The sequence below is a fragment of the Lepidochelys kempii genome, chromosome 1 (genome assembly GCF_965140265.1).
Source record: "Lepidochelys kempii isolate rLepKem1 chromosome 1, rLepKem1.hap2, whole genome shotgun sequence".
Lineage (NCBI taxonomy): Eukaryota > Metazoa > Chordata > Testudines > Cheloniidae > Lepidochelys > Lepidochelys kempii.
The window spans coordinates 327,590,421-327,711,095 of NC_133256.1; the positions used below are offsets into that span (position 1 = coordinate 327,590,421).

The window sequence follows — 120,675 nt, forward strand, 5'->3', positions numbered from 1 at the left end:
TTACCAGCTTAGGTTAAAACTTCCCCAAGGTACAAACTATTTTATCTTTTTCCCTTGGACTTTATTGCTGCCACCACCAAGCATCTAACAAATATATAATAGGGAAAGAGCCCGCTTGGAAACGTCTTTCCCCCCAAAATCCTCCCAAACCCTACACCCCCTTTCCTGGGGAAGGCTTGATAAAAATCCTCACCAATTTGCATCGGTGAACACAGACCCAAACCCTTGGATCTTAAGAACAAGGAAAAAGCAATCAGGTTCTTAAAAGAAGAATTTTAATTGGAAAAAAAAGTAAAAGAATCACCTCTGTAAAATCAGGATGGTAAATACCTTACAGGATAATCAAATTAAAAACACAGAGAATCCCTCTATGCAAAACCTTAAGTTACAAAAAGACACAAAAACCGGAATATACATTCCATTCAGCACAACTTATTTTATCAGCCATTTAAACAAAACAGAATCTAATACATATCTAACTAGATTGCTTATTAACCCTTTACAGGAGTTCTGACCTGCATTCCTGCTCTGGTCCCAGCAAAAGACACACACAGAAAGAGAGAACCCTTTGTTTCTCCCCCATCCAGCTTTGAAAGTATCTTGTCTCCTCATTGGTCATTTTGATCAGGTGCCACCGAGGTTATCTTTAGCTTCTTAACCCTTTACAGGTGAAAGTGTTTTTTCCTCTGGCCAGGAGGGATTTAAAGGTGGTTAGCCTTCCCTTTATATTTATGACACGCCCCCCAAATCACAGATAGGGTGAAACATTGGCAGTGATTTCTTCCTGGAGCTCTAGGAGAAAACAGAGTTAATAAGACACTTGCATCTCTAAATATACTACCAAGTATATAAAGACTAACAATATTTTCCACATCTCAAGGACGATTTTAACCAGTTGATTCTGGGAAACTTTCATGGGAGAGTGCATCAGCCACTTTGTTAGAAGCTCCTGAGATGTGTTGGGTGTCGAAATCAAAATCTCGGAGAGCTAAACTCCACCGAATAAGTTTTTTGTTATTTCCCGTGGCGGTATGAAGCCACTGTAGTGCAGCATGGTCAGTTTGCAGGTGGAAACGCCGTCCCCAAACATATGGGCATAGCTTTTCCAGAGCATAGACAATGGCGTAACATTCTTTTTCACTGACTGACCAGTTGCTTTCCCTCTCAGACAGCTTCTTGCTGAGAAACACTACAGGGTGGAATTCTTGATCCGGTCCTTTCTGCATTAAAACTGCTCCCACACCACACTCGAATGCATCTGTGGTTACTAGGAACGGTTTGTCAAAGTCTGGGGCCCTTAGCACAGCATCAAACATGAGTGTTGCTTTAAGCTGGTTAAAGGCCTTCTGACACTCTTCAGTCCACTGAATGGCATCTGGCTGTTTCTTTTTGGTTAGGTCTGTCAGTGGGGTGGCAATTTGGCTGTATTGCGGTACAAACTGCCTGTAATATCTGGCCAAACCTAAGAAGGATTGGACCTGTTTCTTTGACTTTGGGACAGGCCATTTTGGATAGCATCCACTTTGGCCTGTAGGGGGTTGATAGTTCCTTGACCCACCTGGTGTCCAAGGTAAGTCACTCTGTTTAGGCCTATTTAACACTTCTTAGCCTTAACAGTTAGTCCTGCCTCCCTGCGCTCGAAGACTTTTTGTAGTTGTTCCAGGTGTTCCGCCCAGGAATCCGAAAATATGGCCACGTTGTCAAGGTAGGCGACTGCATATTCTCCTAATCCCGCTAGCAGACCATCTACAAGTCTTTGGAAGGTGGCGGGTGCATTCTGCAGCCCAAAAGGGAGTACATTAAATTCATACAGCCCGACATGGGTGGTGAAGGCTGACCTTTCCTTGGCGGATTCATCTAGCGGTACCTGCCAGTACCCCTTGGTTAAGTCCAAGGTAGAGATGAACTCAGCCCATCCCAGTTTCTCTAATAGTTCATCTGTGCGTGGCATTGGATAGTTGTCTGGGCGAGTCACAGCATTTAGCTTACGGTAGTCCAAGCAAAAACGTATCTCCCCATCTGGTTTGGGAACTAGAACCACTGGAGATGCCCATGCACTGCCAGAGGGGCTGATTACCCCCATCTGTAACATATCCTGGATCTCCCGTTCTATAGCAGTTTTAGCTTTTGGAGACACCCGCTAAGGTTGGACTTTAATTGGGTGAGCATTACCTGTGTCAGTGGAGTGGTATGCCTGTTCAGTCAGTCCTGGGGTGGCTGAGAACGTTGGTGCATAGCTAGTGCACAGCTCCTTGATCTGCTGTCGCTGCATACGCCCATGGGTCATGGAGAGGTTCACCTCTTCCACTCCACCAGCACTTTTTTCTTCATAGTAGACACCATCAGGCCACTCAGCGTCGTCTCCTCCCTGGGCTGTAAACTGACAAACCTTTAATTCTCTGGAATAAAAGGACTTTAGAGAATTAATATGGTACACCTTACGCTTTTGGTTGGAGGTGGGGAATGCTATGAGATAATTAACAGCTCCCAGGTGCTCCTGGACCGTGAACGGCCCTTCCCACGACGCTTCCATTTTATGGGCCTGGAGTGCCTTTAAGACCATGACCTGGTCGCCTACTTTGAAGGAATGCTCTCTGGCATGTTTATCATACCAGGCTTTTTGCTCTTTTTGAGCATCCTTTAGGTTTTCTTTAGCAAGGGCTAAAGAGGTTCGGAGGGTGTTTTGTAGGTTGGTTACAAAATCCAGAATGTTAGTTCCTGGAGAAGGTGTAAACCCCTCCCATTGCTGGTTCACTAACTGTAATGGCCCCTTAACCTCACGGCCATATACAAGTTCAAATAGTGAAAACCCTAAACTGGGATGTGGTACAGTTCTGTGGGCAAAAAGCAACTGCTGCAACACTAGGTCCCAGTCATTGGAGTGCTCATTTACAAATTTACATATCATGGCCCCCAAAGTCCCATTAAATTTCTCCACCAGACCATTTGTTTATTGATGGTAAGGGGTGGCAACCAAGTGATTCATCCCATGAGCTTCCCAAAGGCTTTCCATAGTTCCTACCAGGAAATTAGTTCCTGCATCTGTGAGGATGTCGGAGGGCCAGCCTACCCTGGCAAAAATGTCTGCTAGTGCCTGGCACACACTTTTAGCCCTGGTGTTGCTTAGAACTACTGCTTCTGGCCATCGGATGGCAAAATCCATGAAAGTCAGTATGTACTGCTTTCCTCTAGGTGTCTTTTTCGGAAAAGGCCCCAGAATATCCACAGCTACTCGCTGAAATGGAACTTCAATGATGGGAAGTGGCTGGAGAGGGGCTTTGACCTGGTCTTGGGGTTTTCCCACTCTTTGGCATACCTCACAAGACCGGACATAGGTAGAAACATCCTTGCTCATTCCCTCCCAATGGAATGACCTCTCCAAATGGTCTTTGGTCCTGTTCACCCCAGCATGGCCACTAGGATGATCATGGGCCAAGCTCAAGAGCTTTACCCGGTACTTAGTTGGAACTACCAACTGTCTCTGAGGATGTCAGTCTTCCTGGTGTCCACCAGAAAGAGTTTCCTTGTATAAAAGTCCTCTTTTTACAACAAACCTGGATCAATTAGAAGAGCTGAGAGGCAGTGGGTTGCTCCAGGCCGCCGTCCAAGCTCTCTGGAGGCTTTCATCTGCTTCCTGTTCAGTCTGGAACTGTTCCCTTGATGCTGTAGATATCAGTTCCTCATTGGATTGTGGACCTAGGCTTGGTCCCTCTGGAAGCGATGTAGGGGATGGGGCTGTTTCCATTGACTGTGAACCGCTCTCCGCTGGTGCACTATGTTGGGGTTCAGGCTCCAGCTGAGCCTCTTGTGTAGGGTTATTGGCTGCTGCCGGTTCCGGTTCTGGGACTGGTTCTGTCTGGGTCTCTGTGACTGGATCCACTACTGCTGTTGCAGACATTGGCATGGGGTCCGGGTCCATCACCTCTGACTGGGTCCTGGTAGAAGTTTCCGGAACAGAGCTAGGCGGGACGGCTTGCTTAGCCTGGCTGCGGATGACCATTCCCACCCTCTTGGCTAGCTTCACATGATTGGCCAAGTCTTCCCCCAACAGCATGGGGGTGGATAATCATCATATACTGCAAAAGTCCAAGTTCCTGACCAGCCCTTGTACTGGACAGGCAACTTGGCTGTAGGCAAATTGAAGGAGTTGGACTTGAAGGGTTGAATTGTCCCTTGGATCTCTGGGTCGATTAAATTGGAGTCCACTAAGGAAGCATGGATAGCCGACACTTGTGCTCCGCTGTCCCTCCACGTGGTGACCTTCTTCCCGAGAATGCTGAGTCCATTTCCTTATCCCATAAACACTGTTTTATTTCCTCCTTGGACATATTCAGGAATTGCTCCTGAGCTATCAAATCACACATTCCGTTAAAGCTAGTGACACCCTTTCCTTGGACCCATTTATCTAACAGATCCTTCATCTGGTTAAGATAAGCCACATTACTTAGTCCAGGCCCTCTCTTAAGGGTTCAAAATTTTACTCTGTTTCAGATGTAATTTGAAATTGCTTTAAAACCAAATCCTTGAACTTATTATAGTCAGAAGCCTCATCGATAGGCATCTTATTGAATATGTCCAGAGCTCTTCCAGTCAATTTTGCGACCAATGTGGTCATCTTGTGAGCTTCAGGAATTTTATGGAGAGTGCACAGTCTCTCAAAGGTGAGAAAATATTCAGCAATATCACTGGATTCATCATACTGTGGACATAGTCGCTCTCATTTGTGGATTGTTGGGGAAGGATTGTTAGGGTTATCCAGTAGATTCCGCTCCGCCCTTACCTTCTCCATCTCCAGTGCATGCTTCCTCTCTTTTTCCTTCTCCTCCAGTTCTTTTTCCCTTGTCTCCATAGCTCTCCTGTGGGCAGCCTCTAGGGCTTTTTCTGCCTCTTTTGCAGTCTACATTTCTTTGTCCTTTGCCTCCATAGCTCTCCTGTGGGCAGCCTCTAGGGCTTTTTCTGCCTCTTTCGCTGACTCCAGTCTGGTTAACTTCAATTTGTGTTGTGCCTCGGTTTCTGTCATGTTTGCCTCTCTGTTTTTAACTAACTTTACACCCGAGAGTTAGAAATAAAACAAACAAACAAACAAAAAACTTGGCTTGTCAAAAAAAAAAAAATATATATATATAGGTTGTGCTGTAACCGGATACCTATGTTCTCTGATAGTGATTGTCAGCCTACAGAAAAATAAAAAAAAAAAAAATCCTAACACCTTTGTCTCCAGGAAAATAGACAGAAAACCCCCCTAGTTGCTCTTAGGTAAAAAAACAACTTCAGGTCTGTGAAGACTTCTGAATTTCCCTGCAGGAGGTTAACTACCCTGCCTTTAGGTAGAGAAAACTCCAGCTTACAAAAGACAATTACCTTTTGTCTCTGCTCTGGCCCCAAGCAGAGACAAAAAAAACTCTAACTGCTTTCAGCTTAAAACCTACTTTCCAGCAGCCCAAAGGAAATAAAAAAAATTTCCTTTTTAAAATCTGTGCTTCTGGTTCAAAAAATTTCAACATGATTTCAAGTTAATCCCACCGCTCTGCCACCATGTCAAGGTTCCTTCCCCACTCTGAACTCTAGGGTACAGATGTGGGGACCTGCATGAAAAACCCCCTAAGCTTATTTTTACCAGCTTAGGTTAAAACTTCCCCAAGGTACAAGCTATTTTACCTTTTTCCCTTGGACTTTATTGCTGCCACCACCAAGCATCTAACAAATATATAACAGGGAAAGAGCCCACTTGGAAATGTCTTTCTCCCCACCACCGCCCCAGCTTTGAAAATATCTTATCTCCTCATTGGTCTTTTGGTCAGGTGCCACCGAGGTTATCTTTAGCTTCTTAACCCTTTACAGGTGAAAGGGTTTTTTCCTCTGGCCAGGAGGGATTTAAAGGTGGTTAGCCTTCCCTTTATATTTATGACAGACCTGTTTTTATTTTTCCTTGGATAGTGGAAAAAGGCATTGAATGACCTTCTGAAAAGCTTGATATCATTCTGGGCCTTGAGGTATTACACAAGATTCAGTCCAATCCCCAGAGGACACCATCTCAGCACTTGTCATCTGCTGCTTCTTCTAATGTCAGGTAGTCCTGAGAGAATAACTGAACCTTTAGAATTCTCAACTTTTGACTTTGTTCTATTACAGCAATGTAAAACTTGAATAATTTAATGGAATTGCTCCATAGCTGACTGGTGTAACAGGAGAATTGGGCTCACTGTAAGACATAAGCAGAAGGCAAATGTGGATATACAAGCAAAAATCACAAATAAGGAAATATACATAACAAATACAAAACTTAGGTATACTGAACAAAAAGATGGGAAAATTAACAATGAAGATTGCAGAAGACAAGTCATTTTTCAAACAGACAGGGAACAGAATAAACAGAATAAATCAGTACAACATGTAAGAGGAGTTAAGGTAACAATTATAGGATAAGCAGAAATTGCAGAATTGCTAAATTAATTCTTCATTTTAAATGTTCACAAAAGAATATGCGTAGATTGAAGACAAGCACAGAAATACATTTTCTCTACAAGAAAAACTAAATGCAGGAAGAACTAGTTCAAAATAAAACAAGTAAAATAGAAATGATTGAAGCTGGGTAATGCACCAGAACAAAACAGGCTCCATTCCAATATTCTGAAGGAGGAATTTAAAAAAAGAAGGAAAGTTCAGTTATTTAAAATTATCAGTCTTTGACCACTCTCTCTTTGCTGGAACATTTCCCCCACCTCCATGCCTCAAGCATACACTTCAATTTTGGGGGAAAAAAATACTTCCCTCAATTCTCCCATGTATCTTTCTCTTCTGTTTTGCCTATAAAATTATGGATCTCTCATAGCTTTGACTTCATCCTCAATTCATTCCTCCACTCTGGAGTCAACCCTCTCTGCTTCCCCAGAATTGTCCTCACTTACTGCAACTCACTAGTTGCTTATTGCTAGCTAACTCTAAATGGGGAGGTTTCAGAGTAGCAGCTGTGTTAGTCTGTATCCACAAAAAGAAAAGGAGTACTTGTGGCACCTTAGAGACTAACAAATTTATTTGAGTATATGGGGAGTACTTGATCTGTCTGCCTTCCATAACACTGCTGATCACTCTCCTCCTCCACTTCATCTTTCTCCTTGATTCTTCAACTGTGATTTCTTCTTTCCTTGCTAATCGAACCTTCAGTGTGTCCCTTGATGCCTTCTCAATTTCCTCAATTCTTTCCACTGGTCTTCACCCTCTCTCACTCCATTATTTTCCTATCTCTCAAGGCTCAAAGTTCAATTTAATCTTTGGACTGGCTCCTCTGATGTGGCTGAGGCACAGTTAGTGCATTTTAAAAGTGGGAATGCAAAAAATGCCCTTTGCACTGACTCACCTGATCCTGAGCGCACTGTCCCCAAAGGTTGCTTTAACATACACTGGCTAGTACGCTATGATATCCAGAAATTGCCAGGACACAGGCGAACCTTGTGTATTCCCCTTGCCCACAGATATCCCCCTTATGCTGGTAGCTGGATGCTATTAGGCTATAGTGATGCTATGCTGTCTGAGTTTTCCCCCTGCATAGGGGAGATTCTCTGGGGCTGGATCTGCTGGGTTTAGGTATGCAAATAGCCAGAGTGCAGACTAGGATTTGGGGCCTTAAGCTCTTTTCTCCTTTCCGCCACACTGACCAGTATTTCTCAAATTCATGTAACTTTTTCCTCTTCAGAGTCATAGATATAAAGGACAGAAAGGATCATTATTATCATCATCTAGTCTGACCTTTTATGCATAACACAGCCCAAAGAACCTCACCCAGTAACTTCTGCATCAAGCTCAACTCCTAAATGATGTGCTATAGTTCACACAGAAAGAGACTCAATCTAGATTTCAATACTTCTATTGATGGAGAATCCACTATGTCCCTAGGTAAGTTGTTCCAATCATTAATTTTCCTTACTGTTAAAACATCTGTGTCTTATTTTTAGTCTGAATGTTTCTAGCTTCAACTTCCCACCATTGATATCCCTTATTGTGCTACATTAAAGAGCCATTTACTATCAGAAATCTTTTCTCCAAGTAAGCACTTGTAGACTGTGATCACCTTCTTTTGGTTAAACTAAAAAGACTGAATTTAAGTCTCTCAATATAACCACAAATAATAATAAGAACATAAGAATGGCCATGCTGGGTCAGACCAAAGGTCCATCTAGGCCAGCATCCTGTCTTCTGACATTGGCCAATGCCAGGTGCCCCAGAGGGAATGAACAGAGCAGGTAATCATCAAGTGATCAATCCCCTGTCGCCCATTCCCAGTTTCTGGCAAACAGAGGCTAGGGACACCATCCCTGCCCATCCTGGCTAATAGCCATTGATGGACCTATCCTCTATTAATTTATCTAGTTCTTTTTTGAACTTTGTTATAGTCTTGGCCTTCACAACATCCTCTGGCAAGGAGTTCCACAGGCTGACTGTACGTTGTGTGAAAAAATACTTCCTTCTGTTTGTTTTAAACCTACTGCCTATTAATTTAATTTGGTGGCCCCTAGTTCTTGTGTTATGAGAAGGAGTAAATAACACATCCTTATTTACTTTCTCCACACCAGTCATGATTTTATAGACCTCTATTATATCCCCTTTTAGTTGTCTTTTTTCTAAGCTGAAAAGTCCTAGTTTTATTAATCTCTCCTCAAACAGCAGCCATTCCATACCCCTAATCATTTTTCTTGCCCTTTTCTGAACCTTTTCCAGTTCCAATACATCTTTTTTGAGATGGGGCAACCACATCTGCACACAGCATTCAAGAGGTGGGCGTACCATGGATTTATATAGAGGCAATATGATATTTTCTGTCTTATTTTCTATCCCTTTCTTAATGATTCCCAACATTCTGTTCGCTGCTTTTAACTGCCACTGCACATTGAGTGGATGTTTTCAGAGAACTATCCACAATGACTCCAAGATCTCTTTCTTGAGGGGTAACCGCTAATTTAGACCCCCATTGTTTTATAAGTATAGTTGGGATTATGTTTTCCAATGTGCATTACTGTGCATTTATCAACATTGAATTTCATCTGACATTTTGTTGCCCAATCACCCAGATTTGAGAGATCTTTTTGTAGCTCTTCGCAGTCTGCCTGGGACTCACCTATCTTGAGCAGTTTTGTATCATCTGCAAATTTTGCCACCTCACTGTTTACCCCTTTTTCCAGATCATTTATGATACATTAAATAGGACTGGTCCCAGTACAGACCCCTGGGGGACACCATTATTTACCTCTCTCCATTCAGAAAACTGACTGTTTATTCCTACCCTTTGCTTCCTATCTTTTAACCAGTTACCAATCCATGAGAGAACCTTCCCTCTTATCCCATGATGGCTTACTTTGCTTAAGAGCCTTTAGTGAGGGACTTTGTCAAAGTCTTTCTGAAAATCTAAATACACTATATCCACTGGAGTCCCCTTATCCATTGGATCCCCCTTATAGTATATATATTCTTATATATACTATATAAGAATCAAAATCCTCCCGTTATCATCTCTATTGCTAAAATCCTCCACAAATTAGTAATTTCTCACCTTAATTTCCTCAACTTCTGTCTTGCTTCACTGCACCTCAATGCCTCTTCACTCTGCCTATAATATTGTTGCAAATCATCTTTCTCTTCCTCAACACCAACCACATCCCTGTCCTCTTTAAATCCTATCATTGGCTTTGTCTCTCAGTGAATTCAATTCAAATTCCTAGTCCTAGTCTGAAAGGCGCTATACAGCATCATTCCACCTACATCTCAGCTCTCACTTCCCCCTACTTTTTTTGTCATTCCTTATGCTTTTCACAATACTTTGGTCCAGCTTCTCTGATCTAATTTTTCCTTCCCCCTTTTATCTCATCAGGCTTCAACCACAAAGTACACGCTATGTCCTTCGTATCTATTCTAGTAAAACCACCTCTTCAAGCAATCTCACCTCTTTTTTCCCCCCACTGTTTTGTTTTATTTAAAATATAACATCTTTGGGAGATTGAACATGTCTTAATCTATAATTGTAAAGCATTCTGTACAGTTATGATTTCTATATACAGTAAATGACTTCTAATAGTAAAATGAGTAGATGAAGGGGAAGTACTGTGGCTCAGAGGACACAGGGAGAGATTGGTAATCAGAGAATTGGATTCTGTTCCCAGCACCTTTATGTCAGTTTCAACGTTTGATACTCAGCTCAGCACCTTTTTGTCAGTTTCAACATTTGATACTCAGCCCATTTGTAAAAGGCCTTAAGATCTATGCTTGGAAAGTACTAGATAGGTCTTATTTAGGAAAGTTCTGGATAATACAGACATATCAATTTAACTATTAGTTGCATTAATATTTTTACACTGATTGCAGATTGATCGGGGCACTTGATAAAATTACATGTAAACCTCAATTTTACAAGTCTCAGGAGGACATGCAAAACTTAATAAAATCTGGAGTTAAGTCAGGAGGTTTGGATACAATAGTGTACTATTAGGTTGGGAGACAAGGGCATTTTGACTAATACAAGGGACTTTTGGAAAACTGGAGTTCATAACATTGTAGTCAATGTTGATTTAATCAAAGAGAGACAGGCTATGCTTAAGAAAAGTCATTAAAAACTGTCAAAATAACAAATCCCAGATGACAGAATTTGTGAACTTCATGCAAGTTTTCAGTTCAATGTCAGCTTAGAACCTACACAATGGTATTGTATAGAAGATTGGCTACTTTGAACTCAATTGTGGCTTCTTGAGCAGGCACAGTTCTTCTTGGAGTTCCAAGGAGCACAGCCACTGTACCACCTGGGTACAGGGTGGCCCTTATGTTTCCCTTTATGCAAGTTTTGGAGGGGGTAGGTCACAGGTGTGTTTTCCCCTTTTGAGGTGGCTAGCACTGCCAGTGTGCAATGTGGCTTTTTCTCTTGTGAAACAGCACAGGGCTAACCACAAGTCTAGCTCTTCCGAGGAGAGGCTGAGGGAACTGGCTTGTTTAGTCTGCAGAAGAGAAGAGTGAGGAGGGATTTGATAGCAGCCTTCAACTACCTGAAAGGGGGTTCCAAAGATGGAGCTCGGCTGTTCTCAGTGGTGGCAGATGACAGAACAGGGAAAAATGGTCTCAAGTTGCAGTGTGGGAAGTCTAGGTTGGATATTAGGAAATGCTATTTCACTAGGAGGGTGTGAAGCACTGGAATGGGTTACCTAGGGAGGTGGTGGAATCTCTATCCTTAGAGGTTTTTAAGGGCCTGCTTGACAAAGCCCTGGCTGGGATGATTTAGTTGGTGTTGGTCCTGCTTTGAGCAGGGGGTGGGACTAGATGACCTCCTAAGGTCTCTTCCAATCCTAATCTTCTATGATTCTACCAGATTAACTATGAATAGTGTAAAATTGTTTGAATCTGTCACATATAAAACCCATGGAAATGAATAAATCTAAAAGGGTGATTTCTTGAAGGAATTTTAGGTGGAACTGAGTGTCATGGTTTTGATTCTAAGGCAATTTAGAAAACGAGGACTGCAGTTACTATGTATGCATGTATGTCTCTACAGGACTGACTAAAAGAGAAATCTAGGGTACCATCCTGACAGTACAAAATGTTAGAATGAGATTCGTATTAAGCTTCCCAAAACAGTTCCAACATAATAAATAAAAAATAATTGTAACAGGAGTAGTATTTACTGAACACTAAACTCTAAATCTAGTGGGATTTTCTCTATTGATGCAAAAGACACAGTAAATTGTCTGATTCTTTTATTTTCTTTTGTATTACCATAGTGCTTAGGAGCCTTCATCATGAACCAGATCCCCATTGTGCTAAACCAGAGGTGGGCAAACTACAGCCCGTGGGCCACATATGGCCTGTGGGACTGTCCTGCCCGGCCCTTGAGCTCCCGGCTCCTCCCCCTGCTGTCCCCCCTCCCCTGAAGCCTCAGCTCGCCATGCTGCCAGCGCTCTGGGCAGCGGGACTGCATGATGGCGTGGCTGGCTCCAGCCGAGCGGCACGGCTGCCAGTCCTGGTGCTCTGAGTGGCATGGTAAGGGAGCGGGGGGGGGGAAATATGGGGCAGGGGGTTCCCAGGGGCAGTCAGGGAACAGGGGGCAGTTGGATAGGCGTGGGAGTCCCGGGGGCCTTGTTAGGGGGCGGGGTGTGGATAGGGGTGGGGGCAGTCGAGACAGGGAGCAGGGGGGTTAGATAGGGGGTGGGGTCCTGGAGCATGGTTAGGGGACGGGAAGTGGAAGGGGGTGGAAAGGGGGCGGAGGCCAAGCTGTTTGGGGAGGCACAGCCTTCCCTACCTGGCCCTCCATACAATATCAGAACCCTGATATGGCCCTCATGCCAAAAAAGTTTGCCCACCCCGTGCTAGACACTGTACAAACACAGAACAACAAGATGGTGGCTGCTCCAAGGAGCTTACAATCCAGGTATGTAAAGAGATCTTTGTATGAAGTGACAGGTTTCAGAGTAACAGCCATGTTAGTCTATATTCGCAAAAAGAAAAGGAGTACTTGTGGCACCTTAGAGACTAACCAATTTATTTGAGCATGAGCTTTCGTGAGCTACAGCTCACTTCATCGGATTGTGCTTATCCTGTATTCAAATTTATATTAGCAATTTAACCATTCAACATTTTCTATTATATTCATGGAAAAATACTGACGACCTCTCAACTTGTCTCTAAATTCCCTTGGATGTTAAAAAAAAGACTATAGCCAAGAAGATTACCTTTGAAATATGAGATAAATTATGAGTTCAAATTGTGTGTATAAATATTTCTCAAGTTTTCTCCATCCCTGTGATTATCTATCTATTCAGATCTATTCTTACAACTTCTCAATAGAAGAAAAAATCTGATCGAAAACATTTCACGTGAACAAAAAAGCCAAGCTAGAAAAAAAAAAATCAATCATATGAAGATGTAATTGCGATTGTCAATTAGGAAAGGTTTAGCCATTTAAAATGGTAAAATTAAACAAGATACAATTACAGCTATTGCAGTTTCAGTCACTCTCTGAAGTTCTAAGCTCCCTCATGTGGCTCGAAGGATCCTAATATTAGGAGCCAAGTTAATCTCATTTGATTATTTAGGGTGAGAATCTCCACTGAATTTGGGTACCTTTTAAGCCAAGGGTGGGCAAACTTTTTGGCCCAAGGGCCACATCTTGGAATGGAAATTGTATGGTGGGCCATGAATGCTCACAAAATTGGGGTTGGGGTATGGGAGGGGGTGTAGGCTCTGGGGTGGGGCCAGAAATGAGGAGTTCATGGTATTGGAGGGGGCTCCAGGCTGGGGTGGGGGAGTGGGGTGTGGGGAGGGTGAGGGCTCTGGCTGGGGATGCAGGCTCTGGGGTGGGGCTGGGGATGAGGGCTTGGGGTGCAGGAGAATGCTCCAGGCTGGGACGGAGGGGTTCAGAGGGCAGGAGGGGGATCAGGGCTGGGGCAGGGGGTTGGGGTGCAGGAAGGGGTGTGGGCTCCAGCTGGAGGCACGGGCTCTGTAGTGGGGCTGGGGTTAAGGGATTTGGGATGCAGGAGGATGCTGTGGGCTGGGATCGAGGGGTTCAGAGGTTGGGCGGGGGATCAGGGCTGGGGCCGGGGGTTGGAGTGTGGGGAGAGCCGCTTGGCCTCAGCGCTTACCCCAAGCAGCTCCCGGAAGCAGCAGCATGTCCCTTCTCCGGCTCCTATACAGAGGCGCAGCCAGGCGGCTTGCATGATGCCCTGTTCGCAGGCACCACCCCCTGCAGCTCCCATGGGAGTGCTGGAGGGACCCATTAGAGAGCGTAAGAGCCGGAGTGGGGCCATGCAGCTGCTTCTGGGAGCTCCGTGGAGCGGCCCCCGATGCTGCACCCCGGCTGGAGCACGGCCATGTGAAGATCCAGGTTACTATGCACCCCTCCCAAGTGGCATAATCTGCCCCGCTTGAAACAGTCTCTTCATCCCCGCCCCGTGCTGACCCCCATGAGATATTCCTCCCATGCTGCTGCGCAGGGCCTGCCCTGGGACGCTGCCGCCAGCCTCCCACCACTTACGTACACGCTGGGTGCACCCAAGGCAGGCGCCGGCGGTGCGCTAGGGGCCCCAGCCCTGCCTCAGGGAGGAGCCGCTGTGCTCCATGTCCCAGCCACCTCCCGCGCCCTGCCTGCCCCTCAGGCTGCCGCGCGTCGCTCGCTCCCCTCAGCCTCCCCTTCCTGCCGACTCCCGCTTCAAGTGTCTCCGCCCCGCGAGCAGCTGAGCTGTCCGAGACAGCAGCCCGGCCACCCCTCACCCACCAACTGCGCACTCACCCGAGCCCGCCTTCCCTATCCGCCTCGGAGCTCGCTCCTCTCCCCTGCGATTGGCTGGGCGCCTTGTCTCTCCGGCGCCTCCCCCTCCCATTGGGCGAGGCCATGGCGCCGCCGCCCTGCTCCCCGCCCCTCCCGGTGCGATCGGTTGATCCGAGCGGAGAGTAAATAGAAGCAGGAGCCCAAAATGGCGGAGTCTTCCAGTCCCGTTCGCGGCGCGGCGCCGCCGGAGCAGGAGTCGTTCGGCGCTAGGCCGCCTCCGGCTGCCAAGGCTTCGCGGGGGCCCCAGCCGGCCGCCAAGAGGCTGAAGGGAGCTGACGAGAAGGGCCTGAAGGGCCCCAAGCGCGTCAACGGCGAAGGGGGCGGCGGCGGCGGGAGCAATAGGCAGCCGCCACCACCGCCAGCGTCGGGCTACGGCGGCCCCACCGCCTGGGGCTTCGCGGCGCTCCCTGCCGGCCCACCTGGGGGCGGGGGAGGCTTCGCTTTCCCCTCTCAACTGCACGGCAAGCTGTTGCCGCCCGCCGTGGTGCTGCCGGCCCCCTCCCACCCGCAGCACCAGCACCGCCACCACAGGCATCGCCTGGACCCGGCCGCCGATGGGGCTGGCAGCGGCAGCACCAGCAAACCCAAGAGGCCCAAGGAGAAGCGGGACAAGGAGAAGAGGAAGCACGGGGCCCTGGCGGCGGGAGGCGGCCTGAGTGCGGCCGGCCGGGAGGAGAACGGCGAGGTGAAGCTGCTGTTGCAGAAAGGTGGGTGCCCGGGGCTGCGCTCCGCGGCGCAGGGTGACGGACCCCTCAAACCTGCCCGGCCGGGACACCTGGGAAGCCGCCGGTTTCAGTGGAGGCCGTGGAGGGAGGGTGACTGAGGAGGCGGTGATGGGAGGAGTGGGGGAGCAATCCAAGGGGGGATGTGGCAGGGCCTGGAGGGGGGCAGGGAGGGGACTGCACCGCGGCGGGGAGGGAGGGCGTGGCTGGCAGGTGGGGGTTTCTCGGGCTTTGGGTCTCCCTGAAGCTGCTGCGCGGGGAGCAGGAAATGGTTGTAATGTTGAGTTACTCTTTGATCGGAATGGCTGCTTCTCTTCCCCGCTCCCCCCAGTCAATACGTTGGCTTGTTAGCGGTGTCTCTAAGGGAGTATGCCCGCGGCCACCCCCGACAGCGGAAGCCCGACCTTGGGCTTGGAGCTCTGGTGTAGGCTTCGTAGAGAAGGCGGCAGCAACAGCTCAGTCTGGCGGATCCTGTCAAAAAAGGGGGTGTGGAATTAGCGATGGCGTCAGCTGGAAGCTGCCAGAGGCCTTGGGTTTTCATACCTATTAGGGAAATAAGGATGGCTAGTGGTCTGATTCAGTTCATCAAATGAAACTCTTCTTGCCATTGGTGTGGAAATAATGAATATTCCGAGAAGGTGTAAGCTGCAAACGCTTTTCTGTAATAGACGTGAGACCCTGGTGTGGTTCTCTCCCTCTCTCTTCCCCCTCCTCCCCCATTAATTTTTTATGGGTTGTGTCATGCAGTGGCAGAGAACAACATGCTTCTAGACTCTAGAAAGGTGGCCATTGAACACCCCATCTGAATGCCTCTTCAAAATCCTTTCCAGAGGATCATCAGGGTAAAACTTCTGAGAAGTACTTGGGAGCGGGTGTTTTGGGCTGAATTATGTGGGTGAACATAACTACAGAGAGCTTGAACTTTCTTCTGGAGGAGAGGTAGATAATGTGTTGGCTTTTTATATTTGACCAAAATCATCACACACCTTTCGTGTCTACAAGCTTCACTTCCCATGTGCGATGAGAAGAACAATTTCTGATGCTTAGAACTATCTTAGGCTAGTGGCCATTTTAGTTAAAACTTACAGCTGTTTTAAAAATTAGGCTCTTTCTATTAATATCTTTAGTCATTGATATTAGACCGTGATTCTGTAAAGACTTTAAGGACATGCTTAGCGGTGTGAATAGTTCTATATATTATTCACAAGCTTAAAGTTAAGCATGTGTGTAGGTCTTTGGGAATGGGGTCTTAAACACTAGACATTTCTGGTATTTAAATTGACAAGCCAGAGACACACTAGTTGAACAAGTAAAATACTTAAGACTAATTTGGGGAAGAAAATACCTTCATAGTCTCACCAAAAATACTTTTTTTTTTTTTTTTAAAAGGTAATTCTCCATATATCTGTCTAATAGGGATGAAGTCCTCCTGCCTGCTAGGAAAATGGGTACTAAGAGCTATGCAGTTTTGGAAAAAATCTCTGTTTGTTCAGAGAGATATTATATGGTCTCAATGTGTCACAAACATATAAATGCATTTGTGGAAACAATGTTACAATAGCAAGATAAAATGTCTCTAAGTCTTTAAAAGATACTGTCTGATAAAAATTGTCAGGTGAAGCTGGGCCCCCTTGAAAATAGTGGTTGGCTCTTTATTAGAGGTGCCACAACAACAAGCTTTTTTCTGGGAAATGACAAATAGAGACGGTATATGGACAGGCAAAAGTACTTGAGATTTTAGCTGTAAAGCCTTGTGAACATTTGTCCTAACCTTTCAATTATTGCTTGAAAAATCCATGCACCCTAATGGATAAAACTTTTCAAAGCAAATGAGGGCCACAATACATAAATTTTGCATAGCACTGTGTGGTTTTCTTTCCCCCCCTCCAATCTTGCTCTATAGGCTGTAATTATAACTTTCTAAATGTGAATTAATATAAGCTGAAGCAGTGTCATCATCCTGAATCTGCAGCCAGACAGTTCCCCTGCTTTTACTGCTGGGAAAATGATGAGCAGCATCATGAAATTTACAAGGTTGGTCACTTTTTCATTGTTAGTATTCAGAACATGGTGGGCAGAATTGAAACAATAAATTTCACATTTTGCTTGAGGAAAGCTCTGAGTCTTAACAGAGGTACGTACTGGAATTATTCAAGGGAGAGGAGATCCCAGAAGAGACTGAGGGGGAATGATATAGTGGCAGAGGTATATTCTTCAAGCCCTGATTTTGGTGTTTTAAGGATGGGGATAAACACCGCCTGGTGGGATGTCTACCATGCTTTACAAGTTTTGAGTTTTCTATGTGTCATAGCAAATTGCTAGTCTAACTAGGAATCATGAAACTAAATTTTAAAAAGGAAAAATGTGACCTGTATACTAGTGGTTCCCAACATTTCCAGACTACTGTACCCTTTCAGGAGTCTGATTTGTCTTAGGTTTCATCTCACTTAAAAACTACTTGCTTATAAAATCAGACATAAAAATACAAAAGTATCACAGCACTCTATTACTAAAAAATTGATTACATTTTTAGCATATAATTATAAAATCAATTGGAATATAAATATTGTACTTACATTTCAGTGTATAGTGTATATAGAGCAGTATAAACAAGCCATTGTATGAAATTTTAGTTTGTATTGACTTGGCTAACGCTTTTTATGTAGCCTATTATAAAACTAGCAAATAGCTAGATGAGTTGACGTACGCCCTGGAAGACCTCTATGTATCCTCAAGGGTATGCGTACCTCTAGTTGAGAACCACTGCTGTATATAACAAATTCCTGACATACATAGCAGGCTGCAGAAACAGTCTTCCGAGACACACTGTGATGGTCCTGTTTTTAGACGCTTAAAATTAGGTTGGAAAAGGCACTGACTAGTAAATGTACCTTAGGGAATAATCCTGAATTGGCAGGGAAATAGCATTTTTTTAAACAGGTCTGTGTATCAGCCAGTCTTTTTGTTAATGGTACTGAACTCTGCTTTCAGCCATTGTGTTGCTGAAATGAGAAATAGCAGCTGGCTGAGAAACTGACAAATAGAGTATTGGGGCTTTGTTTTTATAAAAATATTAATGTAATTTAGTGTAATACTAAAGATCTAAATGTCTTAAAGATTGGAAGACTTGCTTCTGAAATGTATTTATAATTGGCATGAGTTTAGGGGAATGTGAAGAAACTCTTTGCCTTGTCGCAATTGTCAAGAAAAGTTGTCTTTGCAAATCATTCTCCCCGTCTGACAGTGGCATTTCCATAGTCCTAATTTTTTGTTGTATGGTGGTTAGAGAATAAATAATGATTTGGAGGGGAGAAAGGAAGTGTGTGTGGGGGGGTTCTCCTTGTGTTTCAAATGATTGTACTTAGATCTTTAATCAGTCAGGGCTGATGATTTTTGTTCACTTACTGGGTATCTTCCTTTTGGTAAGTGGGCTCATTACTGAGGAACCTTTTCTTCCTGAGTAATGCAAAGGAAATTAAATCTTGTAGACTAAGGATGTGAAGCTCATTTGGATGAGAGGGACAAATCCCATGTTTTATTATTGTCTGAGAGACCAGGTATATATTCAAAATGGCATACTTCCCTCCTTCCACAATGACACTAATGATAGTAGGTAATTCCCACAGAGATCAATGGGACAATAGAGTATTTATGTAGTATCTAAACTCTTATTTCTGTATTTTCTTTTCTGCAGCAGCTCCCAGTTCCTGCTCCTTGAGGGCTTTTCTCCCTCCTAACGTGTTCCGTCCACCAGAATGATTGGTTTATGTTGGCTTGGCATTGCCATCACCATGATCGCCTTTAATGTTGACACTTGAACATCATAACTTTGATTTAAACTCTGTTTATCCTTTGGGAGGTTCTCTGCAGCCATGAGAATGAGAACCTTTTTTAAAGAAGAGCTTAGATTCCACACAATCTGAGTATGTACTTCTGGGGGAAATCTGTGCCACGGCGCAATGCAGAATTTCCTTTTCCCCCCGCACAGAATTGGTGCTGCAGAGCTGCTGGCTGCCACTAGGGGCCACTGGAGAGTCCAGTTTTCCCAACCCCCAAATAAATGATACTGCTGTGGGGGAGGGGCAGGAGGAGCTGAAGGTTCTGAGGAGCTGCAGTTCCCAGCAGACTCTGAAGGAAGAAGGTGGCTTGCAGGAAACTCTACACAAGCCTGGGACCCAGGTTTTCTCCCTCTGGATTCCTGGGCTCTGGAAGATGCCCCCCCCCCCCCAGCTGGGCTCTGTGGGGGAGGGGGTCACAGGTGTCTAGGCTCGGCAGGGCCAGCAGCTGGGCTCTGGTGGGAGAGGGGGTAGAGGAACAGAAACTGGGTTGTCATAGGAGTTTATTTAACTCTCTTCTCTGGGGGAAATATTGTTTTTTGTTTTTGTTACAGATATAGTTGGTGACACGTATTTTGAAATAAACTACCAAAATAAGTGAAACTGGTATGATTATATAGTGTTACTTTGATAAATAAAATATGCATAATTTTGCAGAACTTTAGAATACTATGCACAGACATTTTTTTTTTTTTGGTGCAGAATCCCAGGATGAGAGTTATGTCATGTACCCTGTGCTAAGTAATCCGTTGCTGTGTAAAAGCATACAATGACCATCCTCAGTTTCTTCTGAACAAAACTGAAAACTTACCATCATCCTAAAGCAATATAACAGGTATAGAGGTAAAATTTTAGATCAAATTCCATGACCAAGCATGACTTGATTCTCATTCAGAAAATCTTGTAGTAGCTAAAGAGCACAGGATTCTTCAGCAGAATGCCATGCTATCAAACATAAACAAGATGTCAAAACGATGCAACTGCCTTTCATTTAAAAAAATTGAGATCTGTAGCAGAAAAGGTTACCTTCAGAAGGCATATGCGTTTTTCTGTACCTTTATTCAGATTTACGGTAGACTTCCTTCTACAGTTAAGAAAAGCAGCCTACCTTTTCTTCTGAACGTTGTGTATTAGAGAAGAGACAACTTTCTACCTCTTTCTGTTTCCCTGTGACCCTGGCTGCTGTTAGTGCATTTTTTTTAAATTTTATTTGTTTTGGTAACCTATCATATGAAATGTTTGCTTACTGTGAAAGTGACATACATTAGTTCTCATTGAATTTCCCTTCACACTCCCTCCATTTCATCCTTAGGAGGTAGGAAGAGCAGATCACAAGGTGACAGTAAGTGGTGTGATATGGTTCTACACTTTGGATATTTCTTTGTTTTTTAAGGCAGCTGGGGCCTGTAATAATCACAGTATTAGTGATACTGATTATAGCTGTTAAACATTTTAAACGATTTACATATTTAAGATATACTGGCCCTGCATTATTTATATATATATAAGCTGTGTGTGTCACTATATAAGCATATCAATTTCCAAACACAAAGGTCATTATTAACAAGTCTTGGTCAGTAATAACAAGACTGACAATGTGAATATGCAGCAAAAGAGTGTATTTTAAGGAGGTGGATTGTGATGTGGCTAAATCACAGGTCTGGGAATTGGGAGATTTAGATTCTATATACCGATATACAAGAGACTTTGTTATCTTGGGCAAATCTTTTAATCTCTCTGTTTCCTCATTCTTGAAATGGGAGTAATATTTCCTCAGCACCTTGAGATAAGAGGCTTAATTCATTGTTTGTTTGTTTATTTATTTTATTTTTTTTGGTGAACCTCTTTGAGATCCTCGTATTGAAAGAACTGTTAAATTGCATATTAGTTTGTTCAAGACTGTCACATAAAATTGGAGATATTCGAGGCAGCAGAGTAAGGGACTATAAAATGAGAATGTAAAATGAGTCCTGGTCTTCTGTTCTACTAGCACTGACCATATTATGTTACACTAACCTATTTGGTGAGTTAATAGGGTGAATAAAAGTGGGAGTATATTTGTTTTGTCCTTTTTGAATTCTTTTAACCTTAGAGTAGAAAATGGTATCTGAACTCTTCAAAAACAGCAGGTGAAATGCATAAAACACTTTTTTCCTTCTGATACCTGATTGCCTTGCAAAAGCAAAGCAATGACCAAAAACTTTCGTTGTGTGCGAGTACTCGTGTCTTGTTAGTATGCTGTCAGATGCACCAGGTAGTTCAAACTGTTGACCCTAACTGCCTTTGCAAATTGCCTGATGATGATTAACACCATAGCTTAAAGACCTAGCATTTCAGGTTTAAGCTAGCATAATACAAATACTCATTCTGAAAATGTGAAATGCACAGTTTGTTTTTTGGGCAAGTTAACATTAGAGGCCCACTGGTACCTTCTCTGAAATGTGAGAGTTTATGAATGGTGGTTTTAAATGATTAACATTAAGATGACACTTTAGATTGAAAGCTAATTTTTACCCACCATAAAAGGAAGCATCTGAAAGGCACTTTAATACACAGATTGGTTTACATCTTCTAATGTTTACATATTCAGACTTCAGCCTGAGCTCTACGACCCTCCTGCCTTGCAGGATCCTAGAGCCTGGGCTCTAGCCTGAGCCCAGAAGTCTACACCGCAATGGAACAGTGTTGCAGACTGAGTCAGCCGATATGGGCCAGCTGCAGGTTTTTCATTGTAGTGTAGGCGTACGTTGTGGGAGCAGCTTCTGGCTGGGGGGTGTGTGTTGGCTGATGAACCTAGTGTGTGTGGGGTGGTTCTTAAATCCACAGAAAAGAAAATGATTTCTTTACCCTCCATGAGGCTCCCTTTCCTTCTACAGATTTCCTAATGTCATAGGAAGGGGATCCTTGCGTCTGTAGGCCTTGAGGGGGAGATAAGTGAGAACAAGGAGGTGGAGGAAGGAGGTGGATCAACACTTCCTTTTTTTGAGACTTGTCCACACAAGGAAGTTGCACTTTTCTTTTTCCAGCACAATCTGCCTTGTGTCAGCACACACCTGAGCTTCTGTCTGCTTATCTTGCTAACTAAATTATTAAGCCACTTCACTTCACTGACTTAACTCAGTTTTGTTGGAATTCATTGGTGCAAGGTCCATGTGGATGAGTTGCCATTCTGATATAAATACTTCAATTCAATTAGTTTTTCTATGGCTATCCATGCTGCAGTTGGTCATTGGTGAACTGACCTGTCTGGTTAATTATGCACACTCCACAGCTCTAGAGTCAGGATCCCCTAGGTAAGATATCCTGTGTCTTCGCCTCCTGTCCCCACCCTCAGGTCTGTTCTTCTGGCATATGCCCATGTTGTCTCTTTGTGACTCAGACTCATTACAAGGTGTGAGGCAGTTGTAGTTCCCCATGCTTCCACATGGTCCCATAAAGAAGTCCTTGGATTTAATTTTGCCATGGGGAGAGAGAGCACACCCAGTCTCATCTCTCCAATGGTCACTGGAATGCTAAGGTTTAGTAAATGAAGGAAATGGGTTACTCCTAGGACAAATCTCCATGCCAGAGCAAAGCCAAGGAGCAGCAACAGAACTATAAAATACACAGGATGACCAGGCCTCTGGCAGTACGTGCACTATGTGTGCGTGCTGTGAGGGGTTGGATTTTTTTTTAAAGTTTTCTTTAAGCCCACAGGAGGGAAGAACCTCCAACAAGTTTTAGGTGGCCTCTTGGTTCTCAACATGTGAAGCTCTCATTTACAAAGCTCTGAAGTCTCTTTATGAAGAAAAAAATTCCAATAGTGCCCCTCTTAATGGCTGGGTTACATTCTGTCAGTCTTTGAGGAAAAGGGCTAGAAAATAATGTTTTAAATTAAAGTTTAGGGTTCTACCAGCCCTCTGTTGCCTTAATTAAGCATGACAGGGCTGACATTACCTAAATTTCTAATAAGAGAAATTTTATTAACTTTTGATAGGATAGGTTACTGTTCAGAATTATAGTGAAGGTACTAAATCACTGTTAAGGGAGTCCAGTGAGGTAATTTTTCTTCTTTAATACAAATTGGCAAAGCGTTATAAGGAAACTATTTACCTGCTGTTTTCTAATGGATCCTAATTCAAGAACCAACTCTGTTTTTGTAGTGGAAAGAGACTGTCTGTCTGCTTCTGCTGTCCTGACAGGGTAGGTGGAGTCCTTCCTCAACACTTCCTTGGTCATGCGGCAGTAGTTCATTCCTTACTTCTGCTGTTCCAGCTCTCTCAGAATTTTTGGTAGGCTTAACTTTTTTAGTGGGCTTCTCCAACAGAAATAGAAAAATGGAAATTGCCAGAGTTGTATTACTTCACTTTACATTTGCTGTGGATCCTGCTTGGCGTTCAGACTTCCCCACTGACTTCAGGAAAATATATTTTTATCTTTTTCACATGTAGTGGAATTGAGAGCTTGCCTCCCTTTTTTTTTTTTTTAATTTAACCCTTTCTCTTTACTTGGTTTGCTTTCATTTCCTTCATATTCTGTATGATGCTTCATGTGAACATTTCCTCAATCCCCTTTTCTTTCTTCAGTGAAGTAGAAATTGGTAGTCTTATTTCACTTTCAGAACATAGAAGGAACTTTCTCAGCTATCATTAACTTTCCGGAAGCTTCTGATCAGCTTTCTTACAAGTCATCCAGTATCTCATTAGATTGAGCAGTAGTGAACAATTAAGTGCACATGAAGTATGAGGGCAGTCTGGGAGATGGTGGAATTATCTTGGAAGTTCCAGACATACAGAAGTTTAGTTTTGAAATATAAAACTAAAACTGAGAGAATCTTCACTTGCTGAGAAGAATTGAGGGAGTATATACTTCTCTTGAGGCCAAATCCTGTTCCTATTTTGTTCCCACAGAATATTCTTACAGGTTTTGTTTTGTGGAGCAAGATGTGAGGGGACAGGACATGGTGGGCATATATAGAGATGCACACTAGAATCCAGCTCTGCGTGCTATTGTGCTGCAGAAACTTTGGCTGAGGTTGATTGCTGCTGTACAGAATAACTGACCATTCTTCTGCATGTAGTTAGGACACAAGTGGCATAGTCCTTAGCCCTAAAACTGGAGTTCGTGGCCTTGTTTGCTGTACTGATGCAATGTCCTGTTTTCCTCCTCTTCCAATCCCTGGCAGAACTCCCTAGTGCTCAGGCTGGGTTTGGGGCCTTAAATTTGTAAATTCATCTCTCTCTTCAGGCTGTTTCCTGCATATTCAGAAAACAAAAACTGCATTTGTGTATGTTTAGAAGGCCTTCTTTGGAACCATGAAGAGTAGACCCTTATATCTTTTTAGATGAAAACTTACATTTCTGAAGAATTTAAGGGAGTCTTTCTTCTTTACCATTCACAAGGGAAAATTTCCTTCTCTCCACTGGCAAGGAGATTTCTGGAATAATGTTTCCAATTCCAAGTTCTTTTCTTCCCTGCTTAAAGGGACACTAGCCAAATCTGTTTGAATAAGAAGAAAATAACTTTCTTTATTCCAAAAATGCTGTTTTGTTTGCACACAAGTCTTGGGGGCCTGCTCTTGTGTATTTGCCTGCACTTCACATATGTAGGTGTGTCACAGCCTATGAAGTAGTGTTCTTAAACTGTTAAACATTCCTCTGTATCTACATAACCAAATAAATGGATCTCAAATGGATACTTGAGATTTCACTTTTAAAAAATATTAATAGTAAAATGAGGAGGGGCAGATTCAGACCAATATTCTACATTCACTCTTCTTAAGTTTTTCCTAAGTGTAACACACTTGGTGTTAACAAGATTGACTATCCTTTAACAGTAATTTGTAAATATTTTGCCTTATGACAATTCTCCTTAAATCAAAGGGAGGAGGCAGAGGAAGAACACTTAAAATGTAATCTGTGATTGACTACTGATGTGGGTTACCATCTGGAAAATTAATGCAAAGCAGCTACAGCCTTCTGACGTGCTACAAGGTCCTATAGCTTGTTGCTTCCAGACCGGTTAAACCTCTCTTGTGTCTTCATAGGCTATGGGATACTATATTTAAAAATGTTGCTGCTACCATTTGTTTTGCATGTATTATGCTTCCAAGACTGGGAATAATCTGCCAATCTGACTGGCTTGTTTTATGATCATTCCTTTTAAAACACTATATGTATAGAAAGCCCCTAATAGACCTTGGGCTAAATTACGTAATTCTGAACAGGGTTGTCCTTCCTTCAGATTTTACATTGCTGAGAGACAAAATTAGAAAATTGTTGATACCAGGAAGTTATCTGGTTAGTAGATAATTACCATACTTTCCAGTATTAGTAAATTCTAAAGTTTATGGTATAAATGAGAATTACCCATTCCCTATGTTAAAAAAACCAACAAAACAATGTCCACACCCATCTCTTCCCTTCCCTCTCCCCCACCCCTTGAAATAAAATGATTTGGAGAGGGACTATGCATTTCTTATTTCATTCTGAGTTAATTCAGTAGATATTGCTTGGTTTGTATCTTGGGGTGGGGATGGGAAGGAAGATTTCCTTGTAATGGGATTCTTTGTGTTGATCTAACAGCAGGGTATACTGTTAAACAGTCATTTCTTGTTTGAGTTGATTGCATTTAAGTGGTAGGTGTAGTGTTTAGATATTATATAAAAGAGAATGTTAAATATGAATTTGAAACTCCTGCATTCTTCAAAAGTGGTGAACGTGCAAGTGTATTATGCAGCTCCTCCCAAACGTCTATAGCCATGGTGTTTGTGCATCTTGAATATGCCACATTTTACATAACTTTTTTTGAAATGTGCAAAAATAGTCCCTATTAGTGTCCCCTCCAGCCCCCCGAGGAACGATTGGTCCAGTAATTAAAGTGCTAGTCTGCACCGTGACACCCAGGTTCAATTCCTTGCTCTGCCTCAGACTTCTTGTCTGAAACTGGACAAATGATTTAGTCTCTGCCTCAGTTTCCCATCTCTACCCCACAGGGGTATTGAGAGGATAAATGCTTTAAGGATTATATGGCACTAAGAAGATTGAGGGGATTGGGGCCATATAGGTACCTATGATAGATGGGTAGATTCACGTGTTCTCCTTGTGCAATTTCTTTTCTTTTTTTAACTTCAGAAGTTGGACCTTGAAAGAAATTTATAACCCATAGTAAAAGGTTCTATAGCCATATAAATAAAAAGAAAACAAGAAAAGAAGTCTGACTGCTAAGCACTGAGGATGGGGTGGAGATTAAAGATAATCTAGGCATGGCCATCACCTAAACAAATACTTAGCCTCAGTTTTTAAAAAGGGTAATGAGTTTAGGAGTAGTGCCAGGGTGGCCAATGGAAATGAGGATATGGAAGTAGAAATTACTACATCCAAGGTGGAAGTCAAATCAAACATCTTTAAAAGGAGTAAATTGGGGTGGGGAGTAGTAATCTCTATCCAAGAATAACTTTCCCATCTTCTCCAGTTTAACTAATAATTTCCCATGTGGAACTGTATCAGATGCCTTACTGAAATCCAGGTAGATTAGATCCACTGCATTTCCGTTGGCTGTTTTTTTTTTTTTTTTAAATGATATCTTCTCAAAGAAAGATCAGGTTGGTCTGGCAAATCTACTTTTTGTAAGACCATGTTGTATTTTATCCCAATTACCTTTTACCTCTGTCCTTAACTACTTTCTCTTTCAAAATTTGTTCTAAGACCTTGCATACATCTGATTTTAAACTAACAGACTTGTTGTTTCCCCCTTCTTAAAAATAGGCACCCTCCAACCCCCTGCCCCTAGCCATGAGCCCCCTAGCACACACGCAAACTGCTACTGCTGGTCCAGTGGCTGCCCGACTCAGGCAGGCCCTGAGCCAGCACCAGCCGCTGCAAAAGTCAAAAAAAGTCACGGAATCCGTGACCTCTGTGACAGACTCACAGCCTTACTCATGAACCATGGATAAGTTCCTGCATACACTGACTCCCGGGCAATGTTAAGATCTCTGGGTATATACTTTCCTACGAACAAAAAGAGATTTAGTAGGTCTCAAATTGCCCAGAGGTCATACCCTGCCTAGTTGTCTGGATTTCACCACTGAACCCGCTGGAAAGAGACACACATTCTAGAGAGAGAGCGCAACTTGACCAGTCATCATTGAAACAAGTTTGATGGTTTGTTGGGGGTTTGATTCTTTATGCACCTCTAACTGACATGCTGCAACCATTCACCCACCTCCTCGCTTTTGGAGAGTGCCTTTCCCGTTTCCAACAGGCTTAGTGGCGAATTACAACAGACAAGTCATAGAGGCGGATAACATCGGGCTACACCATCCACTTTATGTCCCTCTCTTTCTTCCCTCTTCGGGGTCCCTCTCATGATCAAGAAGGGCACACTGTCCTTTGCTTAGGAGCAATAGAGCCAGTTCCATCTCTTCAGAGAGGGTAGGGGTTTTATTAAAGTATTTTCTTGCTGCAAAGAAGGATGGAAGATGACTCATCTTAGATCTAAGACCAATGAATAAATTTGTAAAGTCTCAGAAGTTCAAGGCGGTGACTCTGGAAGCTATAATTCCTCCTCTAGAAGAGATTGTTTTTTCACCCTTAACTTACAGGGCCCCAATTATCCGCGTACTCTTCCCCTCTCCACCCCCCAGGAAACAAGTTAGATTTACCATGGGCCAGGATCATTTTCAATACTGCGTATTCTCAAAGGTTCTAGTGATAGTAGCTGCTTACCTTCATCAAGAGGAGATTTTAGTCTTCCTGTATCTCAATGACTGGCTACTCAAGAGACAGTCTTACGAAGCAGTACCGGCTTCCACCCAGACAGCCTGTTCTGTCTTTTTTATTTTTTTTATTTTATTTATTTTTTTCTTTTTTGGAGGTCTCTTTCCAGTGTAGAAATGTACTTTACATTGTGATCAGCCCTTATTCAATATATTGCTTGACAAAGTCACCAGCTATTGCCCTGCTTCTAATCCACTTTTTTTTGTTGAGAAGGAGAAACTTGAGAAAATTGTACCTCCATGCCATTTGGAATCCTTGGATATCCTTGATTCTTTTCATTTTGTGTTTTGGACTGGGCATAGCATTGAGATTGCTCTGGTCTCTGTGGTTGACTTCATTCTAGCAAAGGATGCTGGTCAGGTAGCCATGTTTAATTTTATTAATATTTGTCAGCTGCCTTTGATACTGTTGACTTTAGATTCTGATTTGCTTGTGGACCCATCCAGTGTGGGTCATATGATTTTCATTGTTCTCAGAGGCTTGGGCCTATTGCTTACTGGCTCTCAAGTGCCTGTTGTACAGTTCCATGAGGCTTCATCTTTCCTGATCCTCATGTATGCGAGGCCACTGTGGAAGACTGCAAGACTATTTTGGTTGATGGGGCTACCAATCGGGGGATGACCTCTATCTTTTCTTCACCAGCCCTTACTGTGAGGGTGCTCGGTTTTTTCTCTCTGCCTGGTTAGGCATCTACAACGTATTCCTTAGAAATCTAGACCATGCCACAGTAATCAGTCTGTCGCCTTGATTTGACAATATGCTCTACATGGGGCTATAGTTGGACTACTTGAAAGCAGCAGATGGTATTTCCTGCTTGCTAGGTGATGGTAGTCAATAAACATACTAGGTTTTCAGCAACTGTGCTGTCTTTCAGGTGTAATTCACTGTGAGGGTCTTTTAAGTATGGTTAGGTTCAGGGTGGATTTGATTTAAATCAAATTGATTTAAATCACTAGTCAAGAAGACTCTATTTAATCTTGGATTGCTACATAAAAGTGCATTCTTGTTGGCTGTTATAACCTTAATACATATTCTTCGCAACTCAGATGTAGGTTTCATTTTTAGAAGATGCACACTATACATTTATAAAGCGATTTATTTTGAAAACTTTTCAGATTAGCTTTTACAACTATATCAGAAAATGAATAATTGTTTGGTTATTTCATTTACCAAAGGTAACTGAAGCAGATATTTATGAAGTCATTGGGATGTGAACAGTCTCCAGTTCAACAGGATAATCATTAATATTTGGAGGATTTTCTTGCCATGTTGTATTAGGAGGAGAACATCACCAGACAGACATTTAAATGGTTTTATTTAACTATAACAACCACCTTATGTATTCTGGATTTTTTTTCTTCAACAGCAAACATACAATATTGTAACAAAACAAGCATATGCATTTTTGAATTTAGTTAAACATTCAAGATTTTTAAAATCAGGTTTGTTGTTAAAATTAACTAAAATAGTTAAATGAAATATATTTTTAAAAAAACAAATTAAATTTGACTACGTCAGTCAGGTCAACACGAGAAACTTAAAATACTGGCTTCTGCAGCTAACTCAGTCATCTTTACCATTTTCCTGTTTGTTCCTGTAAAGTGTGGGTTCTTAATCTGGAAAAGAAAAAAGCTTTCCTGCTTTTTCAGGTCCCAAACGATTTCTCAATTTAGAATGAATTAGTCCAAAGGAAGAAAATATTCTTTCTACACCGGCAGAAGAAGCTACTGCTGTTAAGTGAGATTATCCCTTGAACAGTCTCTGAATCCAAGTGCTTAAGTGACTTCCACCAGTTCACTGGTGTGACTTTCTTTAAAACATCCTCAGCAAACTTATTTCTTGAATGGTTCGCCCTTTAGTTCTGAAGTTTATTAAGGTTGGCATTATGGAGGGATGATTGCTGGATGCCCATGTCATAGCCAACTCCCCTGCTTCAGCAGTTAAGGTTTGACCCTGGTACAGAGTATTGAGAATATTTGCAAGAAAAGGAGCTGGAGACCGTGCTTGTCCCATTTGTTTTTTTAATGCTTGTAATTCAACTCTGTCATTGCATATTTTTCTTTTTAAGATCTCACTCAGTTCCTTCCAAATTTCAACTGTGTCAGCAAATAAACAGCGCTTTCTCTGCATTTTGTTCAAGGCTACAGAAATAGGCTTCAGGGTACTCAGCATGTGTTCAACATTTCTCTTAATCCCAATGTTGAGAACTTGGGCTGTGACAGTGCCATCTATTTTTTCACAATTTGGTCACAAACTGTCATCAGATTAGGCCAGTTTTTGATACAGTGCTCAAAACAGTCCACGACTGAGTTCCATCACATGTCTTGTGGGAGAGTTAGCTTGGTTCCTCCCCCTTTTTTCAGAGCAGCTGCTGCAAAGTAGTTGTTATGGAAGTATTTTGCAATTTCAACAACATTTAACTTTTTTATTTCTGGAACACTGAAGTCTTTGGCTAGGAGGTGCATCAAATGAGCTCTACAACTGTATGTTAGCTTGGGACTCTCTTCTACATTTCTTCTCATCTTGGATACATTTGCAGCATTGTCTGTGACCAGCCTGCATACTAGACATTTTAAATTTTTTTCCACACTTTGTTATAGCTTTTACTGCTGCTGCTTGTAAGTATTCTGCTCTGTGTGCATTTCCTGATGTATCAATTGTTTCTGGAAGGAAGACATTTCCTTCTGTTGCCACACAAGCAAATACAGCAGGATCATTGTGGACATTGCTCCACCCATCAAGACTCAGGTTAATAATTTCACCCTCTAGACCTGTTGCACACTGCTCAATTTCTCTTTCATACACTTTATCCAGCAGTTTGCCTGTGACACCTGCACTGTTGGGTGGACTGTATCCTGGTCTTAATAACTGAACCATGTTAATAAAGTGTGGGTTCTTAATTATACGGAAAGGAGAGTTCGTTGCATAAACTGGGCAATTTTTTCATCAATTACCTCTTTTTTTGTAATCTGCTGGTTCTTATCAAAAACTTACCTATGGTTGTTTCTGGATGATGGAGATTTTTTTTCTCTTTGCTACAGGTGATATACTGTGGCTATGTGACATACATGATGTGACTGAAACGCTATCATTGGCAGATAACTCTGAAACTATAGAAAATGATGGTGATCTTGAAGGTGGATAGTCTTCAGAATCCTGTATGTTGAGGAAGGATTCTCCTAAACAAAATAAGTCAATGCAGTTATTTAATTATTATTGCCACACTGCTCATTTAGTATTACTCCATTGCATTCACTGACACTGGGTACTACTTTAAAGGTGAAACTGTAAAAGGAAGATCTGCCTATTTCAGCTATTTATTTTTTATCACACTGCATCTAAAATGCTAGTACCATACAGTAGCAACTATATTTTTTGCTCAAACATGAGAATTCAAGAATAGTCCAGAAGGAAGACAGGCAGTCCTTAAGAAAGAAGTGTGAAATAAAAAAGTTTACCAACCCAAAGATCCTGCATGTTCAGACATGTTCCTTTCATCATCTTCAATGCAGCTTCCTCCTGAGAAGGAACACTTCTCATGATGTCGTTATTTTGGGCAACCAGGCCTTGCATTTCTTTGTTTCACTGTTTGCATTTTGCACGCATGCCTATCTTACCCACAGGTAGAGGAACTTCATTAAAATATTCCCAAACTGGGTCTCTTTTACAGCCTGCTGCCATTATAGGTTTTTCCTTCTAGTGAGAATAGTATGGTAGATCTCAAATCAATGAAGGCTACGCTCAGAAAGACCTCAAGACTTCTGGAATATGCTGCTCAAACAGTTTCACTTTTGTTACTACTGCCTGTCACTCCCTTCTCACATTTATCTCCAGACTTCTTCTTTCTCCAGATCTATTCTGCCCCAACAATCTTCTAATTCATTAAACTTTTTGAAACTTTTTGCACTTTTTGAGAGAGGTAAGGGATTGACTCTGTGTACACAAATTTGCAGAGGGACAATAGGGTTGAGGTCTGTTATTTCTCACCTCTGTATAATATTATTATTTATTTTATTTTTGCTGTTAACAAATGTTCTCTGGAGACACTAATCCACAGTTTGAGAACTGCAAAACCAAGCATCTCTGATAGTGCTCAGTCTAGAAGATACCGAGTCCCATTGGGTAGATAGAAAGATTAAACTAAATCTATCCACAAGTCCCTGGAACCCCATAAGATTGGGTCCCCTAATCCATGAACTATTGGAACTCATTTACAAAACTTTTTTTAAACATTACATGAATATATTGTTTCATACTGTGGAATTAGAATTTATAATCCCTATTCCATGATGTTTTTGATATCTTTGAGCTATGATGTATCTTAATTAAAACTATCTTTAGATAGGATTCTCTCCCCCTCCCCTGCAAAAAGTATTTTATAAAAAAAAAAAATCTGATTTTTATCCACCCTGGTTAGGTTATTGGCTATCTGAAACTTTCTCCTTATCAGCGGAGGTCAGCCCAGGTGCTTGAACTAAAACTTCAGATGTTTAATGCCATGAGGCAGTTGTGGGGGCAGGACACTTCTGGTGTTGGGTTTTTGGCTCTGGAGATTGCTCCCTCTTCAGATTTAATGAATCACAAGCTTACTGACATTCAGGATGGTCCAAGTGCTATTTTTCTCAAGTAGGGAGAAAATTTGGTGATTTGGTTGTTTTGTGGACAATGGTCTTTGTCCTTTGCAAGATGTAATTATGTTGTGTTAGACTGGATATATGTACTCTGAGCCTTAATGTATGGTGCATGTCTTTAAAAAAACAAAACAAAAAACCACACCTTCCCTCCCCCCATAAATATCTTGCTTAATATTACTTCACTAACATACCAACCCCCCTCAGTCTCCACCTTCAAGAAATCACTTAAAACAAGGTTGGGTATAGGTTTTTATTTGTGTCCTATTTTTGCATTTTAAATCCTTTCAGACTGTCATCTCTGCTGCTAAACTATGCTGTATAAAGTGTACTTCTGTGGTACTTAATAAATGATGATTTGAAAGCAGTTTATTTTGACATTAGAGGTCAAGTTATGTAGCTACACCAAAAGGTTCCTAACATGGTTGTCTGTCTCTATAAAACCCATCTATATACAGGCTGCTGTTAGCCCCATCCACCCTCACTTCGTATACATCTGCAAAGTATGAATCATATGTGTTGTGGAATGCAGTTTCTGTGTAACATAAAGGTCAAGCCTCTGAGCTTCGGGGTTGAATGCCCATATGTGGCTACTTAGGTTTCTAGGTAAAGCAGAGTAAGGTCTAATATCTGTCTTGGGTTCCTACTGTTGGCCTTGGATTTTTCAGCCAGAATTTGGTCCACTTATACCAATATATTTTTAGATTACCCTATGAACATCTGGTTGAAATATATCGTAGAAGATTCTTATAATTTGCTTATTCTTCCAAATTATAAATACAAGCTAAAACATTTACTATTTTTCTTTTTCTAAGTGGAACCACATAATTTCAGCAGTTCTCTAGTGGTCTGTTTTTCAAAAGGGTTAAAAATAATAAAGGAGCTAAAACTAATCTTAGATTTAATTGCACTACTTTTTATTTTTTTAAACATAATTTGCTGTGTATTGGCTCTTATCTATCTTGGTAAAGGAGTTATTCATGTTTTGATGTTCTACATAAGTACTGTTGTGCTTGAGTTGGTTTCTCTAAAAGTTTTAAATCAGCTTAAATTAACTATATTGTGAACTGTTTTCAGAGTAACAGCCGTGTTAGTCTGTATTCGCAAAAAGAAAAGGAGTACTTGTGGCACCTTAGAGACTAACCAATTTATTTGAGTATGAGCTTTCGTGAGCTAAATTGGTTAGTCTCTAAGGTGCCACAAGTACTCCTTTTCTTATTGTGAACTGTGTGCCATATCTCAATTTTGGCATCTCCCTCAAAATTCCTTTGAATTTCATGTGAATTCAATATGTTGAATATGGAATGCAGCCTAAAATATCTCCAAAACTAGTTTCCATGTGAGTCCACTTTAAAATGTGGTACTTCTTCAAGGGGCCTCTTCACATACCCATTCTTGATGTGCCAGAAGGCTTGGACTGGCACTTTCATGTCTCCTACCTCTGAATGTTTGAAGGGGGCATCTGTAAAAGGGATATGGCACACAGACTACATCATTTCCTTACAACTGTGATGATAGGTGGGTCAGGAACCTTGCCAGGTCCTTGGAATTGGATTTTTTGGACTAGATCATTTCCAGTGACTTCTTTAATTAGGCATTCAGTGTTTTTTCTTTTTTTTGGCTCAGGATCTGATGCAGTTCCTTTGTTCTGGTATGTTGGAATCAAAGACAAAGAAACCAGGGTTCCGGAGGTGCACCTCTTGCCCAGCATTGTTTCCTCTGCTTAATGTACTTCTGGGGGAATTCTGCAGCAGTGCGCATGCACAGAATTTACGTTCACTGCAGATCTTTGCTTTCCTAGAGAAAAATGACTTGCTGACTGAGAAGCAAAGGGAAGCCACAAGAGTAGTCATACAACCCTCCCAAGCAGTATATTTCAGGGGCCCAGGGCAGCCAGCAGAGAGGTAAATCACTGTTGGGTAGGAGGCAGGACTAGGGAAGACCTGGTTGGTGGCTTCTATCCTGTACCGGGCTCAGCTGCTAGTCCTGGCTGGGCTGGGGGGGACAGGACTTCCTCTTCCCTTGCATGGCATCCAGGGCCAGGTCAGACCCATCTCCAGATTTCTCCCCTGGCTGAAGGAAGCTCTGCAAACTCCCTGTTTCCTGCATTCCTCAGCTGCAAGGGGGGATCCCTGTACAGGGAGCTGCTCCCCCATCTGCCCAACCCCTGTGCATCCAGACCCTCCCGCCGAGCCCCACACTCAGAATCCCTCCTCTGATGAGCTCCACTTTCCCTGCATCTGGACCACTCCAACAAGCCACCTGGATTCCCACCCCACTGAGCCCCAACAAGCTGCATCTGGACCCTCCCCTGCATCTTCCACGCACCCCTGCTGAACCCCAACCATCGCCTGGACCCCCTCAGAGTCCCATTTCCATTGCACCCAGAATCCCTCCCCAACAAGCCCCTGTGCATCCGGATCCCCCTGCACCTGGATCCCCCACGGAGCCGCCTGCACCCAGATTGCCCCACACAGAACCCTTTCAACCCACACCTGGATCCCCCCACACTAATCCCCTTCCCACTTCGGTCCTGCCTTGCTGAGCCTGCCCGCCCACACCTGATGCACCTGGCACCCAGGGGCAGGGCCCTGGGGTGTTTCTGGGGCAGGCCAAGTTCTTGCACTTGTCGTTGTCAGGGTTTGGTTCAGCCTCACTGCTGAGTCTGTGTCCTGGGGGGAGCTGCACAGTGATCTCCCACCTTTGTGCAACCAGTGGCCTATGCTCCCCAATGCTATGCTGGAGCCTCCACATTTAGTTCACAAATAAAATTTGCAGAACTTTAAAATATTTTTGCTGCAGAATTTTTAATTTTTTGGCGCAGAACACTCAAGAATATTAATGGAAAGTAATTAACTTTTTTCCTTGCTCTGTGTGCATCACCCTCAGCACCAGAAAGGACTATTAGAATTGCCTCCTTGCTATGCTGTTGAGGCAGCGTTAGTGGCTAAACCTTCTGGCTTTGAAATGCATGGTTTCTTAAGTGTGGTGACACCAGGTTCCGCTCTGACCTCTGAGGGGGGTTAAAAAGCCTGGTATGGTGTCAATAATTATGAACCCACAAAGATTTACTCCTGGGGAAATTCTGCACCAAAAAATTCTGCGCACAATATTTTAAGATTTTGCATATTTTATTTGTCAAAATAACACAACAGAATTATGCCAGTTTCAATTATTTTGTTAATTTATTTCAAAATATCTGTCAGCAAGTATGTCTGTAAGAATACAAACCAAAACAAAGATTCTGGTAAAAAAAAAATTCTTCTTTTTTTCTTTTTTTTTTTTTTGGACAAATAGATTCCTTACTTGGCATATTAATACAGAACTTTGTATTCCTTTAAATTACAATATTGAACTGTGTATTTCCTGCACTCATCAGAAACAGTGCAAAGGCTTGGGGGAGTCAAGGATAGCAGAGGAGCTGAGAGAAAGGAAAGGAGCCTGGGGTGAACTTGGAGGGTTGTTGCATGTGGGTTTGAGAAGTATGGAATGGGTTTTTTGAGGGGTAGGGGTGGTGTTGTTGGGGAGCCTCCCACATGCAGAACCTGGCTGACCCCAAGCCTCTCCCATTGAGACAGACACATCTGTCCCTGTCCCCGAACCCCTCATCCCCAGAGGTCTCTGCTGCCCCCTCCATCCCCATGTGGCCTTACATCCCCACTCCCATTCAACCCCTGGCTCAAGGCTGTCACCCCACTAGTGCCTGAGCCCATGCCCCACTCTGTCCCCCCAGCCATTCTGAACCCCAGTCTGTGCCCCCCACCAACAGCTCTGTGTGCCCCACTCTGTCTTAACCTAGCTCTGTGGGCAGGGTGCAGTGATGAACTTCTCCTCCTGAGGGAATTGCACAGAATCTTTCTTTTTCCCCCCCACAGAAAATACATTCTGCCCCAGAGGTGCTGCTGTTCCGCCTTTTACCCATTAGATTCTGCTGTGGTACCAGAACCGCCAGCTGTGTTCATGCCGCTGGCTGGTCTGGTGCCACAGCAGACTCTGGTGGGAAAAGTTGGAACTGCCGCACTTGGGCAGTATATATTTTCTGCTGGGGGCGGGGAGGGAGGTAGAATTCTGCACCAAACATGAATTCTGCACATGTGCAGTGATGCAGAATTCCTCTAGAAGTGAAGATTGCAAAGTGGTGGAAGCCCTAATGCTTGGGATGCTTAACATTTAAAAAGACTTCTTGTTGTGCCAATACAATATTGCAAAAGGAGAGGCCTGATATTTCTCTTCCATTTCCATCTGAGTCTAACGTCTGATTGCTGTTTATGCTACACTGCAACCAGGGCATTCCATTTAAAAGACCTTGCATCTCCAGATTTAGCTGGAGTGTTTTGTTTCAAACGGGTCAGCAGTAGTGACAAATGTAAAAACAACTCGAACCTTTCAAGTATCCTTTTAAAGTTTCATTTGCAATATGGAGTGTTCAGGTTTAGGATATTAAGAGGATGTTTTGGTGCAGAGTTGCTGTTGTGGACATGCCTGTAGGAAAATGCAAATTCCAATTTTTTTTCTTTCGGATTTCTTTGGAGGATAAGAAATAGACAAAATATTTAATGAAACTGTGAACTTCAAGAAATCAAATCTACTTGCCGATGAAATATAAACATAGCAGAAGTACTGACTTGTGATGAATATGCATAAACTGTTTTAACCACTGATATAGTACCAGATTATATAAAAGGTTGTGTACAGTTGGTTCAACAGAACCAGAAAACAGAAGTTCAGCATAGTTAGACAAACTTTCAGTATTGTACAACAGATATGAGATACTTGTAAATGTTTGCTTGTCCAAGTCCTGTGGATTTAAATCTCTCTTCCTTTCCCACTCCCTCCCCAAACTGATTAGAGCCTTTGTTTGTGTAGTATGAAACATACATGTGACAATTTCATGTGAAACTCTTCTGTTCCTGCTCAGTCTTAAAATGTTTTCCTTTCAGATCAAATCAAAGATAAAATTAAAGAGAGGGACAGAGAGAAGCAGAAAGAAAAGAAGAAACATAAAATAATGAATGAGATCAAGAAAGAGAATGGAGAGGTCACATTATTGCAGAAAGGTATGTTCAAACGAAACAGTATTCATCTGTAATGTGTTAATGTCTAAAATTATATATTTCCAGTGAATGCTGAATTTTAGTGACACTTTTCATGTTTTAATTAAAAGCCCATTTTCCAGATGGTTGTAATGAGGCAGTGTAAAGTTTACAAATTGAAAACTGAAAATCCGCTTTTGTTATATGTGCTATTAACAGGAAAAAAGTATGTTCTCCCTGTTACCATAGTTTAAATGTCCTATACATCATACTAGTGCTATAAATTACATAATTTAAGATAGCTGCATCTTTTGTTATGGTTTTTGTATCTAAATATTACTGAAACTAACATTAGGCTGCAAGGTCAAGAACTCAAGTTAGGAAATGCCAGAATTAAGATTAGGAGTACTTGTGGCACCTTAGAGACTAACCAATTTATTTGAGCATAAGCTTTCGTGAGCTACAGCTCACTTCATCGAATGCATACTGTGGAAACTGCAGAAGACATTATATACACAGAGACCATGAAACAATACCTCCTCCCACCCCACTCTCCTGCTGGTAATCGCTTATCTAAAGTGATCACTCTCCTTACAATGTGTATGATAATCAAGGTGGGCCATTTCCAGCACAAATCCAGGTTTTCTCACCCTCTGTCCCCCCCACACAAACTCTCCTGCGGGTAATAGCCCAAAAAAGGGGGGGGGGTGAGAACCTGGATTTGTGCTGGAAATGGTCCACCGTGGTTATCATACACATTGTAAGGAGAGTGATCACTTTAGATAAGCGATTACCAGCAGGAGAGTGGGGTGGGAAGAGGTATTGTTTCATGGTCTCTGTGTATATAATGTCTTCTGCAGTTTCCACAGTATGCATTCGATGAAGTGAGCTGTAGCTCACGAAAGCTTATGCTCAGATAAATTGGTTAGTCTCTAAGGTGCCACAAGTACTCCTTTTCTTTTTGCGAATACAGACTAACACGGCTGTTACTCTGAAACCTAGAATTAAGATGGTCTCTGCAATCTTAATTTGGCCACCTTGTACCTATGCATTATGATAGTTTTTGGGGTCATTGCTATAGGATTATTAGTTAGCCTGTAAAGAGGAGAGAGAAGCCCATTCTCAAGTTATTGGGAATTCACTTCACTCTGAAATAATCCAAGTTTGTTTGACCTTTAGACATAATGCAATGTGTCTGTGCATTATAATAGTGTTATAATTACGTGATTCCATTTGTTTTCCTACTGGACCCCTGCGTCAGTCAGTGCACAGGATGGACAGTGTTCATTTAATGAGCAGCTATTCAATATTTTGTGTTTTCTTCATTGATCAATGTGGCACCCCAGGCCTTTTTTACTGCACACTATTCAAACCTGCTCTGAAAGCAGAATTATTAATTTCCTCATCGGCTTTTCTATGGCACTCATCATAAGTGTCTACTCCTTACGAGCATTAATTTATCTGCACAGAATCCCTGAGAGGTGAGGGGCATTATCCACATTTTGCAGATGGGGTGTTGAGACAGATATATTCAGATCAAAAGTATCCACTAATTTTGACAACTGTGTGAATATGCACAGGCTGCTTCAGTTGTATTACAGCACATGGAGCTAGATGAATTCTGTATTGGACTTTGTGTGTCACACTACCAAGTTGATGTGGGAGCAGGAAAATATTCTATGGTAGCAATAACCACTCCTCTAGCAGCAGGAAGATATTCTGCAGTGGTGGTAGCAGGACAAGGTGGTAGAACTGGAGACCGCCATGATGTTTGGATAGGAGGACCAGTTCCTTGGATAATCTACATAGCATTTTGTGTCATTTTTGGGCCAGGAAAACTAACGTGGCTTAGTGGGAGAAGATGGTTCTGCAGAGCAAATGACCAGCAGTGGCAAGAAGGCTTCAGAGCAGCAAGGATTACCTTTTTTGAGACCAGTATAAAACTGACCCAGGAGCTTCAGGGACAGCATACCAATGTGCACTGCCCCATATCTGTGGAGAAACAGGTTGGCATTGCCATCTGGAAGTTGGCCACTCCAGAACATTACCAGTCTGTAGCCACCAATTCAGTGTGGGGAAATCCAACTGCTGGGACCATTCTCATGTAGGTCTGCTATGCCATTAAGGTGCTGTCTAACCAGTTCAGGAAGCTTAGTAATGCTCAGAGGTGATTGATGCTTTGCATGCATGAAGTTCCTAAACTGAATTGGGCACATGGATTCCATCAATTGCCCCATCATTTCCCCCCAATCCCTTCCCTCCCACCTGCTGTGGTGCAGCATTTATAAACAGAGAGAGAAGATTGTTTCTTCGTGGCGCTGCAGGAAATGGTGGACCACCGTGGCAGGTTTACAGACATAAATGTAGGGTGGTCTAAAAGGATCCATGATGCTTGGATCTTTCAGAACTCAGTCCTATTTAAATTAATGGAGGAAGAACTGTGTGCCCCCCAAGAGTAATGTGGACATTAATGGTATGGAGGTTGGTCCGGTTATTCTGGGAGATCTGGCTTATCCCCGGATGCCTTGGCTATTGAAGCCATATGTGAGCTGCTTGGACAGAAGGAAGGAATGTTTTAATTATCACCTGAGTAGTTGCTGGTTGGTGGTCAAGTGTGCATTTGGCCATTTGAAAGGAAGATGTTGCTGTTTGTGGAATAGGTTGGAAGCAGCCGAAAAAGATGTTCCAACCGTTATAATTGCATGTTTTGTTTTTGGAGAATAGTTGAGAGAGACAGAGGAAAGCCTTACTGATGGATGGGAGACTGGGGTGTGGAGACTTGCTCTGAGGTCTGAGCAGACAGTAGGGATTCCACAGAGAACATAAACACCCATAGGAATACTGTCAGGGATGCCTACTGTTCTTGTATTTTGAGTCACATACCTGAACATGTTAGCCTGGAGGGATGGGGTGGGTGGTGAGATGCAGATGTGAGTACTGGGGAACATTGTGTGCATGTTTTGAAGTTTAACTTTCCTTATGTGCTTTTGTAAAACGCTGTGAATTATTTCAACTTTATTTCAAGGATTCTTTGTTTTAAATGTAGTGATGATTCGGGCAGTATTGTAAATCATTATTATGAAATTTTAATGAAACCAAAGGAAAAATATCTTTGGTTAGTTAAATGTTTCTAAATACAATATTAACCAACTGTACACATGTTTAATTACTGCAACAGTGCAAACAGAACTCAAAGTGCAACAGTAAGAACATTTCAGATACCACAATTTGGTAAGGGAGATAAGTGACTATAAGCCTTGGCTTGGATTTTGGGGTTGAGTACCTCTGCTCAAACTTATCAGGGTTGTTGCAAGGTTTAAAAGAGCTGGACTCCCAAGTGCTAGTGTTCTTTGTGCCCAGAAGTTGGATCTGTCGTGAATGATCACAGCTTCTGGGAGCACTGCTGTGGGGATGAAGAGGTTAGGAGTTGCTGCTGGTCCCAATGGACAGCAGTGTGCAAGGGCTGAAGGACATGGCTGGGTCCCAAATTATGGGAATGCAGGGCCTGTTGGCCTATCAAGAGCATGTTTTGCAGAAGGGCATTCTGGCTCAGGAGAGTGTCCATGAGTTGCTTCTGCATCTGCTTGTTCCATGCTCTCTTTGAGCATGGTGATTCTGTTCTTGGCCTCTGCCATGATCTCCTGAAATAAGTGCATTTCTTTGTCCTTTTGATTATTCTTGTAAAGCCTCCATCTCTCAGCCAGCCTGGCTTTCCTCTGTGACTCTGGAATGAATTCTGAAAACATGTTGTCCCTAGTCGTCGTCTTTCTCCCCCTCCAGATTGGCCAGCCTGTGAGTAGTAGATATAGAAATGTTGTCCTTGATTGTCTGGCTGTTGCAGGTGCTGTGGCGGTGGGGGTGGGGGGAACCTTAGCTTATTTTGTTTGGGCTATGAACAATGAGAATCATGATTTAAGCATGTCTGTGATCTTGCCTTGACTCTTCCCATTCTTGGAAGAAATTCAGAGATCTAAGTGGTCAGAGTGTATTTGGATTTCAGTGTACTGTCTGCTTCTATGCTGTTAGGGGTGAGGGTGGCTCCAGGTTTGTTTGCAGTTTTGTTTTCATGCTGGAAGTGCTGTTATGGTGTCATAGGTTTAAAGAGTGGGCTATGGGGTTCTTGGGAGGTGAGCTGGATTGTAATTCCCTCTACATCTAGGATGTCCTCATTTTCAATGACATCATGCAGAGGTGGATGACTAGGAGGTAGAAAATGGTCTTATTCAAAAAGGCAAAAGGCAGACCAGCAAGATAGGCTGTGAAGTTATTTACCAGAATGATTTATCTCCAACCCCACAGATGCACTGTAGGAGTGGAAGGGGCTTGCAAGCTACACTGGGCAGCACGGGCATGTGGCTATTCTTAATGTGTGAAACAAAATCGAGCTATTTTTCCATGTCTGCAGAGGAGATCTAGCAGAGCTTAAGACTGAGAGTGTGTAGAGAAGAATAGATAAGGTCCTACAATGACTGTCCGCTACAGTGTGCATTACAGGGCATTGAACTTCAGTGTGGAGCAGTATTGTTTGTGCCTTGACCAGGGATGCATCGTGCACTTGTGCATCAGGTAAACTAAGAAAACTAAACAGATTTCTTTTCCTGTGAGCACTGTCTCAATAAGCTGTTGAATTTTGCACAAAATGCTTTTGTTATTCAAATCTGTTGTGGGAGAGGTGTTGAGCAGACTGCGACTATGCCATGCTGGTGGGTGCCATTTTGAAGCATGTAAAAGGGGGTAGGGGAAGGGAGAGGTTCTTAGCTCACATCCACCAACAATAATAATGAATTGTAAAGATAGGTACTTACATGCTGAAATTCCCTCTAGAGGATGGAACTCAGGATCATCCAGTGTAGAACAGCAATTGTTGCAGTGCAGGATGGAGACTGTCTTTCCAGATGGTCCTGAGTCTCAAAAGATCCTGGCTGTCAGGGGGCAGCTCTTCTCCAGCATCATCCTGCTCATCCTCTGATAGGTCTAGCTGGTCATCCTTCGTGTTGAAGGGAGAATGTCTCCTTTTATCCCTCATTTAATATACTTTCTCCTCAGCTGCTTGCTCTTTGTCTGGCACTGGTTGGCGTCCCAGTCTTGACCCCTCACAGATATGCTTTGCAGTGTTGCTGAGAAGATCCTTAGTCTTGTGGTTGGCAACAAGAGTTTCATGAACTGACCCTTCTTCCCAAATGTCAGTGAGATCCAGAGACTTGGCAAAGGTCCAAGCAACTGTGCAAAGCATGTTGTGGGACTATTGCAGTTGTATCACCAGAATAATGATATACTAGGATCAAGGAGCAAATGGGCAAAATCTGTCTTTACACAATCTTTTAAAGGGAGGGAAGGGTCATCCTGGAAACTTGACACCAGAGCAGGGAGGACACACAAGTAAATGGACAGATCAGTAATGGTCAACCTGCAAAGCACTGTGGGATAGCCAATGGAAGCATGCAAAAAAGTGGTGCACAGCAATTCATGCACATGAACAAAAGACTGAACTAATTCAGTTCTAAGCAAACCTAGTCCACTTTGCCAAGGGACTCCAGAGTTCCTGATAAACGAAGAGTAAGTGTAGAGTGATGGGTTGTCGTGTGTATGCAAGCATTTTCAAACTGGACTAACTCTATTTGGATCCAGTTTAAAATCCCTGGGTAGAGAAGCCTGTAGAAACTTATTTGTACAGTGATTTACATGATTAAAGCATAAAATTTATTTTTAGGCAGAAGGCCTATCCTTCTAGACAGGAGAAGATTGACAGTAATTTTCTCCTCCTCCCTTCTTTCAGTCCTTCCAGACCCCACAAATCCTCTTGGGTTGCTTTAGGCCTGTTTCTCCCTGTAAGCATGCAGGACTCACCCTGCAGCACCTCCTGCTGGTGTCCTGGGAATTAGTTCCACTTCTAGCCTTGGAGCGCCCTCTGCTTATGCTGGGCCTCCGTGTCCCTCCCAGAGCCGGTGCCCCTTGTATGCTGGGGTGCTGCCCCCTGGCAGTAAGATGCTTTCATTATTCAAATCTGTTGTGGGAGAGGTGTCGGGGGCAGGGGCCCCCATTCCTGCCTCGCCTCAGTCGTAGACTACTGCCAGTGAGCTGCTAGCCCCGCACCCTGGGGCAGACTGCGGTATAAGCCACTCATCACAGGCAAGGTTGGGTTTGGACCTGGTGTCTCTGTCTAACCTTGGTCTGTCCCCTGCAACCCCAGTACCTGTTGGACCTAATACTAGGCTGCGGCCTGGGGCTTTCCTGGCTGGAGCTCCCCAGCTCCTCAGGGCCTTCCCGAGCTCTGCTCCAGTCTAGGTACTCTGCTTAGGTCCCTGCAGCCAGGTCCCTCCCTCTCAGAAGCTAGAGAGAGTCTCTTGAGCTTCAGCCCAGCAGCCCCTTTATAGGGTCATCTGACTCTGTTTGGGGCGTGGCCACAGCTGAGGCTGCCTCCCAATCAACCCAGCCTAAGGCTCCCTGCCCTGGCCCTCTCCAAGGGCTGGCTTTTAACCCCTTTGGGCTGGGACCGGGTGACCATACCACTACACTCCCCCATCCCATCTTTGTAGAAAAGCAACTTTAACACAAATGGCACTGTCCTTTGGTCTGATAGGATATGTCTCGACTACACAGTTAACTCTGTAGCTCACAAAAGCTTATGCGCAAATAAATTTGTTAGTCTATAAGGTGCCACAAGTCCTCCTTTTCTTTTTGCGAATACAGACTAACACGGCTGCTACTCTGAAACAGTTAACTCAGTAAGTCAGGTGTTTTTCCTAACCCGCATTCTGTCCTCCCACTCAAACCCCACCCAACTTTAGTGGTGCTTTCAGCCCAGGATAGCTGGCCTAGCTGGGGGTGTAGGCTAGAGCTCAGTGCTGCTTTCACTCTGGTAACTAGTAGCCTGTGTCCTCACAACAGAAGGGGCATCACTTGTGTCCTGATAATCCTCCAAAACCTTTCAACAATTCTCCCCTCTCCTCGCTGTGTGCCAGGAAGGACATACAGATTTTACCACAACTCACTGGGAAGGAAGCATAGAGTGGCTGAGTTTTTCTACAGCGTAAAGAACAATGAGAGATGCCTTCAGGTGTCCTAGCAACACACATTGGTGAGTGCAGCACCAGTGAGGACACTAACTTGGCAATGGTTTGCAGTGTGTCTGCTTATACCTGAGCTAAACTAACCTGGGTGCTGGTCATCCAAGTTGACTCTTCAGTGAGCACATACCTTTAGCTTTTTGATGTGTGTTCAAGGCAGCGAGTGCCAGTGGCGCATCCTTGAGTGGACCCTACTTTCTCCATGTTTGAAATTTGAATTTTTTAAGTTAAAAATAAAGTTTAAATTGGAATTTAAGCCTTTTATAGTTTCACTGTTTATCTTGCTTTGATTCAGAATAGTAAAACAGAATTGATATGGGAATGTAATTGGCTTTAGGTTGCTGTGTAATCTCCATCAAACTGCTCATGCACTATGCCCTAGTGGCACTCTTACTTGCTCTCTTGGAAGTAAAAAATCAACTTAAAGAACACTTAACTTGAAAAGTTAAGAAATGTTTGATTTAAGATTGTCTGTGCAACAATGATTTGCCCCCATTGTGCATAATATGCATTATGATGCAGTGTTTAGTTACATGATCATACGCTATTTTTTACCACAGGATCCCTGTCTCATTCAGTTCATTGTAAGGGCACACAAGAGGGCCAGGATTAATCCTGAACACTATCTTAAATTTGGCATTTCTAAATTTCAACAATTTGATTTTGCAACCTAAGTAACTTTCTTTTTAATGTTGCCTTTTTTATAAGTAGTAAGATAGTGACCCATATGATTATAGTGGGGTTGAATGATCTTCCATACAGGAACTTGGGCTGCTAAGTAAAGTACAAGACTTTCTTTCAGGGTAAAAGTGAAGTACAATGCTTGATTAAAACTAACATCAGTCCTGTGTATGTAGTGTAAAAAAAAAACAACAAAAAAAAACAAACAAACCAAAACTTGTTCTGCATTGTTAAACTGTTTCTAATGGTAACTTTAGTGAAGAATAAGACCAGTGTAGAATGCAGGGAGCTTTAAAATTTTTTTCCTTTCTTAAAGGGAAGCTGTCAATTTGAAAGATTAAAGAAGACTAAAGTACCCAGTTTTCTAATAGTGCAGCCTCTTAGTAGCATGCCCAGCAACTTTAATTCCTTTTAAAAAAATAACAAAACTACTTCTGCACTCCAGTTGGTGTATTTTAAGGGTCTTTCATGCAGGGGAATAGGAGCTGTGTTCTGTCTCCCTTCCTGTCTATGCTACTTCCTCTTTGCTCAGCTCATATTCTCTGTGTGGGGAGGTGTTCCCACCTTCCTTGCCCCAGTGCTTCTCCTTGTTCCCAAGGAGAGGTCAAGGGATGCCTCTGATCTCCAGGCCCACTACTTCTCTTTGCTGTGTTCTGTAGATGGGAGATGGTGTGTGGGGATCTCCACTGCTTTCCATTCCAGATCTGGTGAGGGATTTCATCCAGCACTTTGCTTCTCTTTTGTCTGTCCCTCTCCTGCCCCCAGGTGTGGAGGTCAGAGAAAGTAGATTTCAGAGTAACAGCAGTGTTAGTCTGTATTCGCAAAAAGAAAAGGAGTACTTGTGGCACCTTAGAGACTAACCAATTTATTTGAGCATAAGCTTTCGTGAGCTACAGATCACTTCATCGGATGCATGCGATCAAATAAATTGGTTAGTCTCTAAGGTGCCACAAGACTCCTTTTCTTTTTAGAGAAAGTAAACTAATTCCTACCCTGCTTTGTTGTTCCAATGCTTTCTTGAGCGTCTTTAAGATGAGAGGACCTCTCTCTGGTCCTGTTAAGGGTCATGCTGCCAGCAAGTGCTTCCTTGACCCCAAACCTCACATAGCAACAGTAGCCCTAAGCCTTCTTGTAAGGCCTGAGGGGAAATATATAGTTGCAGTTATCTCCGAACTGTGCATAAATGGTGTAATCACTCCAGCACATGATTAAAACTTTGTATATACTCACTTTCATTTCCTGTCATGCTTATATTAGTATGGAAAGAAATAGGGATTGTTGCTAATATTTCAGTTTTAGTAATCTTGGGGGTTAAATATATATATTGGTATAATTGCTGCCTCCAACACTGAACAGACAGTTCTTTTTAGTGATTGGTGAAGGATTAACTAACCCAGGGGTTCTTAAACTGGGGGTTGGGACCCCTTGGGGTCGTGAGGTTATTACATGGGGGTTCGCAAGCTGTCAGCCTCCACCGCTTTGCCTCCAGCATTTATAATGGTGTTAAATAAACAAAGTGTTTTTAATTGATAAGGGAGGTCACACTCAGACTTGCTATGTGAAAGGGGTCACCAGTAAAAAAGTTTGAGATGAGACAGTTCTGTACTGTGGGGGGGTGGGGGGGAGAGGTATATTTTAACATTCGTTAGCCAATGTGTTAAATACACCATTTTTTTTTTCTAGTGAAGATAAGGTCATGGACTTCAGGGGGACAACGGGACTGGTAAAACATTGAGACATGTCCTTGACTTTTTAGAGGTCTTTAATATAATAGTGCCCTACCAAGGCTGGCCTACGTACACTTAAGTTTCACCAGTTTAATTAAAATCTCCTGTTTAAAATTTAGTTAAACAAGTGAGGACACACTTAGGTTGATTTAGCTTAATTTGGTGATTTAAACTGAATGTGATTAAACTGATTTAAGTATGTTCACACATGGGTTTGCACTGGTTTAACTAAAATCTATTTCAAAATCCGTTTAAACGTATGCAAGTTTCTTGTGTAGACAAGACCTTAGATCGGGGTAGTCAATTATTTTTTGTCAAGATCCAGATTTCTTGGTCAAGGTATAGTCAAGGTCCAGACGCCAGAGGGACATTTTTCACACTGCAATAACAGTAATAAGTAAATAAAGATTTCATGGTCCATTCAAAATCATGTGGCAGTCTGGATTTGGCCTTCTGTCCACTTACTGAGTACCCCTGCCTTAAGGCATGTCTCTGCTTACAGCGTGTGTGGGGAAGACACTCTGTGCCAACAGGAGAGAGCTCTCATGTCTGCATAAAAAAACACCCCTGTGAGTGGCATAAGCTATGTCAGCGGGAGAAGATAAACAAGTATCTGTTTAAAAATAAAGTGTAGGAACCTACTAGTACTTGATGGTATGTTTAAACTATCAAAAATCAGATGCAGTTCCATACCTGTTAATGGGTTTAGCTGCCACTCTCAGTACTACTGATAGTACCACCCCACCCCACCCCAAAAAAATAAAATAAACCAACCTCCATCCCCTTCTTTGCCACCTTGAAAGTGGAGGGAAGGTTGTCCCTACCCTGACAGATAAATTAATGCCTTAATTGCTATCATAGTTTCCAAAGTAGCTTTCAGCATAGGGCAGTCTGGAAATATATAGTAACGTTTAAAATTGTACCTGCAGGGACACCAACATTAAATCTAGGTAATCTAAGGAGCTAAGTGGTTTCAGGTATTACACCTGCTTTCAAGCTCCCTGCTAATCTGTAATTTGTACTTTCTTAGTTAAATAAAACAGAAACTAAACCCATTCTCTCTTCTGTTGCTACAATCCACATGTGGGTGTTTAAAGACATATACCTACTTCCCTGTACCATATTTGTGGGTTTTTTACTTCCTCTGTCTGAAGTTTGGGTCCATTGTGGTATAAGAAGCATGTCAGTAGCTGGTTTTCTAACTTGTATTTTGTCTGGTTGCATGCTGTTCCTGATTCTTAGAGCCTTTCTCTTGGGCTTCCAATCTCCACATTCTGGAATGTATGAGGCACTGCTAAGCAGCCTTAACACTCCTTTAACAAAGCTTTTTATTAGTGAATTTCTCTTGTTTTTAATAAGGCTGTCAATTAATCACAGTTAACTCACACGATTAACTCATAAAAATATTAATTGCACTTATAACAATTTATTTGAATTGAAATAAATTAAAATTTATTAAATATTTTTGCATGTTTTTCTACATTTTCAATATTGATTTCAATTGCAATGCAACACAATACAAAGTGCACAGTGCTCACTTTATATTTTGATTACAAATATATGCACTGTAAAAATTATAAACAAAAGAAATATTATTTTTCAGTTCATCTTATACAAGTACTGAAGTGCAATCTCTTCATTGTGAAAGGAACTTACAAATGCAGATTTTTCTTGGTTACATAACTACACTCAAAAACGAAACAGTGTAAAACTTTGGAGCCTACAAGTCTACTCAGTCCTACTTCTTATTCTGTGAATCGCTAAGACAAACAAGTTTGTTTACATTGACCGGAGATACTGCTGACTGCTTCTTATTTACAATGTCACCTGAAAGTTAGAATAGGTGTTTGCATGGCACATTTGTTGCTGGTGTTGCAAGGTATTTACATGCCAGATATTCTAAACATTCGTATGCCCCTTCGTGCTTTGGCCACCGTTCCAGAGGACATGCTTCCATGCTGCTGATGCGCGTTAAAAAAAGTGTCAATTAAATTTGTGACTGTACTTCTTGAGGGGAGAACTGTATGTCTCCTGCTCTGTTTTACCCGCATTCTGCATATATTTCACATTATAGCAGTCTCGGACAATGACCCAATACATGTTCGTTTAAGAATACTTTCACAGCAGATTTAACAAAACACAAAGAAGGTACTGTTGAGATTTCTAAAAATAGCTACAGCACTCAACCCAAGGTTTAAGACTCTGAAGTGCCTTCCAAAATCTCAGAGGGACGAGGGGTGGAGCATGCTTTTAGAAGTCTTAAAAAAGCAACACTCTGATGCGGAAACTACAGAACCCGAACCACCAAAAAAAAAAAAAATCAACCTTCTGCTAGTGGCATCTGGCTCAGATGATGAAAATGAACATGTCAGTCCCCTCTGCTTTGGATCGTTCAGGCAGAACCCATCATCAGCATGGAAGCATGTCCTCTGGAATGGTGGTTGAAGCGTGAAGGGACATACGAATCTTTAGCGCATCTGGCACGTAAATACCTTGCAATGCCAGCTACAACGGTGCCATGCAAATGCCTGTTCTCACTTTCAGGTGACATTGTAAACAAGAAGCAGGCAGCATTATCTCCTGCAAATAGTAACCAACCTTGTTTGTCTGAGTGATTGGCTGACCAAGAAGTAGGACTGAGTGGACTTGTAGGCTCTAACGTTTTACCTTGTTGTATTTTTGAATGCAGTTATTTTGTACATAATTCTACATTTGTAAATTCAGTTTTCATGATAGATTGCACTATGGTTCTTGTCTGAGGTGAATTGAAAAATACTTGTTTTTTACAGTGCAAATATTTGTAATATAAAGTGGATACTGTACACTTTGTAGTCTTAATTTAATATATTTTAAAATGTAGTAAACATCCAAAAGCATTTAAAATAAATGATATTCTGTTGTTTAACAGCGTGATTAATCATGCTGTTAAACCTGTTTAATTGCTTGACAGCCCTATTTTTTAAGAAACTGGTGACTGCGGAGGGGGGTGTCCTTTAAGGGTGGGTGATGGGGAATCCCAAAGCCCATTTCCTTCCTCTTCCCCACACAAAAGGAGGGGAATGTTATTTTTTTCCCCCTTTAGAAATACCAGGAGCTTTGCAGTGGCAGAGGTGTGACCTACCTCATTCATCAACTTGTGGTTCTTTCCTCCCTGCTAATCTCAGCACTATATGCTTGTCATACCTCAAACCTCCTAGTTCTCACCTTGATGTGGACAGTGCTATGCACTAAGCTAGCATTTTTAAAACGTCACTTTTGGGAAACTGAATCCTTGGAACGTCTTGGCTCAAGGGCCCCAAATTTGTACTGCAATGCCTACACCCAACCCCTGGTATGGGGCGTACCAGTTTTTGGAATTCGAGGATTTTTAGAGCTTTTAAAGGTTACACGTGGCACAGTAATGGTGGGATCCTGTGGCATGTGGCTAATTTTTAGCTTGAATCAGTCATGTGCACCATTCTGTACCCAGTAAGAGAGCCAAATAACTTTATTAAATTCTCAAGCTGGATTGTGGAGCCAGACTCTAAATAAAGCTCAGGGCAGTCCTGTGATAATTTTTTGGGGATATGTTTTTGCCCATATGTGCCCCTACCACCCCCCCTGCCACCTCCCTCTTCCTCTCTCCCCCCCCCCCCAAAAAAGTTGGAAGAAAAGTGCTGTAAGAAATAAATTTTAAAATGAGATCATCTGGAGAGAGTTATGCTTGGGAGCCCCTTCACCACTCTGGTCCATTTAGTTGTTTAGCAGTTTTCAGGCCAACTTCAGTATGCATGTAGATTTTAAGGTAGTTTGGAAAAACTAGCTCTATATGAAAAGTCCCCCTCAACTTTATGCGGTGCTGGCACGACCACTCCATAATTTACATGACAAGAGAGGAGAGGACTCTGGCAGTAGCATGAGCTCAGGCAGTTAAGTGGATGGATGCTCAATGGCAATTTTGCTAAACAAAAGATGGGAATCTGGCTGACAGTCAGCATTTAAAAAGGCAAGGTGGGCGAGGTAATATCTTTTGGTGAAAGAAATGAGCTGTTGAGCTATGGCTGGTCTGCACCAAAAACTTACATAGCTATATGTTTTTTGGGTGTGAAAAATCCATCTCTGTAAGACATAGTCCTGTCTACACTGCACAATTAAGTCATAACTACCACAGTAATTTACTGCAGATTTTCATATCCACACTATCCTAATTCTGCCGGTGGTGTGTGTCCTCACCAGGAGAGCTTGAACTGACTTCAGTGGGGCAGGCTGAGAGCTCAGGCTGCTGGCTTTGCGCCAAGCTCCCAGCTGGGAGTTGGGTGCAGGGCTCCCTGCTGGGCCAATGTAAGTAGTGCAGTGTCTACACAGATACCATATCACCCTAACTCCATCAACCTAAGCACGATACTTCTTGTGGAGGTGGAGTTACTAGGTCAGCGTAGTGGGGCACTTACAGTGGCAGGAGCAGTGTTGTAGTGTAGACGCTTTAGAGTTAGGTAGACATAAGCTGCCTCATGTTGACCTAACTGCCTGGTGCAGACAGTGCTATTTGGATACTGCTTCTCAAGCAGGTGGTTTAACTACAGTGACAGGAGATCTGCTCTCATCAGTGTAATGAATGCCTCCAGTAAAGTTCTACAGGGGCATAATTGCAGCGTTGCAGCTGTAGCATTTTAAGTATAGACATAGCCCTAGAGCAGGGGTTCTCAGGACATATTTTTGGTAGCCTCGTGCTCATGGCTGCTCTCATACTTTTTCCTAAAACACTTAATTAGCTTTAGGAAAAGCAAATAAATATACACATCCAAATCGTAATTTATTTATTGCTGGCTAGTAAATCTGTTAAATTATATTAATAAACATAGACGTATCAATTTTCACAGAGGATTTACTAAGCCCTGTCAAGCCTGGGGCCAAATTAAGCCCTGGAGGGAGGCAGCGGAAGCCAGGGCCAATGGGGGGATGTGGGGGGGGGGGTCAGGGAGGCAGCGGAGGCTTGGAGCCCAAAGCTCATTGGCTGGAACCTGCTATCCTACCAGCACCCCAGGGCTGAAGCCCTAAGTCTGAGCCCCCCACTGTCCCTGGGAAGATGGAAAATTCATTGGCTGCCTGCTCCTCCAGCTTTGTGTCCCAGGTGTCTTCAGAGGGGGGTAGGGCCCAACCCCTGCTGGCAGCCCCAGCAATCAACACCAACATGGTGCATTCAGGAGTGATTGTGGGCCGTGCCCCCTCTTCTTCTCTTCACCCTACCCCCCAATCATAGCCCAAGAGGCTGTGGCCACAAGAAAAGCCCCTGTGGTCATGGTGGCCGCATTTGAGAAACACTGCCCTAGAGAAAAAAGAAAAGGAGTACTTGTGCCACCTTAGAGACTAACAAACTTATTTGAGCATAAGCTTTCGTGAGCTACCGCTCACTTCATCGGATGCATTCAGTGGAAAATACAGTGGGGAGATACACTGCCCTAGAGAACTTTTCATATCTGGGAATGGTACTCAGAAGTGGAACAGCTTGTTTAGTACAAGTAGTAAACACACATTCCACTTAACTGGAATGGGTATGGAGTATCATTAAACAATTACAATCCATACTCAGTGGGGACCACATCCTGAAAGAAGTCTTTCCTGAACCCCCTTTTCTGGCCTTCAAACAATCTCCCAGTCTTGCCAAGCTCATAATCGGAAGCAAGCTCCCCACAGACCAGGACACATCAACAGAAAGCAGCACCAGGACCAGCCATAACCACAGATTAAAAATCTGCAGACATATCTCACTTCCCCCTGCCCCCCCCCCCATAACGCACCTTTCAAGATCCGTTGGTCCTACACATAGGGTTACTATATTTCAGGTTCCCAAAAAGAGGACACTGCTGGAGGTGGGGAGTTGGAAGAGCTAAAGGGGGTACCTGTGGCAGGGGCACTCACTAGAGAGGGGGGAGTAGTGTTGCTCCCTGTCAGGGTGGCAGCATGGCTGGTGCAAGCTTAGAGCCCAGCAACAGCCATTAGTCAGTGCCTCCCTGCAGGACCTCCTCCCCAAGGCTGGGATCCGGGGCCCGGGTGGGTGGGATCTGGCTGCTGGGGAATGGACTAGTCAGACCAATGGGGACTCTTTCTAAGCTGCAGTGTCTGCTATGCAGAAATCCAGGACATTTCCTGTTTGGAAAAACCACCCAGACAGAGGATGGAATCTCAAAAAAGAGGCAGTGTCTGGGAAAACCTGGACGTATTGTAACCCTACCTATATATGTCTATCACAATGTGCTGTATCTCATCTACTGCATTAAATGCCCCAAAAACTACTATGTGAATGAAACCAGACAATCACGACTCTCTTGAATGAACTGTCATAGAAACCTGATAAAGGACAAATACATTCATATAAACTGTGGTGAACATTTTTGACAATATGATAACTCCATATCTGACCTACCAGTCCTCATTGTCAGAGAAAACCTGTGCAACACCTTCAAAAGACAAGCTTAAATTCATAATGTTGCTGGACATCAAAAATCGTGGTCTTAATAAAGACATTGGATTTATGGCTTATTACAACAATCTGTAATGCACTACCCTCCTTTTTTATTCTATGACTGGAGAGGTGTTAATGGGCCATTTCATCTTGAATAATCTCCTAGAATATGTGTTAACTACTTATTCTGAACCAGGGGTCTCAAACTCAATTTGCTTTAGGGCCAGTGCCAGTCCTCAGATCCTCCCAGCGGGCCAACACTGAAGATGGTGTTCAGAAAAGAAAACATTTATGTTGTATTTTTTATTTTGAATTTCTTAGAAATAATAAAGCTGTTACACAAGTTTATACAATTTTTCACCTGCCAGAGAGTTTTTAGTGTTTGCCCAACACTTGCAACGCTTCAGTTCTGTCAGTTTGTTGATGTTTGGCCTCCGTGACTGATCAGTTGAAACCTTCAGGATTGCAGCAAAGTGTGCATCAGATAGTTGTGTTCAATATTTTGACTTGTTTACATTCATTGTGGAAAAAAGTGATGCTGCCTCCATGGCTGCCTCTGCCCAGCAACTAATGATGCTGCCTTCATGGCTGCCTCTGCCTGGCAAGTAATGATGATATCTCTGTCCCTCTCCCCCAGTCAATGGGAGTTACGGGTGGAGCCTCTAGCGGACATTGCCGGCAGCGTCTGCCTGCGTCTCTCCTCCGTGGGCTGCAGTGGGGAGCTTCTCGGGCTGCAGATGGCCCGCAGGCTGGGAATTTGAGACCCCTGTTCTAAACAATCTGTTCTGTTCCACCTTGTATTTAGCTGTGACACTTCTTAGTACCTTTCCTAGACCTCAAGAAGAGCTCAGTGTAGCTCAAAAGCTTATCTCTTTCACCAATAGAAGTTGGTCCAATATTCCTGGGGGAATTCTCTACCAAAAAATTAAAAATTCTGTGCACAGTATTTTAAAATTCTGCATATTTTGTTTGTCAAAATAACACTATATAATTACACCAGATACAATTATTTTGGTAATTTTATTTCAAAATATCTGTCACCAACTCTGTCTGTAACAATACAGCTGACAAAAAAAAATTCCTGCAGGAATAGAGAGTTAAAGAAACGCTACCAAATACCCCAAACACCCACACATTCTTTCCCCAGGGCCTAGCCGCAAGCTGCCCCTTCCTGATGCAGACACCAACACTCCCTTCCCCTTCAGAGCCCAGCCTTGGGGTGCTCGCCCAGCCCCCATAGAGCCAGGCATGGGCCCCGCAGCCCAGACACCCGCAACCTCTTCCCTACAGAGCCTAGCTTCAGGGTGCCCTTCAGAGCCCAGGGATCAAGAGAGAGAAACAGCCTGATGCTGGGTCCCAGGCTTGTACGGAGTTTCCTGCGCACTGCCTCCTTCTTTCCGGGTGTGCCGGGAACTGCAGCTGCCAGGAACTCTCCAGCTCCTCCTCTCCTTTCCCCTCCCCCTAGCAGTCTTCTATTTGCAAGCTGGGGTGCTGGGTCCAGCAGCTACTAGGGGTGACCAGCAGCTGTGCAGTGCCCATTCTATGGGGAAAAAGGAAATTCTGCACAGAACATTAATTGTGTGCAAATTCTGCATTGCGCAGTGACACAGAATTCCTCCAGGAGTAAATAAAATATATTACCTCACCCATCTTGTTCCTCTAATATCCTGGGATGAACATGGCTACAACACTGCAATCTGCATTTAAATAATTTAACGTACTGGCATAATTGCTGATGAGGTTGCACCACTGTTTAAACAGCACAGATAAGATTGTGATTGTTACAAAACTTTCCTTTCTTGGTCAGTGTGGGTTTTTTTGGTGTGCCTTTCTTTGCCGTCTCCTGCATCCACACACATCTTATCTAATTCAGTAGTATAAGCAAAAGAACAATATTCAGAGTAGGGTTATTAACTTTTTCAGAGCATGATTCTACTTAGCTTTTTTTTAAAAAAAAGCTGAAAAATCCTGCTTTTTAACAATTGGGCCAAGTTTCTAATAATAAATAGCAATTGTATCTACAGTATTTAAGAGTACTTATTTCATAATGCATAATATGAAGATAAAATACATTTGATAGAATTATAGCTAATGGTAAATTTTGGGGTTCTGGAGAAGACTGGTGGTATGGTCAATATCCTGCTAGAATAAGTGGTCAGACATAACCTGACTGTATAACATTGCTCTAGTTTCTATTTGGCTTCAGTAAAATACTTCTAAAGTTGTTTGATACTTTAATTGTAGTGTTAAGTCTCTCTCAGCATGCCTCTTATGGGGGTATGTATGGGTAACTTTTAATGCTATTATTTAAATGGGGAAATAAAGATGTTTCAGAAATCTCTTTCCTCTTTACAGGTGGGAAGGAGAAACCAAAAACCAATGCAGAAGAATTACTAATTAAAAAGGTAAAGAAGAAAAAGAAAAAGAAACACAAAGAATGTGAGAAAAGGAAGCGTCCAAAAATGTACAGCAAATCTATTCAGACCATCTGCTCAGGATTGTTTTCTGATGTTGAGGATCAAGAAGCCAAAGGCATCATAGAGGATCATCTTAAGGATTGCAGTGAGATGAATATGGATCCCAAGAAGGACTGTGGGTCCAAGATACCCAAGAACAGTGAGTTTCCATTTGTCTCGTTAAAGGAGCCACGGGTTCAGAATAAACTCAAAAGGTTGGACACATTGGAGTTCAAACAGCTCATTCATATTGAGCACCAGCCTAATGGAGGTGCATCAGTTATCCATGCCTACAGTAATGAACTCTCTCACTTGTCTCCTGTGGAGATGGAGAGGTTTGCAGAAGAGTTTGTGGGTCTGGTTTTTAGTGAAAATGAAAACTGTGCAGCTTACTATGTAATGGGTATTGTTCATGGGGCAGCTACTTATTTACCTGACTTTTTAGACTACTTTTCATTTAATTTTCCCAATTCACCAGTGAAAATGGAGATTTTGGGAAAGAAGGACATAGAGACAACTACTATGTCAAATTTCCATGCTCAGGTAAGAGGTTACACATTTTATTTTCTAAAAACATCTAATGGTTTCAGATAAACTGTAAATGATTTTTTAAATGCAGTTGCTATCAGCTAGAGTGTATAGATAAAACAGAATATTAGAGACAGAAGAATATTTGAGTAATCAACTATTCATTCTTAAAATATAGACAATGATGAAGCTTTGTTTGCATTCAAACATTACATTGCATTTTTTATGATCAGTTGAATTGTGTGCACGTGTATGCACTTCTGGAGATTTGTTTTCCTTGACTGAAAAATAATATGAGAATGAATTTTCTGCCTGGTGCTGGCTTCATTTAGATATTTGGACATGAACCATTCATAACTACCTGAATTAGGTTTTATCTGAGGAAAATTATTATATAATCTCTAACAATAGCTGCTGTTGGCTAGATATTTCTTAACTCTCTTTTATAAAGGGATTATTATTTCTTAAAGGAACAAAAATCATTTCAGTTTGTATATCTTCAGGAGATTAATTATTTTTAGTTTCATTAGATTACCATGATAAGTGCAGTGTAAACACTTATATAGATGTTCATGAAAGAACTAATGAAAAAGCTGAAGGATCTATTTTTGATCACATCAAATTTGGATAATATTTACATTTAACGCTGTTTATCAGAAGAAACAAGTTACTATGTAGTTTTTAAAGAATTTTCATATACCATTTAAAAAACATCACATATAACTTTCTCCTATATAAATGTAATCATAAAAATTTCTGTTGAAATGTGGATAGTGTACCATACATCTTACTTCGTGTGTAAAGCTTTCCAAAAAATTTTTTGCTAAAACGTGCCTAGTATACAGAAAAGAACTGCTCACAAGGAGTACCCAGAATTAAGTCATGTTGCTATGAAACCTCTGGTGATTAATAGACTAAGCATCCTCTTTTGCTACAGAACACCTATATTCAGTACTGCCACAAATATCTGTACCAAAGTCTTATTCCCCTTCTTAAATAAGACTTCTAGAATTATGGAATAACTACCAAAACTGTTCTTACTTCATGAGACAACTTCAAGTAGTCAAGATGGATCCAGCTGTGGTCTTCTGTATGTGGTACCTAGATACTGTGGTGATGTATGCATTAGAAGTGAGTTTTTAGATAGATAAACTACATGAAGCTATGAGTTGATTATCTGTAATGTTGTGGCAAGAAAAGTGTGTGGTTATGGCAAGAAAAATATGGTGCTTTTAACCGAACTTCTCCCTGTGTATATTCTGGATCTTATCTGCCTGTTTCAAGGGACATGTAAAAGCTTCTGCTTTTTTTAGCACCACTGAGACATACACAGCTCTGGGAGAGTGAACTAGATTTCTTTTCTGTCTTGTGAATCAATATAGCAAAATTTCAGTTGCAATAGTTGCTGTTGTACTATAAGTCAGACCACAACTTGATTTTAGGTCCCAGCTCAGTTTGTAGTATTCTCAGTTAAATAAAATATCTTGTAAATTGAGCAAATTGGATCTGGAAATTTGAGACACATGGACCACCTCCGTGCTATGTTAGTTGCATTTTACAATAGAATCATATGTTTAAGAAATCATAATAAGAGAGCTTTAAATACAACTGATTTTCTTGTACTTATTGTAGAATCATAGAAATGTAGGAGTGGAAGGGACCATGAGAAATCATCAAGTCCAGCCCCGTGCACTGTACCAGGACGAAGTAAACTTAGACCATGCTGACAGGTGTTTGTCCAGTCTGTTCTTTAAAAACTCCAATAATGAGGATGCCAGAGCCTCCTCTGGAAGCCTATTCCTGAGCTTAACTATCATTATAGTTAGGTTAGATATTAGGAAAACTAATTATGTTTAGTTATGTTCCTAGAGATTCAGCAACAGTTTCAAGTGAAGACCTTCACAGATTCTCTCAAGTGGAGAGATTGTTCCAGTTTCTTTAATCTAATTCTATCATATACTGAACTTGTGGCCAAAATATTCCAATCCAATCATTTCCTCCTTCCCATACCATTTTTCTGCCATTCTGTCCTTCTGTTTTTTCACTTTGGCTATTGTCTCTTCAATAGGTGTCATCTGTGAGCTACTCTTAAGCCCTCACAAAAGCCTTGCATTTCAGCAGACTCTTTTTGGATAAAGAAAGATTAATATAGCTCCTCTGTGGACTGTCATTAGGTCTGAAATTGTTAGGGAGAACACATGCTATAATTCTTCCTTCCAGTGCAGTATAACTAGAGTTGAATGACCCAGAGTCACTTAATTTGATAACTCTTTGAATCTGAATCACAGTACCATGTTCCATTAACTGCATCAGTACTCGTAGTATTGCCCTCTGAACAAAATTACCATTCACCAGAACATCTAGTGGTCTCAGACTTTTTTTTTCTCTGATAAATTATGTTGGGTAGCTTGTCTCTTATACTGATGCAGTTCAAGCAATAGTAAACCCTTTGCATTCTCTTAGTACAGTTAGGCGCACATCTCATTTATCTGTGTTCTCCCTCTGTCTGGTTATGTTGGCTCTTCTCACTCCAGCCTCCTTATTTTCAACTCACTCACTTCCCTTATGCTATTTCTCTCGCTTTACACTGCTTCTTATTAACTTTTCAGCCTTTCTTTCTCAAAGGGAACTTGTTGCTGTCCCTATATTTGCACTGACTTTATTTATTTATTTATTTATTTATTTATGGTAGCCAACAGCTATGGAATGTTTAATTCAGTATTCCGTCTTTTCTCTTAAAGAGCCATGGTGTTGATGGCTGTTTGACTAGCAGTAGGGAGGGAAAGAATATTATTCTGTGTACCTCTTTACATTTCCCAGGATTTGCTTTTTGTTGTTCTATCTCAAGTTACAGAGAAGACCTGTTACTTTTTGTTCTGCTTTGTAACTGTACCTACATGTGTTTATATAAATGGTAAATTGAATATCCTATTAAAGCTACTAATTAATACCACATTATAACAGTCTCCATTCCTCGTTCATAATTACACCAGTTCTGTGACTGTTGGTTGTAAGAACTCCCCTTTTAAAATTTTCTGTGCTATAGTTGGAGACATGCAAAAAGACTAAGAATGATAGGGGTTGAGGAGACAAAAGATCTATGCATTAATGCATCCAAGATTCTCTCTTCTTTCTTTTTCATTATCTGCATTTTATTTGGAATCAAGGCTTTGTATACTGTGTTTTTTCGTCTCTGTGCTTTCTGTCGGGTTTTCAGTAGTTTTGGTGTGCATTCTCTGTTGTCTGATCACTGGCCTCTCTACATATCCTGGCTTGTCAGAGTTTGACTGCGTGACGGCTAGTGCTTTGCTTCTTGTGTATTTAATAACTTTATAGGCATACTATATATATTGGAAAAATTCTGGTCTCGTTACCATCTTCTGTTTAATGTCTCCAGAAAACAGTGGAGTCAAGATCTTGGATGGCTGGTCATAAAGGGCTAATGCTGCTAAGCCACCCCAATCTGTCTGCTTGCTTGTAATTCATATCCATCTTCTCATGTTTCTCATTTTGTCACTTAAGCAAATTTTAGGACTACAAAGTTAAACTAAGATTCCAGCAGCCGTTGGATATGGGTCTCATAGCTGCTTCATCCAGGCTGCAACATTTTTCTGAATGTTCCCTGTTTACTTAAGGAATTCTCACGCCTTCCGCTTCTGTTGCAGTACATCTTGAAGAACTTTCATTTTTCAAATCTGCCTTTAGCTCTGCATTATAGAAGTCCTAGGTTTCTACCTCCAGCATAGCTCCCATCTGTGAGCGCTCTGCTTGCATATAGTCCAGTGGATAGGATGCAATAGTATGAGTTGGAAAACTTAGATACTGTTTCTAGCTCTGTTAGTGACTCATTGTGTAGTCATGAAAAACTACTTAATAGTACGGTTTCTCCCATCTATCAAGGAGAGCAAAAATTCCTATTTTATAAACCACTTTAAGATCCTCTGATGACCACTGTATATAAAGTATGATGTATTATTATTATTATAATTATCATCATCCCTGCATCTTACTCTTTTGGTGAATCAGACTCATGCTGTGGGAGGGAAGCAGTTGTATCCTCTTCCTGATCTCCACAAACTTGCAGCCTTCTTATTAGCTCTTCCAATTCAACCTTAAATAGACTATTTCACCTTGCTGCTATATGCAGTGTAGTTGTAATTTAAGTCTTCAATGGGCCAGACAACAGTTGGTTTTGGATGTCCTTCACAGTCTTGCAGAGGCTTGCTTCAGAGCCTCAGCTGTCATCCTGTTAATTTTGGTGAGCTGAAATACAGACTTGAGGTTCCCTTCAGTATGTTTTTTTTCATTCTCAAGGCCTCATCTTAGCACCTGGATTCAGTCTCCAGCAAAATCTGAGAGAAGATTCCACTATGTTTTTTTGTTGAGTTACTCCTTTCCTTGTCATATTGACTGTTTCTGTATCAGAACTTCTGTATTTCTCAGGTTAGTTTTTTCAGTACCTGATAATGAGGCCTGCCCTTCTGCATTTGGCAGATGAATCCTTCATAAATAGTAGTATATACCCTCAGATCTATGGGGTCTATAATTCAGTCTTAGAAATATAGTTGAGCTATATATGTATTCCCAAATGCTCATTTTCTCCTTAAAATGACTTCTAGACATTTGTTTCTCACTTACTTGTTACTGCTTTTTGCTTCCTCAAGGTGCTGGGTCAGGATCCAGATATTCTTCTTTAATTCTCATTGGAAGACACCCATAACGGAATTTAAGATATGCAAGTTCATGTGGCAATGTAATTCTGTTGGCAGGTGACGTAGGTAAAATCTATGGTGTTCTCCCTTAGAAGACCATCTGCCTTAGTGTTGTAGGTGTCCATTGTTGTTAAGTATGTTGCTTAAGAATGTTGTTACTGTTGCCAGGTTGTTACGGATGCTCAGTGCTTCTGTTCTCAGAGCTTCAGTGTTATCGGCACTCGAAGAACTTTGTTTCCTCTATTTTTTGCCATTCATGTGTGGAATCAGTTTTATGTGCACCAATATTGAGGTAATGTGTGGATGTGCACCACCAGTAGAAACAGAAACCCTAGATTTACTACATTTATTTTCATGCGAATTTTAAGTTATTTTACAGATATAACTAAAAATACAATGTGAAAATAAACAGCCTTCATCTGCACAGTGTCTAAAGTTATGTGTTTAGTAAATTTTTTTAAACTGGCACTGCTAAGGTTAGATGCTAAAGTTACATTCTAGAAGGGTACTATTATTTGATTGTACCACTTTAAATAATGAATGACAAAGCACAATACTGTAATAAAAGTAATAATGATAATTTCTCCAGCCAAGCCAGGTCAGGCATTTTAGAACTCACTACTCAAAAATTAAATTTAAGCATGAGAGAAATAAAATTTTGAAATGCATAGATCAGTCAAAAAACTAAAATAACAGCACTTTGAAAGAATAAAATTACAGAGAATATATGTGTATTGCAGGAAGTACCAAGAAGTAACAACACCAACAATAAAAGTATGTGTTGGGAGGTTAGTGTGAAAGATACTGTGTGTGTGTGTGTGTGTGTGTAAGAGAGAGAGACTGTGTGAGAGACAGAGAGAGAGACGGAGACTGTGTGTGTGTTTGAGAGATGGAGACTCTGAGAGACGGAGACTGTATGTGTGTGTGTGACTGTGCTGGGGAAGTGTATGAGAGACCGTGTGCTGTCACTTTAAGCAGAGCAGCACTCACCAGTCTGAAGACTTGTTCAGACACAGCAACAGCCACCAGCAGCTACGTCTCACTCCCAGGCCATGACCCTCTTCTCCTCCCACCGCTCTGCGGGGATGGGGTGTGTTAGAGAGCTTATTCCTTCACTCTCCCACTTCCCTGGTCCTTCTCTCGTGAACAGAGAGCAACAATACCCGAAGTCCGAAGGTGCAAACAATTCAATGTTTATTGGGGTGAACTTCCAGCAAGTTTAAATCCAAGTTGCTTTTTCTTTATTTTTGAATCCCAACTTACTTCCTGTTTGCCCCTAATTTATATAGTAATATTCTTAGCTATATCTTAACCAATCATTCTACTGAAATTTACCTAACCAGTCCTAACATATTGTAACATGATTAGCTAACCAGTTATATCCCACCACCTCAATTAGTTTAGACCCAGCAAAATTAATTATACAGCAGGCAGAAACAATCACAGAACCAGACAGAGACCATGCAAATAAACAATAGCAAAGTGGGAACTATAATGACAAAACAATACAGAAGTGAGGATTTCACAACTACATCTATAAAGACATAAGGGTATCCCAGCTGTGTCTATTGATAAGTGAGTTCTTACCAGACAGAAAACTATCAACCTAAATTTCCTTTTACGTCTTCTAGGCTCTTCCCTTTCTCTGGAGGTGATAGATCGGATCACCTTCCTGACAACCCCATATTGACTAGTGTCATAAATATAAAGGGAAGTGTAAACCCCTTTAAAATCCCTCCTGACCAGAGGAAAAATCCTCTCACCTGTAAAGGGTTAAGAAGCTAGGATAACCTCGCTGGCACCTGACCAAAATGACCAATGAGGAGACAAGATACTTTCAAAAGCTGGGGTGAGGGAAAAACAAAGAGTCTGTGTGATGCTTTTGCCGGGGACAGAGCAGGAGTCTTAGAACTTAGTAAGTAATCTAGCTAGATATGTGTTAGATTATGATTTCTTTAAATGGCTGAGAAAATAGCTGTGCTGAATAGAATGAATATTCCTGTCTGTGTGTCTTTTTGTAACCTAAGGTTTTGCCTAGAGGGATTCTCTATGTTTTGAATCTGATTACGCTGTAAGGTATTTACCATCCTGATTTTACAGAGGTGATTCTTTTTTACTTCTGTTAAAAGTCTTGTAAGAAAATTGAATGCTTTTTCATTGTCCTTAAGATCCAAGGGTTTGTGTCTGTGGTCACCTATGCAAATTGGTGAGGTTTTTTTTTTTTTTTCAAACCCTCCCCAGGAAGTGGGTTGCAAGGGTTGGGAGGATTTTGGGGGGAAAGACGTTTCCAAACCACGTTTTCCCAGTAACCCAGATAAACGTTTGGAGGTGGCAGTGAAAGTCGAAGGGCAAAGGGTAAAATAGTTTGTACCTTGGGGAAGTTTTAACCTAAGCTGGTAAAAGTAAGCTTGGGGGGTTTTCATGCAGGTCCCCACATCTGTACCCTAGAGTTCAGAGTGGGGAAGGAACCTTGACAACTAGTTTGGAATGTGAGGATGTGATCGGATGCTTCCCAGCTTATGGCTGCCTCTGCTGCTTAGCCAAAGGCATTGACCTAAGAACAGGGCCTCAGACTGTCACAGTGAGAGAAGGCCCTTACACAGATTCTTTCCTGTATACCTCTATTACTAGCTAAATGATAAACTTATACCTACATTCTTAAAGTATAGGCCTTTACAGGCAGGCCTGAATATCTATATCCTAACAGGGTACATGGGTGGGAGGGAGGGGGACACCCTGACATCAGCACCCCCCTCCTTCCCGCTCTGCACATGCACACAAGCAGGAGGCTCCCGGGTGCAACTGGCCAGGGTGGCTCCAAGGCAGAGGGTAGGAGCAGCGTGGCAGCAGAGCAGTAGGGGTGGGGCACTGAACAGAAGTCGCTGGGGATGTGCGTGGCTGTAATAATCAAGTGCGTGGCATTTGATGGACTGTTGTGTGGCTGCGCAGGTACGCAGCTTAGAGGGAACACTGTAGAAGAGAATGCAGCCTGCTAATTCAGCAGACCTTGACGTTACTCATAAAGAAAGACCACAGGAATGGTTTGCTGACAAAAGGCATTCATCCAGGTTTATTGCCCTCAAGGCTCAGTACTAGCATCCCATAGTAGCTACAGGTACACTAACATGAGTGCCCGGGAATGATTCAGTCAGCAGCAGGAATTTCTGCTGTCCCCCTTGGCCACGCAAAAGGTTAAGGTGAGGCACCCTGACATTTATAGATTGAGACAAACAACTTGCGTACCACCTTATGTGTTTCATGACATCTGCTTGTTATCTCCCCTTGTACCTTGCTCCAGATGTCTCGCGCAAAACATCCCTATTCATCACTTCTATTAAACCCTCTTTTCTTGTGTTAGGTTAGGATGCACCTGTGTTAATCATTTGGAATGTATTCACATACAAACATACATACAACAACCCAGCATCTGTTGCTTCTTAGGCGTGCTTGTGTTTTAGCAACGCTAGCAGTACCCTTGCCAAGTTCATGTAGCGGACACTGAACTTGTAAGCATCTGCTTTAATACATGGCCTGACTTTGATTCATGGCATGGTCGGACTTTGCTGACTATGATTCAGACCTCAGGTCTTACACGAGGCCCAGTGCTCCATGCTCACGCTCTCTTCTGCAGCCATATATGTTTGTTGTCTGCAGTTTGTATCTCTAAATTGGTCATTCCCAAGGAAGCCAATTCCAAAACAGAACCTTTTCTTTCTTGTACACTCTTTCCTTGTATAGCCCCATCACTGAAACATCTGAGCACCACCTATTACTCATGGGGGAATTCTGCACCAAAACATTAACAATTCTGCAAAATTCTATATATTTGTCAAAATAATGCAATATAATCACATCAGTTTCACTTATTTTGGTAATTTATTTAAACTACTATCCAGAAAAAAATATCACAATTACTGTTCAGCATTTTCTAAACACATGAAAGTTAAGTTACAAATACTTGGTAACCAATACCCTGCATTCCAGTTATAATCCTGGATTTTCATTACATTGCAGAATATTTTCATTACATTGCAGAATACCAAACACCAAAATAAAAGTAAAGTAGAATGTCACTTTAAATTGCTCAAACTTTCACACATGAAAGTCATACAGTTTTGTTAATCATCATGCTGCATTTTTTTTAAATGGGTAAGTAAAATAGATCCTGAACTGTAATCGAATCCCGTTGTGCCACAGGAAAAAAGCAAGAAAACACATAGATCTTCCTAGCTGAGGATTCCCTTACTGTCATTTACAATAAGACTCTTTTACACCACTCTAGCAATGTGAAGGAGTCTTAAAACTTTTACATGTTTTAGGCTCCTGGGGAAATTAACTAAGAATGAGAACAGTTAACTGACAATAGGAACATTAGCAGCCTGCCTGTTTAGTTGTTGCATTTCTGTTCTGCTTCAGGAACAGAACCTGCTTTACAAAGCCCTACCCCTGCAAGCTGGGGGCACTGCAACAGTGAGAGAGGGGGACAGAGTGAGTCTTTCTTGCTCATTCGCAGACAGGCAGGCATCCACCCAGCCCTGCCCCCTTAACGTCTCTCTATGTATGCACACACGCCCAGCCTCCCTCCCCCACCCTCCCATTGTTCTGCGGGGAAGCAAAGAAATCTGCGGACAGAGGCACAGAATTCCCTCAGGAGTAACCTGTGCCTTGCAGCCATCCCATTTTTGTCTGAGCTATTCATTAACTTAAGGTAAATGCCTCAAACATCCCCTTCCTGTTGATTACAGCCAGTTGCCCCTAGCATTGGATGACAGGTAATCCCTTGTTGTGGCCCCGGATCCTCACAGCGCACAACAAATCCTCACTACTAATAATTTTACTTCCTGAATCAATTTGCCATGCTTTACTCCTGTCCTAGAGACATAAATTCGTGGTAAGCTTAGTTCTGTTTTTTAAGCAAATCTGGCCAGGCAGTGATTCTGGTTTTTCACATACTCATGCCCCCGGTTCTCCCTGTATCACTTTTCAGGTCATTCTTTCTGACACATTTGGATGTGGCTCTTTGTTTCTCCAGCCATTTTCTCTTTCTCAACTAATTTTTAACTAGTTTATGCTGTTCTCTCTTCATTGTCTCCTGCCTCCAATTAATGCTACCCTCCTTGGTGGGTTTGTACTAGTCCCATTTGTACAGGAGCTGCTTACTCTTCAGTCTACACCTTCTCTAATTTGTCAAATTCAGCTGCCATGACAACGTTCTGTTTCTTTTGATGTGTGAAGAGGAATATTACAGCATACTTGGGAATGAACACTTATCTCCTATGTACCTTGTTTCCTTATCTCTTGGCCTTTACACAAATACATAGTTCTTTTCATTTGCTCATTTCATAGATTTTAAGGCCATAAGGGACCTTATTATCAGGGCCTTGGGTTTTCTGTGATGTAGCAAAATTCTGCAGAATTCAGCTCATGCTACAGAGTCTTACTCTAGAATTTGACCTTTTATTTTAAAAATCAAAGGATTACCTTCATGGCAGCAGAATAAATTAGCACTGCCATGGAATTTAAGGGCTCTGTTCTCATTGTGCTGTGGGGTACCTCAGGGCCCTGCTCATGGCCATTTTGGGTTGCCTGCCTACATAACACTGGCAATAGAATTTTTACTCAGTAATTCCTAGATCAAACACAATGACTTGTGGTTAGGATTGCCAATTATGGTTGGACATATTCCTAGAGGTGACATAATCTTTAATTCCTGGAGACTTCCGTGCAATCCTGGAAAATTGGCAAGCCTACTTGTGATTGAACTAAAATATATATAGAGAGCAACATCCAAGCTTGATGGAAAGATTCCATGTGATGGAAATTCTAACTGCATCCCTTGGTAGGCTTTTCAATAATTAATCTCATGAAAGATTTGTCTTATTTCTAAAGAATGTTTTGAGAGTCTACCTGCAACCATTGGTTCTTGTTATGCATTTGTTTACCATATTGAAGAGCCTTCTAGAATTTAATGGTCTCATAGACCATGATCAAATTGCCTCTTAACCCTCTCTTTGCTAAGCTAATAGTTCCTTAAATTTCTCATGGTCAGGCATATTTTCTATACTGTGAATCAGCTTTTTTCAACACCCTCTCCAGTTTTTCAACATCCTTTTTTCTGGTAGTGGTCTTACTAATGCCATATACAGAGGTATTAATTACCTTCCTACTCCTACTTGATATTCCCTAGTTTATACATTGAAGGGTCATGTTAGCTGTTTTAGCCAGTGTTACATTGGAGGCTCATGTTAACTTGGTTGTAGACGATAACCCTGAAATCCTTTTAGGAGTTTTTGCTTTCTGTTGTACAAATTCCCCATCCTGTAAGTGTGGACTATACTTTTGTTCCTTGATTTATGATTGCACTTAGCTGTACCAAAATGAACTTCGCTCGTTTGCATCCTATCTTACCAAGCAATCTAGATGATACTGTATAACAATCTCTTTATTTACTATCCCACCAATCTGTCATCTGCAGAGTTTAACTCAAAGCAGTGGTTTTGTTTCCCAGATTATTAATACAAATATTGAATAGCATTAGGCAGAGAATCAGTCTACATGAAACTGTACTAGAAGCAGCCATGTGCAGACTCCTGTTGATTTCCTCAGTGACAATTATATTTTGAGATCTCTTGAGCTAATTATAATCCAATTAATATATGCCATGTTGATTTTTGTATAATGCTAAGTTTTAGTAATATCAATTCAAATACCTTTTAGAAGTCTAAATATATTATGTTAACACAGCTGGCTACATTTCTCAACCAGACTCCATAAACTTGTGAAGTTGATTTGACAAGATATATTTTCCATGCAAGCATGTTGATTGGCATTAAAGATTGGAAATATTGTTTTTTATTGCTGAGTCCCTTAGTAGTAGTTACATTATTTTTTTAAAATCCATCCCAGCTAAGATAACAGGCATATAATTACCTGGATCATCTTGTTCATCCACTGGCTTTCTTTCCCCTTCTCTTCCTGCCATTCCCAATTCACATGTAGAGTTTCAGGATAGCAGGCTCTAGAAAGTCTGATGCATTCATGCTCTATCTTCCCCAGCAGTGGCTAGCCAGGCAGCGCTCTTATCACAGAGGTAAGCAGCAATGGTAAAGGGAGACAGAGGGAGCTGTGCTATATAGTAGAGCTGGTCGGATATTTTTTGACAAAATAATGTTTATCAGAAAATGCAAAATTGTCAAAACCAAAACTTTTCACAGGAAAGAGTTGGTTTCAATCAATTTTCTGTTTCTGAAACGTTTTCCAATTGTCAAAAATTCCATTTGGACATATTTTTGAAATTAAAAAAAAATTTTTTTTTGGTTTGAAATTACTTTTCCACTTGAAATGTAAGTTAATTTATAGTAAAAAAAAAAAGTAAAACAACATTTAAAAACCTGAAATAAAAGTAAATGTTTTAAAATTATAAAACAAAATGTTTTGATAATCTGAAATTTTTTTTTTTTTTGATTTGCAAAACTCAGCTTTTTTTTTTTTTTTTTCCTTCCCCATCCCAGTACAGGATGTGAAAATTTTTCAAAATCTTAAAATCTTGTGGGTTGGGGAAACCATCAACTGTGTTGCATATTGACCAGCTATCAAATGAAGTGAAAGGGTGCAGTAGGAGGGCTACCCTGTAAAGTATACGAGCTAGATTAGGGTGAGAACCAAGATCTCGGTGAAGACTAAGGGAGACGAGTTGTTACTGAGTCAGCTCTGCAGAGCTTAGAAGAGGTGGCAGCGAAGACCTGATGCCTGCTGCACTCCTTACCCCACCACTTCCTGAACAATGCCATGACAGCAGACAGTTGTAAATTTTAAGTGAGGAGACAGGAAGTCCAGAAGATAGGCAGTGACAAGTGTAAGTGCACGGCTTATGCCGTTTAGCACTGAAGTTCAAAGCTACTATTCCTGCAACTCTTTGGTCTCCTAACACATTTTACCCAAGTGCAACTGGAGTACAAACAGTGGTCCGGATTTTCCAGAAGTACTTAATTCCAGTTCAGCTTTTGCATTAAATTGTGTTTGCAGCCTAAAGTAGTCTGACTGCACCACTTTCCTCCTCCTTTTGTATTTTGACTTCCTGGTTTTAAAGTTGAAATCTTAAAACAGAAAAATCAAGGATTTTAAAATATAAAGTTCTCACAGCAACATACTGGGGTTGGGTGAGATTTGTAAAGTGCACTAACATGCTGTTTGCTGGCTTCCCTGTGTAGACCCAACTGGCATGCTCTAAACGGTACCTAGTTTGCGTTAATGTAGTCTTGTTTCACATAGACTGTTAATGCAAAGTGGTACCCTTTTAAAGCGCACCAGCAGGATTTCCAGTGTGGCAGTCCCGGATGCTTTACAAATCACACCCTTCTAGTGCTCTGCTGGCATCATGGAGGCAAGCCCACTGTAGTTTAGGGCTTGAAAAATGTATCAAATGAATGCCAGAGGACTGAACCTGCTAAACTAAACCCAAAGTGTGGTTGTGACTTGCCCTAATCCAAAATTAGCTTCTATCACCCGTCCACCCCCAATTTGGAAAAGAAAAGCACAAAAGTATTTAAATCACATACACTATGTGATTTACTTTAAAAATGCTTACAAATAAAGTCCACACATTGTCCAAAATGAACTTTGTAATTCTGTATTGAGCCCCCAGAATAACTGTTTAGTGTTTGCCTTTTAGATACCAATACAGTTTTACCAAATTAATTTGCTTTTTAAAGCCTTGGACTGTTCTGAAGTCTTTATTAAACTAATCAGACTGTGCCAAATACACACTTTGATTGGTGCTACACTGACTATAGAAATGGGTGTTACTAAAAAACTGACAATTTTGATTTTAACTATCCTGTCTGATGATTTTACTTCCACAATTTTATACCACTTCCATGCAGTAAACTCTGGCACAACTTCCTTTACAAACAGATTTGGGGTAGACATTTGTATCTTCAATTTTAAATAGTAGACATTATGTTCTGTCTGTCACCTCTTCTTCTGCTGGACTCTGCCTATGGGCTTGGCTACACTTGCGAGTTACAGCGCAATAAAGAAGCCCTGTGCGCACTAGCTCACTACCCGTCCACATTGGCAAGGCATGTAGAGCACACTGATTCCGCGGCTACGACGCTGCTGGTACTCCACCTTGGCAAGTGGAATAATGTTTGCTGCGCCCGCGCTGGAGCGCTGCAGCGCCAGTGTGAATGAGGTGTTGCTTTACTGCGCTCTGAATTTACAAGACAGCATGCTGACATGCTCTCAGCCCTCGAAAAACCCACTCTCTCTCCCCCCACATCTACACAACACACTCACTGTCACACTCTACCCCACCCCACCCCCATTTGAAAAGCACATTGCAGCCACTTGCATTCTGGGATAGCTGTCCATAATGCACCTCTCCCAATGCCGCTGCAAGTGCCGCAAATGTGGCCCCGCCAGTGCGCTTGAAGCTGTCAGTGTGGACAGACTGCAGCGCTTTCCCTACTGCGCTCTACAAAGGCTGGTTTAACTCAAAGCGCTCTGCATCTGCAAGTGTAGCCATGCCCTAAGTCTTGTGAATTTGGATTCAGTCATGCAGACTACATAATGGAAAGATTCCATAGCTGCTTTGAATATTATCTTGATTTTTGTGCTTGTATGGTTCCAGTTCTCTGTTTAACTGTAACAAGCAAGATTTTCCCTGGCACTGTGACAATGGAGCTATCAGCCTGTGATCTGTCAAGTCTCTCAGAAACCTCCTTTCATTGTTTTTGTAAGCTTATTAACTTTGTGTATAGTCCCTTAAACAGCATGCTATATTTTGATCAGTTACCATACTTATACTCCGTGCAGATTTGAAATATAGGGTAATTTATAGCAAATGTAGAGACATAATTCTGTTTAGGTTCTTGAGATTTCATTCATCATTATGGTATCTGGGAGTTCACAATATCGTCATAAATTTAGGCATTAATCCTTCTTTTTCAATACCAACCATAATGTTAAATGAAGGAGATAGTGAAAAGAATTTTTCAAAGTTGCACAGTGTGTATGAAGACTGTTTGCTATCGCTACCTTCTCAATAAGGTTTCACTTTATTTTGTTGTCTGAGCAAATAACAAAGATCTTGTCATACTTTTATCTGCATTCTTGAATGACATCTTCAGCTACTTTGATCAGGACAAAATATGTTGCTGTTTGCCTTTCTGACTAGAATAAATAAAATTAGGGAGGAATTCATTCTTCCCTTATATGGATGTTTATAGCTATTATCCAGTCATTTATCTTGTTTGACCAACTGTCTTGTATTAATGTCGTTGATTCTTTTTAGTTTTGTTTATTTTTTTTCTCCACTACTTCACTTGCAATGACTAATAGTGGACCTACACATTTTTAAATCTGTCTGGAGGAGTATATCCAGGTTTGAGTGGTGCAGTCATTCCTTTAAATTTCTCCTCTTGTACTACACTGAAAGTGTAAAAATTCATGATTTTCTTGGTTTTTATGGCATAATTGCCAGTTGATCTTTGCACAAACTTATGAAGAGAGCTGGTTGAAGAGCTTTTCTGGAAGATGTGGAATAGGGCCTTCAATTATCAGTTTCATTTTGATGCCATGCTGTTACAGAAAATGTCTCACTCATGTTCTCTTCCATTTCACTAGACAACACTTTACTCAGTTGCACATGTGATCTTAAAAAAGAATCCAAATAAACTGATTTTCTTCATTTCTCGGTGAACATGAATCCTTTTTCTTGCTGCTTAACAACTCCTGAAAATATTTTACCTTGGAATGGCTATTGGTTTTCATTCCTTAAGTCTAGTCACTTTTTTTTTTTAACTTTTGGGTATATTGAGATAGAAATTCATGCTGGTATTCGGTAATCAGTCGTTTGCAATATTGATCGGTGTTGGGGCAGCCTCAGAGAACTCTTCCACTCAAGAATTCAGTTAGGCTCTGGTCTCGTCACTCAGGTTCTTATATTTGGCATACAGCAAAGCAATTCTAAATTGATCAGACTCAGATGTGGATGTGTGGTGGACCTGTGCCACCCCCTAAAGTTACACAGCAAACCTCTTCCTTCATATACATTTTGCACATGACATTGCATGTACTACACATTGCATCACACATTTTGGGGTTGGCTTGGTCGCTCTGTAGAGCATGCAGCGTTCACATACTGTGCATGCACAACTTACGCTTTACCTCATCTTACATTTCAGGCTTATTTTGTCCATTGTAAATGGTTCCCTGGGTGTTCGCTCTTACTTGAGGTATGTCTACGCTTAAAACACCGCAACAGCACGGCTTCACTGCTGGCAAATACGCTGCTGTAGCATGTCAGGGTAGATGCTACCTTTACCGACTGGGGGATGGGGAGTAGGGGGGGTTCTCCTGTTGGTACAGGTAATCCGCTTCGCCAAGAGGCGATAGCTAGGTGGGCAGAAGAGTTCTTCCATCAATTTGGCGCTGTCTATACTAGAAAATCGGGTTGGCTTAACTATGCTGTTCAGGGGTGTGGATTTTTCACATCACTGAGCCCCATAGTTATGCTGACCTAATTATCTGGTGTAGACCAGACCTCAGTTAGTAAAGACATTCTGTTTCCAGCCTGCTGATCCATTTACTTCCCTAATCCTGTCTCCCAAGAAATGAGGCCTCACCCGTGTCCAATAACTCGTGTCAAGCCAGGGTTACATTCCACTGCTTTTGTTTTTCTTTTTAATATTAGCATTTGTTTTATTTGTATTTTTGTTTTTTGTTCTTTTTTAAAGTATACTATTTAGCAACACATTTTGAAGATTATAGTAGTTGTAATTATTTGAATTACTATTAATAGTAGTCTTAAAGTACTATCCGGGGGTGTAAACTAATCTCCTCTGATATAGCCTACTTGGGTATAATTTTACATTGCAAGCTTGCTTTGTATTCAAAGCATTTTTTTATTTTAATTTTGCTTTTATTAATTATAAAATTGGTATAACTATTTTAAAATATGCATTACCATAGGAAATGTAGGTGTGAAACAGAACATAGGCTAAATAAAATAACACTCCTTGGGGTCATGCCAGAAATGGTCTTTTTTAGCCACCACACAATTCTTGTTAATAGCGTAGGCAGTTTTTACTTTACCAGCATCCCAGTGTCTCAACTGTACTGTGTAGTTTAGAGACTGTTCCCCCAGAGTAAACCCACATGCTGGCTGCTCCTGTCTGTGAGACATTACACCTGCACGGGTGAACAGCTCCACGGGTGAACATCAGGACAAGTCTGAGGCTTTCCAGACCTTGTATTGTCTTGGAACAGTATTCGAGGAGAGAAAACAATGTTTTTTTTATGCTGTATGGGCTGCAGTGGTTTTACGTTTAACTTTATGGTATTGGACTTAAAAAAAAATTATTCTGTACCAACTGGTGGTTTTTTTTTTTTGTATTACATTTTTAACTTTTTTTGTGGTGATAAGAGGTCAAGGTTTGTTTGCTCGCTATTAAGAGCTTTTACTTTGTGTAGTGTGTATTCTACACGTTATTAGGACACATTGTCTTAATTCCATACTTCCTGAAAAGCAGTTATAACATGTATTTTATAAGAATAACAAAGCTTTATTAATGAGCTCTTGGTTTTGTTTATGGATGCAGTACTTTTGGTGCTATTTTTTATTGAAATGCTTGATTATGTTTTCACAGCATATTTGTTAGCTTGGTTTCAGGATAATATACTAATTTCACAAAAAGAAAAGGAGGACTTGTGGCACCTTAGAGACTAACCAATTTATTTGAGCATAAGCTTTCGTGAGCTACAGCTCACTTCAGCGGATGCATTCAGTGGAAAATACAGTGGGGAGATTTATATTCACAGAGAACATGAAACAATGGGTGTTACCATACACACTCTAACGAGAGTGATGAGCTATTATCAGCAGGAGAGACTGCTGAATTGGAATTAATTTGCAAACTGGATACAATTAACTTAGGCTTGAATAAAGACTGGAAGTGGATGGGTCATTACACAAAGTAAAACTATTTCCCCATGTTTATTCCCCCACCCCCAGCTGTTCCTCAGGCCTTCTTGTCAACTGCTGGAAATGGCCCACCTTGATTATCACTACAAAAGGTTTCTTTCCCCCCCCCCCCCCCTCCCCGCTTGCCTGCTGGTAATAGCGCATCTTACCTGATCACTCTCTCCTTACAGTGTGTATGGCAACACCCATTGTTTCATGTTCTCTGTGTATATAAATCTCCCCACTGTATTTTCCACTGAATGCATCCGATGAAGTGAACTGTAGCTCACAAAAGCTTATGCTCAAATAAATTTGTTAGTCTCTAAGGTGCCACAAGTCCTCCTTTTCTTTTTGCAGATACAGACTAACACGGCTATTACTCTGATACTAATTTCAAACAGTCCAGTTCCGTGCCTGTTTTATTAAGTTTATTTTGGTGTAGTTGCTCCCTATCTTGGCAGTCTTACACATTCTGTACATTTTTGTGTAGAAAGTTTTTAATGATTTTTAACTATGTTACCAAATCTTAGCGGGCACAGTTTTTTAGGTAACCTCACATTGGTGAAATTTAGTAACAATGACACAAGTAAACAGAACATTTTTGTTCAGTATTTTTAGTAGGTCTTAGCTCTAAACTATTTGGACCTGTTTCCAATTTCAGGCATTTTAGTCTCTTTTATTTACAAAACTCCACCATACAGTTTTTTTTATTCCCTTAGTAATATTTATTTTATGCCACAGTTAATTAAATCTTCTGGATAGAAATTTGAATGGTTGGAGGTTTTGTGTTTTGAATGGCCACTGCACCATTTAAAGTAGTTTTATTATTCATAATTAATAACCTGTTAAAGGAAAACAGAATTTGGATGGCACTGGTTGGGCTTCATTTCTTTATTTAAGAAGTAGAAGCAGTCAAACCATATAGAAATCTCTATTTTCTTTCTCGTGACTTTGACAAAAAAGTCCATAGTCTAGTAATTCAAATCAAATAGTCACTGTGTACTTGCAGTGTCATTTACAATTGATTATTTATAGACACATTCATCAGGAAGAGCCCATTTCCTCCAGAATGGCTATGAACACTTCTAATGGGGAAAAAACACAGTGGTGCTAATTGTCATCACCTGACCTCTCCTTTGCACAATTTGTTTTATTACTAAGGGTTTCCACGGAAGTGATTGCACTGAGTTATACTACACCTCTACTCCGATATAACGCGACCTGATGTAACACGGTAAAGCAGCACTTGGGGGGGGGGGCAGGGCGCTGCGCGCTCCGGTGGATCAAAGCAAGTTCGATATAACGCAGTTTCACCTATAACACGGTAAGATTTTTTGGCTCCCGAGGACAGTGTTATATTGGGGTAGAGGTGTACTATAACTGGGTTTCATTATTAAACCAAGAATTCTCGTCTTTAACAATTTAATGTCCTCTTTAGTGCTTTTACTTTAACATTTTCACATTCCTCTACTGTTTAATTCCCTCTGAACTTTGCAGTGTTTATTTGTGCAAAAACTTTTTTGAAGTGACACATTTTTAGCTAATTTTTTGGTGGCTTTAAGTTGGGGGTTTTTTGCATTTATTTTTTAATGTAGTTCATTTTGCCTGCAACACTGTATTTAGTAAATATAGTCCTTGAAGTGTGGCATATTTTTGCTTTGGATTTGTACTAATAGGTAACAGACATTGGCTTTTTTGACCTTTTAGGAATTTGTTTTATTTAGTATGTCCAGTTAGTCATGTCAAGCCAGACCTACAGTCAGTAGCTTTCATGTTTATTACAGTTAGAATGAGGCATAATCACTCAGTTAATACAACACTGGGTGAAGACTGAAGAATATGATGAGTTAGCCATCTTTATATAGAACTATCATTGGATCCCTACCCACCTTCCAGAAATTTCTAGTTTCTGGCAACTAAATCCATTTACACTTCACAACTTCACCTGTTCCCTTCAGTATCCAGGGACAGTTGATTCTGTCCTCCAGCCACCCCTCTCTCCAAAAACCAGTTAACCTCTCCATCTATTCTCCCTATCATCCAGGCTTCTAACAGTAACAACTTCCTTATTGTTTCCTAAGACTTTCTGATTGTTTTCCCTTTGTAGATTAAATCTTTCATTTTAATACTTGAATTAAAAAGGTGAATGTGTCAGGTATTAAACTTTCAAACATTATGTTTCTGTAGCTATTTAATGGCATAAATTCACAATAAAGGAATGTTTGCCAGATTTTTTTTTTTAAAAAACCTTGATAAACTCTCTCACATCCTCTGTGCTGTCCACTGTGTCCATTTACCCCTCTTTCAACCCAGTGCTTGCATAATCTACTCTCCCTGATGTGTGAGACTGTACCATTTAGTTAAAGCTGTGGATTACTTTGGGTACATCATAAAAAAATTTGAGTCCATCTCCTTCTAACTTTACTAGCATAAATTTTTGGTTTATATAAACATTTGGTGATTCGAAGGTCTCATTTAAGCCTCCACTCATTTGTCACTCAGTGATCAGCAGGTGTTCTGAAGACTAGGTTCCTTCTACCGGTCTGGAACACACTTGTTAGACAAGTCTAATTTCTAGGAAGAGCAAGATATTCAACTCCGCAGTATGGCTTATTTAGTTATATTTTGTGGGATTGCTTCTGCTGGTTCTCTTCTGTCCTTGTTCTTATAAATCTAATAGTCTGTTTAGATGCGAGTGAGTTGTGTATAATTAACTATTTTCTACTCTGTTTTTCCTTTTTTCCTTTTACTCTGAATGTAGGATCATGGTAGATGATACGCCATGAGATGTCCCTCTTTGGCTACTCTGTGTTCTAATCCATCTACTTTCTCATTTGTTTTGATGTGATCAAGTTTTGTTTAATACCAATAGGTCTTTCACTCCAGGATTTGGTTCCTCTTAAAGTTTGTGGTTCTGGTTCCCTACTTAACAGTGCTCCTCAGTCTTTGTCTTGTTCTATGCCTAAGTATTGTTTGTTCATATAACATGCAGCAACATTGTGTGTGAGTTTGCACATGTATGCAGTAAAATTAAGTGTTCATGAAGCAATGAATGCTGTGTTTTTTTCTGGTTCCTTGTAAGTCATGCTAACCCTTTATGCCCCTTTGAATACTGTTCTTACTGGGTAGTCTGCTTTCATTATGAGTTTCTTTCTTATTTATTGTTTAATTGTTGAGCAGCGTGTCTGCTAATGAAGACTTTTTTCTCTTAATGTTGATTCTTTAACTTCTCTCCCCTTCAAAGTCCAATACTTGCTATTTCCTTTCCTATTGCATAACTTCTATAAAAGTATAGTCTGTCAATGGTTGTCTGTAAAGTAAAAACTAGAAACCTCATTAATACCTTCTGAATGTTAGTTTGAATTTGAATAATTTTATGCTTTTATGATAGGGAGCAGAGAGGAAAAGGGGAAAAGAGAATTACTGAAAACCATTGACTGAAATGTAAATCTTTAAAATATAAAAGTATAAATCTCTTTGGGAAGATCATTTACTCCAGTCATCGCTTCTAATTGAGTGTTTTTGATTGATAGGAAATGTAGGAGGAAGAAAAAAAAACTTGTAACAAATAAACTCCCACCAATCAGTCACCCAAAAGTTCTGGATCTGAAAGCTTCTCTCTACCCCGGGGTGGAATCTCATGTTCTGGTCTCTATCTGCCCCCAGTGGGTTTGTCTATATGGGGACACTCAGGAAGTTAATACAAATCAACTAAAGGTGTGACGTTAATACACATTGTGCAAGCTGTGTTAAATCCCCTTTTTATGCTGTCATTCAAGAGTAAAGTGGCCTTAGTTTGCTGTAGCTTAAACCTCCTTTGTGGAGGATTAAGCTACAGTGAACTGAGGGCTTGTCTGTGCTTGAAATTTGTTGTGGATTAATTTATTTTTTTTGTTAAATGCCTTGTATCCACAAGCGTTTCTTGCTGTTGTTGCAAATCATCTGGCATTTTCATGTGTATTGTTAAACCCACTTTGAAGATGGGTTCACTGAGATGCAGGAGGAGTTTACTTTCAGCAAAGTAGGTATGAGTGCATCTTCATCCCAAAACAATGGTTGCACAACTGCTAAGTCATCCTGCTGGTATACCACACTTTGCTGGCTATCTGCTCATCCTTTCTGTTTACTTGTGTGCCCACCGCTGCTCAAGGGACATCCTGACCAAATATCACCTGCCTGTTTTAAATGCTGGCACACAACCAGGTTCTGTCTTCCGTAATTCCAGCTGCTGTGGAGTTCACAAACCTCTGTCATGCTCCTGATTATTGATCAGTCATCCTCATTCTTTACTGTGGTCCTGTGCTGAGATTGCGGACTTCATTGCCCTCTAGGGAGAGGTGTGTGATCAGGCACATCTGAACAGTAGTTGTTCAGCACAGGTGTAAAAGCGGCTATCCTGACAAATGCAAGATGGGGGCACAACTGTGACACTCTCCAGTGTTGCAGTAAGGCACAAGTTCACCTATAATGTTTGGTGATTCTTCATATGTTATCACTGATGTGAGACTACATCATCATCAAGGCAAAGGAGCTCCAGCTGGAGTATAGAACTGCTAAGTACTATGGGACCTCAGGGAAAGCTAGCACAGTGTACTGGTACTATGAGGAGCTGGACCATGTTTGCTAGAGATTGCACTACTCAGCCATAGCATGGACTTTATGACTGATCCTCCAAACCAGGATCTAATCTATCCAGTGAACTCTAGGGCAGACACAGCTGCAGAGATTCAGGAGCATCCCAAATCACAGCTGGAGGATCAATCTAAACCACAGGCACAGATCCAAATTGTGGAGGGGACCAATTCTAGTGAGTGTGGAATGACGTGTTTCAATAACACTTTAAGGCATGAGTGTGAGGGGTTTGAACAGTTTATTTCCAGGTACTGTAAAGGGTACCACAATGTTGGTCTAACTTCTCTCTGCCTGCCCCACACCTGCTACTCAGTGATGGCCATACCAGAGACTGTACAAACTCTCCATGCCTTTTTTCTATAAGCAAAAACACAAGTGCTGCTTAAGCTTGCCATGTACTGTCCCACACCTCCTTATGATGGTGCTTATTGGTTTCTCTTACATAATGGCAACACTGCCTGGTTAACCCACGAGACTATTTGAAGAAAGGCATCAAATACAAAGAAGAAACAAAATCATGGTCCACAGTTTCGTGAATGCCCTCATTTTTGAGTGAATGCGAGTTATGTTACCTTGCCCAAATCATGGTACAGACATTTTCATAGAAAGATTTTAAGACATTTAACTAAAAGGGACATGAATTATTTTGTTTCAGAGTTCTGTTAATTTTGCAGTGCACTTTATGCTGATCATGGATGTTAAACATCAATTTAAGGCACGAACAGTGCTCTGATTTGGCAGGGAGATTGCAGAGCAATGCAGCTATCTCAGCACTGCCCATAGAGCTTGTTTCCCTTCCACTTCTGCACCAACTCTAGGGGAATTATCCTAGCAAACACCAGCATAGCATATCTTTCAAATTTGTTCAATATCTTCTCAACAAATCCTTTTCTCTCTTTTGGGGATGTGCATCAGGGTAACTTCCTCCAAAGTAAGAACAGCCTGCAGAAGTACATGTGCAATTACTAGTCTGCCACTGCTCCCCTCACTCCCAGACCTACTGCTATTCTGTCAGCAAGCTGCAGAGGAACACATTCAGTTATTAGCAAGTACCCCCTTTAGCTAGCCACTTCCCCATCACTCATAGTCCACCTGGAATATACTATCCTGAATCCCAAACTGGCAGAACAGACACCTCCTCTCGCTATCCCCTCACACCACAGGCTCAAGGGACCCTATACAAAGGGGGAAGACTGCAAACATCTTACCATCTCCAACCTCATTGAGGACTGGGAAGAGCCTATGGGAATGGAATTTCAAAATCAATGAAAAAGCAACATTTTATCTATGTTGGCATGGAGACTACAGTTTGGACAATAATTTGTCCATTGTCCTCTCTTTCCCTATAGCACCCACGGGGAGGGGGAGTGAGAGGGTGGGAAGGTCAGAGAAATGGGTAGCACATCCGACACAGGTAATGGAGAGGTAAAGAAACCTCCTGGAGCACATGGTCTTCAAACCTGAATTTGCACAGCTTTATGAATTTGAATATATTATTTTTACTGCTCACAATGTTCAATTTGGTGTATTCATTCCTATTGAAATATTGAAAATGTGTTTGATGCAAGACTCAATCATCATGAATGGATTCATTCAAATGTGCAGCATCATGATCACAATATCCACGCATGCACAATAAATACATAAACCCCCATCTACATTTCAAGCATTATAATGCAACAGTTCTCACAATATCTTAAAAACTCAACAAGAAATGTGATAATATACACACAAAGTATGATTAAGTCCTTGCACCAGTAGACATATTCAAGAAGACATATTCAGTAATGCTGATCAGTGCCTTATGCAAAAGTATGTGCATTTTTTACAAATGGCATCTAAACTCGAAGTATGAACACACTGCATCTCTTGCTCTGTGCCCTAGAGTAGTTACATCTTTTTGCAGAGGCCTCCAATCTGGCTGTTCAAAACATTTGCCAAGTCTGGCCACCTGTTGCTAAGCCAGGCAAGCAAAGGGTAAGCCAAGTCTCCCAGAATGAGTGGTGGAATGGCATTGCCAACAAGGTCCATTGATACTGTTGATGCAAAAGTTCCGTTGGTCAATGGAGAAAACATTCTAGACTTTCTGAAGATCCTGGTATCATGGACCTTTGTAGACCACCCCACATCAATACTGGTGAACTTTCCATGGTGATGAAACAGGCCTTGCAGCACCATGGGGGTGGGGGGGGGACTTTTCTGTTGATAGCCTCTAAGGCCTGATACGGAGGGTTAAGAATTGGCATGTGGGACCCATCAGTGGCTCCAGTATAAGTTGGGAACTCCAACAATACAAACCAATTAATTTCCTGTGCATTGTCCAGTCTTAAGATACGGTGGGATAGAACCTTCTCGATAATATTGCACACCTCTTTCAACAGCCCAGATAGCTGATCTACCAACAATGAACTGGCTAGCTACTGACCGGTTGTAGGTAGTAGGGTTGGCAAGCTTTCAGATGGTGATGGCAACACTCCTCTCTATGCTGAGGGCAGTTCTTACATAGGTATTCTTCTGCTGTAGCCCCTGTGCGAACTCTACACAGCTTTCTAAGAAAGTGGCTTTTGACATCCTGAAATTCTGCTGCCACTCATGCTCATACCCAATCTGCAGTGCTATACTTTCCCACCAGTCAATACTTGTTGGCCACTCTCCAAAGGGGTGCTCCACCAAGGGAAGCTGCTCCAGGAAAAGTTATGGAAGTGTCTGCTTGATTTCAGCCTTCTCCTCCTCTGGTGGCCTTATCATCCCAGTTCTGAAGTCACTGCCCAACTTTAGATGTTAAAGCAGCTTGTTTATGTTCATCACAGTGTGGATTGTAGTGATCACAATGTATGCTGCATGTTGCATGACAGTGGTTTGAAAATGGCACTGGATGGCTCTGAAAACCCTAATGCATGATAAGATGAAATGAGGAATCATGGGAATTTAATTTGACACTAAACTCCAGAATTCTGTTGCCTTCCAATAAGTATCTGAGTGCTCAGCATGAAAAATCCCAGAATGCACAGAACACAGTGGCAGAGCAGTGTACCCTGGGATGTCTGCCCAGAATGCTGGTTGCTGATTTCGAAACATCACAGTGCCGTATGGGTGCAATGATATGGGGCAAAAGTACCTTAATCACAGGATAACAATGTGATGTGTGTGCACTGCTTGTGAAACACTTTTTGCAGATCACATAACGCAGATACACAAAACCCATGGTAAGTTTCAAGTGTAGACGTGCCTTAGGCCACTTTACTCCTGAACGAGAAAATCCACCTGGGGGTTTAATGTGCTTTAACTTCCACACATTTGGTTGATTTGCCTTAACTTTCTTGACAGTATCCATGTAGACATGGCCTTGGACTCACTTCTTTGCCCTTTTTCAGGTTTTAAGATGGTTTGTTTAATCTTCTTTCTTTCAATAGGTTCACCTCCTTTATACTGTTACACTCTCTCTAGCTTTCCCCAGCTTCATATTGATTTTACTTCTATTGCCTGTTCTGTCTGCCTGTTCTACTTTTTTGCAGGACTCTTTCTAGCCAGCTGTCATGAAATCATAACTTCAACTTTCCATCCTCTTTCTGTAAAAGGAGCATCACTCAAAACATCTTGCTGCTTGTTTGGATGTGCATAGTAATGAATATTTAACATCCTGTTAAATTCTGTCTTAACTTTACATAACTGTGAATCTTGCAACTTGCCAGAAATATCTTCTCTCTTTATTCTTTTGTATTTTAAATACATGTTTTCAAATGTAGTAAATGAGTTTTACATTCGAGCTACCTGCTACTTCAGCCAGCTGTTTTTTTCAAAATAATGGTTTCTTTTTTAATAATTGATAGTATATAATACAGTTGTTAATACTGTTTAATAAGGACTGTATAGAGTATTAATGTTAGTCACATGTTTTAGAGAAGACAGAAAGACAGGATGTGCACATGGCATTGATTTGTAAACTTTTGTTGAGTCCTAATGAACTCAATGTAACTCGTAATTGACTTTCATATTCTTCTTTTAGGTAAAAAGAACATACTCCCATGGTACATATAGAGCTGGCCCAATGAGACAGATCAGCTTGGTTGGAGCAGTGGATGAGGAAGTGGGAGATTACTTTCCAGAGTTCCTTGATATGTTGGAAGATTCACCTTTCTTAAAAGTAAGGGAAAGACGGGAAAGGGGAGATATTCTTCCAAATACTATATATCAGTGGTTTTCAACCTGTGGTCCACCCCTGGGGATCTGCAGACTATATCTAAAATTTTCAAAGGGGTCTGTACCTCCATTTGAAATTTTTTAGGGGTCCACAAATTAAAAAAAGGTTGAAAACCACTGCTCTATATTAAAGTGAAAGAACTGTAATACTTATTGTCTCACAGGTCTGGTTGAACACCCATGTTGGCCATTCACCAGCTCCTGTTAAGGCATCCAGCCATTGAGTTTTCAGGGTTTTTAAGCCTCGAGATCTGAACAGAATCCAGTTGCTGTCCTTGACACATACTCAGGATGCAGATCTTCTCCCTCGCACCCACTCCTGAGAACTTTGACCATGTGGACTACTGTCCTGTCCCTGGAACTAGTGCTGGCTCCTCAGGCTTCCTCAGAACTTAATAACACCCTTTACCTGAACTCCACCTGAAGGTTTGGCCTTCTGGTTTATCTCTTCAGGGGGGCATGTGCTTAATACACACAGACAAGATTGCACAAGATTCTGAACTACTACTGCTCTTTCTTTAATAACACAAGAAATATACATATCTACACAAAAAATAACAAACCCTACATGCATTCCTTGTCTAGGTTACCTGCCCCTTCCAGAGCATTCTTTGGGCTAGGGTCAGGGTTGTCTGGGGCCATCCAGAGTCCTTCTGTTTGCAGTGCATGGCTTGGGTTCTGAACCACGGAGCTCTCTTGCGTCTCCGCCCCTCCCAGCTTGCTTCCTGTGACCTTGGCCAGACTGTCCCCTTTCCCAACCAAACTTCCTGTGGGTCTCCCTCAGTCTTCCCTTGTGAATCCTTTTATCACCTTTCAGTCCCTTAAATAGGTGACTGCTGGATCGACCTCAACAGGTGATCATGGACCCCTTTGCCAAGTGACTTCATTGCCAGGCAGTCTGTTTGCTGAGAAACCCGTTCTTCTAAGTAGAAGCCAATCTGTTACCTAGGATTTTTGTATTAGACTAAAGGACCATTTCGAGTTAATGACCCTCTGTTGTCAGTCCTGTGCCACTACCCATTGGAACTTCAGTCCAGCATGGAGGTAGAGGGGCAACAGAGAAGACTGTTTAGTCCCTGTATTCAGGATGGAGTTTTCATCTTGGTAAAGATAGATACAGAGAGTTTGTAATCTTCTGAATTGTTTAGAATTCATAAATTGTACAGACTGTTTCCCCAAGTCATCACACTTGCCTACATTCATTTATTTACCAGATCTGTTAACTTTTTTTTTTATTTTACCAAATAACTCTTTTTTTAAAATGTATTTGAAAATAACTCTCATCAAAATGTGGATTGTTATATTTCCCATTAGTGTACATTGCCGTGGGGGACGCTCTCTAGTCTAAAATTAGAAAGTCGTAAAGATAGCGATGATGGTCCCATCATGTGGGTACGTCCAGGAGAACAGATGATCCCTGTGGCTGACATGCCAAAGTCACCTTTCAAAAGGAAAAGGTATGTTGAGATTCTTAGCTTGGTGAGTTATCTGGTTAGTTGTCTTAACCTGTCCCTTATTCCACTTATCCCAATGGCTGTTGCTCTATTATAGCATAAATCTTATGTTTATGTAGCTTTTTACCCCCAAAGAAGAAACAAAATCACTTCTTAGTTTTTAAGTTCTTCTAGGAAGGAAATGTGTTTTTTGTAAGCATTTGTACACCACCTAGTATAATGATGTGCCAATCCTGACTGGAGCCTCTGGGCTTTTGTAATGAATACTAAAATAGTAATTTTACAAACCAGACCATCTTTTCTTCACTCTCCCTAAAATGCAGCTACCTTGAGGTAACAGCATAAAGCAAAATTAAACGTGTTTTGGGGAAAAAGTGAAGAATGCTATATCCATATGAATGCTGCAGGGCAAATTTTAAGTAGGCACCACACAGTTACTCAAATTTAAATTTGGCCAGGATACTGGTATTAACTCCCCTATTCTTAAGTGCTTATGGACCTTTAAGTGCCATCGGACCTTTAAAAACTACAAGTGACAAAGATTTCTGTCTCATCTGAAAGATGGGACCTCTAACAGTAGAAAGTCACCATAACATCATATTGGGGTACTGATTTAGATAATGACTCAAAACGAAGAGTGCTACCTACAGAATCAAACATAACTTCTTTTAGCATGTAGATTTTCCTTGTGGATTTCCCATCCAAATATTTTCCAGGTGGTTCCCCTAGTTTGTAGAATCTCAGATGTCCGCCTAATGTGATATGGTCTCTCACTATCAGCCTTAGACTAGCCATAGAATGATCATAGAGGATCTGTTCCACCTCACTGGTGTTTTCTCCTTTTACTCTAACATGTCTAACGAGTAGTCTTGCAAACCTTTTTCCTTTCCAGTGCTGAAATGTGGAACAGAGCTGTAATATACAACACTCAAATTGTTCAGTAGAAATGTAAACAAATGAATTTGAATGCACATATTATTACTTTTAGCATTTCATGAATGTTCCCTAAATTACTTTTGTACTTTAATCATCCTGTAATCTGGCCAAGATGTTCTTATTCTAATATATGTGCATGCTGGAGGAAGACATGGATCGTGTTGAATGTAGAAATCTATAAACTTGAGCATGGGGGAGTGTTAGGTTTTTAGTTGGTTTTTTTTTATTATTTTTTTTAAACAGAACTACCAATGAAATAAAAAACCTGCAATACCTACCTCGAACTAGTGAGCCCCGTGAAATGCTCTTTGAAGACAGGACACGAGCCCATGCAGATCACATAGGACAAGGTTTTGAACGACAGACTACAGCTGCTGTAGGAGTGTTAAAGGCTGTGCACTGTGGAGAGTGGTAGGTGTCAACTGGTTTAGTCTTGTTAGACCTTTGAAAAATACTTGCATGAATTTCCATTTATAGTTGCTAGAAGGATCATCAGCTAATATGTTAATCCAGTTACTAGTATGTTTTGGAAATAAGCCATAACTATTGAATAAACTATATTTTTCTTTTGTCTTGAGGAGCTAGGTATGCTGGGTACATTCTAATGTAGATACAACTTTGCAGTCTGGTGGAAACTAGAAAGAGGCCTCCCCGTCTCAGTAACAGCTTCAAAAATACAGTTGTGTAAATTGTAGCACTCAGACTTTTCTTGATGTTTGTGAACCAGTATAGTAGTGGTTTGCCTACATTTTTATCTGAACTGCACATAGAATCTTCTGGGAACATTTTTCTCTGTCTGTTTGGATAAAAACAAACATCACAATTCTGGTTCGAGGGAATGGTGGTTGTTTTAAGCCTGGTGGAAGTTGCATGGCATTTCTTTAGTGTCCCAAACAGTCTGAAACTCTTATATGTGATCCAGAGGATCAGCCCAGTTCAGCAGAAGCCATTTTTGCTTGCTTTATCAGAAAGAGAAGAAAGTGCATTTTAGCTGGGTTCTCTCATTGAACCGGAAAAGTGATAATTAGAGGGATTTTTTGGTCCTTTTAACTTCTGTCTCTGAGACTGGCATGTGGTGCTGTAGTACATTACCTTCTGTAATTCCCACTCAGTTACATAGGTGCTGGAACTAGGGGTTCTGGGGGTGCTGCCGCACTGCCGGGCTTAAAGTGGTTTCCATTATATACAGGGTTTACAGTTTGGTTCAATGGCTCTCAGCACCCCACTATAGAATTGTTCCAGCACCCCTGCTCAGTTATTGAGAACACCCTTGCTTTTTATAGTTTGATTGGCATGGTTACTGAGACAAGAATTCTGATATTGCATCAGAACCCAGACTTAATCCTTCTTTGGGTGAAATGGTGCAAATACGTGTAACAGTGCATGAACCAGAACTTGTCTGTAGGTCTGTAATAAAGAAATTCCCCACGGGAGGGAACTGGGTCATTCAAATGTGAACCTTTTTTTAAGCTTCAATGCCTGTAGTCTAGTTCCTGCAAATTCATGACCGTTCCACATTTGACTTGGAAATATTGGTACCGTTCTATTAACTCATTCATAGTTGTGGTAGTCTCCTTTATTGGTCACTTACAAGTTGGCATTTAGTGAAGCTGGATTTCTGTTGTCAAAAGGTTGGATTTCACTTATGGCAAACTTTTATATCAGGCAGAATTTGTGTACTTTCATATTCAAAGTTGAATGAAATTTTTTTTCGATCTTTCATTTTTTAGTTGTTGATCACTCTATAAACTCTGAGTATTGTTCTATACATATTGTCAAAGGCAAACAGATGGAAAATTACATTGATCCATAATTTATTCTGTGGTTACTTCTGGACCAGTTCCAAAAAAGCACTGCTTGGTTCAGGGACCAGTGATGATTATTAGATGAAATAGCATCTGCACAATGAGGACTGACCATGAATATACTGTTGAAAAGATTGGCGTCTCCACATTCCATTGGAATAAAGCATGGATTTATAACCCTAGAACAGGGCCGGGCAAACTTTTTGGCCTGAGGGCTGCATCAGGTTTCGGAAATTGTATGGAGGGCCGGTTAGGGGAGACTGTGCCTCCCCAAACAGCCAGGCGTGACCCGGTCTCTGCCCTGGATTCCACCCACCCACACACACACACACACACTCACTCACACACACTCTTCTTGCCTCCTGACCCCCCTGGACTCCTGCCCCATCCAACCCCCCCGATGGCCCTCCCAGGACCTCTGCCCCACACACACACCCTGCTCCCTGTCCCCTGACCGCCCCCGGAATCCCCACCCTGACTGCCCCCCGTCACCCCATCCAACCCCTCCTCTCATTCCTGATTGTCCCCCTCTTCCCCCCGGACCCCTGCCCCATCCAACCACTCCTTCTCCCTGTCCCCTGACTGCCCCCCCGGGACCCCTGCCCCCATTCAACACCCCTGTTCCCTGCCCTCTGACCACCCTCCCCTCCCCCCAACTCCCCTACCCTCTATCCAACCCCCCCGTTCCGCCCCCTTACCGCGCTGCCTGGAGGACCTGGCTGGAGCCCGGCTGGAGCCCGCCACGCACAGCTCAGCTCAGAGCACCAGGTCAGGCCAGGCTCTGCGGCTGCACTGCCCCAGGAGCTCACTGCCCTAAGCATTGCGCCAGCGGTGCAGCGAGGTGAGGCTGTGGGGGACGGGGAATAGCAGGGGAGGTGCTGGGGAGTAGCCTCCAGGGCCAGGATCTCAGGGGCCGGGCAGGAGGGTCCTGTGGGCCGGATGTGGCCCGCAGGCTGTAGTTTGCCCACCTCTGCTCTAGAAAGACAAGAGATTGGACCATAAAATGTCATTCTATTATTTTTATTTATTTTGTTCAGTTTAAACATTTTAGTGGTAGATTGTTTCTAGCTCTGGCAGATGACTAACTTTTTATAGTGTCTGAAAATTTTTAACATCAACATTAACTTCCTGTTATATGCGGTAGCCAACTTTGATGTGCTTGCTGATGATCAGCTGATATCACAGCTGAAGTGAAATGCCTAGAAATAAGTGATTTTTAAAGCATGGTATCTTGTGGGCTGTGAAGTCTTAGGAACACTTTAGAATGACAGTACTTTTTGTTTTAATAAGAGTTGTTGGCCAGCTTCAATCTATTCAAAAACTGCAACTGATGCAGAATTCAGCAGTGCCCTTATTAAGCAATGTTTCCTTCCTTGAGCCTATTAAACCTGTGCTCTGCACTGTGCATGTGGTTTCCGAATTAATTTTAAGATTTTGATTTTTTACCTGTAAGCCCTAAAAGGCCTAGGATCTACCTGTGTAAGACCTTGCCTCTTTCCCTATAACATGATGCTTCAGTGGCAGGATTAGTGGAGGTACCTGAGCTTGGAGCCCTTTGGGTTGATCTACATAGCATTTTGGAGTGAGTCTCTCAGATCAGGTCAATAAACTTGGGCTGACAGGATTTGCTGGATAGACAGTGCTTTGAGTTGCAGCTCTGTCTGGAACTTGGGCTCTGAAGCCCTCCTCCTCCCTACACCGCAGAGCCCGAATTGCAACTTCAAAGCACTATCTATACAGCAATTTTTAGAGCACTAGTGTCAGTCCCACTAATCCAAATCTGTCTGGGCTGGAGGCTTGCTCCAACAGTATGTGCAGACCGTACTCTTAGATAGTAGGGAGAGGGGTTGCTGGCAGAGCATTTTGGAATTTACTTCCTTCCTGAAGGAAGTCTGAGTTTGTTAGCCTTCAGGGTGTGCTGAAAGGCCCACATTTTCTCCTTTGCCTGTGAAGAATTGAGTGTGGGGTAGAGCTAGGCAGTGGTGATGGGGATTGTGTGTGGTGAGTGATTCATTTTAGTTATATTTGTTGTCACTATGTCTTTGAGTTGATTTGGGAATTTAGAATGTGTATTTTAGTGTATTTTTAAAAAACTGTCGAGCACCTAGAGCAAAAGATGGGTGCTCTTTTTTTGTTGTAGTTAGAACATATTTATCTTGATTTATACAAATCATGGGTAGTTAGTGATTGTGGAAGCAAAGGAAGTTTTAAAGGCATAGGACTAATGTTTGTTCTTACAATGACCTTTTGCCACCCTTTATTCAAACTCTCAAAAATACGCATTTGGTGAAATTCAACAAATCTACTTCATATGGTCCAGGAAAACCACTCTGAGGTCATGGGATCATGAGATTTGGAATGTCATGATGACAGCTTCTGCTATCTCTTTACTGTGTGTTTAAAAAATTGTGTCCCAAAGGGCAAAAATCGATGTGCACAGAAATCTCAACTTGCATCTATCTGGCAAGGACAGGGGAATATGAACAGTAAAATACATAGTTATGCTATTCCAAAGTACAAAATGATATGTAAATTGCATGAATTTTTCTTTTTTTTATTTAAACGTATTGCAGCTTGCCTCTACCGCTTGGATGCGTTATAATGCTATATACAGCCATTTTTAGTAGAAATAATGTAAGTTTTTAGGTGTACATGTTTGTCCTCTATTCTGTAGTACAGCCAAGCTGGAATGTGATTGGAGAGAGGAAGAGCTCCTGCCCTGCAGAATACCTTTCAACTCAAGGGGAGGTACACAGGGCAGGAAGCTAAGAGACCATGGGATCTAAAGTCACCCTATCCTCACTGACTGCTATAGTACTCCTAAGGGCATTCTGCACCAAAAAATTAAAAATTCTTTGCACAATATTTTAAAATTCTGCAAGTTTTATTTGTCAATAAATAAATGCAGAGGCTCCAGCATGGCAGTGGGGAGCACAGGCCACTGGCCACACGAAGGTAGGTGATCACCCTGAAGCTCCTGCACCCCCAGGACACGGACTCAGTGGTGAAGCTGCACCCGACCCTGACATAGCACAAGGAAACACCCTTGGGCTCTTCCCCCTGCACCAGGTGTCGGGCAGGCAGACTCAACCAGGCAGGATCAAAGTGTGGAGGTGCTCAGTGTGGTTAGATCCAGGTGTGGGGTGAGAGGATTCTGTGTGGGACAGTCTGGGCACAGGCAGCTCAGTGGTGGGTCTAGGTGTGCAGGGATCTGGATGCACAGAGGCCCGTTGGGCGGGGAGGGTGTTCCAGGTGCAGCGGCAGTGGGACTCTGCAGGGGCTTCCAGGTGAAGGTGGTTGGGGCTCAGCGGGGGTTGGGAGGGGGGGTCTGGATGCTGTGGGGAGTGGGGCTTGGGGGAGGCTCTGGGTGCAACTAGTTGAGGGTCAGTGGCATGGGGGTCTGGATCTGGGGGCTCAGGGTGGTGCAGGGGGTGGGGCATCAGGGTTGTGATTTGAGTGCAGGGAGCTCAGTGGGGGTGCAAGGGTGGGGGTCCAGAGGTAGGGGATCTGAGTCCAGGGCAGCTCCAGATGCAGGGGCTGAGGTTCAGTGGGGTGGGGTTCAGGTATGGAGGGCTAGGGGGGTTCTGGATGTACCGGGTGAGGCTTGGCAGGGTTGTTTGGATATGGGAGGTCCAGATGCACGGGGGTTGGAGGAGCAGCCCCCCGTACAGTGATCCCTCCCACCACAGCTGAGAAGCAATGGGCCCTGGCCCCTCCCCTGCTGTTCCCCCTCCCCTGCAGCCTCAGCTCGCCATGCTGCCAGTGCTCTGGGGCGACTGGGCTGCGAGCTCCTGCCGGGCTGCGTGGCTGCAAGAGCCGCCTGCCTGCCCAGGTGCTGTAGACTGCGCGGTGGCGTGGCTGGCTCCGGCTGGGCAGCACGGCTACCAGTCCTGGCGCTCTGAGTGGCATGGTAAGGGGGCGGGGAGAGGGAGGGTTGGATAAGGGGCAGGGGGTCCCGGGGGACAGGGAGCAGGGAGGTTGAATGGGGGTGGGGTCCCGGGGGGGTGGTTAGGGGCGAGGGGTCCCAGGAGGGGGCGGTCAGAGGACAAGGAACAGGGCAGGTTGGATGGGCTGGAGGTTCTGAGGGGGACAGTCAGGGGGCGGGAAGTGGGAGGGGGCAGGCTGTTTGGGGAGGCACAGCCTTCCCTACCTGGCTCTCCATAGAGTTTTGGAACCCCAGTGTAGTCCTCAGGCCAAAAATTTTGCCCACCCCGATGTAGAGGATTTCACTTGTTTCTCTAGCTCAATTGTTAGTCTGTACTCTGAATCTGAAGGACAAGAATTTGAACTCTTATGCTGACCCATGTGGTGGGGGGTCCTTATCAAAGCTGGCTGGAAAACAGCCTTTTCCTCTTGAAAAATTTAAAGTAAAAAAAAATTGTCATTAATTGGAAGGAAAGAAATAAAAAATTTTAGATTTTTTTTTTCAGGAGGGAAAAAAACATGAATTTTGGGAGAACCAAAACGGAAACTTTTTGTTGGCTCACTGGGCTACTGGCTCTTCTGGGCTGCCCAAGGAAGCCCACTATCCAGAGTTGCTGGAGAGTCATGCCGTGCTGGAGGAGTTCAGTGTGCTAAGCTACAAGACAGAATGGACTGATTTAAATTACCGTTTTTCGTGATAATTTAAATCATTAAACCTTAATTTAAATTATTTATTTTAATCTTGTTTTGCATTTGTAGTTTAAAGACAAGTTCATTTTCTTTGGTATAATCATTAAACGTAATGATTTCCAGCCTTTACAATATTACTTTTTGCTAAAGAGAGGATACACTGTGTCTATTTACATTTATTTAAGCAATTATATATCTCAACATTTATTAAGATTCTTAATTTTACATTTTTTTTATAAAATGGTGAATGACACATTTCTTGTTTACTAGGTGATCATTTTTTACTCATGATTTGTGTCAAGCTGCATTTGGATGGAAATTGTAATTCAGTTAAATGCACAGCATTTTAAAATAGTTTTTATTGGTTAAGTAAAATTGTCTTAAATGAATTGGATACATAAGAAAAAAATTAAGTTCATTTTAGAGAGGTTAGCCAGAGCTCGTCTCTCTCCGGGGTGGCAGGGAACCACACCGCCTGACTACCTTTGGGAATAGTTCTTGCAGGGAATTAGTCCGGCCATGGGAGTCTTCCTCTACGCCTCAGTGAAGGTAGAAATAAACACCGTGAGCCCAAGCCCTAGGTCAGGGCGGGGCACTGGTGAGTCAGGTGCTCAGGCCCTCAGGCAGGGGCTGAGCAATAACAGTTTATAATGGCAAGCCCAGGCCCTTGGTCAGGGCAGGGCAATGGTGAGTCAGGCGCTCAGGCAGGGGCTGAGCATTAACAGCATATAATGGCAAACCCAGGCCCTAGGTCAGGGCGAGGCAATGGTGAGTCAGGTGCTCAGGCCCTCAGGCAGGCGCTGAGCAACAACAGTATGTAGTAGCAAGCCTAGGTCAGGGCGGGGCAATGGTGAGTCAGGCTCTCCCACTCCACTGTGTCCCAGCCTGGGGCCCTAGCAGCGGCAGCAGACCCACTCTGCTGCGTCTGTCCACAACACACTGACATGGGTTTTTGCAGTGCTGCAGCCAGATTAGGTCGGCTGCCTCCGGGCTACTTCCAGACTCCCCCTCTTGAGTACATGGGTCGGGGAGTGTCCTTGGAGGACCAGCACCATGGGTTCCTTGGGATAGCTGGCAAGGGGCAGACTCAGCACCTCCTCCTAGTAGCTGGTGCAGGGAAGGTCGGGCCAGTCCTTGGATTTACCGCAGGCCGGTGGGGTTTCCCAATCGCGAGCTAGACCGGAGGCGTCTGGCCTCCCTAGCAGCTGCTCTCCCTGTGAGCTCTGAGGACGGGCCTTTATACTTCCAGGGCAACGCCTGACCATCTGGAAGGCGGGCTCAGAGCTCCCTGGCTCCGCCAACTCTGGTGTCCAGCAGGACTTGTCTCTCTCTGGGGCGGCAGGGAACCACACCGCCTCACTACATTCATCAAAACATTTTGCATTTAAAACTGATTAATTAAATAAAGGAAATTTAATTCTAGCCAGTGAATTGACTTTTTTTTTTTTTTTGGATAGCATGTGCCAAATTTTCAAAGGTATATAGATGCCTGAAGTTGCAAAGAGATGCAATTTTCGAAAGAGCCTAAGTAGGTTAGGAAACTAACTCCCAGTTTGAAAATTTGAAAATCACTCTAAGCACCTATTTATATCTATAGGCACCTATATACCTCTTAAAGTCTGACCCCGTATCTTCCATGTTTTAAGAATTAGTAGGTATCCTCTTCTTCTTCATGTGTCTACAGACATCTATTCCACTCAGGTGTGCACATGCCCAGCAAACCAAAGCCAGAGAACTTTGCTTAGCAGTACCCTTTGGCCCTTGTAGCCCTTCCCAAGGCTATTTAAGTCCAATGCCATATCGACCCCACTCAGTTCCTTCCTGGCTTGAGTTGGAGCATTCTGTGTGGTATTTACCTCTCACTTGTGGTGTTAACTCAGAGTTTTCGCGGGGGGGGGGAGGGTTGTATATAATTAGTAGTAATACCCTTAGTGTTCAATTAGTTAGATTAATAGTTTTGTTTTTGCCTGGTGCAGTGCCTTCTCCAAGTTGCAAGAAGCATGTCTCATGTGGGGTAGCCATAACCAATAACGATCCCCATACTCATTGCTTTTTGTGCCTGAGGAAGGGGCATATTTAAATACTCCATATGCAAGTCTTTCACAAAGAGGACACTGTAACTAGAGACTTGCGCCTAAAGCAGCCCCTGATAGAGCAAGCCATGAGGCCCATTATGGTTCCAGAACCAGATCATCTGGCCTCTTAGAGGCCTTTGGTGCTGCTGAGACTCTTCTCCAAGGAGGAGGAGAGACTGTTACCTTTCCTCTCATCCCCTGAGAAAGAAGACTTATAAAACTGACCATAGTCATTCTAAGGTTCAGGGAGTTTCTTTATCCTTTTCTAAGTGGGGTGCTGGCCGCAACCAGGTTTCCTTGAGTACACAGGATAGAGCAGGGCACTTTACCCACTCTCCAGTGTCATGGTAAGATCGTTTACAGCACCGTATTGTCGACTTGGTACCATTAGTAGAGCGGCTGTTGAATCTGGTACCAACAACGTGGGTCTTAACACTGACCATACTGACTCCACAGGCTTTTCAAGCACCTGCAGATTTACTCTGCCTTTCTGTGCTGGACTCACCTGTGATACAGGAGTCTTCAGCTGTGGCTGTGATCTTTGGACCGTCTGGGTTGGTTGCCTCAGAATACAGGCTGTTGCAAGTGTTGTCTCTGTCACCATTTAAGAATCAGGCTGCAGAGACAAGACCACTCTCCTTGTTGGCACTGAGGGAACTCTTGTATACTGATTCCATCTTCAGCCCTCAGAGACAGTGTTGGCTTCTACAGGTCTGATATGGGCTGGAGCTACGAATGCAGTACATGCGTCTACTTTGATACCAATGTCTATTCCAGTATTGAGTGTTAGTGCTGCCTTAATGACACTGCCAATATTCAAGGCACTGACTGCTCTGTCTTCTTCTGTGCCCATATACTGTGCCGATGAGTCAGTCAGGACATGTGATGGCTCCACCAGGCATGGCTCTTCCATCCCCTTTGGATTGTTTGGAGGGTTCCTTGCGTTCAAGTTCAGAGTCAGCTTCCACTTTTTCTTCATCCATATACCAAGCTCGAAAGTCTTCAAGATCTTTAGGGGATCATGATTAGTACCAGGATCGGTACCATTTTTGCAATAGAGTTAGGGGTTCATAGCCTAGTTCCTACTGGCCCCCAATGCCATGTCTATTTCCTCCATGGCATTCATGCAGTCATTCCAGGGCATGATCATCAAACCCTCTTCCTGTCTCGCCTCCTGACCCAGCTAGGCTGGAGATGCATACTGAGATGGCGCTCTCTGAGCTGATTCATCTGAGCAGGAGTAAGCAGGATCCCAACAGAGCCCACTGGCCCCACTGTCCTTTTCATCTTGTTCATAGGACAGTTCCACTCTACCAGGTTCCTCCCCTCCTGTGCCTGAGGATTTTAAGTCGTATCAAGATCTTCTAAGGTGAATGAATACAACTTTGGGCATTCAGGCAGTTTTTTCAGGACAATACCCATACATGAGTAGATATTCTCCAGTGTTCAGTTCCAGAGAGTAGGTCTTCCTGTAAATGAAGCACGTTGGCATACCCCAGTTTTCTTACTGCCCACAGCGAAGTGCGCTGACAAATGGTATTATGTCCCTATGCAGGGTTTTGAGTGCTTCTTCTGACATCCAGCCCTTAACTCTTTGGTTGTAATGGCCATAAATGACGGATAGTGAAGGGAGATTTAAGTCAGTGCTGAAAGACATAGTCTAAAACAGGGGTGGGCAAACTTTTTGGCACGAGGGCCACATTGGGTGCGAAACTGTATGGAGGACTTGGTAGGGAAGGCTGTGCCCCCCAAACAGCCTGGCCCCTGCCCCCTATTCGCCCCCTCCCACTTCCCATCCTGACTGCCCCCTCCTGGGACCCCCCTCCCCAAACTGTCCCCCGGGATCCCACCCCCGATCCAACCCCCCCCTCCCTGTACCCTGACTGCCCCAACCTATCCACACCCCTGCCCCTGCCCAAGGACTCCCATGCCCTATCCAACCCCTCCTGTTCCTTGACCCCTAACCGCCCCAAAACCTCCGCCCCATCCAACTGCTCCCTGTTGCCTGACTGCCCCCAGGACCTCCGCCCCAACTGCCTCCCTGCTCCCTGACTGCCCCCCGCCCCAACTGCCCCCTGTCCACTGACTAACCTGGCAGGCACTATCAAAGTATGATTTGTAAATTGGGAGACTATGTACAAATGTACAGATAAATTACCAGAATCCTCCAGAGAAGAGTTTAATGTTTGCATTGAGGAAGGCTGTCTAATCACTAAGACATCTCTACAATCAGCACTGGATATGGCGGATGCCTCCAATATTATGGCCTCAACTGAAATAATGAGAAGAGCTTTGTGGTTATGGAACTCTGGCATAGCCCCTGAGGCCCAACCAAGCATGGAGGATTTACCAATTGATGGTTTAGTTTTTGTTTTCAGAGAAAACTGGAGAGACATTACACTCTTAAAAAAAAAAAAAAAAGACTCTCAAACTACTTTAGGTTCATTGGGAGTGTATACCTCAGCGATAGAGATGTCACTCGGGGAGTCAGCAACAATAGTAGCAACATTACCGACTACATTTCCAGTGGTTCTTCCAGCATTCGGCTTATCGAGATAGAGAGCAGGACTTCTCCAGGAAAAGACATCAGTCGCAAAGGAGAAGGCCTTGTCATTCTAATGTCAACCAACCAGATCATCCTCTACCAGCTTTGGGCAAGCAGTTAATTTGACTCTCCTATTGAAGGCAGCATTCTACGTGAGATCTTCTTGATTGTATCTGGACAGCCTCTCCTGTTTTTTCAGTGATTGGGAAGCAATAGCCAATCACAAGTTGATCCTAAGCACTGTGAGTTCAGGTTATGCCGTCCAATTCCTGTCCATACCTCTTTCCCACCCACCTATCTCCTTTCTTTTCAGGGACAACTCTTGTGAGTCACTGTTCGTTCAGCAGATCCAGACTCTCTGTGCTTTGGAAGCCATAGAGGAAGTTCCCTGTCAGCAGTGAGGAAAGGGGAGCACTGCTACTTTTGATGCCCAAGCCCATGTTTTCCTGTACCTAGACAATTGGCTAATGAAGGGCAAATCAGAAGATCAAGTCCTCCATCATGTCCAGCTCATGTTAGATCTGGGGCTGATTTTAATCAAAGAAAAGTCAATGTTTAATTCCAACACAAAAAATCAAGTTCATTGGACCCTACTAGACTCTACGAGTGTGAGGACCTTTCTCCCTCAAGACAATTCAGAACAATTAATCACCTATTTGTACCTTCAGTCTCATGCTTCAGCTACAGTCCATGTGTGCCTTCAGGTTACTAGGTAGAGTTGCCAACTTTGGTTGGATGAATTCCTGGAGATTTCATCATATGACATAATCTTTAATTAAAGCTTATAATTCCTGGAGACTCCAGAACAATCATGGAGGGTTGGCAATCCTATTACTATGCCATGTGGCTCCAGCATGCAAGATTGTGCCTTCATCCTCTTTAGTTGTGGTTGAAGTTGCCTATCACCTGAATTGTTAGTCTTTGGACAGCCTTGTGTGAGTGCCACCAGCAACTCTGGAGACCCTGCAGTGGTGGACAAATCAGATCAGTGTTTGTGAAGGTGTTCCCTTTGACCATCCTACACAATAGGTTGGCGAGAACATCTGGAAACATTGAAAGTTTGAGGTTTGTGGACAGAACAGGAAGCATCTCTTCATATAAACATCCTGAAGCTTCAAGCCATTTGCAATGAGTGCCATGTCTTTTGGACACAGATCAAGGGCACAGTGGTTCATATCCTCACCAACAATACCACCGCAATGTATTATGTGAACAAGCATGGAGAAGCCCACAACAGCCAACTTTGTCAGGAAGCAATGAAGTTTTGGCAATTGTGTATCAGGGAAGACGACATTCTCACAGCTGCTCACTTGCCAGATGCTCAGTGTCACTTGGCTGATCACCTCAGCAGGAACTTTTCCCAGAATCTCTGAAGAGTGGCGTGCTGTCAAAGACAAGAAGTGCAGTCAGTTTTTGCTCCTGAGCAGGTTTCAGTCCAGCCTTATTAACTGACCCCTTCCATTTGAATTGCAGATTGGCACTGATGTATGCCTTCTTCCCCACTCATTCCCTAGATGATTCTCATGCTGAAGCTGGATCATGCCAAGATGATACTCATTGCACCAGCTTGACCGAGACAGTGCTAGTTTTCCAGCCTTCACAGATTTATTTTCCTCATTCCTGACCTGCTGACACAATGCCACCGTCAGATATGGTATCCAATGCTGAGCAGTCTGTACCTGATGGCATGTATGCTGCATGGTTAGATGAGCAGGAAGAACAATATTTGCAAGCAGTGCGGCAAGTACTGCTTAATAGTAGAAAACTTTCTACTAGGGCTACCTATTTGGCTAAGTGGGAAGTGTTTTTTGGTTTGGTCAGAATTCAGCCAACGCTAGTATGTATTCAAGACATTTTGGATTACCTGTTGCATCTTAAGTTCTCAAGTCTGTCGCTCAGCTTGTTGAGGGTCCACTTAGCAATGATCTTAACATTATATCCTCTGATCCAAGGGAAGCTGGTATTTTTCAATTGCATTGTAGTTAGATTTCTGAAAGGTCCACCTCTTTCCACTTGTAAAAGAATAGATTCCTTTGCGGGACCTCGATACTGTACTGGCTGCCCTCGTGGGTCCTCTGTTTGAGCCCCTAGCCACTTGCTGTGTCTCTACTGTGCCAAAAGACAGCTTTTCTTGTTGCCATAACTTCTACAAGGAGGGCTACTGATTTGCAGGCCTTCATGGCACAGCCTCTGTATCTGATCAGTTTTTCGAAGACCAGGTATCCTAAGTTTTTGTCTGAAGTGGTGTCACACTTTCACCTTAACCAAACCATATAGTTACCTGTATTTTTTCCTAAGCCTATCTCAAATGCAGATGAGCAGTGACTTCATTCCTTGGTGATTTCTGCACACGCTGTTTCCAGATGAATTACCACAGCATATGGGGTAACTCAGTCCAGACCTCCATGGCCACAGAGACTGGTGGTTCATTTGACAAGGGATCAAGCGCCTTTTGTTGTGCTTCTTAGTGACTTTTCTATATTGGACTTTTGCAGGGCCACTACCTGGTCTTCCACACACATTTTTACGAAGCATTATGCTATTACGACAGCATCTAGATCAGACACAGAATTTGGACAGGCAGTTCTAGCAAGAATTTAAGAAGACTCTGAGCTACACTTCCATTCATTACTTGAGTCACCTGAGTGGAATACACATCTGCAACTGCTTGAAAAAGGAAAAAAATGGTTTACCTGTGCTGTAACAATTGTTCAAGATATAGGTGCAGAGGTTTATTCCAGGACCTATCCTCTCTGCTTGGAGTCTTCCATCTTAAGATTCTGGTGCGAAGAAACTCAGGGGAGTCAGGGTGGTGCCACCCTTAAATAGCCATGAGAGGGGCTATGAGGACCAGTGGATGTGAGTGGAGTTCCCAGTGGTACGGTTAAGCAAAGTTCTCTAAAGCTTCAGTGTGCTGGGCATGCACATACCAGAATGCAATACATGTCTGCACCCACATCTCAGAGAACAACAGTTACCCTACACCTGTTTTTATTCATAGATGAAAGAGTAAAACTAACTTTCTTGCTTTTTCAACTCCCATTGGTTTCTCGGTTTTGAATAACTAGTCCAAATAAAGAAAATATTCTCTCTACACCTGCTAGATAAGCTGAAACCAAAAATAATTAAGGCTAAAGCTTTTCTCCACAACAGAAACTGAAAATACAGACACTTGGAAAAAATGTAAATACCACCTGTTCCTTCATTATGAACACTGAATATGATTTAGTTAGTTAATGCAGTACATGACATTGTAATACGTTTATAAAGCTTGAGTTGGCCTCAGAAGATGTTTTCCCCAAGCTCTGTGTATAGTTTAAAAAGCAGCACCCTTTAACTTCTTAAACTTTGAGTAGGGGTCATTGATGCAGCATATTTTTTATTTACTTAAAATGATGTTAATAATTATAGTAAGTTTAGGCCCTGACATAGGTTGTCATGATTTCAAATTTAATTTTAAATAGGTTTGTTTATTTATCATCAGACTTTATCTACCCTGCTGCCTCTGGAACTTGGAAGCCAGAGAGGCTGCTGAGCAGCCAGGAATCCTGGTCATCTGTACATTGCACACAGTGATGGAATTTGTTCTTCCAGTTTTCTTTTTAAATGGTTTATTCCCAGTGAATAAACATCCTTAATAACTGGTTCTATAGTTAAAAAGCATTATCTGTCAGTTATGGTGTGACAGGCATTTCAGTTTGGTCATTTGTGTTGCACATCAATTGCTTCTATTCCATGTTGGCATGTATGCTGCCCAGTGATTGTTCATCAGAAGTCCAAATTTTATGTTTCTGTTGTTTCTAACGTTTAAACAAAAAAAAATGCGTAAAAATACCTTTCAGGCCACCTTAATGTGTCATGAAACAAAAGAACAAACTGACGACTCCAATTTATCTAAAATCCTTTTGCAGGTCATCTTTAAGCTTCTATCAGGGAAAGAAGGCAAGTATGTATGCAGCTTTGTGGGAGGGGAAGAAACGTACCTTTACCCAGAGTGCCTAAATATCCTAGGTAATATACTGTGTTGGGATTCCAATGTCCTCAGTGTAATTCTTTTCCGAAATAGAACAATCAAAAAGAATAATCCTTCATCCACTGTTGTCTTTGATACCTTTCTGCATCTTGTCCAGTACATCTCAAGCTATGCATTTTTTGCCAGAGGGAACTTAGGCATTAGCTGTATTGTCTTATTTCTAGATTATCCTTATGCAGCAGTTGGTAATGTTCAGATGGCAAGATGGCAATGGAGTTGACAGCTTGATAAGATAATAGAAGAATATTCATTCATGGATTTTTAAGGCCAGAAGTGATTATTATGGTTATCTAGTTTGACTTCTTGTTTTGTATGATACAATATGCACAAAATTCAAAGTTGACCTGCAGAAGAGTTTGAGAATTGGGTGTTTACCTTTTGTGTAACACTTCATTTTAAAAAAATCAGCTTGTCTTTCTTCCTTTTAGAAAGATCAGGAATATTATGTTGTGCCATGTATTCTCTGGTTTTGTGAAAGGATTTCTTGGAATTTATGAACTCTTCATATTTAACTGAAATAGTGGGAGTATTTGAATCTTTAACAAAGATATCCTTTCTCCCACGTGCTCATTATCATTAGAATTGTAAACGTTAATAAAAACAACTTAAAACAGCCGAACAAATTTCTTTCCTTTTAAGTTACTCAGTTTTCAGTCTTGAGATTTCACTAGTTATTCAGTCACCATAGTGTCTTTCAGGGTAGACAAGACCTGAATTTCTGAAGAGGCAGTAAAAAAATAATCTTTTTTGGGGGAAGAGACAGAACATTAAACTTCCATAGCTTCATTATACATCATTAAGAGAAAAAAAAAGTATAAAAATCCTATTTTTTTCTTTTCAAGCTATCTATAACGTTTTTAGATTTATTCCATTGTTTGGTTTATTTACTTGGCTATACACAAATTTACTAAAAAGCACCCATCAAATTCTCTAGGCAACCTTGACAGACTTTTTAAAACACACAAATAAATAAACAGACTTGCCATTTCTCCCAGATATATTAACCCAGCAAGAACAAAATAATTACACAAAAAACTGCATTAAAGAATGTTAATATTGTAAAGTCAAGCACTCAAAGATCAGGAAATGCCAGAACTGAGGTTGCCTGTGGGATTTTCAAAGTTTATAACTTGGTGGCCTTGGGTGGATTTTTCACGGGGACAGTAAGGGTATGTCTACACTGCAATGTAAGCCCAGGATTAGTGGAACTCAAGTCAACTGACCTGTGTTAGAAAACCCTGGACTTCGGGTCAAAATACAATATAGACACTCACGTTAAGAGTTTTCTAACCCTTGCTCAAACCTAGGGCTCTAGCATCCATGCTGCAGTGCACAGACCTCAGTCAAAGTAACCACATCTGAATCCTTAGTGTTTCCCTCCCACCCCACCCCCCAAATGTGGCTGTTCTAGGCCTAGGACTGTGGTACATGGTGTGGAGTAAAGTTTTCCCACACTGCATGTTACCAGGAAGCAACTTGCTTTTTGCAAAAGGCTTGGTCAGTTTGTGCTCCATTGCAAACCCAGGAGGCTCTCTGATAGTGTGCTTGCAGATCAGAGATCAGAGAAGAATGGATTAACACTGACCTGCACTGCTGACTTTTGGAAATCGGGGGAGGGACTTCCATTGTCAGTAGTTTGTTTGGATAGAAAGGACTAAGGAAGTTGTCCCGTGGAATTGTGGGATTCTTCCGACTAATTCCTGGAATCTAAGTCAAGCGGGGCTGCATCTACACTGCAAAGCAACAGGACTTGGACCCTGGGTTCTGGCTTAACTCGAGCTCAGAACTTCCAGCTCTGCAGAGTCTGAGTCCTGGGTTAGCACAAATGCAGTGTAGACGCAAGTGGGTTAGGCTTGAGCCTGAGCTGAAGCATCGGTTTACGTTGCAGTGTAGATATACACCAAAAAATACCTCTCTGACTCTAGAACAGTGATTTTCAACCTTTTATTATTTTCGGACCCCCAAAAGATTTCAAATGGAGGTATGGATCTCCTTTGGAAATTCAGCTCGTGTCTGCAGACCTCTCCCATAGAAGAAAAACTAACTGGACAGAATTCAACTATAAATGTTGCACATGCTCAGCACGGCATTTGACACAGTGTGAGAAAGGGGCTAAACTGTGGGCTTTTATGGTAACGACAACACTTCCGGGTTTTGACCTGTAGGTCAAGGTGTTCACATAATTTTCATCAGAAAAATGGAATGCCTTTTCTGGGATCTGAAATCATAGTCACCTTTCGTGGACACTTAGACATAGTCTGCAGACCCCAAGTTGAAAACAGGGTCTTAAAATGGGAAATGTTGGGCAACCTTAACTACAGGTGTCATAGCCTATAGAAATTACAGCATTGTTAGAAAAACGATTAAAGACTGAAATGAGCTTCCAATAAAGCACTCTCTTCTTTTAAATCTTTTTGTACTTTTCTCTAACGAAATTACTTAGGTATTTGTTTTTAAAATTTTTATACTTTGTAAAAGAAAACATCAATCTTTTTGATGAAACATGAAAGTTGAGCTAAACCACAAGTCAGAAAAATGAATTAAAATTAATTCTGCCCTGTTGCATGTGTAGGGGTGTGTGTACACATCCACATTGTGACAGATGTCTCATTACATGAACACAAAGCTTATTTAGTAATACATAAATCTACTGAACATTTTGAAAGGCTTTAGAAAGAGAAACAGTTGATGCTTTGAATTGCAGATTGTCTATTTTGAGTAGTTGTATAATGAGATCATGTAAATGCATAAAGTAACAAGATAAAGTTAAGGCCACTATAGGAACCTTAGCATTGAGTTGTCTGAATTTTTAAATTGTGCAAAAATATTGTCTCTTTTTTCATTTCACTCTCAAGTTTATGATGCTCAGGAGTGAGGTATAAAAATGTGACTTCATTTGTATCTGAGAATGGAGATGACACTTCTTCATTTTGACTGACTAACTTGTAACAATTAGAGGTATCCAAAGAGTCAGAACGTAATTCAGTTCTAAATATTAATGGATTAATTATTGTAGTTGGGCTATTTTGATTGAAGGATGCTTGTAGGTGTTTTTCACATCTTGTATATTTAAAAAGTTGGCTAAAGTGTCAGAGCCACAGGCAGTTGCTCTTTTTATTTTTAATGCATGTATATGATCACATTTCTTTCAAATTCAAATCATAGAACCATAGAGTTAGAAGGGGCCACAGTGGTCATCTAGTCTAATCCCCTACCAAGATTGAGGATTTGTTGTGTCTAAACCATCGAAGACAGATGGCTATCCAACCTCTTTTTGAAAACCTCCAGTGACGGAGATTCCATGATTTCCCTAGGCAATTTATTCCATTGGAAGTTTTTCCTGAGATTTACTCTAAATCTGCTATGCTGTAGTTTGAACCTATTCCCCTTTAGTCCTGCCCTCTGTGGCAAGGGAGAACAGTTTTTCTCCATCTTTCTTATGGAAGCCTTTCAGGTTATCTGAAGACCGCTATCATGTTCCCCCCTCAGTCTCCTCTTTTCCAAACTAAACAGATCCATTTCTTTCAGCCTTTGCTCATATGGCTTGCATTCCATCCCTTTGATGATTTTTGTCACTCACCTCTGAATACTTTCCAGTTTCTCTACATCCTTTCTTATACATTGGTGACCAAAATTGGACACACTACTCCAGCTGAGGCCTAACTAGCACTGAGTGGTACTATCGCCTCCTGTGACTTGCATGCTATACCTCTGTTACTGCAACCCAAAATTGCATTTGCTTTTTTTGCAACAGCATCGTATTGTTGATTCATGTTGAGGTTGTGATACACCACAACTCCCAGATCCTGCTCAGCTGTGCTGACGCCAAGCCCGTTATCCCCCATTCTGTATTTGTGCATTTGGTTTTTCTTCCCTAAGCATAGCACTTCACATTTGCTTTTGTTGAAGTTCATTCTGGTGTCTATAGACCAATTCTCCAATTTATCAAGATCCCTTTGAATTTTAGTTCGGTTCTCCAAAGTGTTTGCATCCCCCCAACCCCCTCCCCCGCCATCTACAAATTTGATTAGTATGCTCTCTTTTCCTACATCCAGATCATTAATAAAGATGTTAAATAACACTGGACACAGAACAGATCCCCATAGGACCCCACTTCAGACCTCTTTCTAATCTGACATCATTCCATTAATAGCTACTCTTTGTTGTTTAACCAATTATGTATCCCCTTAATGGTAATTCTACAAAGCCCATGTTTCTCCAGCTTACTTATGAGATTGTGATGTGGGACTGTGTCAGAAGCCTTGCTAAAATCCAGGCATCTTATGGCCACCGCATTCCACCTGTCCACCAAACCAGTAATCTTGTCAAAGATGGAAATCAGTTTGGCATGATTTGTTCTTGGTAAATCCATCCTGGCTGCTAGAGATCACCCCTTCATCCTCCAGGTATTTGCAAATGGCATACAAGTAGCTTCCCAGGTATCAATGTCAGGCTGACTGGTCTTCAGTTCCTTGCCTCCTCCTTTTCAAAGATGGACACTACACTAGCCCTTCTCCAGTCATCTGGGACCTCTCCTGTCATCCAATTTGTGTTGTAAGCTTTGGAAATTCTCATTAGAGTACTGTCAGTGTCTAAATTTCATAAGGGAACATCCTAGTTTAGCACAGAATTTATAATTTGGTGTCTTAATGTAATGATGGAGGTTACATACCTGACTAACTCACTATTCTGTTAAAACAAACAAACAAAACCAACCTGATGTTCAGATTCTTTAGTTTCATCGCTGAGATTGTAAGTTATTGAAGAAAAACAGCACATGGCCTAAACATTTATCTCAGTTTTAAATTAACTGTAATTTTTGGTCTGCCAACTCTTTAGAACTTAGAGTAGCCCCATGTGTTAGTCACCAAGTAATTAGAAACAAAGATGAATTAAAGGGACACAATCAGCTTGTGTTTTGTTTTGTTTTTTAAATAATTGACTTTTTTGAAGTCCCAGGTGTTTCAGCACCTATTAAATATATTTTGAATAAAAAACAAAAACTTTTTTTATGTAAGGTGTTTTCGCCTCCCCTATTCTTCAGTAGTCTTTACAGAAGAGAGAAACAATTAAAATAACTGTTAGGTTGGTGTTCCTTAGACTTTTGAAAGTTGAGCCCTCCTTCAGAAATCGGTTATGCCCCTCTTCAACTATGCCATGTTAGCGGGGCCTTAGGGGGAAACTTGAACTGACACTTTTCCATATCTTCATCTGCCCACTTCCAGAGCAAGTGCCTTGCAACCCTGCAAGGGAGATGCACTTTGTGTATCTGACAATACTTAATGCAGTTTTTCCCATCGCCCAGGGAAGATGTTTTCAATAACTTACAGTTATCCTGTTAATTGCAACTCCAGTATGCACAACATTTTACACCAGAAATGGTTTTCAGGTAGGCATTGTTCCTATACATATTTCCGCAACCAGTCACTTCATATTATTACAGAATAGAGCAGACACTTCGACAATTACGTTTGTCTTTAATATATGCCTAAAACCCTCTATTGAATCCCCTTTCCCATCAGTGTAATATTTGAATATCATCCAATTCCTCTCATCCTTTCTACCCTATAGGAGAAATAGCATGAGTAGCTTGTGAGTGGGTGTGTGTGCGTATGTATGCTGTTGAAGGAGAGCTGAGTTTTGGATTCAGATGTGAAAGTAATAAGGAACATGGTAAGTCTTGCTTTTTGTGAGAGTGGGTTCCGTTATCTGGGGTCCAGCACCTGTGAAAATTCTCTCCTGTGTTCTTGAGCCTCTTCCCTATGGTTGACAGTTTCATGGTTCTAACTGAATGATGCAGCTATTGTGGGAAGTCATGGTTGTGGGATGAGAGGTGAACTTTCATGGAGGGTTTTGAATATTGGGAGAGAAATGAGGAACTGGACTCTGAATTCAACAGGGAGCAGAAGAAAAGAGCAGAGCAAGGCACTCACAGCAACTTGAGTTGCTGTATTCATTGTGTAGCTTCATTCTATTTATGAGTGAGTTATAGTAATCAAATCCTAGAGGTCACAAATGCATGGATCACTGTGGCCAGGTCTGTGTTTGATGTACAATCTTCTGGCCAGTTGCCAATAGAAATGAGTGGATTTTTGCAGGCTTGGCTCTTTGGACTCTGCTACTGTGTGACCAAAGGACCCTGCAGCTGCAGAAACAATGAGGAGTCCTTGTGGCACCTTACAGATTAACAAATTTATTTGGGCATATGCTTTTGTGGGCTAAAACCCACTTCATCAGATGCATGGAGTGGAAATGCCCAAATAAATTTGTTAGTCTATAAATTGCCACAAGTATTCCTTGTTGTTTTTGCTGATACAGACTAACACAGCTACCACTCTGAAATTTACACCTGCTGATTGAATTAATCTGAGGTTATCTCCCCCCACTAGGGGGGAATGTTATAAAGAAGATAAGTTCTTCCCTCTTTCGAGCATTACCTCAGTCTTGCATAGATTCAGTTTTGTCCTGCTACTTTCATCCAGGTGATGATTTCAGCTAGGCTTTGAGAAAGCTGGGAGATGATGCTGGGCACATTGGCATAAAGGAAATGTGGAGCTAGATGTTGACCATCAACTTTTAGTATCTCAGCCCATGTTATCTCTCCAGTTCTCCCAGAGGCTAAACAATATAGGGAAGATGATGGAACCTTATAGGGTTCCATAGGGGACAGCTTTTGAGATGAATAGTTGCCCACAAATAAGTGTCTCTGTTTGGCTAGAAGCATGTCAGAATATTTCTCTCCATCCCTAGGGCAACTTTAAAGGTAGGACACAAGTATTTGGCGATCTTCCTTTGTCATTGTACAGAAGGAAATTATTTATCAGAGCAACAAGTGCTCTGTCTGTACCATTCTCTAGCCTGACAGTCTATTAGTAGAACATGCTAGAACATCTAACCTCTGCCTTTCTTCATGATGAAAGACCGTCACTGTCGGTGGCACTGGTAGAAACTGGTTAACTGAATTATATTCCTGAAAGTGGTTAGTGTGGTGTAGCTGAAGAGTTAGTCACTAACAGGCTTTTTCAAATTTCTTTTCAAACTGGAGTTGTAAAATTCATTTTTAGATTATGTTTGCTTTGTTCTTGCTACAGAGACTAACAAAGTCTGTAGCAATTTAAATTGTGGCCCTGACTCTGCTTTTTTTTTTTTTTTGGTAGGCCTGAGCAACCTCGTATAACCAAAGATGTAATTTGTTTTCATGCTGAAGATTTCTTAGAGGTAGTTCAGCGAATGCAATTAGATTTGCATGAGCCTCCACTCTCACAGGTAAGCTTATTGTGAATTATTAATCATGAATATTTCTCATGTTTTAGAATAGATTTTTCATCTTTAATCTCATTTTTCCTCCTCCAGTGTGTCCAGTGGGTTGATGATGCAAAACTTAACCAACTGCGAAGGGAAGGCATTCGATATGCTAGGATTCAATTATATGATAATGACATTTATTTTATTCCAAGGAATGTTGTGCACCAGTTCAAGACAGTTTCAGCTGTATGCAGTTTGGCTTGGCACATTCGGCTCAAGCTATATCACTCAGAGGGAGAAGTTTCTCAAAATGCAAGCACCTATGAAGCAGGCACATCTGCAGACCCCATGTCTTCGGTTATTGGACTTCAGACTGACAATGTAATCTGTACAATAAGCAAAAATACCTCCGAAGACACCAAATTTTCAGATACTCTGCAAACTAAATATGTACAGCAGGAGTTCACACAGATAAAACATGAACTTATTGCATCTCACCGAATTAAAGAGGAATCCATGAATGTTAATCACCCTGAGAAGACAATGGCACCTAATGATATGGAATGTCAGAATGTCAAAGGAAAATTGGATAATGTTGAATTGACAGGATTTAAGTGTAAAGTGGACTCTAAATTTGAACCTGGCAATGACTTACAGGATAAGTTGTGCTCTGGAAGTCACATAAGTCTATATGATACAAGACAACAGGGTTCAACATATCCAAATCTGCATGGACAAAGAGAAGATGACTTTTTGTGCTAAATTTGTACATATCGTTTTAAATTCCTTTTTAAACTGAATGACGTAATAATGTAAAGATTCATAAATTCTGTGAGGCAAGCTTGTGACTTGCCCTCGCATCTGTTACAGAAAATAGTTTATGTAGCTTTGTAACATTCCTCAGTGCCTGTCCATAACTGTGAAGTATCAAAGCACTTAGGGCCAGATGCACTGTAAACACTGCAGGTTTAACATAAAGAAGTCTTTAAATAATTTGAGTTGTAGGTTTTAGAGTAGAGCTGACATTTAACATATATATTTTTTGTAAGATGAGCCAGAATTCTTTTTGACAATTCCAGGCTTTTCCATAGAGCTTATTTATACCAATTTTTTTCATTTTAAATGTGTCAGCACTGTAGTGTAAATAGCTTTTTTAAAAATCTTTTTAGTGTGATTTATACTGAAATGTGAGCCGCTTAATAAAGGTTCAGAATAACAAATTGGTTTTATTTTTGTGTCTGCAGAAAAGAACTCATTTAAACTGCCTCTTTAAACTGTTATGTTTCTACTTGTGCTGTACTTGTTGGAAGACCCAGTTGTACCCTTGCTTGTTTCTGGAGTGAGGAGCTGCAGCAGATAAACAGATAGCCTGGGGTATTCTGTATTTGTAAAGAAAGATCAGTCTGAATGCCCTCTACAGGACTACTTGCAGCTGCTTGTTAAAAGTGTACCATGCACTCCTTCCTGTCTGCTGGCAGATGAACAGGAGAGGCCCAGCCTTATACACAGTCCTTTAGTGTCTGGAATTCAACGGGGTCTCCTGTGTGCTCCAGGAGTACTGTCCGCAGCATTCTTTATCTCTGCAGGTGTGCTGGAAATAGGGAGTTTTAAGGCTTCCTTTTGCCCTCATTTTCTTTCCCCATGCATCTCACATGATTAGCCAGAACTTAGCCCTTTATCTTAACATGTAGACTGGAACTTTTCCTACATCTAGTTTCTGACTAAATTAGAGCAGTATTTTACAAAAATTAAGTTTTGTTTTTACATCATTTAAGACTGACTTTCTCAAACTTTATTGCACTGTGACCCCCTTCTGACAACAAACATTACAACACAACCCCGAGAGGGGGGACCGAAGCCTGAGCCCCCCTAAGCACCACTGCCCTCGGGGGGGGGGAGGGGGGGCAGCGTTCCCTCTAATTTTTCCCACCCATGTGCGGAATGAATTTTGTTATGTGCACCAATATGGAGGTGATGTGTGACACATCACCTTCATATCAGTGCACCTAACAAAATTTATGTGGTGGGGTGGGGCTGAGAGGTTCGGAATGTGGGAGGGGTCTTAGGGCTGGGGCAGAGAGTTGGGGGGTGAGGACTCCGGCTGGGGGTGCAGGCTCTGGGGTGGGGCTGGGGATGAGGGGATCAGGGCTGGGGCAGAGGGTGCAGGGGATGCAGGCTTTGGGGGAATTTGAGGTGCAGGAGGGTGCTCCAGGGCTACAGCGGGGAGAGAGGACTCCTCCCACAGCAGCACCTGGGCTGGAGCCATGGGGTGCCTCTCCCCACTACGGCAGCTCCGGGGCTGGGGCCACAGGACAGGCACCTCTCCCCCAGCCCCTGCAGAGGTCCAGCCGGGGCTGGGTTCAGGGAAGGGCACCCTGACCGTGACAGGTCCTGGGCTGGGGCTGAGCCACGGCTGGGTCTGGACCGCAAAGCACCGCACCGCACCAGCAGTTCCAGGCCACAGCATAGTTGGGGTCGGGGGCCACCCCAGTCATGGCAGGTCCGGGCTGCAGCATAGTTGGGGCCAGGCTAGATTGGGGCCAGGGGAAGGGTGCCCTTCCCCCAGCCGCAGCAAGTGCCCAGGCGGGTTCCCTGAGCACCTGCACGGTGCTAAATAGGTTGCTGTGCGGCCGCACAGCTTACAGGGAGCTTAGGTGGGGGGGGCCAAAGCCCAAGCTGTACCACTCCAGGTAGAGGGGCCAAAGCTGAAACCCAAGGGCTTCAGCCCTAGGCAGGGGGCTTGAAACCTGAGCCCTGCCACCTAGGGCTGAAGCCCTCGAGCTTCAGTTTCAGCTCTGGATGGTGGGGCTCAGGCTTCAGCCCCAGACCCCAGCAAGTCTAAGCGAGCCCACTTTGGGGTCGCGACCCACAGTTTGAGAACCGCTGATTTAAGACAATTATTAATTGGGGTATTAAGACCTGGGAATCTTTGGCACTGATACAAAATAATTCATTGATGCACAAATTTGGACTTGAAGTGTTTTGTAAATTGATAGAAACAGATACTCCATGCTCTAGGGTAAAGTAGGAAAAAGGTACCTGCCAATCTGTCCTGAAGAGAATTCCTTGCCAACCCCAATTTGGATATGAACAAGAATAATTGTTTACAGGGTAATATCTGTGTCCAGGTTAACTATCCACTTCTTTTCCTTCCAATACCGAGTTGCTGAATAGTTGTAAGGTGTATTGCGTCAATACCTCTGAGAGAAGAGAATTCAAAACACGGATTACTATTTGATGGGGTAATGGTAAACTCTGTAATTTAAACTAATTTTTAAAAAATTGTGTGGGCATGTGTTACTGTTTAGTCCCAACAGATCCAAACTCTGCCCTCCCCTTTCAGCTACTTGTATAAAGCAGTAAATTTCTCAGCTTCCCATTCTACCAAATGCATAAAGGATCCCAATCCTGTCACGATTTCTAAGACTCCTCCATACCTTTTGATTAAGTTTAAGTGTCTTTTCCCCTGGACTTTGCAAAATTTGTACATCCCTACCGATATCCAAAACTGGATGTAATACAACAGGTAGCCTCATCAAGGCCTTGACTGTTGACCTTGTCTGACAGGCTTCTTTGAAATATCTTAGGAGTACACTGGCCACATTTGTTGCAATAGAACAATGGGTTTCTTCCCACCCCCTACCCCCCAATTCTGCTAATCCTACTTAAGGCCCTTTTATTGTCATTAAATTTCCATTTCTTTACTCAAACTTATAGTTTGCTTTTATTACTTATCTAAAATATATTACTTGACACTTGCATACCCTAAAATCCATTAGCCATTTCATAGAGCAGCGTGCCAAGTGGTTTAATCTTTCTGAAATAGGTCTGTCAAAGTATTAATAATTAAAATGCTTGGAGTTATCATAAACTTTACCCTTAGATAGTTGTAATTCTGTATTAAGTCATTAAACATGACCTTAAAAAAAAACAAAAAAAACCCAAAAAACAGCCACCATATGAATCTCTCATGTGGAGTCATTAGTGATTTCTGTAGGATCTATTGCTATTTCCATTAAAGCTGGTTCAGATGGTGCTACTAAACATGCAGCCTCGGCATCCACCATACCAGAAGAGAGATTCAAGCGGCCGTGTGATATTAACAACTCATACTCCAAATTACATTGTGCTGGACTATCATCTGGCTCGTGATAATTGAAGGCCTAGGAATTCTTGACTGAAATACAATCCAAGCTTACCTCCCTGTTTTTCGCATTTACCAGGAAACCTCCACACACAATTCTTCTAATTTCATTAAAATGTTCCATTATAGTCCCTTACTATACACCTGCTGGAAGGGAATATGAATTTGGGGCAGGATGAAGAAAGTTATTTGAAGAACAATGAATGGTATTTTAGGCCAAGGATGAAGAATGGTATTTTAGGACAAAGAACCAATAAAACTCTTTCCAAATGGCTTAGCAGGAGGCTCTAGGTTTACTTAAACCTGACTTGATTTTCTCTGCCTTTTTGCTGATGCTATTTAACCATATTTCTAGCTCCTTTCTATGCCCATGATCCATATGTGGATCAGTTAGGTGTTTTTGGTTTGTTGTCAAAAAATTTACTAAAATGAAATCCATTCCCCTTGACAATAAAGAACCTGCCTGATTTTAGTCCCTGTCTAGACTAGGAGAATAGGTCCTCTTTGAAAATGTTTAAAATCTTATTCACTAAACCATGACTTTGCAACTAGAGTAGACACAGTTTAACACCATTAAAAAACGTTCACTGGTCATGATTGACTCATAAGACTTCAGTCTGTTGGATGGTATATTTTTGTTAAATAATTTTGGGGTTTTCATTTAAACTCTTGAATCTTCAACCCAATCTTTCCATTTTAACATTTTCAGACTTTTTTAAAGTTAGAAGTCTTCTGGTTCCTGCTTTTTAATATATCCTTTGTTTAAAGGATTATTGTAGCCAGCCACCCTCCAAACAGCTGACACAATCCCTCACAGATTGAATATGAACGATAGTGAGATTACCAACCACTATCAGAGGTTCCTTCATATTCTGAAGCGTAAACAATTTGACTTGAGTGACTTATTAATATATACACTTTTGAGTTTTGCAAGCAAACTGATAGCTTGTCCCCTGCCTATGGTATATTTATTTAGACACAATGGTAGTTCTTTGATAGTACCTTTTCTGAGAATTTTATTTAGGTCTCCAGCTGTTTGTCTGTCCTCTGACAAGTATCTGCTGACATTGGTTTTCAGTAATCCCACACTAGTAACCTTTTACTCCTGCCACTCTGTTTCATATTTAGACTTTAATAAATCTTTTCATGCCTTCCAACTTACTGAAACTAGTCTTTGCTTTCTTGCTTTTTCTTCCCATATGCCTCTTCTTGGCTCTTCAATTTTGTATAAAGCTACTTTTTCTGTTAACTTTTGTTCTTGTTGGAAACTTGAGTATTGCCTTTGTTTTTCTCTTTTGGCCCCATGTGCTCTCTTGAAAGCTGGGATAAATCTATTCTTGATGCATATATAAACCCGTTAAATATATTACTGTTCCATTTACACACATGCCTTTAAATTGATGTCCCAGTCAATTGCTTGGTATGCAAAGTTTTAGAAATTTGCTTTCCCAGGCTCTCACATCATGTTTCTGGCTAGCAAAAAATTGCCTTGCTATTGTTATTGTCACAGCCAGGGGCTTTTCATTTTCAAACTAAGGTCTATAACGTCCCTATTTCAGTAGTACCTTCCTCTTCTTTGGAACCCTCAATTAAATGCAATTGAAACATCTCTTCTACTAACACTTCAGGTAGTGGCTTCATGAGTTATCATGTTTGCTGCAAGTTGATTCCTGAAGTATTCCCATTACATTTATCTTCTGACTTAGCTCCCCGTTTCCATAGTTCACATTATTTTAATGTTTGAATACATTTTCCCTGGAAGATATTAGTTCCATCTAGTACTAAAAGTAAAGTGTAACTTCAAAAAGTACCGATTATTCAGCTGAGTAGGACACAATCAAATTGATCTACATTTCATATATTTCTACACACACGAGTAAACTTCAATACAGATAGTTGACGTTCTAAAAATAGGAAACATACACACACAGAGACAATAAATGGACAGAGTGTACCACTAGACAAGGGTCAGCAGTCCATTACAATTTCAAAAGATGCTTGAATGAATGAATCTTACAAGAAATGTAAGACAAGAATCTCAAAAATTTAAAGTGACTTTTTTCTGGTATGCAGTGTTGTAGATGTGTCGAGACAAGTGGGTAAGGTAATATCTTTTATTATTTTGCGAGGCACTAAAGTTATGTCTGCACTAGCACTTTCGTTGGTAAAGATTTTGTTGGTCGGGGTGTGAAAAAAACCCAAAACCCTTGACCGATAAAAGCGCCGGTATGGACAGCGCTATGACGGCGGGAGATGCTCTCCTGCCAACGTAGCTACCACTGCTTGTTAAGGGTGATTTAATTATGCTGGCAGGAGCGCTCTCTCCTGCCAGCATGGTGTGGCTACACGGGAGACCTTACAGTGGCACAGCTGCTATCATGGACTGAATAGACACTGGATTTATAGCTTATTACAACAATCTATAACCCACTAAACCCCTCCAGCTGCCTCCCTCCTCACCTCCCCCATCCTCCCCCCAATGACTGGCCATTTCACCTTGAGTGGTCCCTTGATATGTGTTAACTGCTTATGGTAAACCATCTGTTCCATCTTGTATTTAGCTATGACACTGAGTACATTTCCCAGACATGAAGAAAAGCAGTGTGTAAGCTCGAAAGCGTGTCTCTCTCACCTACAGAAGTTGGTCCAGTAAATGATATTACCTTGCCTACCTTGTCCCTCTATTTCTTAGTACTCATGCAAATGAGGATGTTGAATCTGTCTGAAATTGGAATGAGCAACTGAAAAAATGGGCCTATAATTAGTCCTGTAAATAAATTTAACATACACTGTGACTTAGGAAGAGAGCTGTACTTATTTGCTCCAATTACATGGTGGGAGAGCATCTACAAACTTTGAAGTCTTCTAAATTCCCACACTTTTACTAATTTGCAAGTAGTCATACTATTTACATACAAGAAGACTTGTATATAGGCAGATCTGTGCCCTTGCCCTGGGTGAGAGTATGCATGTATTCATACTTCAAGTTCTATGAATTTTTGTTGGAAAAACAAGTTGGCATTTGAAAGGACAAACTTGGATTATCTATCTAGATTCTTCTGTGGACCCCATTGTAGAATGTTTTGGGGTTTTTTTCTTGGAAATGAGTCTCCATTGCCCGTGCAGATTACTGTAGGTAAATGCAGGTATTTTGTAAGCTTATATTTTCAAAAAAATTGGAGGAAATGCATCTTGAGAGCCACAACAGGTGCAGTTGGCACTTTATGCAGATTCCAGTGGGTATACAACAGGCTTTACAGGAAAGGAAGGAAAGCTTTGTAAAATCCTTCATTGTGCTGATTCCTGCTGGCCATACATTTTCTTTACTTCAGGAATTATTGAATTAATTTATTCTGTGCACTCACATAGAATCATAGAAAATCAGGGTTGGAAGGGACCTCAGGAGGTCATCTAGTCCAACCCCCTGCTCAAAGCAGGGCCAATCCCCAACTAAATCATCCCAGCCAGGGCTTTGTCAAGCCTGACCTTAAAAATACCTAGGGAAGGAGATTCCATCACTTCCCTAGGTAACGCATTCCAGTGTTTCACCACCCTCCTAGTGAAAAAGTTTTTCCTAATATCCAACCTAAACCTCCCCCACTGCAACTTGAGACCATTACTCCTCGTTCTGTCATCTGCTACCATTGAGAACAGTCTAGAGCCATCCTCTTTGGAACCCCCATTCAGGTAGTTGAAAGCAGCTATCAAATCCCCCCTCATTCTTCTCTTCCGCAGACTAAACAATCCCAGTTCCCTCAGCCTCTCCTCATAAGTCATGTGTTCCAGTCCCCTGATCGTTTTTGTTGCCCTCCGCTGGACTCTTTCCAATTTTTCCACATCCTTCTTGTAGTGTGGGGCCCAAAACTGGACACACTACTCCAGATGAGGCCTCACCAGTGTCGAATAGAGGGGAACGATCACGTCCCTCTATCTGCTGGCAATGCCCCTACTTATACATCCCAAAATGCCATTGGCCTTCTTGGCAACAAGGGCACACTGTTGACTGATATCCAGCTTCTCATCCACTGTAACCCCTAATCCCTTTTCTGCAGAACTGCTGCCGAGCCATTCGGTCCCTAGTCTGTAGCGGTGCATGGGGTTCTTCCGTCCTAAGTGCAGGACTCTGCACTTGTCCTTGTTGAACCTCATGAGATTTCTTTTGGCCCAATCCTCTAATTTGTCTAGGGCCCTCTGTATCCTATCCCTACCCTCCAGCGTATCTATCTCTCCTCCCAGTTTAGTGTCATCTGCCAATCCAGAAGTGAAGGTTGACTTTCATTCTAGCCAGCAGTAAACTACAACTGTTTAGGTATTTATATTGTGCCTATCACCAGGATATTCATTGATTCTGAGGCCAGAAGGGACCATTGTGATCATCCAGTTTGATCTTCTATATAGCACAAGCCACAGAACTTCCCCAAAAATAATTCCTACAAAATTCCTTTTTAGAAAAAACATCCAGTATTGATTTAAAAATGGTCAGTGATGGAGAATCCATCTATGACCCTTGGTAAACTGTTCAAATGGTTAATTACTCTCACCATTACAAATGTTCACCTTATTTCTAGTCTGCATTTGTCTAGCTTCAGCATCCAGCCATTGGATTGTGTTATACCTTTCTTTGCTACATTGAAAAGCCCATTGTTCAATATTTGTTACCAGTGTAGGTACTTGGAGACTGTTACCAATTCACCCCTTAACCTTCTCTTTAAGTTACATAGATTCCACTCCTTGAGCCTATCCCTGTAAGACATGTTTTCAAATCCTTTAATCATTCTCATGACTCTTCTCTGAACCCTCTCCAGTTGATCACCATCCTTCTTCAATTGTGTGCACACCAGAACTGCACACTATTCCAGCAGTGGACACACCACTGCCAAATACAAAAGTAAAATAACCTCTCTACTTCTACTTGAGACTCCCATGTTTACATTAGCTTTTTTGGTCACTGTCATACTGGGCGCTCAAGTTCAGCTGATTATCCACCACCATCCCCAAATCTTTTTCAAAGTCAGTGCTTCCCAGGATAGAGTCCCCCAACTTGTAAGAATGGAAGAAAATATGGATTGTGAGGGATCAGCTGTTGTGACCTGCACAGGAGGTGCCATGTTTATCTTTCTCCCAGAGGATAGAAATGACTTCGTTTGTACGAAGAGCAAGCTGGTCTCCATACTGGAAGAAAAGTTTAAAGGAGTGGAGCCCAAAGTACGAACACTGCATCGTATCAGAGAAAATGAAGACTTTCTGGAAAGAAGTCAGGATTTGGTAGTGTGGGCACAGCATGCTGAAGAATCTGAAAGGGCAGTACAGGAGGGACTGAAGAACAGGGAAGAAAATTGGCAGTGTGTGACCTCCAAGAGGAGGAGGAGAACCAGTATCCCCCAATACAGATAGAGGTAAGCAACTGCTTTCAGGCTCTCAGCACAGATACTACTTCTGAGAATGCCTTAGGAGGAGTCATCTGAGAATGAGGTGATGTTCCAGGAAAGAAGATTACTGTGCTGGGATGGGCTCCATCTATCAAATATTGGGAAAAGCATGTTTGGTCATTGTCTGGCTAACCTGATAAGGAGAGCTTGAAACTAGTCTTATGGGATGGATGATGACAAAAATCCGGATGCTGTGCATCTAGGCTCAAGTAATGAAGACAAGGAGAAGGGGCTACATTCTGGAAAAGGGACTAGAAGCCACAACTGTATTAAAAAGTAAAGAAGAAAAACAATAGGGCAGTCTGAAAAATATCTTTGATGCCTGTATCCCAATACAAGGAACATGGGGAACAAGCAGGGTGCACTGGAAGTCATGGTATATGAAGAAAATTGATTTAACTGGCATTACTGAGACTTGGCAGGACTACTCCCAGAATTGGAGTGCCAGCATTGAGGGATATAGCTGGTTTTGGATGGATAGGTATGGGGGAAAAGGAGGAAGCATTGTGCTGTAGGTTGAGAATGTATACACTTGCTCCAAAGTCCAAGAGGCAGTGAGCAGCAGACCGACTGAGAATATCTGGGTGAGGATAAAAAGGGGAAAGAACAGGGACGATATTATGGTGGTGGTCTGTTATAGACCACCAAATCAAGACAGCAAAGTGGATGAGGCATTCTTCAAGCAGGTAACAAGAGTAGCTAACACACATGAGCTAGTATTAATGGGGGATTTTAATTTCTCTGATAATTGTTGGAAAACAATTACAGCAAAACATAATATGTCCTGCAAGTTCTTAGTATGTGGAAGGGACAAGTTTCCGATTCAGAAAGTTGAGGAAACAACTTAAGGGGTCATTCATTTTGGATTGAATTTTGACCAACAGGGATGAATTAGTTGTAAACGTAAAGGTGGTCAGGAACTTGGGAGGAAGTCATGATCTGATAGAATTCACGATCCTATGAAAAGGAGGACATGAAAACAACAAAACAAGAACACTGGACGTCAAAAAGGCAGATTTAAACCAACTCTCTGAAATAGTGGGCAAGGTCCCATGGACCAGTTAGGAAGAAAAGGAGTTGAAGGGGGCTGACAGTTCCTAAAAGATGTAATATTAGAGGCTCAACATCAAGCTATTCCTATGTAGAGGAAAGATAAGAAGAGTCACAGGAGACCAATATGGCTGCACAGGGAGCTTTTTAGATATCTAAACACCAAAAGGGATATATACAAGAAATGGAAGGAGGGACATGTCACTAGGGATGTATATACAAGAATAGCACGAGTGTGTAGGGACAAAATGAGGAAAGCTGAGGCAAGAAGTGTGTTAGAACTTGCAGCAAATATTAGTGTCAACAAGGAGAAGGGGTTCTACAAATATGTCAGACAGAAAAGATCAGGGATGGTGTGAGCCCGCTGCTCAATGGAAGAGGTGAGCAGGTAATAGAAGATAAGACAGTGGAGCGGCTCTATGCCTATTTTGCTTCAGTCTTCTCAAAATATGTAACTGGATGACTAGCAAAGTAATCATAGACAATAAAGGGGAAGGGATGCAGATCACTTAAAGAACACGTCAAGATCTTCTGGCTAATTTGCATGAATTCAAGTCAACGGGGCCTGATGCTATTCTCCCCAAAGTGCTGAAGGAATCAGCTGAAGAAATCTTGGAGCTACTGCCAAAAATATTTGCAAACTCACGGATGACAGGAGAATGGCTAACGTAGTGCCCATCTTTAAAAAGCGGAAAAAAGAGGAACTGGGGAACTACCAGTCAGCCTTACCTCGATACCAGGGAAGCTACTAGAGCAATATATAAAATATTCCATTTGCAAATACCTAGAGGATGAAGGGATGATCACTAGCAGCCAGGATTGATTTACCAAGAACAAATCATGCCAAATCAAGGTAACTGGTTTGGTGGATATGGAGAATGCGGTGGCCATAAGTTACTTGGACTTTAGCAAGGCTTTTGACAGTCCCACATGACATTCTCATAAGTAAGCTGGAGAGATGTGGGCTCAACACAACTACCATTAAGTGGATACATATTTGGATAAACAACCACAAACAAAGGATAACTATTAATGGAAGATGTCAGATTAGAGGGTGGTCTCAAGTGGGATTCCACAGGAATCTGTTCTGGGTCCAGTGTTATTTAACATCTTTATTAATTACCTGGGTGTAGGAATAGAGAGCATATTGATCAAATCTGTAGATGACCCACAGTGGAGGAGATGGGGAATTGCACGCTTTGGAGGATAGAACTAAAATTCAAAGGGATCTTGATAAATTGGAGAATTGGGCTACACAAAAACAACAACAAAACAAATGTAAGGTGCTACACTTAGGGAAGAAAAACCAAATGAACAAATACAGAATGGGGGATAACGGGCTTGACATCAGCACTTCTGAGCAGGATCTGGGAGTGTAGTGGATCACAACCTCAACATGAGTCAACAATACGATGCTGTTGAGAGGGAAAAAAAAAAAGCAAATGCAATTTAGGGTTGCATTAACAGAAGTATATAGGATGTAAGTCATGAGAGGTTGTAGTACCACTCTACTCAGCGCTGGTTAGGCCTCAGCTGGAGCACTGTGTCCAGTTTTGGTCACCACTATATAGAAAGGATGTAGAGAAACTGGAAAAGATCCAGAGGTGAGTGACACAAATGATCAAAGGGGTAGAATGCAAGCCATATGAGCAAACGCTGAAGGAACAGGTTATGTTTAGTTTGGAAAAGAGGAGATTAAGGGGGGACACAATAGTGGTCTTTGGATACTTGAAATGCTTCCATCAGAAAGATGGAGAAAACTTGGTCTCTTTTGCCTCAGAGAATAGCACAAGAGGCAGTGGGTTCTAATTACAGCATATTTAGATTTATAGATCTATAGCAGATTTAGATTAAATCTCAGGAAAAACTTCCTGAAAAAAACTTCCTGTAAGAACAGTAAGACAATGGAACAAACTGCCTTAAAAAGTCATGGAATCTCCTTCACTGGAGGTTTCCAAAAAGATGCTGGATAGCCATCTGTCCTGGATGGTTTAGAGTAGACGCAACAAATCCTGCATCTTGGCAGGGAGTTAGACTAGATGACCCTTCCAGTCCCTTCTAACATCATAGTTCTATGATTCTATGGCCTACATTCTTTGTTCCCAGAGGTATACATTTACAGTTTGTCATATTAAAATGTATGTGTCCAATTTAGCAAGCAATCTAAATTGCTCTGAATCAGTGACCTTTCCTCTTCATTATTTACCACTCCCCCAATTTTTGTGTCATCTGCAAATTTTCAGTGATGATTTTGTTTTCTTCCCAGTCATTGATAAAAATGTTAAATATGATAGGGCCAAGAACCAATCCCTGCGGGACCCCACTGGAAACAGACCCACTCAATGACAATTCACCATTTGCAGATACATTTTGAGACCTATCAGCCAGTTTTTATTTAATGTGTGCCCGGTTAATTTTATATCATTCTAGTTTTTTAATCAAAATGCCATGCAGTACCAAGTCAAACACTTAAAGAAGTCTAAATATATTACGTCAACACTATTACCTTTATTGACCAAACTTATAAGCTCATTTTAAAAAAAAATCAAGTTAGATTGACAGGATCTATTTTCCATAAACACATGTTGATTTGCATTAATTACATTATCCTCTTTTAGTTTATTAATCGAGGCCTATATCAGCTGCTCCATTATCTTGCACA

General features: G+C 42.0%; 2 protein-coding genes across 9 annotated transcripts; one reads left to right on the forward strand and one right to left on the reverse strand.

Moving 5' to 3' along the window:
* Positions 1-309: 309 nt before the first annotated feature.
* LOC140905374 (uncharacterized) lies at positions 310-15,121 on the reverse strand. 2 transcript variants are annotated; one of them, XM_073328586.1, is made up of 3 exons: positions 14,258-15,121; positions 2,173-5,174; positions 310-792 (listed from the first exon to the last, which is right to left on the reverse strand). In XM_073328586.1, the coding sequence occupies exons 2-3, from the start codon at positions 2,906-2,908 to the stop codon at positions 749-751; spliced, it is 780 nt and encodes a 259-aa protein (XP_073184687.1). In that variant the 5' UTR covers positions 2,909-5,174; positions 14,258-15,121; the 3' UTR covers positions 310-748. The 2 variants fall into 2 exon arrangements, with proteins under 2 accessions (XP_073184687.1, XP_073184686.1); XM_073328585.1 differs by having other exon boundaries at positions 2,173-6,202.
* Positions 14,370-108,610, forward strand: RSBN1L (round spermatid basic protein 1 like). 7 transcript variants are annotated; one of them, XM_073328576.1, is made up of 10 exons: positions 14,373-15,003; positions 37,182-37,298; positions 55,547-55,807; positions 56,126-56,190; positions 72,074-72,124; positions 82,490-82,627; positions 83,998-84,140; positions 85,317-85,484; positions 107,303-107,411; positions 107,499-108,610. In XM_073328576.1, exons 1-10 carry the CDS (start codon positions 14,442-14,444, stop codon positions 108,150-108,152), a joined length of 2,268 nt encoding a protein of 755 aa, XP_073184677.1. In that variant the 5' UTR covers positions 14,373-14,441; the 3' UTR covers positions 108,153-108,610. The 7 variants fall into 7 exon arrangements, with proteins under 7 accessions (XP_073184674.1, XP_073184677.1, XP_073184672.1 ...); XM_073328571.1 differs by having other exon boundaries at positions 55,547-56,190; XM_073328577.1 differs by lacking the exon at positions 72,074-72,124 and having other exon boundaries at positions 14,374-15,003.
* The last annotated feature ends 12,065 nt before the right edge of the window (positions 108,611-120,675 follow it).

Coding starts and splice junctions, on each gene's coding strand:
- LOC140905374 (XM_073328586.1), bottom strand. CDS start 2,908: ATGATATGTAAATTTGTAAATGAGCACTCCAATGACTGGGACCTAGTG. Junction 793..2,172: donor ATACCACTCCACTGACACAG/GTAATGCTCACC, acceptor GTTTTCTCCTAG/AGCTCCAGGAAGAAATCACT.
- RSBN1L (XM_073328571.1), top strand. CDS start 14,442: ATGGCGGAGTCTTCCAGTCCCGTTCGCGGCGCGGCGCCGCCGGAGCAG. Junction 37,299..55,546: donor GGTCACATTATTGCAGAAAG/GTATGTTCAAAC, acceptor TCCTCTTTACAG/GTGGGAAGGAGAAACCAAAA. Junction 72,125..82,489: donor GGTGTTCGCTCTTACTTGAG/GTATGTCTACGC, acceptor TTCTTCTTTTAG/GTAAAAAGAACATACTCCCA.